This window comes from Antennarius striatus, chromosome 13 (assembly GCF_040054535.1).
Source record: "Antennarius striatus isolate MH-2024 chromosome 13, ASM4005453v1, whole genome shotgun sequence".
Classification (NCBI taxonomy): domain Eukaryota; kingdom Metazoa; phylum Chordata; class Actinopteri; order Lophiiformes; family Antennariidae; genus Antennarius; species Antennarius striatus.
In genome coordinates, this window is record NC_090788.1 from 14,355,551 (window position 1) to 14,499,729 (window position 144,179).

The 144,179-nt window shown below is 40.4% G+C and overlaps 2 protein-coding genes across 2 annotated transcripts; one reads left to right on the forward strand and one right to left on the reverse strand.

Moving 5' to 3' along the window:
* Positions 1 to 11,165: 11,165 nt before the first annotated feature.
* rad50 (RAD50 homolog, double strand break repair protein) lies at positions 11,166 to 38,056 on the reverse strand. Its single transcript, XM_068331843.1, has 28 exons — positions 37,969 to 38,056; positions 36,233 to 36,370; positions 36,053 to 36,136; positions 34,131 to 34,282; positions 33,848 to 34,033; positions 33,499 to 33,703; positions 32,875 to 33,003; positions 31,867 to 32,032; positions 31,614 to 31,672; positions 30,785 to 30,919; positions 30,488 to 30,694; positions 29,525 to 29,707; positions 29,187 to 29,344; positions 28,925 to 29,100; positions 28,517 to 28,754; positions 26,719 to 26,908; positions 26,343 to 26,469; positions 22,536 to 22,729; positions 22,042 to 22,152; positions 20,668 to 20,760; positions 20,443 to 20,556; positions 19,470 to 19,597; positions 19,205 to 19,306; positions 18,839 to 18,961; positions 14,890 to 14,975; positions 14,656 to 14,798; positions 14,422 to 14,555; positions 11,166 to 11,938 (listed from the first exon to the last, which is right to left on the reverse strand). Exons 2-28 carry the CDS (start codon positions 36,359 to 36,361, stop codon positions 11,752 to 11,754), a joined length of 3,939 nt encoding a protein of 1,312 aa, XP_068187944.1. The 5' UTR covers positions 36,362 to 36,370; positions 37,969 to 38,056; the 3' UTR covers positions 11,166 to 11,751.
* Positions 38,057 to 57,219: 19,163 nt separating this feature from the next.
* drd1b (dopamine receptor D1b) lies at positions 57,220 to 63,465 on the forward strand. Its single transcript, XM_068331306.1, has one exon. The coding sequence runs from the start codon at positions 57,779 to 57,781 to the stop codon at positions 59,168 to 59,170; it is 1,392 nt and encodes a 463-aa protein (XP_068187407.1). The 5' UTR covers positions 57,220 to 57,778; the 3' UTR covers positions 59,171 to 63,465.
* The last annotated feature ends 80,714 nt before the right edge of the window (positions 63,466 to 144,179 follow it).

Genomic DNA, 144,179 nt, shown 5'->3' on the forward strand with positions numbered 1-144,179 from the left:
ATTCCAAAGATCTGCTGGATTAAATATGTATTGTTTTACACGATATGCGCGTCACAGAAAAGAAAAGGGCCTCTTGCAGTAATTTTCACACCGCGGAGCGCAGAACGCGCTTGACGCACTGCTAACGACTACTTCACCCCACAATTAGAGCCGCTTTTAATTATAGATGCCCTCATGGCACCGGGTTATGCCAAGCATAGAGTTTGAAATAATTAAGTAATGACGATGCAGTATTAATTATACCGGCCTACTGATATAAAACGACCCAATGTGGAGGAGCTGGGAGTAGAAGCTTGACTGGGAACTCCGGTGACAGAACGACTGACGACACGATAAATTCACCGAGAAAAAGAAGATTTTTAAGTTGGATTTGTTTTTTATTTCCACGTTTAAATAAGTGAGTATTTTTGGCTACATCGTAATTATTTTTATTATATCCTGTATTGATTTTTTTTTTCAATTAACGTTTTTGTTATATTTCGGATGATGCGGTACAATCTATATATTATTTTTTAGCAGTAGACATTATTATTACTACTACTACTATTATTATTATTATTATTATTATTATTATTATTATTATTATTATTATTATTATTATTATTATTATTATTATTATTATTATTATTATTATTATTATTATTATTATTATTATTATTGTTGTTGTTGTTGTTGTTGTTGTTAATGATGATGATGTCATTTTTGTTGTTTCAAGTTACTTTGCTTTTTAAGTTCTTTAAAATTCTTCCTTGTTTCTGTAGCCAGTTTATGAACACTTGGGAAATTTTAAAATTTAAATTGAAATTTCTACTCGTTCTCGGTGCGTGACAGGAATTGTAAATGTGAAGTATAAAAGATTACTTGAAACATAATAATAATAATAATAATAATAATAATAATAATAATAATAATAATAATAATAATAATAATAATAATAATAACCACACTCAACATTACTCGCGGTTATGTGATTTCCCTACTGAGACCGTCGTCGGCTTGTTGTCATCAGGGATTCAACAAATTACACCGGAAACGTTTCTGGCTCTAACGCTCATTAATATTTTCTTTGATGCTGAGCGATGATTAATAACAGTTTTTATATATATATATATATATATATATATATATATATATAATTCATGGCGTTAAATATGCTTTTCGAGGGTAAATATAAATGTTAATAGTTCCTGCTCTATCGAAGTGATTCACGTTGACGGGACGTGTCCTAAACTCACCAACCGGTCTGAGAAGGAGAGCCCTGAGCCCCGGTGAATGACGGGTTCCTGCAGTGTATAGGGTTAAACAGGGTGCTTGTGAATAATTGATCCTTGTAATGCCCAGTATTAATATCAGAACGCACGCGCCTGGTGGTAAATTGAGCTGAAGGCTCGCGAGCGTCGGCGGCACGCGGCGACCGAGGCCACTTCAATTATTCAGCAACGGAGGAGCAAGGTGTGTTTCTCTCATGCAATGACAGGTGAGGTGTGATCACACACGCACACACACACACGCACACACACACACACACACACACACACACACACGCACACACACACACACACCGTGTAGAGTAAGGGAATGCAAACAGAGGAGGTGGGAGCCACAAACAGACTTAATTTAATAATTCATCCACTGCCAGTAGCAACAAATGTGACCAGAAGGGAGAAAGCTACCTGCGCTCTCTATTAGTCACCTGCTATTAGCGTCAGTACCGCTTACTGAAGAAGTCTGCAAAAACACACACACACACACACACACGCACGCACACACACACACACACAGTGAGATCGAGTTACTTTGTGGAAACTCAAGGCCAGGGTCATGGATGTCTTGGAAGAATATGTTATAGCAGATGCTCTCCATTGTTTTCATTTTACCGTATTATGTGTGTGTTTAACGTTTAAAGTAATCAGATCATTTGGTTTGTCTATAGGTAAGTGATGGATAGTAACACATTAAATCTTCATGAGCGAATATATGGCATTTTAATTTAATTTTATACTTCTAGTGTTCACCTGTGACGTCATATGTATACGTATATATGTGTATATATATATATATATATATATATATATATATATATATATATATATATATATATATATATATATATATATATATATATTTGAATAAGCTCACTTGACAAGTCTCACGCTGACACACTGTCACCAACTCCACCTACTACCTGTCAATCAAGCACCCAACCAATCACGGCGCATCTGCCAGAAGAAATCATGTGAACAATATGGCGTAAGGTAAAGTATCAGCTATGTTAGGAGGAGATATAAATATATATGGACTTCCCAGTTTACATAATTTTGGAGTGTTATAACTGTTCAAAGAATTTTCATGTTTTTGAGCAGAAAGTCCAAACAGCAGGAACGACACAAAAAACGGCAACTATTTCTGAGTGTAACTAGCTGGCTAGCACGAACAGTCTATCCAGCTATGGTTTCCGTTTGGAATGGGACAATCGATGTAGCATCCAAAATGCTCCTCGGGCATCTGACAAAAACGGTCTTTAAGTAACTAGTACATACAGTTCTGTTCATGTAGTCGGCTAACAGAACTATCACTGCTCTAAAGTTTCTTTTCCACTTGCTCTTTTGACAGGTGTCCTTTCATTTAAAGTTAGCTCCTTTCCCAATCTCACGATTAGTTAGCTTTCTTTCTCCAATTAGCCTGCTAACATTCAATACGGCTTCGCAATGCCTGCCCAATGCATGAATTGCCAACACAAAGTCATTACGTCACCACCTTGATTTTGGACTACATTGGGTGCGCTTGGTTTATAATACCATGAAGTCTGATATTGTTTTATTGTGGAATTTCCACGGGTTCCCGCCAGAACACATATATCATGACAACACAGAACTTATGAAAATATGACATTCACATGGAAAGTTGTTCTGCACCAAATTAAATCACCCAAACATTCATTCATCTTCCAACCCGCTTAATCCGCTAACGCAGGTCGCGGGGTAGCCAGTGCCTATCCTGGCAGTCTCATGGCGTGAGGCGGGGGACACTCCGGGCACGACGCCAGTGTATCGCGGAGCCACATAGAAACAATCATTCACACACAAACATATTTAAATTAATAACCATGGATCAGCTGTAACATTAAAGTGGTTGTTTCTGATTCTTTTCTTTGATTTACGCAAAACTGCAAACATTTACATATACCAATCCCATATACCGTCTAAAAAAAAATAATCACAGACCTTACAAGAGTAATCCCATGGTTAAGTATAACGTGCAAAGTCTTCAATGTTTAAGTTAAATATTGTTGGATATAAACCTCCTTATTATAATTTAATAATAATACATGTCTTGGTCATTCTACTGATTCAAATAAAATGAATAACTGATTTATCAATATAAAACCCCCCCACTAATTTTCTGAAATATCAGCACCCTTGTTTCCTCATGAAATTTTTAATCTGATATCTCACTAAGATCTGTGAACCATTATGATGGAGCAACGCTGAGTCTTATAGTGTACTGTGGGTCGAGCTGTCTGACTTACTAGCATGCCATGTATTATGCAGTGACTGCAGTGAAACACAAACACACACACACACACACACACACACACACACACACACACACACACACACACACACACACACACACACACACACACACACACACACACACACACACACACACACACACACACACACACACACACACACTCATGAAGAGATGTCAGCACACGGAGGGAGGGAAAGATCCTTCTTCAGGCCAATAAGGATATTTGGGTGTAGATTAAATCACCGTCTTGTGTGATTCCAAAATTTCCTTTACCGTGAAGAGCATAATTTTGCGTGAATCTCAGAAATAAAGTATGGAATAGAAAGGCAGGGTGCTATATTAAAGCCCCTGTCAAAATTCACTCATAGACACTTGTTTAATTCATTCAGCACGCTTGAGGAACAGTATTATACACTCCATTCATTATTCAAATCCTCTCCATTATCAAAGTGCCCAGAGAAATAAGATTAACTCAGCCAGAAATAACTTACTGTGGCGTGATTTTTTTTTTCTCTTTTACACAGCACTTAGCTGGTCCAGTGAAGGTCTGCACATAAACTCAGATTAAAGTGTACGAACATAGAATCTTATACATAATAATCCTCTCCAAGAAAATGTGGCTGGATTGTGAGGTAATAGAGGAAACGGGAAGCAAGAGACAATGAAAGGAAAGAAAGGGAAAGGACAGAATTAGCAAATGGATGGAAAATGGGAACAGAAAATAAGGATTAAGATGGAGATACTTGTGAATACAAAGAAATGCAAAGAAAAGAATAGGAAAAATAAATTCATGTTTGACTTCCTTAATGTCTGAAAATAGATTTTTTGATTTCCATCTTGATCAAGTCAAGGTGAGTCTGTCCTTGCTGCCCCAAATATCGTGACACTGATCTCCAGTGACACAGGAGCACCTGGAGGACCCACAGCAGAAGTGTGGGGAGGAATGAGGACGCTTCGCCCAAACATATATTAATTTACATAGTTCATTAATTAGCTTGTTGATCTGCCTTTTAAATACCAGTTGATGTATTATTGTTTTTACATTTGGCTCCGATGATGTACAAAAGAGTGATTTTAAATAAGGAGCCTCTTCTATTTCATTTGCAAAAATGTAGATGCAAACACGTCTTCCAAGCATATTTGATCTCAGTCACAATTTAGAACTGGATGTTCACTTTTAGAAAATGCATTACGTCTACATTTCTCCTGGACTTAGGACATGAAAAAGGCTGTGGAAACACTCAGCAAAGTGTCAAAGTCAAGATAATGTTGCTGGTACCAGCTTAATAAAAGTCAAATTGTAAAAAATCAAAAAATATAAAATCAAATGATGGAAGAAAACATTGAATGGAAGCACATCTATGAATAGTTCTGTTTATGTTTCTGTCTTTAGGGTGATAAACATGTAAACAAGGAAGTGAAAAGTAGTTCAACATCGATGGGTGCTGCCACCCAAGATCCACACACTGACTAAGGGCATACAGGAAAACAACAATGCACCCCCCCCATTCCCACCCCCATCTGCCCTTCTCTGTCATTCACTCCCGACGGGGTTATGCTTTTGAAGACAGACATGAAAACTTAGTCAGCCCACAGTGGGGCCCCTGAAGGAGGTCCCCTGGCAGATGCAGCCATCCGCCTCTCCCCTCACATTTGTTCCCACTGGCCCCACACCCTGAAGACAGCCCTGAGGCTAATATACCAGAAACACAATAAAAAGCAGCAGAGGCAGCAAATGTTGAGCCTTTGTGTCGGTGTATGTACAGATCAAGGAGAAGAAAAGAATAAAGTGATATTTACTAAGACACTAAATATATGACGGATCTTTTACTCGAAGAGATCTATTTTTATGCAATACGTCAAGTGTAAATACAGCTTTCTGCGGCTGACATGCATGCTGGAACTCATTTCAGGTAAAAGAGAGAAGCTGGTGTGATCAGGTTGAATAATAGGTTACTATACAGTATATTGCCTTGGGGTGATTCAAGCTTATCTGCATACTTGCAAGAATTCCCAACCGGATCGGGAGGTATGATCCAAACATTTCTAAACCAATTATTATTTTATCTTATAACAAGGTCGTGTGATCATACCGGAAAAAGGATTTCTCTAAATCAATTCATTAGAAAATAAAACTTTGACGGGTAGTCCTTCTGTAAGATGTCTGAGTTGGAAGAGGATTACATCGGCCTTAATGTGAAACTTCTCAAATAATTATGTTGTTAATAAAGAAGAATGGATTTCACAAAAATGTAATTTATGGATGGCTTTCATTTTTGGAACAACCAAGAGGAAGACAGTGTGTTCTTTTTCCACATTGTACATCCCACAAACATTCAGTGGCAAGAACTTCACATCAGTATTTCTACATTTTTGGGACCCTTACACACACACACACACACGCACGCACACACACACACACGCACGCGCACACGCACACACACACATACACACACACACACACACACACACACACACACACACACACACACACACACACACACACATAGATACTCAGATAGACACACATAGTTGTTACAGTAGTTCCCCTTTGACCTAATACAACATATAAATGCTGCCCATGTGTTAAAATCACAGAATATAATAAAGATTTGATTATATTTGCAGACAACACCACTATCGAATGAGTAACTTGTCTAATTTTTTACACCTTAAAAGCTGATCATGATAATTTTATATAAATGCAAACATTTTTATTCTTACGATGTGGTCCTTTGAGGCACTGACAAAGACGTCTGGCTTCTTTATCTCTTCATCCAAACTTGGGCTGCCCATAGGGTTAATCTGCTTTCAACAGAGATGGTAATATAAAGTATTGGAATATCCCAACAACTCTATATAAAGCAGATGAAAAAAGGAGAGTGACTCTCTTTATTTAGTAATGAGGAAGCCACGGTTCAGTGGTGCACAAACACACAGCCAAGCACCACACAGACATAACCACAAGGCAAGGGCGCACCTCCCTCGTAGTTCTCACATTGCATCAAATCACTGAATGACGGGTACAATGTCCAAGGCAAGGGGGAAAAGAGTGGTGGAAATGTTTCTCTTGGAGAGTTCCTTTGTCCGATGGGGAAGCAGCTCACTACAGCTGGGCAGAAAGCGCATACACAAATATATTTCTGGGTTGCACCGATTGGTTGAGTGCACTCCATGAAAACCGGGTTCTTCAGAAGATCTTCAACGGCTGAATGATTTACAAAATCATTAATATTTGACCATTTGTTTAAACTTCTAAACGTTCTTGAATCGCTATTTCTGCACTCATACAACACATTTATTTCATGGTCCCTCCTGGTCCTATTAAATAGTAAATGATATAACTGATACAGGTTAGAGGCAATGCTCACACAACTGCAAGAACCATTTCACTCTCTTTAATAATCCTATATATTATACAGTGTATATATCACACACACACACACACACACACACACACACACACATACACACACACACGCACACAAACACACACACACACACACACACACGCACACGTATACGTACACATATTAATTTTTGTTTTGTAATTATAATGTGAAACAATTTAGTGTCTTTTTTCTTTTTTGTATTGTTTAATGTATGAGCTAAAAGCTACAACAGCCTGACATAGCACAACCACTTGAACAGCATGCTATCTTTAACATTTTTCTCCAAAATTAAATTAAAATGACATACAGCACACAATAATTTCATTCGTGAACAATAACATGAGTTTATTTGTAACCACCTTTAATGAAATTGTAATTCAATGCTGTGTTATAAGATGACAATGAATTCCAGATTAAAATCTAACATTGTAGATTAAGAATTTATGTTCAATACGAGTTTAAATTTTGAAAAAAACAGGCAGGTGTATTTCTTTCAAATCCATACTTCCATTTTAAAATACAAATATCAAACTACGGTAACATTATGGTAATACAATTTTTCCAGCAATCTACTGTATCTATCATGTCACCGTCAGGACAGGATTCAGCGAAGAGGTGTCAGCTTCCTTTGTAACATCATTATATATTCCATTGTGCCTTTTGATTTATTTTGCTGTGGTCTGTAATATTAGAATTTCCATTCTTTTGCTTAGTTGTTCTGCTTTAAATACCTTCATATATGTTTTTATTATTTACATCCCGCTTCACAGCGGTGATCTATTGTGATTGTCTTTTTATTAGTTGCAATGGTTTTAGTTTCATTGCATAATCTGTTGTGCTTCTTGATCAGTTTTTGGTGCCCTGCGATAGCATTGTTACCTTATCCAAAGTGCTTTGAGCTTTGTTTTTGTGCTTTGTAAGATAATCTTATTTGTTGTGGTTTTTGGACAGTTGCTGTGCTTTCTAGTATCATGATCATTTCCATTATTTGATGAGTTGTTGTGATTTGTAATAATATAATACAATATAGTACTAATAGCTAATAGTATTAGTCGTTTAATTTGTAACAGTATTATCATTTTGACTGTTAATTTGATGAGTTGTTCTTTGCTATAACATAATATTAATAAATTACACTTTTAGCTTATTTGTAATATTATGACAATTTACATTGTGTTGATCAGCGTTTCTGCTTTTCAATAGCCTTCTATTTTCTGTTGTGCTTTTAGATTAGGTTTTGTAGTAGTAGTGGTAGCTGTAGAAGTAATAGCAGGTGGTCGTAGTAGAAGTGGTAGTAGCATTAGCAATAGTAATAGTACTAGTAGTTGTAGTGGTAGCCGTAATCATAATAGTACAGTAATGGGAGTAGTATTAGTGGTAGTAGTATTAATAGTTATTATTATAATGATTCCAGTTCAGAAGAATCACAAACTCTCCAATATCATCCTACTATTTAATCAACCTAACTGAATACTAATGAACAATTACATTGACTTTTGCAGTTGATACTTAATAATGTGGAATTTGAGTATATGGCAGGTCTGAGTGTTGGGTATATAATATACATTCATTCATTCATTCATCTTCTAACCGCTTAATCCGCTAACGCAGGTCGTGGGGGAGCCGGTGCCTATCCCGGCAGTCTCAGGGCGTGAGGCGGGGAACACTCCGGGCACGACGCCAGTGTACCGCGGGTATATAATATACATAATTCATAAATTACAACATTAACACTGTAATCACACAATGTAGCACCAGCAGATGGCGCTAGTGGAGCTTTGGGATATATAAATGCTTTTTATAAAGTTTTATAAGTAACGAAGAAATCATGCATAATGACCTGAAACTCAAACATGATAACTAAGACAAATTTACAAGTTTTAAAAATACTTTGAAGGACCATTGATGCTGATGTAAAACCATAACTGGACCAAGATCACAAGTTAAATAAACAGATTTTATAGGTCTTTATGGAAAAAAAAGAAGTAAAAGTTAAGCGAATTGAAGTTCGTCAGTGAAGTACAGTAATTCATAAAACAACAAGATATACTATATAAAAAAAGGAATAGAAGCAATTATATTGATGAGTCATAGGTTAACAGTACCAGGATGTGACCATTACGTTCTAGGTTATATCTGGGAGGAAGGCTGATATCTGAAGTTAAAGTAAATTTGATGTATGATGTCATGACTATTCTGATAAGGGAATGGACAATTGAAACAACAATGTGCCACAATGAGTGTCAAAATTTAATGTATGAATTGGTTGAAAAACTCACTGTGATGAGAGAAGTATTTAAATTAAATTCTGATAGGTAGAAACATTTCTGAGTATCAGACATGTTTTAATATCACAGAGCACGATAAGGGCAATGTCACAAATAAAATTCACAGAAATGAGTGAACGAATAAGAAAATGGAAAAATTCAAAGATGACATAAAATGTGAAAATAAACTCAATTTGGCCCCATAGACAAAGACGCTTAAACTACACTTAAGATTCATAAATCACAAGATACAAAATGAATTGAGCAAAAATAATTTACGTCTGGCTGTAACTCCTGTGTAGTATCTATGCACACTCAAATTACAAATTCAGTTTTGAGCAAACACATTTCAAAGATTGATGAGGAGATTAAAATAAATATTCATTAATTCATGATATAAAAACAGCCTTATTTCAATAACTTACTTTAAATACAATGAAAAAATAAATAAATATGCAGGTGTATTTCATGGTGCTCAGATCTGGATCCATATTTCATTTTCTGTTCTGAAATCAGTTTGAGCCCAGACACTGTGTTAAGTCACTAAAGTGGTAGCTGTTTTGATAAAAAAGCGAACCAGACAGGTTAAATATCTTTAGAGTAATCCGTATTATGTGTCGTGACAAGGAACTACAGATATGCATTAAATTAGAAGACCTGGATATAAATTAGTTTTCGTAATTTATCTTAAATAATAAACATTAATATATTGACAATTTCAAATTTTTTTCACTCTTTAAGGAATAAACATATAAAATAATCTTTAAATTTCAAATTATGTAATATTTGTCACAACACTTTTGTTTTAAAATACAGCAAAAGTGGAAATCTTTCCGAAAAATACTCAAGCAGATCAGTGGATATTCTTGTTCGCTTTCAAGTTCCAGCTCCGGATACACTTCTTGAGGTTTTCCATAAGTACAGGCACTGGTTTAAAGATACCCGTAGAAGTCATGTTTGCTTGTAACTCTGTACAGTTTTGCTGAAAGACAACAAATTTATCTGTATTATGCTACATGTAAAGATACAGTATTTGTCTGGGATGCTAAGACTTTATAAAACTGATTGAAACTTCTAATTTGACAAATGGGATATCAGAAGGATACTTACAATTTCAGTATCAATAAATTTCTGCAATGTCCTCACAAGTTTGTCTTCCTTTCCGTCACTGAGGCTGACCTGCAGGATGTCTCTCACTTTGCAGAAGAAAGCATCCTGAACAGAGCAAAAATGACAAATATATGAAGAAAAACAAAAAACTAGACACAGAAATATATGTAAAAGATAAAAGCTACATAAATTTATGTCAAAATGCTTATTTAATCCAAATCCATAAATAACAAGCAAACATGATGAACACACACTCACCTCGCATTTGTGCTTCCCTTCAGCCAGATGTGACACATCCTCCACATGCTTTTGGAAAAAAATTGAAAACAAACATTTGGTTTTTTCCCTGACATCAAAATGAGACATTTAACCAATTGAGTGTTGCAAGAAGGTAAACATTTGTCCCGATCAGAAGAGCTTTTACCTGTGAGAGAGATTGGTTGAATTTGGAAGCCAGATCAAACAAGCTTTTTAGGATTACATCAGGCTTGGGATGAACAGGGTTTGCAGTGACCAGACAGCCCAGCAACAACGCAGCAGATACCAACATGAGCATCTTCATCTCCATGACCTCTACAAGTTAGTATCAACAAGGTCTTGAACTGTTTGCTTACTCAGCCGTTATCTGGTGGCTTAGGATGAAGTCTTCACTGAGAACACAAAATATATATATACCTGCTCGGCCCACAGCCTCGCCACATTTCCCTTTGCGTCACCAAAATGGATGTAGATCTGATTGCTGTGGTTGATGAGCAACTTCACAAAAAATGAATGTTACTCTATCAAATCTACTGCCTTACAGATTTCCATAATTTTTTCACACAAGTTAAAAAAAAGACACATGAAAGTCCAAGCCTTTCACGTGGAATTTATTGAATGTGAACATATGAATGAACATATAAACCAGTAAACATGCAAATTAGCAATACAGGTACTGCCTGTATTTTTCAAACAGAACAGTCACATTGCATATCACAATATAACCATACATAGGCATCCTGTTCGCCAACTCACATTATTGATGATGTTTAGTGTCAAGTTTGTCATTAAATGTTTTGTGATGTCATCCAAACAACCTGAACAAGATGCAAATCATGTGGTATGTGTGGACAGTACTGACATTAAGGCTTTTTCCTTTCACATTTTTGGGTGTTTTTTTTTTAAAACAACCTTGTAAACACAGAATGATTTCAATGTCTGCAATGAAAAACACACCAAGTACACTGTCAAAATAGTGCCGTTTCCATAATCACAATTGTTGTGTATCTTAGGTATCTTTTAGGTATCTTTTCCTGTTAAGAGTGACTTTAAAGTAGACTTTAATTCGACTTGAATAATCCCAGTTTCTGCTACGCTAAATTCTTGAACATTAATTGTGCTTAACCCCAAAATAAATGCAAAAAAATTAACAATGACTGCATTTCCGCAGGTGTTTATTCATCTGCTCAGTGGAGGTAGGATGACAATGAGGTGATGCTGCACTTTATGATCTCAGAGTTCTGGTTGTGGTTCTTCCGGATGCGGTAGAAGTGCTCGATGTAGCTGGACCGACCCAGCAGCTCAACAAAGTCCTCGTCGTGGGTGATGACCAGTAGCTGGAAGTTCCGCTGGCGAGAACGGCTTTTGATGATTCTAGGAGAGTACACGAGAGAACTTAGAGTTGTACATTACATTCATTTAGTTAAGGATGTAATGAGAGAAAGAAGACAGTGTTTGCTGTATAAAAGGTAAACTATTGTATATTATTTATCAGCCGTTTGCTGCTAAATAGATGTGGTTTCTTGACTGCTGGTTGCTCTGACACCCTGTGTTTCTCTGTTGTAAAAATTCCAGCCTTATTTATGCAAACATTTTTTTTTTCTTTATCGTAGCACTTTCTGTTTTCTGTTACACAAGGCTTTAGGAATAAAGTTTTTCTAATCCTTTTACTGTTGCCAACTGCTGCAAATGTGGTGTATGCCTCACAGTTTGGGCATATAGATATATTTAAGGTTTCAAGGACAGACTTTTGTGACCATTGCTAATCAAAGTCTACAAAGACTGGCAATGTGTTAACTTCTGATTTTTAAATGTGTACTCTCATGACAGATGTTATTATGGTGCTTGACCAGATATAAGACTGCAGTAGTAATATGCTGTCATATCAAACAATTGATTAATAGAGTACCCTGTAAATAAACCCAAACCACGTTGGTAGCTGAATAATTTTGCTTCCAAATCAGTATTTTCCGCACTATAAAGTGCACCTAAAAGCCTATAATTTTCTCATAATCCCGTAGTGCGCTTTATAATCCTATGCGCCTTGTATATGGATTAATATTAATATTGGTTAAAAACAAGATCGCTGAAAAAAAGAAGTCAAGTCTGGCCGGCAGTCATGCTGCACTGTCACCAGGGGCACCCTCACAAGGCACTCCCCTAACAACGGTAGTCAATGGGCGTCGCCGTAGTGCCGCTCTCACTGACCTGCTGTTTGACAGCAGAGCAGCAGCCAAGAGCACCGGTGACCAGCTACGATAATGTGGCAACACATAGGGAATTTTCAACAACTCTATCAATAAAGTTTGACTGACTGACTGATCTCAGTATTTCCCAACTACTGTGGCGCCAGAAATAACCCACTTTAAACTTAATTGGTCTAAAAAATGCCATTTGTGGAAACACACAAAGAAACTGGCATAAAGGTGAATGAAAGACCCTCAAAGCTGAACTTACAGCCTTTTCTGAAATTTCAAGAGCAGAGTCACTGCTAGACAAAGGTGACTGGTGTGGTGCAATTGATTTGCAAATGTGGTTGATACCTGAAAAAACACGTTACGGGGGGTTAGAGCGCAGGGGGGGGCATTAAGGATTGTGTATTCTGTCTGGCAGCGACGTGCGGTGAGATTCACGGCAGTGAGACACCGACGTTAAAGTCAGTTCTAGGAGTAAAACAGCGTTGCATTTGCCAGTAAATTAGCAGCCTGACATTAAAATCTGGTTAAAAAATTGTTTAGGACACACAGTGCAGCAGCAAATAGCTGCACCTCACCTCCGTCTGGACTACCGATCGATTGAAACAATATTTAATTAATAAACGAAGATGAACGTCGGAGCTTAAGTATCTGCTTCGAACTTCAGATCAGGAAATAATCCAAACTGTTTGAACTGAGTGGTCCACTCATAATGAATTTAACCAGTTTTAATGTCAGGTTTTTAAATATGCGGGTTTTTTTAATATTAATATTTTAATATACTTCTTTCTAAGATGGCAAAGTGATCTAGTGATCAGGTTTCCTTGATGAGGCTCAGAATGGCCTCATTGAAATAGCAATAGCCGTTCACAGCTGACTGGGGCGGCACGGTGGCGCAGTGGTTAGCAATGTCGCCTCACAATACAGCGGACCTGAGTTCGAGTCCCGCTCTGTGCTGAGTTCGCATGCTCTCCCAGTGTCTGCGTGGGTTCTCTCTGGGTCCTCTGGCTTCCTCCCACCTCCAAAAGCATGCACTTCAGGTTGATTTTGGCCGTTCCAAATTGCCTGTAGGAATGAGTGTGTGTGCATGGTTGTATGTCTTTGTGTGTGGCTCCACGGTGCACTGGCGTCGTGGCCGGAGTGTCCCCCGCCTCATGCCCTATGCCGCCGAGATAGGCTCCGGCTCTCCATGACCCGCTGCGGTGGATATAGCGGTGGTAATCTGACTGTTCACAGCTGATTAAAGGTACTCACAGTCATGAATGCTCTAGCTAGTGGACAGATAGTGAAAGTACCTCCACTAGTTTTTGAATATTTTTTATTATATGCGCCTTATAATCCGGTGCGCCTTATATATGAAATAAATTAGAAAATAAACAATTCATTAAAGGTGCGCCTTATAGTGCAGAAAATACTGTAAATGAATTATCTTCTTCGAGCCAACCAGGTGAAGACCCTAATGTTGAAAACTTATGAAAGAGATCGTAACCTTGCCAACCGCCAGTTTGGATGTAATTAGTTTTAGGTCTTCAAGTAAGAGTTGGAGTTATGGTACTTCTGCATTGTAGTCAAGTGTTTGGTGATATAGGATGTAAATGATTATAAGTTTAGAAGTTAAAAAACAAAACAAAACTCTGAATGAAAGTGTGTGCATGTACTGACTCCACGAGGGCGTGTGCCAGTGACTCAATGTTGTCTCGGTCCAGGTTGGTGGTGGGTTCGTCCAACGCCAGGATGCCACAGTTCAGACAGAAGGTCTCTGCCAGAGCCAAACGGATGATCAGGGACGCCAACACCTAGAGGCACACAGGTACACTCTGAATAACTCGCAGAACAATAACATAGTTTTATAATGAGCATGAAAGAGTATCCTGTGATGAATGTGCATTCTGGTACCTTCTGACCAGCACTGCAGCGTCCTCTCATGTCCAAAGCTGTATCTCCTTTCACCATGACTACCCTGTAGTTGTAGATCCTCCGTCTTACGCCAGCAGAGGAGTTTTCATCCACATCAGACCTGATTTCCACATACTCAATGTCTGAAAGGGGCAGCGCAAAAGAATTAGCAGAGAAATGAGGGAGAGCATACAGTAGACAGAAATATAAGTTGTTTATTAAAGCGAGAAGAACCTTGACCCCTGTAGGTGCTGCGCCACAGGTCTCTGATAATCTTGTTGATTTCATCCATCTTCATGCTGTGGAATTTCATAATGGTTCTAAGGAAAAGAAAAGGCAAGTGAAGCCACAAAACCAGTTGCTGACAAGATACTATGCTTATGATCTGAAAAATCAGGCATCCACTCTTTACTGTAGAAAAGCTTACTTTACGCAAGTCATTTTTATTCTGATAAACAGCTAACTAATTCAAAGCAGACTTGAATTGCAAATGTCGAGTTGAACAAAAAAGGGTATAAAAAATCCAGTAAAATTATCATCGTAATATTATCACAATATTTATCAAATATTTCCTGAATTTGTTCATCCTTATTAATATTCATCATTAATTTTCCTGCAGTTAACAATGAGCACATTGGCTTTTAATAGAGACAAAATAGAATTTGATAATCAAAATAAGCAACAGGATATCGAATGAGGTTATCTTAACTGGAGCTGGGTGCCTTGATTTACTTCCAAAATACTTTTCTAATCATTCACTTATAGATAATGGGAGAAAATATAATCCTACAAAATCCATATAAATACTGATACATAAAACAAATTTGACGATATAAAAGTAGTCAAAGGATGTGGCTTTCCGCCATACCAAGAAAGACTTTGTCTGTAATCTATTAAACTGACCAGATGTGCTGATGGTTTGTAAATTCCATCGTGATAACAGAATCACCATTAGCATTTCTTGATATGTGGTTCTTATCCAGTCATCTGACTTAGTCTATCTTTTGTATATGAGTTTGTTCGCGACAAAGAAGCCTTCCATTTGCAAGGGTAACAGTAAAACTAGTTCAATTCTAAGACCATGGATAACTTTTCCTCACATTTAGAATCACCTTTTTATAATCAGTAGCTTGAGTTACGAAAAAGAAAGAAATCTTTCTATAATGTCTGGCCAAGATGTAATTTTCTTACAGATGTAACTTCCTGCCTTTCAGAGATGCATGAAAACAATTTAAATGTAAAAAGGAAAGGCTACAAGGCCCTGTTTATAAAGAATAAGTAATAATCTGTTGAATTCACAACTGTGATCTTTTCTGATTTATTGTATTATTACTGTTTTGTATTACTGAATGGAATAAATCATAAAATATTCAATGTGATTTGATGATGTGATTTATCCATTCTTCGACCTTGCAGCACAAACATAAAGCCAATATTTTCAAAACCACTCTATTTCTCTCTTGGCCTGACTGAAGGGAATGTTCCAGCACTTCACAGATGAAGTGTAGCATTACTTCTTGAGTAAGCCCTGGTCAAGGTATGTTCGTGTTAAGATGTCAGTGCATTTTTCGTCATCAACATAGCTCACAAACTCCCACCAACAACAATGACACAGTGCTTATCGGTACTTCAGATTGAAGCATCGCTTTCCCACTGAAATTTTGCTGCACAGTGCACAAAGATTCCCAGACTAATATCAAAACATCTTACCATGAAAACCTTTTCTGTGTATTCAGACAGAAACCATAGCCCAGTGATCGTCTGCTGAAGGCACTGCTTTCAGTCAAGATAACAGCGTCTTGACGAACCCACTCATACCGGTAATTTAAGATCTGCTATCTCTTAACAGTGAAATTGACTATCTGAGTTGATGACTCAACAAGTCCTCGCTGAGGGTGAGATTTATTTTTCATCCTCAGTAATAGTTTGTAAGAATATCCATATGCTCCGACATTAACACAATGTACTAACATGGTTATTTTTTAATTTTTTTTTGTGCTATTGTGGTATTGTAAATGACTGGTACCGGAAACTACTGGTATCTGGAAACTGCAAGATGAGAGTAGTCTTTGAGTCCTGATTCATGGCCTTAAAAATAAAATACATATAAAACAGGAAGTGACTGGTTCTTTATTACCGTACCTCTGACTTTGTTGGGCCATATTTTAAGACATCCAATGTTGCACCGGATGATAACTCTGACTAAATGTGACATTGCTGGGAGAGTTACATGTACACAGTTAAACACTCTACATCACACACTCTGCATATTTTGCACCTATACCTATAGCAAAACATTTCCACTTCTTTACAGGCCTCATTCCATAGCTGCTCAACCACAAACTGTGCTCATCTACACAGAGCAGGTTAATGTTTATTAAAATGTAAACTCAAAAACTGCAGTTTAAAATTGATTTTTCTCTCAATTCAGCGACAGGCTTATATTTGTGGTCAACTTACACTACAGGAAGCTGTCATAAACGTCTGTCAGACTCTTGAACATGATACCAACAATACAAGAGATCCAGTTCAGATCTACTGATGATTACATCAGTGGAGTACTCAACACCACACAAATACTGTAATGTAATGTCTGTGTAGAGAACTTTGGTTATCCAAAGCTCTTTAAATCAATCCATTGGACTTCAAGATTTTAATGTAATTCTGACACTATAACTAGCAACAGCGACAATGCCCAACTGCTGGTGCGAAAGTATGTCTCACCTTTTTATAATCAGTAGCTTGAGTTACGAAAAAGAAAGAAATCTTTCTATAATGTCTGGCCAAGATGTAATTTTCTTACAGATGTAACTTCCTGCCTTTCAGAGATGCATGAAAACAATTTAAATGTAAAAAGGAAAGGCTACAAGGCCCTGTTTATAAAGAATAAGTAATAATCTGTTGAATTCACAAAGTAATGTAGTAATGAAAGTAATGTCTCTCTGGTTGAGATGAGATAGTAGTGACTTCATGCTGCTGGTGAGATCTCTGCACTGCAGTTATTCAGGTTTCGTTAGCTCCACATTCTTACAGGGTTTGCAACATCACAACAAGGGATGGAACCCAGCCATTACATAGAGGCATAGAGGCATTACTGCCATGATGACCAGTAAATGAAGGTAGTCTATCATATCATTTCCAGGTGTTAAAACCATGGAAACAGTCAAGACACTGACTGGCCCCCCTCAGCCACAGATACAGGTATAGGAACAAAAGTTATTTTCCAAAACTGGTGACAAACCAAACACTGGAGGCCGTGTGATGTGTTTCCAACCGGACTATCACACAAAGATAACATCTAAACATCAGACAGAAACAACCCAACAAGTCAGTACGTTTAAACCCAGAATCTGGTGCTGCGAACTGAACATGCCCCTCTTCATTCACAAATTGATGTCACTGGGTAAAAAGTTCCCCATCATGACGAAGCAGACTTTCTAACTAACAGCCAGACAACATCAAGGGGCCTGATAAGGAGGACGACAAGTGGATGTTTCATAACAGGAAAACTATGAGATATGACAAGAAAATGGATGACAAAGGGCATGTTGAAAGTGAGACAAAAATGTCTCCCACGCTGTGGCCTACTTATAAACAAACCTTTCACACAAATACAAAATTTTGTCTTTGATTTTTTTTTTTTAAACCACCCTTTACTCGTTATTCCCTTAATTTCTCTTGTTCGCAGTTAAAAACAGGGTTTGAACCTATATTAGATTCCCATGTATCTAAGAAATATTTTTCCACTTCCTTGTTGGTGGAGGGACGTTGTGATGTGAAGAGATAGAACAGGTGATAAATACTATTGTGGTATTGTAAAGCTACACCTCCATGGGGTGTGTGTAGGCTGAAGAAAAAGGACAAAAGCAGAAGCAAATGAAACAGAACAAAACAAGTTGTCCAATCACATTGGTGCTGGATGTTCCCAGACCATGACTTAGAACCAAAGGTGATGGAACATTAGCAGTGGAACACCTAACTTCTTCGGTTTATAAAAAGTCCCACTATCTCACTGGCCTGGCTGACATAATCCCTCCACATTTTGTTTTCTCTAATACATTTTTCTGCATCGTTGGTTCTTCTCAGCTTATAAATCACTTTGGTAAACTTTAGAAATAAATTTGAGCTTGGCTCAGTGTGTGTGTGCGAGTGTGTCTCGAGCACAAATAAAAGCAACACTTACTGATCAAGGGCCTTGTAGTAGAGATCCAGGTCTTTAATGACCAACTCTGTGGTCCTCATTTTGATCATTTTATTTTTGTAACGCTCATCAGCTTTATCATACTGATCATCTCGCAGCTCTTTTCTGCAAGTGATTGACACAAAGAAAAAATTAAACTCTTCAAAAAACAAACAAGAAGCATTTAACACTTTTAACATTTAAGCAGCAGGATTCAAACAGCAGTTACAAATTATAAAGTAGCCAGAGGGCTGCACACAAACCGGAAACCAAACCGCATGTTTTTTTTAGTTTTTCAATTTTTTTCAAAAATATTATATTTTGCCAGCACTACAGATGGGTGCAGAAGAGTAGATATGTGAATCTCACTTGTATTGCAATATCTCCTCCTCAAAGCCTTTTTGACGACCCAAGGCAATACTGCGTGTCTTCTTCAAGTCTTCCAACTTGTGTTCCCCTTCTCGTCGTTCTCTGGAAAACCACAGGAAGTATTGTGGTGAAAATATCGGTGTTGTCACCATCCTGACCATTGATACATTGCAAGTTTTGGACTACTGTGCAAAAACCTGCAGTGCTTATCTGCAAAAACTTGCAGTGATCATCTGACAACTGATTAACAGTGTATGGGTCTTACTGGCGCAGCTGTAAGACTTGCATGTTGCCCATGTCTGTCAAAAGAGCTTCCCGCTTAGCCACGACCTCTTTCAACTCCTCAACACGCTTTCTCAAGGTCAAGTTGTCCTGCAACCAGCGCTCCTGCACCTAAGTGGTACAAAGACGCTTAAGAACAGTGCACTGCTTGGATGTCTACTGTGGTGACATTAAATAACCAATGGCAACATGGGATGCAAAGAGTAACATTGAAAGCAAAGAAGAATCCAGGATGAACACAGGTGAAGGCCAAACTTGAGCTTATTCTGACAACACAGTTGTTTTCAAACCATCCTGTCTGTGATTCTTTAATTGTCTCATCTACAAGTATCTTGTAAGTAAATGAAATCTTGTACCACAAACTTATAGCCCCTTGTAATGTTCAGTTGTCTTTTGCACACCACTCACATGTAGTGAAATACTTCCTGAAGATATGGTTTCAGTTTATTAAAGGGATTAGTCTCCATTCTGTTTATGTTTCAGTTACAGAGAAATATTTGTTGCCCTCACAAACACTACCAAAAATTTCCTTAGTGCTTCTAATAGTCTTTAACTATTAGAGTTTGTAAAACATACAGTATATTTATGCAATTTGTACCATTGAATGTCCGTAATGAGTTTCTTTAATGAGCAGAAGTGTAACATTCCAATTCCGCCAATTTGAGAACACAAGTAGAGCTGCATGTCACATGGACGACACATCATTCACAAAAACAATGTTAAAATCTTCTGGAAATCAAAATGTCATAAGAGGTGTTACACAACTTACGTATGTTTGTTGATTCCCGTATGATCATAGGCCATTCAATTTAAAGCTGTAGAACGACTTCTTATGTCTAAAGTCAAGGTTTGAAACATTTCCCTGCAGTCCCATACTTAATTTGAATACATGCAAAGATGCACCCCAAACTCTGATGTAGTGTGATGTCTGAAGAGGCCAACACAACAGGCTGTACCTTCTGAGTATCTATGTCCTGACGGATGTTTCCCATCTCTTTGTTGATCTTCTCCTTATTTTTCTCTGCCTCGTGGAGTTGGGTGTTGGTTTCTTGAAGCTCAGATTCTTTTTGCTGCAATAAAAACAGACAATAAAGACAATGTCACTAAAGATGCTCAATACTTTTGAATGATCAATATGATTACAAATCAGATGAATAATTAAGTTTGAAAGTGTAAAGTACCTCTTTGTATTCATCTTTGCCTTCATCACCGTATTTGGTGATTTCTTTGTCCAAGGCTGTGATCATCTTCACTCTTTCTTTAATAGCACTGATCTGTCCATGATAAATGATTAAAAAAGTGTATGTATTACGATTAATCATGAGGAGCAAAAATATGAAGTTGCTCTTGTTCCATCCTTACCCCTTTTTGTGTTTTTGAAATAAAAAAAATATTGCTAGGCATTAATAATATTAAGACTTAAAATATTCAACCTCATACTTAAACCATCAAACAAAAATGAAACTACCAACTAGGATGGAAGACAAAACAAGAACACCATGTGACAAATGACACGTTGTTGGTGAATCTGAGCAGGCCTTTCAGGATAGTGCAGCGGTTCCCAAACTTTTCAGTCCGCGCACCCACTTCTACCTCCCGACCTGGCTGACGCACCCCCAATGCCCAAAACATGAAAAAAAAGTAAGAAAAAGCGTAGTCTTTATAGCCATATACAGTAGGTATCGAGTTTAATAATATAGGCTCCTGTTAACACTGAATAGATTGTGCAATAATGGGCCTAATGATCTCTCACTTTAGAAACGGTGGGGAGAATAATAGTAACAATATAAAAATGATAATAATACTGTTTTAAGTCAAAATGGTCGCCGAGCGAGCCGACTACAGATGAGTGATGAACAGCAGTTGCGCATATGGCGCATATGCGACGAAAATGGGCGCAAGTTCGAGCCCTGCTATGTAACAAATAGGCCTATTTAACAAACTGTAACAGTTATTAAATGGTAACAAATATGCTATTCCGCCACAAAGAATCAAAATAACATAGGCCCAAGTTCAACATCATATTTTCTCTTTCGAGTACGAGTCTCATTGTGTTCTTTACCCCCTTCTCCCGATGAAGTGTCCGGGTGAGTTTTCTGTGCTCCTCATTTTAAGTTTCCCCTGTCTCATCATCATCACTCTCTTTTTCCTGCTGGATTTCTTCAGCGTGGCCAAAGTATCCTGTCCTCTTTCATTTCTCCCAGATTTAATACCGGACAGACTGCCCGTTTTTAACCAGTTATGCATTTCGGCATATTATTGTTGTTGCTATCACAACAACCTAGCACGTAGCTAGGAGAAAGCCAAGTGCAGTTTGGGGTTTTTTTTTTTCAATTTAAAATTTTCCAAAAACCTTTTTTAATTGAAAATTATTAATGATTTCCGTGAATGCATTTAAATATTTAAACTGTTAATCCTTCATTAAAGTGTTGAAATTATTTAACTATTTATGTATTTCAAGGTGCTCAGCTGCCATTACACTCGCGCACCCCCCTAGCGGGAGCTCGCGCACCACACTTTGGGAATCCCTGGGATAGTGGAACAGAGGTGTTTACCTTCTCCTGCCCCTCCTCCTGCTTCTGCCTTTTGCGCTCCACCAGCTCCTGCTTCTCCTGCTGCAGCTTCTCCAGAGCAGTAGATAAAGGAGACAATTGCTCCTTTGATTCCTGATTGATCACACAGTGAAAGACAAAGAAGCAAGCCGCATTTAAAAAGCACAGACTTGTACACAGAGATGAAATAGAGGAAATGTAGCATAAAATTCCATGCCAACATGAAATAAATGAATGAAATTATGTATATGTATATGTAAATGTAGCCAAATTGTACTTGGCTACATATACAGTAGATGAGATTTGAGCTCAGAGAAGTACAAGGAAATGCAGGTCATGTTGAAACAGTGTCAAAATTATAAGGCTGCAAATATCTATGTAGGAAAAAGATTTATGCAAACTGACAAAATAAATGTGAAAAACACTACAAAGTTCACGTGCCTCGATTTCATCTTCTTAAAATACAATGTTTACAGAGATTAAATCAATTAAATTACCCTGATGTCTCTGGTTAAGGCCTGTAATTCAGTGGTGAACTCAACACACTGCTGCTCCAGCTGCTGCCGTTTCTGCATATCACTGCTAAGCTGGAGTTTCTCTTCTCTTGTCTCATTTACAGCACTTTTCAGCATCTGAATCTGGTCCTGCTGGTCCTGGATCAGTTTACGTTTCAGCTCCATCTTGCTGGAGGCTGCAAGGATATAAGAAATATTTACAAACAGTCAAAGACAGGCAGGAGACATTTAATAAGCTTCACGTTAATTCCCTCTCAAAACCAAATCTGCTTGGCTGATAAGTCAATGCACTATTTTAAAGGTCTGGTTGATAATCTGTTGCTTTGAATGTTTTATTCAATGTTTGACTTAAGAAAAGGAGATAAATGAAAGGCATTTCTCTAATGGATGTATTTTGTGTATCTACCTTAATTCTCACCTCATACTCAAAGGATATGGAAAGTAATGTAGCCGCAAGAGGACACAAGCCAGTGTCTTATTGTGCCGGTCCCAAGCCCGGATAAATACAGAGGGTTGCGTCAGGAAGGGCATCCGGCGTAAAACTTTTGCCAAACCAAAGATGCGAATCAAACCTATGACTTCCATACCGGATCGGTCGAGGCCCGGGTTAACAACGACCGCCATCGGCGCTGTTGACCTACAGGGCGCCGGTGGAAATTGGATTACTGTTGGTCGAAGAAGGAGAGGAGGAAAGTGCGTTCGCACGAAGAAAGAGAAGAGGAACACCAAGAGTATAGGACTGAGAGTAGGGACGTTGAATGTTGGAACTATGACAGGAAAAGGTAGAGAGTTGGTTGACATGATGCAGAGGAGGAAGGTAGACATACTGTGTGTCCAGGAGACCAGGTGGAAAGGTAGCAAGGCTAGAAGTTTAGGAGCAGGGTTCAAGTTGTTCTATCATGGTGTAGATGGGAAGAGAAACGGAGTAGGAGTTATCTTGAAGGAGGAGTTTGTTAGGAATGTCCTGGAGGTAAAAAGAGTGTCAGATAGAGTGATGAGTCTGAAGCTAGAAATAGAAGGTGTGATGTTCAATGTTGTTAGCGGGTATGCTCCACAGGTAGGATGTGAGCTGGAGGAGAAGGAGAAATTCTGGTCGGACCTTGATGAAGTGATGCAGAGCATGCCTAGAAGTGAGAGAGTTGTCATTGGAGCAGACTTCAATGGACATGTTGGTGCAGGAAACAGAGGTGATGAGGAGGTGATGGGCAGGTTTGGTATCCAGGAGAGGAACGCAGAAGGACAGATGGTAGTTGACTTTGCAAAAAGGATGGAAATGGCTGTAGTGAATACTTTCTTCCAGAAGAGGCAGGAACATAGAGTGACCTATAAGAGTGGCGGTAGGAGCACACAGGTAGACTACATCTTGTGTAGACGGTGTAACCTGAAAGAGATCAGTGACTGCAAAGTAGTGGTAGGTGAGAGTGTAGCTAAACAACATAGGATGGTGGTGTGTAGGATGACTCTGGTGGTGAGGAAGACGAAGAGGGCAAAGGCAGAGCAGAAGATGAAATGGTGGAAGCTGAAAAAGGAAGAGTGTTGCATGACTTTTAGGAAGGAGTTAAGACAGGCTCTGGGTGGTCAGGAGGTGCTTCCAGATGACTGGACAACTACAGCTAATGTGATCAGGGAGACAGGTAGGAGAGTACTTGGTGTGTCATCTGGAAGGAAAGTAGATAAGGAGACTTGGTGGTGGAATGAGGAGGTACAGGAGTGTATACAGAGAAAGAGGTTAGCCAAGAGGAAGTGGGACACTGAGAGGACTGAGGAGAGTAGACAGGAGTACAGGGAGATGCAGCGTAAGGTGAAGGTAGAGGTAGCAAAGGCCAAACAAGAAGCTTATGATGACTTGTATGCTAGGTTGGACAGTAAGGAGGGAGAGACTGATCTATATCGGTTAGCAATCTCTCAACAGAGAGATAGAGATGGGAAGGACGTGCAGCAGGTTAGGGTGATTAAGGATAGGGATGGAAGTCTATTGACAGGTGCCAGTAGTGTGATGGGAAGATGGAAAGAGTACTTTGAAGAGTTGATGAACGTGGAAAATGAGAGGGAACAAAGACTAGAAGAGGTGACTGTTGTGGACCAGGAAGTAGAAAAGATTAGTCAGGATGAAGTGAGGAGGGCATTGAAGAGGATGAAGAGTGGAAAGGCAGTCGGTCCTGATGATATACCTGTAGAGGTATGGAAGTGTCTAGGAGAGGTGGCGGTAGAGTTTCTGACTGGGTTGTTCAACAGGATCTTAGATAGTGAGAAGATGCCTGAGGAATGGAGGAGAAGTGTGCTGGTGCCCATTTTTAAGAACAAGGGAGATGTGCAGAGTTGTGGCAACTACAGAGGAATAAAGCTGATGAGCCATACAATGAAGTTATGGGAGAGAGTAGTGGAAGCTAGACTAAGGGCAGAAGTGAACATTTGTGAGCAGCAGTATGGTTTCATGCCAAAAAAGAGCACTACAGATGCAGTATTTGCTTTGAGGATGTTGATAGAGAAGTACAGAGAAGGCCAGAGGGAGCTGCATTGTGTTTTTGTAGATCTGGAGAAAGCTTATGACAGGGTGCCCAGAGAGGAACTGTGGTATTGTATGAGGAAGTCTGGAGTGGCAGAGAAGTATGTTAGAACGGTGCAGGACATGTATGAAGACTGTAAGACAGTGGTGAGGTGTGCTGTAGGTGTGACAGAGGAGTTCAAGGTGGAGGTGGGACTGCATCAGGGATCAGCTCTGAGCCCCTTCTTGTTTGCCATGGTGATGGACAGGCTGACAGACGAGGTTAGACAGGAATCTCCATGGACTATGATGTTTGCAGATGACATTGTGATCTGTAGTGAGAGCAGGGAACAGGTGGAGGAGAAGCTAGAGAAGTGGAGGTTTGTCCTGGAAAGGAGAGGAATGAAGGTTAGCCGCAGTAAGACAGAGTACATGTGTGTGAATGAGAGGGACCCAAGTGGAAGAGTGAGGTTAGAGGGAGAAGAGATCAAGAAGGTGGAGGATTTTAAGTACTTAGGCTCAACAGTCCAGAGCAATGGAGAGTGTGGAAAAGAGGTGAAGAAGCGTGTACAGGCAGGATGGAACGGGTGGAGAAAAGTGTCAGGTGTGATGTGTGATAGAAGAGTTTCAGCTAAAATGAAGGGAAAGGTGTACAAAACTGTGGTGAGACCAGCGATGTTGTTTGGTCTAGAGACAGTGTCACTGAGGAAAAGACAGGAGACAGAGCTGGAGGTAGCAGAGATGAAGATGCTGAGGTTCTCTCTGGGAGTGACCAGGAAGGATAGGATCAGGAATGAGTATATCAGAGGGACAGCACATGTTAGAGGTTTTGGAGATAAAGTCAGAGAGGCCAGACTGAGATGGTTTGGACATGTCCAGAGGAGAGATAGTGAATATATTGGTAGAAGGATGCTGAGTTTTGAACTGCCAGGCAGGAGGCCTAGAGGAAGACCAAAGAGGAGGTTTATGGATGTAATGAGGGAAGACATGAAGGTATTTGGTGTGAGAGAAGAGGATTCAAAGGACAGGGCTAGATGGAGGAAATTGATTCGCTGTGGCGACCCCTGAAGGGAAAAGCCGAAAGGAAAAGAAGAAGAAAGAAGAAGACTCAAAGGATATGGAAAGTCAAAGAGGATCTCCATATCATTTCTCCTATATCTTACATTATTAATCTCTCTGACACTTTTGGCGTCATACAATTCAAATCAGGATGAATAAAGCACAACAGTAACATAACTACATCAAAAAGAATGCATGAAAATGAGAAATTCCCTCCAAGAGGAAGACACATGATGGCATCTTACTGGTGTCTAACTTGTGCTGGGTTTCCTGTTTCTCCTGACTGACTTGCTGGATGGTTCTGGTCAGGTCTACTCCCTGGAGTTTGGCTGCATGCTGAGCTATTCTCCTCTCAACCTCCTTAAGATCCAACTGGACAGAAAAAACAACCAGATGATTAAGGTGAAGAAATGTGGGGGAAGGTGCGATGCTTATGCAAACAAACACGCACAAACACAAGCAAGCACTCAGCCTCTAACCAAACTGACAATGCCTCCATGGTTGAGCACAGATGAGGTGCTGGGAAGGAGACTCATCCATCACATAGGCTAAGGTCACTGAAGAAGTATAAGATGGAAAGAGACAGAGGAGCCAAAAAAGACTGAAGAAGGAGAAGAGTACCAGGTATCTGTCCATGAGAGAGATGTCCTGTAGGCAGGCCTTGGCTGTGTCCTCCTCTGACATCAGGGCAGCAAGCAGAGTCTCCTGCTCCTCCACATCTCCCTTCAACCTCTCAATTTCCCTGTTTACGGTCTGTAGGCGGTTCCTTAATTCGGGTAACTCCTTTTCCTGGGTCTGCACAATAGACAATCTGGAGGGCATGACAGAGAACAGAAAGTTAGACTGGCGAATAGAGGGGTTCCTCATATAGTCATACTGTCAACACTGTAGAAAGTACTTATATTTGTTTTCAGTACAATTGACCAACAACAGTAACCCTGGCTGTCAAAGACAGCATCATCCATGGCAATGCTCTCTGGTGTTTGGTCCCTCATATCAATGTGTGTTTAGGGAGAAAAGAGAGGGAGCAGGTTTAAGTTTTTCATCAGCAAATACAGAGTGGACAATTGAAATGAATTAAACCATTGGAATAAGAAAAAGAAAAAGAATATTTATTTTGTCAAATAGTTTTAAAATACAAATATAAGAAGAATGCCTTATTTACTCTTCTCCAAACCCCTAATGTTATTCAGGGAACAGTTTTCCTAAATCACACATTATTTTATGAAAGCCACATGAGAATGATTTCAGTTTTATGTCTGAGGGAACATCACAACCACTTCAAGTAAAAGCAGCATAATAATGATAAAAGGCTGAAGGAAGGCCTGTTATCTAGAAATAATATGAAAAATAAAGTGTTATGTGATCAATAAATCAATCAATATTAATTTCACCCAATAATACCTCTGAACCACAAGGTGGGTGTTTTCTTACTTATCTCAGATTATAGCACCATCTAGTGGGCCTGACAAAATCAGTGTGTTTAAGTTTAAACAGCAGGGAGGTGAAGTTCACTCCTCAACAATCAATCAAGAAACACACACCAGTTACTTTGTATAATCATCTGTGATCACAAACAGTTCATTATGGACTATTACAACAGCAGGAATGGTTTAATAGTTCATTCGTTTATGGGCAGCAGTAACTCAGTCCACTAGGTCTTAGACTGGAGACTGGAGGGTTGCCGGTGCTAGGCTGTGGACCAAAAACATTTTGGAATGTGAGCTGGCAGTAGGAGGTGTCAGTTTACCTCCTGAGCACTGCTGAGGTACCCTTGAGCAAGACACAACTTCCCCCACACACAAAAAATTGCCCATTTGGGGCACACCTCAAAGTAGCTGCCCGTCTCTCTGTCTCCCAGTGTATATAAATTGCATGCTTACAAGCCCCTGGTGTGTGTGTTTGTTTATTTCAGAGGCATGTACACACATATATACGCATGTTCAATTTATAGGGAAGAGTGAAAACATAATTTCCCCAAGGGGATTACAAAAGTGTATTTCTTCTCTAATTTACCGTAATTTACTAGAAGTTACATTAGATTATGTTCTGGTGCTAAACTCTCAAAAATGGAGTCATACCCTTGAATAACAATGATGCTCCACGGTTTTTAAGTTCTTCTCCATTGCAACACAAAGGAAGCAGCCCTGAATGGACTTGATATGTCAGTGCATTGCTAAAATTAGGCTTTTCTTATCTTGTTCTATACATAACACCTGCTTCCTTGTAGTAGAACAACATGATATTTATTTACAAGCACTTTTATCAAAGAGTACAGATATTTTTGTGCTATTATTTTGTATTTCTTCAATGACCACTAAGATATTTCCTAATCCTTGGTGGAGCCATCACCTTTATTCAAGGATATGACTCCATTTTTGAGAGACTTGTTTAGCTGTCTTTCCTGCTTTTTTCATACCTGACAGGTCTGAGAGCCACCATGTCATCTCTCTTCCTCTCCTTCCTTTTCAGATCCTGCTCTGTGTTTTTCAGCTTGTCTGGCACCAGGCGTAGTTTGGACTGCATGTCGCTGATGACTTCCTGCAGATCAGATTCTGAGGGGAACGTTCGCTGGCACACCGGGCAGCAGGGCTCCCGCTCTTCTGTAAGCTGGCTGATGAACTGGGTGTACACTGCTGTGGCTCCAGCTAGCATGGCTACATATTGTTATGTGGGGGGAAAAAAGACTAGAATTGTGATTTGATACTAACCTTCTAGGGAGTTTAAATACTAAGTTTATGAGGAAGTAATATTCAGATGTCATCCCACTTCCCACCAGACTGTTATTGGTGTCTGGGCTTTGAGATGTTTGTTTCCGTGAATTCACCTCTTTGTTTGGAGACTTTCTCTAGATCTTCTTGCAATTTGCCCAGATCCTGTTCAAGATCCTGACTGCCACACACATTAAAGAACTTCTCTTCATCGATGGATAACTGCTGCTCCTTCTTACGTAACTCAGTAGCAATGTGGTTTTTATTCTGTTCACTCGATGCCAGATCCTTACTGAGGGAAATCAAAAACATGACAATCCACGTGACTTTTTTAAAAACATTTTCTTTCATCAGGTGAACAACATTAATTTTACTTACTTGAGTTTGGCAAGTCTGTCTCTGGTACCATTGACTTCCTTCGACCGGGCATAGATCCAGTCCTCCAGCTCTCGCTTATTAGGAAAGTGGCCCAGCAGTGACACCAAATCTTCACTGTGCCGAGACTTTATCTTACGTACCTGATCCTCCTTCTCCATCTGGGAGAGTAAAATGAGAGAAAAGCCACAAGTGAAATTAAAACATAGAAAGCCATGTAAGAAAAAAATGGAAAGATGAAAAACAAAACAAAAAAAGAGTTTTGTTTTTTCAGCTGAAGTCTGGCGACAGTACAATGAGTGTTTAGAACCAGCTGCCTTACAGGGAATGTGGTTACACACCTTCTCCCTTTGAAGCATGTCCATTTGCGTGCGTGCAGTGGTGTGTGTGTTGAGAGTCTCCATCTCTTTGTCCAGCTGTTTCTGAGCGCGTTCAAGCTCTCCCTTTTCTTTCTGGAGCTCCACGACTTCAACCTTGAGCTCCTCTACATTAGAGCTCTGAACTGCGCTCTGCAGGTCACGCTCCTGAAAAGGAAAAAACTACATGGGCACACGTACACACACAGTGGTGCAGCAAACATGTGGCACGGAAGAAAAAAACAGAAGTATCTTGACAAGTATTAGCTGTAGGAAAGAATAGAAGAAAAATGAAATGTATTGGACATGGAAACTATTTTTAAAAAATAAACAGAGGTTACGAGCACAAAAATAAATTTTATAAAATCTAAAACAAGTTGTAATTTCAGCCCCGTCCACACGATGACGGATTTTTTTAAAAACCCAACTTTTTAAAAACACATCGAAAACGATCTATGTCCACATGACAGCATTTTCAAAAAAATCTCTGTTCACACGTAAAGGCAGCAGTGTGTTTTCGAAGACGGCTATAAGCATGCCAAACCATGTGGTGGCAGTATTGAGTCAAATTTTATCCAATAGGAATCCTCCGTGTTTTGTTTTCACAACACACGGGCCCATAAATATGATGTCACAGAGGTTTTCGTCACAGACAAGACATCAGTGTTTTAAAAAAGTTGCCGATACACAGTCCACACGACAATGCAGACCCAGCGTTTTTTTAAAAATCCACCTAGGCCAGTTTTTTTAAAAAGTTGCGTTTTCGTTCTGGATATCTGCGTTGTCGTGTGGACCGAAGGCGTAAACGCAAAAAAAAAGTTTCGTTTTCAAAAAGTTCCGGCATCGTGTGGACGGGGCCTTAGTCATATGTCTTTATACCCTCAACCCATCTGTTGCAATTCACACCCTTTAAGAAATTCGCATTGAAGTCACTATGTGTGTATTCACCACTTTAGCCAGTTCGCTCTCCAGCTCCTGCAGTCGGCTTGATGAGCCTTCTAGCCTCTGCAGCTCTGTCCTGATGTTCCTTAGTTCTTGCTGCTTTTTTCCCTGCATATCTCTCTTTAACTCCACGGTTCTCTCAAGGCGAGTCTTCTTGTCCCTCATCTCGTCGATGGACTGCTGCTTCTGCTGCTCTTTGGCCTGCAGGTCTGCCTGAGTGGATTAATGAAGAAGGATGAGGACTTTTCATGAATAATGCATTTACTTGTGCTCCGACTGAGTGAATATCAGAGCATTCCTTACCACAGCATGACTGACGGTCTCTTTTTCCAGACCTAGTCTCTCTGTCACGTGTTGATGGAAGCTCTGAAGTTGCAGGTTCGTGAAAGGCGGTCGGTCGTAACCTTCCATCTCCAGATAGGACGACAAAGAGCGAACCTGAGGACAGATACATGACCTGTGAGTAATTTAAGTGTAACCTCTGCACTTCTTAAAATGATGTCAGTCTTTTCACATTTAAATCTTATTTTCAACACATTGCAAACAATTCGAAAAATTGCATACATTCTATACTCAGGCCCCATCCACATGATGCTGGAACTTTTTGAAAATGCAACTTTTTTGTTGCGTTTATGCCTTCCTTCCACACGACAACGCAGATATCCGGAACGAAAACACAACTTTTTGAACACTGGCGTAGGTGGATTTTTAAAAAAATGCTGGGTCTGCATTGTTGTGTGGACGGTGTATCCTTAACCTTTTAAAAATGTTGACGTGTTGCCTGCGACGAAAACCGCTCTGACGTCATATTTATGGGCCCATGTATACAAACATGAACCTTGTTGATGGCAGCATTCTTGCAGGTGTTTCGTGACAACAAAAGCACGGAGGATTCCTAATAGATAAAATTTGACTCAATACTGCCACCACATGGTTTGGCATGCTTATAGCCGTCTTCGAAAACTCACTGTTGCGTTTACTTGTGGATGGAGATTTTTTTGAAAACGCTGCCGTGTGGACGTGAATCGTTTTCGATGCATTTTCAAAAAGTTGCGTTTTCAAAAAAATCCGTCATCATGTGGACGGGGCCTTAGCTCATCTCTTCCACTTCAGATTTGAATTTTTTTCTCACCTGAGTGTCACGGTTCCTGATATTTTGAGCATGGCGGTCAGCCTCTAGCTGTAGACGCCCTGGGAAAAAGTGAAGGAGATTTCAAAAACTATATAGTCTTATAATATTCTTCAGCAAATCATTTTCTCTATGTTTTGTCTTGTTTTTACAGCTCTATAATCAAGTCATTCATCAAGAATAGTTTGCTTTGAAAACGGAAAAACTGCATTTAGTGTTAAGCTACTGCAGAGACTGGTGAGACTGTTGTGTGTACCTTGTTCCACCAATAAATCTGCCTTGACTCTGTTGAGTTTCTGACACTCTCGTCCAGCTTTCTCCAGCTCCTTCTGGCAGTCTGTCAGCCTGCATTCCTTCTCCCTCACTGTCCTCTGGTGGTTCTGGTAAATCTCCTGCAGTTGCTCATCTGAGCCTTGGAAGACCTGCCGCACACAGAGCTAACGGGTTCAGTGCTGAACTGAAATGTGGTGAGAACAGCTTCACTATCTGCCAGGGTCAGAAGTCTGATTTCAACATGGTCTTCCATGACAAAAAACTATATGTAACAATGACTCTTTAAAATAGTGTGGGTGAAAGACACATGCACATGTACGCATTGAGAACATTCAAACTTTACTCAAGTATAAGTGAGGCATTAATTATAGTTATGAATATGACTGATGGATTTTAGAAATGTGCTTCACTGCTAAGGAGCACAAGACAGGTTCTACTTCACAGTGCACGTGACTAACAGCACTATGCTAATTCTTGTTACGATAGAATTAAAAATTAATTACAATAGAAAGAAAGCAGCAAAATCCACATCAATACAGGCCAATGATGAAGAGAATTGTTATAACAAAATTTAAACTGCCTGATTCACCACCTGCAGTTTTTACATTAGTTCTATTGATGCTAATGACGCTTAATGCAGAGTGGAGTTTGGGGTATTATTAAAGGGAGTTTTACATGAATGAACTCTCAGACTGAGAGACAAAGATGTTTGCTTTTTTGTTTTCTTTTTGACCTTATCATTTTTAGTTAATTTTTCCATCTTAATATTTGTTCCTGTGGGGTCCTTCTTGTTTTTCATTCTTAATCCATTCTCTGTTTTCTTACAATACAGAGTTCCAAAACTAATGATTTCGTTGAAGAGCGAACAGTATTGGTGCAGCAAAGAATTGTCTCCTACCTTTGATTTAGGAAATGACACATTTTTAATTAACTGTTCCACCACAAAAACATGTTTATTTACATACATAAATATGAGATATGTTGAAGTTACCTGTTCCATTGTTTCTTCCAGCTCCTTGTTGTCTGCTTCCATCTGTTTCTTCCTGCTGTCTAAAGCCTTGATGTCGTTATCCAGCTTCATCACTTTTCCGAGTTTCATATCAATATCCGACAGTCGACTCTGAAAATGATGATAAAAGTTGATGATATAAAGACTACGAGTATTACATGTTCTATCACAAACAAAGCTACTGGTGCTAACCATGATATTAATTAAATATTAACATTGTGTTAATTATGTGGAGATGACAATGTGGTATTTACAGACTCCATTCAGCAGTTCAAATTGTCCAAATCACTACACATTAAATGTTGTATTTGTACACTAGGTATTCATCTATAGACTCTCACTCCACCTCCCTAAGCTAGTATTTTGACTGTAATTCATTTTCAAAGAGACAAAACACACAATAATAATCATAAACAAGATAAATTTGAGTGATTCGGCCTTCTTTTCCAACAGATATCAGTAATATCATGAATTCTATTTACCACAACAATCCTGTGGTGAAACACAGTGGAAGCCATACATCAGACTCACTGGAGTTAAACTTTATGTTTAACTTGCACCATGTGATTTCAGCTGTAAAAATTCAAAAACAGACCCTCGACCAACCTCCATGGGGTCAATCTGGTTCTCGATCTTCTGAATGCTGTCTTTAGAGGCCATCAGCTGAGCCTCCTTGGTGGAAACCATCTCTGCAATCTGTTGGGCTTTCTCCTTGTTCTGCTTCAAGTAACGGAGCTCCAACTGACACTCTTTGACAGTCTGACTCTGTTTAAGGCGCAGCTGACGCATTGTTTCCAGAGCTTTAATATATCTAGGGGAACAATAAGAACGAAAAATGTTCTGTCATTTGCAGGTTAATAGGCTTGTCCTGGTATATACTGTATATCCTTTTAGTTTAAAGTAATGCAATGCCTCTTTAGGAAAAGACAGATAAGCTCAAATGAGTTGGCTTTACTTTGTTGCAGCAAAAATGGAGTCAAACTTTTCTTTGAGTGCTTTGCCCTCACTAAGAGGCCAGTTCGAGTCTTCTTGATGACAAAAGATGACATGGTTGAGCACAGGCTTTGACACACCCAGAGAAGAAATCATCTCCCGATCCAGGTCACTGCACTTTGATGAAAGGCTCACCTTCTCACCGTCTCTGGATGATGACAGAAGTCACAATTAAAATAATGGTCACCAAACAGTCAGTTTTTTTTTAAAAATATGAAAGAAGGAAACTTGACAATGTGACTTACTTTATTCTCGTGATGACCTGCTCCAAGCTTTTGAAGGAGTAATTCTTAGCCTTCTGAGTGCAGGACATGGAGCGTTGGATAGTCACTCTCTCTCCATTGACATCGGTGAATAGAAGTCGAATCTGTGCTCGCACATCCGTCTCATGGGCATCCTGTGATTCACATATCATGAATGGGCATCCTGGGATTCACATATGAATGTACAGTGCGCCCTTGCGCATCCAAGATTGCAACTTCACTTCATCGTGGATTTTTGGTAGGCAGTCACATGATACCATACACGCATCCTGAAGTGTGCTCGGTTCTTTGAGTCTCGGACTTAGGTGAGACAAAAAAGTTCTTTAAACAGTCTATCAGTGTGTGGGAAAAGGTAATACAGATAGAAGGCGGTTTATTATCAGTATAGGGAGGGTTCATAAATTTAAATTTAAATTACCATAGATAATAAGATAAATAGTTCATCGCTCTATTGCGGAATTCATTATTCACGTGTGGTTCCTGGAACGCATTAACCGCAAAAAACGAGGGCGCACTGTACTTACCGGTACATAAACATAGCATTGGAACCCTCACCTGACAGGGACCTGAGATAAACGGCCTGATAAGTTCAATAGTTTCACACAGATCTAACGAAATTAAGGGAGAGCACATCAAACTACAGTATGAATAAGAATTAACCTCACAGGATCAGGAGAAGATTGATTTCTCACATTGTGATAAATAATTTCATCAAAGGTATAGTGTTGTGATCAGCAATGATTGAGATTCTTATAACTGATAACTCTTAAAATTATTATATGATATTCTTGTCAATTTCCCTGACAGAACCTCTTTAAGGGATTGATAAAGTTCTACTACTACTACTACTACTACTAATAATAATAATAATAATAACGATTAAGCCAGGATGGAGCAGATTCAACCAGTCCTAATCAGTTGAAGAAATCAGGTGGTATAAAGGCTGACATTAAATTTGTTCAATAAATATTTTAATAAGTTTAAACATAACTTTCTGTGGTGTGCCTATATACAATGTTTTACAAGAACATTTGTCTCTACACTGCCTCTGAAACAGCCTTCAAGAAATATGTTAAGAGCTAAAATTTGTTGAGCTACGATGCTAATGTGAATGGGGACGTGAATATGACAGGTTAAGAGAGTAAAGACAAACAAACATCCATTGGAACGTTTCAACAGTTCCACAACCTGGTATGACAGAAAACTAGTATCTGCAGTAATCGTTAGCTTGCCATCCAGCCAGTCATGCTAACAGAATCCATTATGAGCTGGCAGGAAGTCTCCCAGGAGTCAGCCAGTCATACTTAGAGATCTAACTGGGAGCTGGCAGCGAACACTAATAATAAAAGTGGCTGCCTCTGTGTTTGGTTACTGAGCAAAAGAACTACGAAGGAATGAAAGGGAGAGCAATGAGCAGGCTGTTCATAGCAGACCTTGGTGTGGATATCCAATTACTGTACAGCAAAATACTATGAGTGGATGTTTTTCACTTAATTGTCCCTCCTGTTTCCACACAATTTGAGAAGTGGGTGTCGTCACAGTCTTGATTTCATTCCTATTAATATATATTTTTGTAACTCAGGGCGGTCCAGGTATAAACCAGCTCCTATATTTACTCCCACCCACCTCAAAGGCATGAAAACTAGTTGTCCAAACCTACTCTCTTCTTCATCTACAAATCATTCATATTCCCAGTTGTCAATTTAGTTCAACAAATGTTGTCCAGTCAGTCTCGATGGATCTTCCCAAAATTCATATATTGTGCATGTGTCCAGTGAGTAACAACAGCCACGACAAATTTTAATTATTATATATTTTTGTGCTTCCCATTACCTTTTGGATTGTGTAGCTAGCATGTAGTCTGCCACATGCTCGCTACAATCATTCACTCACACAACACTCACCTTTGGATCATGAACAAAAACACCTCCTTTAGATCCGGGAGGAAGTTCTCCTGATGTTGCATATTTAAGGCATTCAATGATGGTCTGGAAACCAAGTGGAAAAATTTGCGTATAATGCAAAAATTCAGATAATAGGAATTATAATTTTGAAATACTTAATCAACTCTAAAGCTTGCATACCGTTTTCCCTGCTCCATTAGGTCCGACCAGAACAGTAAGTGGATCGAAGAAAGAAATGACTTGTTTGTCTTTATCCTCAATCCCAAAGCTCCTCACTCCAAGGATGCTCATCTTTTCTATTCTTGACATTTTTTCTTTCTGTGATAGAAAAGAAAGCAGCAGTTAGCAGAAATGATATAAGAAACACACTCCCTACCAAACCTTATTGCTGCTGTAGGTCAACTGAAGAACATAGAGCAGCATTAAATACTCTAATAATAAAATTGGGGCGGCACAGTGGCACAGTGGTTAGCGCTGCCGCCTCACAACACGGCAGACCCAGGTTTGAGCCCCGCTCTGTGTGGAGTTTGCATGCTCTCCCCGTGTCTGCGTGGGTTCTCTCCGGGTTCTCCGGCTTCCTCCCACCTCCAAAAGCATGCGCTTCATGTTGATTGGTCGTTCCAAATTGCCCGTAGGAATGAGTGTGTGTGTGCATGGTTGAATGTCTATGTGTGTGGCTCCGCGGTGCACTGGCATCGTGCCCGGAGTGTCTCATGCCCTATGCCGCCGAGATAGGCTCCGGCTCCCCGTGACCCGCTGTGGCGGATATAGCGGTGGTAATCTGAAAATGACTGACTGACTGACCTTCAAATTGGATCTCGACTCATTTTTTGTTAAAAATTATTATTGCCCAATTCAGCCATAAATATTAGGCAAAATTCCCATAACAATATATCATCATTTATTTACTTTGTTTAAAAAGACTGGTTCAAAATGCAGATATTCACTCGCACTTCATTATGTCCTTTTGGCTTACTCTTCATCTGATATTCCTTTTCCTGTAAAGAGGTCATGTGAACAACCATTGCAAATTATGAGTTCACTGTGTAAAAAATAGAATTAAATGGTTTGAATGATATTTGAAGGACAAGGAATATTTTGAATCAAAATGAATGAATGACACGGGGAGTTTCATCTGGACCTGTCAGATCGTTTGGAACAGATCTGCTGCATACCACAGATGACAAATTTTTAGATGATTAAGCAGTATTCAGTTTTATTCCCTTCGTATGTTGAACATAGTTGTTGTTGAAACCTGCTCCTGCTCTGTTCACTCACATTACATACTTGTCTATTCTGCACTGCAACTTTATTATGTCCCAAATATTGACTCTTGGGACACATTCGTGTCATAAATATCCAATGTAGATAACAATGGCATGGTTGCTTTCTTGTTGATTCGGTTTTTAAAAAAAATATATTTTGCTGTATTTTAATCCTTCTGTCATCAAATTTAAGTGATGTTTTGTTAAACGTTGCTATAGAAACACGTTTACCTGGCTCTGCCTTTCCTTGAATGTGGGATTAACAATTAGTTGGCTCAAGTACATGTTACTTTTAGGATAAAGTTTATGCCTAAAAGCAATCATTATGTTAACTTCTCGATATAGAAAGCAGTCCTGGTTGTCATTATAGTGACCATGGTGTAACAGCTGAGACCAGTCCAGGTGGTCAAAGCACTGGGACGTCTCTCAGAACATTACTTTTAGAGTACAGTACACTAACATCAACATCGCTACCTGTGGACTCAGAAAGCTAGCGGATAGTTATCAACTCCAGTCGTGCTACAAGCTAGGTTGTGTCTCAGATCGCCCCAGTTACTGTCAACAGAGTGCTCTTGACTGAATAAAGAATAGGACTGCTTTAAGTGAGAAAACATGATCTCCAGCCCTATTAACGATGTATCTTCAGCTCACCTCAGCGGTGCTTCAGTTGTAAAACAAGACTTTTTCGCGCTGTTGGATCCGGAAAGTGACGTAATAGAGCGACACTTCAGACTTCCGGGTTGAGGACCGTGAGCGTAGAAGAAGAACCGACAGACCGGTGATCTAACGCACACAGGCGGTACTGACGGACTCTAGCGATCTCCCGCTGTGCCAGCTGATATGAGGAACTTTATTTCCCTTAGCAGTTGCACAATCACATAAAATAAAATAAATAAAATTAAAATAAAATAAAATAGTCAAAATTAAATGATTATTGTATTTTATTACAGGCAGGAAGAGTATAACTATGTAGTTACCATTTTTTACAGACACATTTGACTAATGAGCAGCAATAGTAGTATTTCATAAATATTGAGTAATACGAGAGCAGACTTCAAATTCAACTTGATAGTTTCTTTCATTAAAATGAGCTTTGTTCTCAGATAAACGTCAAATGTTTAATGTATTAAACATTTATAAAAATATAAGGCGGTATGTACTCATTGTCAAGTCATTGCATATATGAAATGCCTCAATATAATCTAAATTCTTACATGGTGTTTCCCTAGTTTTGTACTACAGTCCATCAGACCTCAGAAAACAACAAAAGAAACAGTGGTTCCTAATGATGAGTTTATGTTTTAAAATTAATAGTTATTCATTTAAACTGCTACAATTACTATGCACTCCAGTATGTAGCATTTTCTTTAGACCTTTTGTGCTCATGTAAGAATTTATGGCAATAGAACACATTTTTTGGAATTGACTCACAACAAACTCCAGTAATTCAAAGAACATGTCAGAACATGAAGAACATGTCTCAGGGTAACATTTATTCATTCATTCATCTTCATTAACCGCTTCTTCCTGTGTCGCAGGTCACAGAGTTGCTGCAGCTTATCTCAGTGGACCTGGGGCGAGAGGCGGGTTACACTCTGGGCACAATGCTGGTGTACTGCGGAGCACACACTCACGCATACGGACAATTTTGGAACATTCAAATTCACCTAAGCTGCATGTTTTTGGAGGGAGAGGAAGCTGGAGAACCTGCAGAGAACCCACGAAAAAATACAAACCCTGAACCGAACAGAACTCGAATCTGGAGCTGTCTCGCTGTGCGGCGACAGCGCAATCCACTGCGCCACTATGCCACCTCTCAGAATAACAATGTGGCATACAGTATTTATAACAAAGTCATGGTGTGTACAGCTGTGCACTGGCATTGCGCTCAGAGTTTCCTTCGCCTCTCGGCCGTAAATAAGGCTCCAGCAACCCCTGTGACCCGCAAGAAGTGGGAGAAGTGGACAGGAAGATGAATAAATGAATGAATGTCTGTTGAGTTGTCAGTCAATACGAGTTGTTTTTGGTCTTTCACCTTTTAAGGATGACAAAACAGTCACAATTTTATTACTTTCCAGTGACATGCGGTGAGGTTCATGGCTGGTGAGGAACTGATTTTATCATAATTAGATTTACAAATATATGAACCTACAGTGTTGCTTATTCACCATTTAATTATCAACAGTGAGTGGCTTATTTTTAAAGTCTCAGATCAGAATCATTTACACATACAAACTGTAACACACAAATAAGCACATTTGATTAAAAAAAGTTATGTTGTTACCTACAGGTTTGTTTATATGTTACATTTACTTATAAATGAAGTCCATGCGCAGCTCTTTCTGAACAAAAGCAGCGAAAAAAAAAAACTGAGTTCAGATATGTAATCCTCCATTTTCATAGTAAGGCAAGGCGATCGGAAAATAAATGAATGGCTGTACTGTAGGTTACTGTCACTTTTTCTGCGGCCGAGGAAGAAGCATACTCGACCGAATCCCTGGGATCACCAGCGCCCCCTACCATGAGGCCGGAGAAATGTGTGCCTCACTGCGTGCCTCTTATCAGCCGCTCCATGACTGCTCAACTGCAGAAATACGTTACACACATGCAGTTGTTGACAAAAAAAATAAACACTGTACATTTTATATACATTATGGAAATTATGGAAATTTACTTCATAGAGAAAACATTTTAACAGTTTCTCCTTCTTCTTTTCCTTTCGGCTTTTCCCTTCAGGGGTCACCACAGTGAATCAATTGCCTCCATCTAGCCCTGTCTTCTGTTCCTCTTCTCTCACACCAACTATCTTCATGTCCTCTTTCACTACATCCATAAACCTCCTCTTTGGTATTCCTCTAGGCCTCCTGCCTTGCAGTTCAAACCTCAGTTTTCTTTTACCAACATATTCACTATCTCTCCTCTGGACATGTCCAAACCATCTCAGTCTGGCCTCTCTGACTTTATCTCCAAAACCTTCAACATGTGCTGTCCCTCTAATGTACTCATTCCTGATCCTATCCTTTCTGATCACTCCCAAAGAGAACCTCAGCATCTTCATCTCTGCTACCTCCAGCTCTGTCTCCTGTCTTTTCTTCAGTGACACTGTCTCTAGACCAAACAACATCGCTGGTCCCACCACAGTTTTGTACACCTTTCCTTTCATTTTAGCTGAAACTCTTCTATCACACATCACACCGGACACTTTTCTCCACCCGTTCCATCCTGCCTGTACACGCTTCTTCACCTCTTTTCCAGACTCTCCATTGCTCTGGACTGTTGACCCTAAGTACTTAAAATCCTCCACCTTCTTGATCTCTTCTCCCTGTAACCTCACTCTTCCACTTGGGTCCCTCTCATTCACACACACATCTTACTGCGGCTAACCTTTATTCCTCTCCTTTCCAGGACAAACCTCCACCTCTCTAGCTTCTCCTCCAACTTGTTCCCTGGTCTCACTACAGATCACAATGTCATCTGCAAACATCATAGTCCATGGAGATTCCTGTCTAACCTCGTCTGTCAGCCTGTCCATCACCATAGCAAACAAGAAGGGGCTCAGAGCTAATCCCTGATACAGTCCCACCTCCACCTTGAACTCCTCTGCCACACCTACAGCACACCTCACCACTGTCTTACAGTCCTCATACATGTCCTGCACCGCTCTAACATACTTCTCTGCCACTCCAGACTTCCTCATACAATACCACAGTTCCTCTCTGGGCACCCTGTCGTAAGCTTTCTCCCGGTCTACAAAAACACAATGCAGCTCTGTCTGGCCTTCTCTGTACTTCTCTATCAACATCCTCAAAGCAAATACTGCACCTGTAGTACTCTTTTTTGACATGAAACCATACTGCTGCTCACAAATGTTCACTTCTGCCCTTAGTCTAGCTTCCACTACTCTTTCCCATAACTTCATTGTATGGCTCATCAGCTTTATTCCTCAGTAGTTGCCACAACTCTGCACATCTCCCTTGTTCTTAAAAATGGGCACCAGCACACTTCTCCTCCACTCCTCAGGCATCTTCTCACTATCTAAGAACCTGTTGAACAACCCAGTCAGAAACTCTACTGTCACCTCTCCTAGACACTTCCAAACCTCTACAGGTATATCATCAGGACTGACTGCCTTTCCACTCTTCATCCTCTTCAATGCCCTCCTCACTTCATCCTGACTAATCTTTGCTACATCCTGGTCCACAACAGTCACCTCTTCTAGTCTTTGTTCTCTCTCATTTTCCATGTTCATCAACTCTTCAAAGTACTCTTTCCATCTTCCCATCACACTACTGGCACCTGTCAATAGACTTCCGTCCCTGTCCATAATCACCCTAACCTGCTGCACGTCCTTCCCATCTCTGTCTCTCTGTCTTGCCAACTGGTTATAGCTCAGTCTCTCCCTCTTTACTATCCAACCTAGCATACAAGTCATCATAAGCTTCTTGTTTGGCCTTTGCTACCTCTACCTTCACCTTACACTGCATCTCCCTGTACTCCTGTCTACTCTCCTCAGTCCTCTGTGTCCCACTTCCTCTTAGCTAACCTCTTTCTCTGTATACACTCCTGTACCTCCTCATTCCACCACCAAGTGTCCTTATCTACTTTCCTTCCAGATGACACACCAAGTACTCTCCTACCTGTCTCCCTGATCACATTAGCTGTAGTTGTCCAGTCACCTGGAAGCACCTCCTGGCCACCCAGAGCCTGTCTTAACTCCCTCCTAAAAGTCATGCAACACTCTTCCTTTTTCCAGCTTCCACCATTTTGTCTTCTGCTCTGCCTTTGCCCTCTTCATCTTCCTCACCACCAAAGTCATCCTGCACACCACAATCCTATGCTGTTTAGCTACACTCTCACCTACCACTACTTTGCAGTCACTGATCTCCTTCAGGTTACACCGTCTACATAAGATGTAGTTTACCTGTGTGCTCCTACCTCCACTCTTATAGGTCACCCTATGTTCCTGCCTCTTCTGGAAGAAAGTATTCACTCCAGCCATTTCCATTTTTTTTTGCAAAGTCAACTACCATCTGTCCTTCTGCGTTCCTCTCCTGGATACCAAACCTGCCCATCACTTCCTCATCACCTCTGTTATCTGCACCAACATGTCCATTGAAGTCTGCACCAATGACAACCGTCTCACTTCTAGGCATGCTCTGCATCACTTCATCAAAGTCCAACCAGAATTTCTCCTTCTCCTCCAGCTCACATCCTACCTGTGGAGCATACCCACTAACAATGTTCAACATCACACCTTCTATTTCTAGCTTCAGACCCATCACTCTATCCGACACTCTTTTTACCTCCAGGACATTCCTAACAAACTCCTCTTTCAAGATAACTTCTACTCCATTTCTCTTCCTATCTACACCATGATAGAACAACTTGAACCCTGCTCCTAAACTTCTAACCATGCTACCTTTCCACCTGGTCTCTTGGACACACAGTATGTCTACCTTCCTCCTCTGCATCATGTCAACCAACTCTCTACCTTTTCCTGTCATAGTTCCAACATTCAGTGTCCCTACTCTCAGTCCTATACTCTTGGCGTTCCTCTTCTCTCTCTTCGTATGCGCACACTTTCCTCCTGTCCTTCTTCAACCAACAGTAGTCCAATTTCCACCGGCGGCCTGTAGGTCAACAGCGCCGATGGTGGTCGTTGTTAACCCGGGCCTCGACCGATCCGGTATGGAAGTCATAGGTTTGATTTGCATCTTTGATTTGGCAAAAGTTTTACACCGGATGCCCTTCCTCACGCAACCCTCTGTATTTATCCGGGCTTGGGACCGGCACAATAAGACACAAGCATGTGTCCTCTTGCGGCTACATCTACAGTTTAATAGCGACATATAGAGAGATAGCATCACGGTCTCACTGTGTAGCATACCAGCACAGCTAGTAGAGTCATTGTGCAATCCATGATGAGGCTCAGCTGGCTGGTGTCTCACCACAGGTCTCTTCTCAGTATTTCAGTAAATGTGAAAATTCAGTCATTTTGAGTAAAAATAACCTAAAATTGGTGATGTTAAATAGAGAATAACTTTATAATACACATCACTGGATAAATATAACTATTTAATTTATTTCTTCCACTTTTCAGTTTTTTTTCTCTCAATGGCAGGTGAGGCCTTGCCTCACCTGCCTCCCCTGACCGCACGTCACTGCTCCCTTCCTACCTTATGGTGTTGGTTGTGGTTATGGTGAAGGTATGGTTATACCAGAAAACAATATCTTGCTCTTGAAATGTAATCATCATTAGCAGAAGTTCTCTCTTATAGCTAAGACATACGTTATCATTCAAATGACCACATTCTTTAATACTATATTCCTTGTGACCTTGCATGTCAAACCACAAGAGGACAGTGTTTCCCTCTGGAAAAGCTGGAGCTGCCATGTCACTGGGACAATGCCACAATCTCTGTCCTCTATTGTTTGTCAGAGCATTGCTGTGACAGGTGATGGGTACATTGCAGTAGCTATGCTTCTAGAAGCCTGGTACATGATGTGGATCTATTATGTTTGTAACTGAAAACAGATGTTCAGCACACATTTCCACAATTTCCACAAAAATTACTTCAGTACAGCGGAGCACAACGTTATAATGGAGTAAAAATATTATATACTCCCAAAGAAAAGGAATATTAGATTTTGGATTTTTGACAAATTATTTTTCCATCATCACGTTCTAGTGCAGACGTTGATAAAAACAGATGGTTTGAGTAAGAACAGAAAATTTTCAGGACAGAAGGGAAAGTGTGTGTCTGTGTGTGTGACATGGTTGCAGAGGATCAATCTAATTGGGGTAAAGGGCCATGATTTATCCTTTGTTTGGGACTGAGGATGTTCGTAGTGATCCACAGGGACCTGCAGAACCAGTGTTCATCACCTGCAGCTTACCCCTTCAAAACCTGACAGCATCAGCTCTCCCACTTCCCCTTTGTTCAAACCCTCGGATATAATTCACACATGCACGCACGCACACACACACACACACACACACACACACACACACACACACACACACACACACACACACACACACACACACACACACGTGCGCACACGCACAAATAAATTGTCTTCCGCTTTCAGTCCACTGATCCAGTCTGTGTTATCAGACCAATGACTCATTGCGCCCCAGTCTGTCCAGATTATGGCCTTCTATCTATTTTTGTCCTGTCCTGACAAGAAAATGTCATGACCTTGTGTCTCATGCTGGATCACTGAAAGTACAGTATATGTGTATGTGTGTATGTTACTGTGTGTGTGCCTTAGTTTGAAATCCTAATCCCACATGCCCACAGTTGACCTCACTGCCTAATGGAATTGGTTTATTTTTCATTTTTGACATTCACACTGATAAACTTGGAACCGTGTGGTTCTTTCCTACTGATCATCAAATCATTCTGGTGGGACAATAAAGACTGAGGACATAATTAGCACATGGGAAAAAATTTGAGAGGATATGATTAGGGAAACATAAAGGAGTGGCAGTTGGAAAACACTACTTTATCATCAAAAGAAATAATCACTATTAAAATAGAAGAAATTAGATATTCTGAAAATACCATCAACAAACAGCAATTATTGACAGAAACGGACCGGACTGAAAAACCCACCATTCACTGAACTTTCTTTTTATGTCTTCGTGTTTAATTTTGCTTTTTTTAATAAACTCCTTTATAAAAAATTGAAGTGTCAACAACATTTATTAAATCCTGAGGGAATGTTCATATGACAAATCATCCTGGTGGAGCTCACTCAGTGGACTGTCTCTCTTGAGAGAAAGACAGTTTATATAAAGGAAGTTCATTGATTTGGTGGTGCATCGGAATGCTTGCTATGATGGGTTGAAATCTGCATTTCATAACCAGTTATACTGTATACTTTTGTTGCAACTTAGACACATCATAAGTGATGTACCTTGGGTTCACTGGGTGTTTCGTGTCTTTCAACATCAGACACCCTCGCCCAGGCGACCCAGCGGGGTGATCAAGTCCCGGCTTGTGTCTAAGTAGCTTGTGTGGTCCATGAATTTCCCTGCTTGAAGTCCTCTGCATCCAACCTCGATGGGGTTGCATCAGGTCCTCCAACCACTACTTCAGCATTCCTCTGCCAATTGCTCATACTTGGCCCTCTTCCTCTCGAATGCCCCCTCCATCTGGTCTTCCCACAGGACAGTCAACTCCAGCAGGACCACTTGCCTTGTTATTTCTGACACCAGAACCATGTCTGGCCTGAGTGTCAGCTGACGCTTTTCCTTTCCCTGGGCCTTGTTGTAGTACAGTCTCAGGTCGCTTCCGAAACCTGCCCGTCCAGATGCCACTGTTCCCACCAGCTCACTGTGGCGCAAGCGGGACTCAGCCTGGTCAACTGCATTGTAAGCCTTCCACTTCCTGCCAGTTCTCACTTCCATGCCGGCAGAGGAGACTTTGTTGTCACTGGGGTCCCTATACAGCAGCACCTCTCTTGCTCAGGTAACCATAAACTCCTCCATCAGACTCTGAAGGGCAGTTTCACCTTGTTGTTCTTCCCGTACAAGGCGATGCTGCTAAGACTTCGCTGTAGGCCCAACCACTTCCACAGGAAACAGCTGACCTTCCTTTTGAAGCACTCGACCGTGGTCATTGGCACATTGTAGACCAGCAGTGGCCAGAGGAGTTTTGGCAAGATGCCATGCTGGTAGATCCAGGCTTTAAACTTGCCTGGTAGTCCTGACTTATCCACTGCTGTCAGCCAGGTTCCCAACTCCTCTGATGTTGCTTGGAGTGCTGCGATGTCCTTCAAGGTGCAGTCAAAAGTCTTGCCCAGACTCTTAACTGGCTTCTCTCCCACAGATGGAATCTGGATGCATCCTAGTGAGAAGCAGAACTGGTCTGTCACCTTCCCCTTTTCACCACCTGCAACCTGGACTTAGCTGGCTTGAAGTTCATCCTGCCGCTTAAGACCCTGCAGGATCCATCTGCAGCTCAGGATGGATGTTGTAGTCGCTGTCAGGTCATGTGTAAATGCTCTGATAGGGGGCTCCCGCATACCTGAGTTCGTTAGAGGGCCTCTGCACTCCACCTTTGCTGACTTCACAAGCATATTCATAGCCAAGGCAAAACAGTATCAAAGACATAGGACATCCAGTGATAATGCCATTCTCAAGCTGATGAAATGCAAACAATATTGGTTTAAAACAAATACACCAACACTAATCGTTTAAAATGGTTTGTTCTTTAGAAGCAATGGTTTGCTCTTATTCAGTGTGTTGCTGGACTCAGTTTCAACCCCACTGAGTGCTATGAGGAGGACCTGTTTTGGCCTGTGGCCTTAAAATGGTTTTGAGCCAAAAATAGAGACAGACTGAGATCTGAAAAGCAACATTTCCACCTCATCGCCTAAACATCCAATGAATAGTGACGTGCTGTACTCTTGTCAGCCTCAGCCCTGCTTTCTCTGTTGTTTCTTTTTACATTCACATTTCCCAAGTTACACTGAAGGACAATAAGACCAAGTCTTCTTAAGTATAAAAGAACTCTCACCAGAGGTTGAAGCAGAAGCAAATGGACTGTTAAGAACTGACGTCATTTTACTTCACATCCAAGACGGCTTCCTCAGTTAAAAGTGACTGGTGGTGTTTTTCAGGTACTGTACTTAACCTCTTGGCAGATATACTGAGGGCCATTGTGGTCACATGTACAGACCACAAAAGAAGTAAAATAAAGAAATAAACAAAAATTAAGAAGTAGTACTTTGGTCAAACCTGTTGTAACCTTTGAACTACAGTATATTCATATACATACTGTATATGCATGAATAATACCAAAAGAGTGTGATGGTCAGTGAATATGGATGTCATCCCCAAAACGAATTAGCTTTCAGTTTAAGGCTGAAAAAAATAACATTGTACCAGGAACATACTGCATCTTTTTTGACTTCACTTTCTACCCATCAGCTAATATGAAGACATAAGTTTCTTTGGCCTATACCACAGTGTTTTTTAGCCACTTTAAGTGCTTTAAGCTCTTTAAGCTCTTTGTGGAGCTGGACATTCACTCACCCAGTTTATGTCAAAAAGGTTGACAAAGACAAGGCTAATGACTATGACTAGGGTGTGGCAGTGGCTCAGTGGTAGAGCGCATGATAGAGCAGGTTGCCTAACGTTCCAAGAGCGGCGGTTCAATTCCTGCTCCCACCCAAAAACACCCAGAGTGTGAGCTGACAGTGGGAGGTGTCAGCTCACCTTTGGAGCACTGCCGAGGCACCCTTGAGTGAGGCACTGTCCCCTTTACAAGTTGTTCATTGGAGGCAACTTGTAAACTTATAACTCTCCCTCACCTGCATGCCCATAGGCCCTGTGTGTGTGTGTGTGTGTTACGGGCCTGTACACACTATATAGATGCATGTAAAACTACTAACCTGTGTGTAGAGTGGAGTCTCAATTTCCCCTCTGGGATTAATACAGTCAATAATTAATACAGTTATGTGAGACATAATACTGGATACATTTGTTCGTAGTAAAATATGCCTTTATCAAAGAAGACAGAGGACATACAGTTTTGGTCAAAAGTTTACACACAGTTGTAAAGAACATACTTTCAAGGCAGTGTTGAGTTTCCAGTCAGTTCTTCGACTCTGATTTTTCTCTAATGGGGTGATTAGAACAGTCACTTATTTGTCACAAAAAACTTTCAGGAAATTTAGTTGGTTTATGACTTTATTATGGGTCAACTGAAAATGTGACCCAAACTGCTGGGTAAAAAATAAACATACAGTAATGCTAATATTTTGTTACATATGCCTTGGCCATTATCACTTCAATTGGTAACCATTCACTAGCTTCTGGCAAGCTTAAGGTTGAATCTTTAACCACTCGTCTTGACAGAATTGGTTAAATTTGTCAGTTAAATTTGTTCAGTTAAATTTGTTGACTTACTAATATGGACTTGTTTCTTCAGCATTGTCCTCAAGTTCTCAACGGGATTTCAGTCAGGGCTTCACGAAGGCCATTCAAAAATCTTAATTCTAACCTGATATAGCCATTCCATTACCACTTTCGGTGTGTGCTTTGGGTCAATGTCTTGTTGAAACACCCAACCCTGCCCAAGACCAAACTTTCATGCCAATGATTTTGGGGTTATCTTAATGAATGTGAAGGTAATCCTCCTTCTTCTTTATCCCATTAGACCATTTACCAGCTCCTTTGGCAGCTAAATACCCCAACAACATAATACTACCACCACCGTGCTTGACGGTAGGCAAGCACGGTGGTGGAAAATAAAGTCTTTCCCTACATGAGGATTTTTACAGGAAACCCAAAAATTTCAAAGAGCAAATTAAAATCATAGATTTTTTTTCTCAATAAAGCTCCTTTGAGTGGCTTTTAGACAGCTGAAATTCAGGACCTCAGATCAGTTTGGGGCAATACATTTCAAATACAGTATAGTTGGAAGTCTGACAGCTGTGTGAAATTGGTTGAAAAGAGTATAATATTGTACCTTTAAGCAATTGTCACACCTTGCTACTTCTAGACCTACTCAGCCTAAGATGTTGGATTGTTGGGCAGCTTGTATTTACCAATACTGAATATCATAGGAGGCGACCGTGGCTCAGTGGTAGAGCGGGTTGTCCAATGATTCAAGATCAGCGGCTCGATTCCTGTTCCCGCCGAGTCATTTGTCGTTGTGTCCTTGGGCAAGACACTTTACCCTCCTTGCCTCCAGTGAGGCACTCGCTGGTGTGTGAATGTGTGTGATTGTTCTGGTGGTGGTCGGAGGGGCCGTAGGCACAGATTGGCAGCCACAATGCCGTCAGTCTGCCCCAGGGCAGCTGTGGCTACATACGTAGATTACCACCACCAAGTATGAATGAGGTGTGAATGAATGAAAGGATCCAATGTAAGCGACTTTGAGTGTCCAGACAAGAAAGCGCTATATAAATCTAATCCATTATTATTATTATTATTATAACTGAGAGCTTCTACCAACTTAATGGATCCAACCTATCCAAATTCAAACTATCTAGTTCAAGGACCATTTTTGCATCCAACAAAAAAATCTCATCAAATATTCAGCAATGAAGAGTTCTTGTTGAATGGTCTGTTTTGATCGGATCAGTGATTACACTCTTGTTACTAAATGACTGCTTATTAGAAAGCTTCACTTCTGTTAGTTGTGTTTCAGTTCCTTCAGACTTTGAAATCAGGAAGGCAAATGCATACTATTGATTTTGAACTAGACAATTATGAGAAGACATACAGTATAAGCAAGTTAAACAGGTGCAGGTGTGTGGAGAAGCTGTGGATGCACCAGGTTTGTTTGTGTGGCAGTAATGAGATCATTGAAGTGTCCACTCTGCTTATGGCTCTGCCTTTCTTTCAGAGTAAATTACTTAGTTACTGAATTCATAATAAAATACAACAAAAATATGTAACTGAATAATGGACAGCTGCAACTCCTAAAATTGATCATAATCATGCCTAATTTAGGAGTGCCAATTATCAATATTTGCTTAATAATAAAACTATTGTCAGTGACTGCAGCTTCGCACACCTGAATTACATGGACACATTATTTATCGTAGCTGCAGCTGTGTTCAGCCTGTTACGACACTGGGTGGATGCAAACATGAGCAGCATCAATGTACTCACTTAATCATAATTAAAGCAAGGAATCAAATCAAATGTTGAAGTCTATCTCATGTTGCAGTCACACGAAAAGGATTTTCCACAATGATCTTTCCAGATTTACCCTGTTAAAATTGGGTGATGTCTGTGCAATAAATTCTTGTCGTGAATTATCTACAGTTATAGTTTGATTTTCATAAAAAAGTCAAACTATCAAACTAATTTTTATAAAGAGTTTAATGTGGTCTTACGGTTTCCTCAAAGAAGTAACATATAGAACAAAAGCACCAATAGACAGAAACGGTGTCAGAGTAGGCAGCTTTATCGAATTCTATTAGTTCTTCATTTTCCCAGAAAGAACTACTGTACATATGTAAGTCAGTCAGTCATCTTCAGATTACCACCGCTATATCTGCCGCAGCGGGTCATGGGGAGCCGGAGCCTATCTCGGGGGCATAGGGCATGAGGCGGGGGACACTCCGGGCACAACGCCAGTGCACTGCGGAGCCACACACAAAGACATACAACCATGCTCACACACACTCATTCCTACGGGCAATTTGGGACGGCCAATCAACCTGAAGCGCAAGCTTTTGGAGGTGGGAGGAAGCCGGAGAACCTGGAGAGAACCCACGCAGACACGGGGAGAGCATGCGAACCCCGCACAGAGCGGGACTCGAATCCGGGTCCACCCTGTTGTGAGGCGGCAGCGCTAACCACTGCACCACCATGCCGCCTGTACATATGACATTTATTGAAAATATCAATTTGTAAGCAATTTTAACACTTTTTTTTGCTGAGCATACATGTGGTGAAAATTCTTCTGAAGATGATTTTTAAAGACAAAAGTCCAGGTTATACTTTAATGTCCAATATCAGACTGACAACGAACCAATGGCTTTTACAACAGATGATGAAAACCGTGATTGGTGGCCATGTTCACTTCTTTCCCTTCAATAAAAATACTATCACTACAAATGTGATGAATGAATGCTGCAATAAAAAAAACTGGACCAGATATTTTTAGAATAAATACAATCTCAAAAACTTTCTTCTAAGACTATCAAAAGACAGAGGTTCAAATGTGAGGAGCTCTGAAAATAATTCCAGTAATAAAGCAGGTTTAAAAACCCAAGGCACGGTCTGAGTCAAAAAACACATGAATCAACATCCAATTACCAAAAAAATACACAGAGAAAATGCTGAAATGTTCAGCCTAGGGATGCCGAACCAAGAAAGACTAACAGACCATTAAAGTGTCACAGGAATAATAATGAAAGTTGTTTTTCAAATGGGAAAAGAATGATACATTAACTCATACAAATAACTTAGTGGAAAGTGGAAATTTTGTCATACAAATTGTCGACCTTGATGTCGTAGACTCAGATGCATGGCAGTTCTTTGGCTGGTGGTTAGAAATATTTTATTAGTTCACAAAGTGCATATAATTTTTTGCATACAGTACATGACCTTTGTAAAACGATATTTAATTGCAACCATTTTTTATCAGCACAGAGTGACTTGATTTACTTAGAAAGGTTTTCCATTATCATTAACCCTGAAAGCATGTAAGGTAATGGTAGCATTAGGGAAAATAATGATACAGCAACAGGTTTTCAAAAAAAATCCTTTGTGATATGAAGTATTCAAACAGCTATAAAGTCTCTGAGGAAAGAAACACACCAATCCTCTTCGTAGCTTCCTTGCTGTCTGCAAATTGTCATTCCTTGTTTAGTTCACTATGCCCTTTTTGTTCCTTGTTTCTGGATCTTACAATAGTTGCATGGACATTTTTGGACTCCCCTACCTTTGGGACTGTTAATTAGCACACTTTGTTTTTAAAGACTTGAATTGAACTTTGGCCTCTGTCTACATTTAAGTCTCCCCGCTATTTTGCCGAAATGTCACAACCTATCGTAACTGAAACCCTCAGGTCTTTGGGGTATAGGGCCATCGAAGGAGCATATGAATGCACTACAAATACAATTGTGAGGTTAAATCCAGACATGATAAAGCACAATTTGTATTAAAGCCAATCTGCTCAACCAGCTACAAGCTCCAACTCACACTGGGCAATAGAGTAATTGTTCTCTCTCTGAAACAATCCCAACTCCTAGCAACACGACTCAGCTCTATTTTAGAATCACTGTAAACTCTGTTTCAGGATAATCATAAATTTTCCATGAAATGTCTGCCCACTATGTGATTCTTTGTTTCATGTCACTGCACTATCGTCTTCTTTTTTTGTTCTTTTTTTTGTTACAAATGGCATGAAATATCCACGGAAGCAGAATATCCCACTTTAGAGTGAAGGAGATTTAACCTTTGTATTCATTATACAACTGGGTATACGTTGGATATGATGTTGTGCACAATTAAACTGAACTGCAAAGCCCTCAATGTAAAAAAGAATAGAACACATTGTGAAGTGTCTATTGGTAAGAAGGCCTTCTGCAAGAACAGGGACCTCAGTGATAGACAGAATGTGGCAAGTGTTAATGAATTCCTTTAGACAATTAAATGTCATGAAGAAGACCATAGAATTTTCAGAAGCTCTCAAAACAAGTGGTGCTGTACTGCCAGGCTGGCAAAGAAAGATAAGGATAAGAAAGCTTTGAGTCAGCTGGCCATTGGTTCAAGTCAGTGGGATGACTAGTCTGAAGCGAATTGACTGTGGTGTGTCTTTTAAGATACAAAGCAACAGCTGTAACTACGTTTATAGACCTACCAACACATTTTAGTGTGTGTGTGTGTGTGTGTGTGTGTGTGTGTGTGTGTGTGTGTGTGTGTGCATGTTTAAAGATTAACCTTCTGTGTGACTAGTGCTTCCACTTCTTTATAAACCTATTTTATTAAATGGAACTCTCGACAGATGGTCTGAGAATCATCAACTTTCCTGAATCTTTTATCCTCTGATACAAAGGAAGTGCCAAGGGAGAAAAACAATAAGAAAAGAAGATAAATCCATAAGCACATGGAAGCATAACATTTTTGTGCATAAAAGGATGCACAAAGAGATTTAACACACACTAAAAATGTAATGCCTGATGGATGGTTCAACTAGAATCTTTTAAATTCTGAGACTGACTGTGACTATGAGGGCTCTGAGCGCACTGACCCAAACAAAAATATGTGGGTGTGCATTAATCAATTTTTATTGGAAATTGATTCCATTGTGCTACCTGAAATGTGCCCTGTGTTACATTTTCAGTATACTGTATATACATTTGCTGTTTGATTGACGACATTAGCTCAATTTGTGTGTATTTATCTACTCAAGTTATGGTGTCTAGAACTCTCAGGGCCATTGAAAACTTTTAAAAGTATGTCTTTCTCAAAAGTTATATATTGTTTATTTATATTTAAACAGACTTAATTTTTCTGACTCACTGGTGTGATGTAGCCGTTTTGTTGCCACAGCAACACAGTGGAAATAAACACAATTTCTGGAACTTTGGAACTCAAGCTTAGCGCTAATTAAGGGCTTTTGAAGAAAGTCTGGGGTATTTATAGAAAAAGCAATACGCTTCTTTTACATCGCTGCTACACACCCTGAACACATCTGATGCTGCAAATAAAAGCAAGTCACATGTTTTTATTGAATGGTGTGTTCATCCTGTTACACATCATGAAAGATCTATTATGAATGATAACTGGTGAATCTCAGTAGTGGGATTAAAGCAGACTTGATGTTCAATGGTAAAAAGCTTAACGATAACAATGTGGGATATGATGGATGTACCACTGAAAAAAGAGGATTTGAAAGTATGGGGGGGGGGTGGGAGTTAGACAGAGAAGGTCATCTCTGCAGTGGATTAATCTCCTCTTTCATCCCAGTTCCTTTCTCCTCCTTACCTCACGCACAAAAGCCGCTACATTCCTTGCAAAATGCTGAGTAAAAATTTAAAACAAGACTCAGCCATGCCTAGCAGTTCTTTCTTTTAATGATATTTTTATCTGGTAGTTCACAGACAAAGTTCTAATCCTGTTTACAAGGACAGAATCATTTTACAGCTATTACCTGAATAGACATTCAGTTTTCATGTTTCCCAGTATCAACACAACATTCAGTCAAAATCTATGACCTGTTCAGTTTGCAGCATCAAACTGTGAGCATCATTTGCTCACAGTGTGTGACAGCTACTGTATGTAACAGAAGTTTATTGCTTCTTTAATAAAGACCTCAGACCTGTTTCAGCAGCCCTTCATTGTGTTAATCTTGAGTTCCATTAGAGCTGAAATGAACTTTATTTACACTGTACTAGGTCAGATACTATATCTTTTATTGTTATTTTGTCATCATTGCTTATTGTAAATAACACATCTAAATAACACTTCTATACAGAAAGAAATAAAAAAGCAATATCGCCACACAGTAAAATGTGAAGTCAAACTAGATGTGCTGACATCATGAACTTTGTTGATCTAAGATGTTTTCTTGATTTCAAGAGTTAAGAAATGCGTACCTGATTTATTTTAACCATACCATTAAGTTATATGTATAAAAAAAATCTAATCATAGCTTTTATACTTAGATACATACAGTAGCTGGAAATTGGATTTTTTCCCAATATCAAATATGAGGACCTTACTGCAAATTAACCAAACCAATTTCAAATGAAGGCAACCAAGACTTGCACTCAAAAAATGTCTCTTAAATATGTTCCAGGAAATTCAATTCATGGACTCCACACCAATTCCAATCTTCTCAGTTTTGGCAGCAGTTTTCCTTTATGGTGACACTAATATAAATTTATTTTGGGTTATGTGTATTAAGAAATGAATGCTCAGTGCCAGCAATTCATCTTTCGGCTGTCCTTTGCAGATTTAGGCCACCTGCCAGCCTTAGATCTCTTACGCTACCTTGAAATGCAGTGACTCCACTGTTGGTGACATTTTGAATTGTATTCACAGAATCCAGCTTTATAAATGAATCAATTTCAATTAAACCAGCTCTGTGTTAGATACTCCATTCAAAAGCACCTTAAAATTTAAAATATTCAAATAACCCAGGACCTATAGGATGCTAAGATTTTTAATAATAAAGACACCTGACATTTGTCTATGTGGCAAAAAGTAATTGAGAGAGACATTTGTTATTCTATTCTATTTATATTCTATTCTATTCTATTCTATTCTATTCTATTCTTTTTGTTTGCTTTTTGGAGCAGATATGAATTACCCTGCATGGCTGGTTGTGTGTGTACATGTGTGAGTCAGTTGAGCCAGTCTGTGTGTATGTTTGTGTGAGGCAGTCTTGGTTTGAACTTTGTCGGCTGCACGCACACCCTGGTTCTGTGCTACAGGGAAATGTGGGCGTTGTGTCTGCCAGGCCTCTTACACTTGGCTTGTCTACATGCATTACTCACACAAACACACACGCGCCCGCGCAAACACACGCACAGAGACAGAAAGAGAGAGAGAGAGAGACACACACAGTCTTAAACACACACATGCAAAGTCCAAACACATGTGCCTAACACACGGATACACGGGGAGCAGCCCATTGAGGATCTCAACTCACTAAATAGTTTATATGCAAACTGGCCAGGCCTGCCAGGCAGATAAGAAGCATGATAACATTAGTTTGGTAACACAAACACGCACACAGACGTCCATCTCAACACACTGTGCCTCTCTCACTTGATGGGTCTTGCTGCTGCAGCCTGGCTCATGGGATTCTAATTCAGGGTTGTTAAATCATGTTTATTGAGGTGACGTTAATACAACGGTTCTGCAGCTCACCCTCCACCCGCTCACCCTCTCACCATCTCCCACAACCCTGCATCCAGCAGATGGCCTCGTTGCGCCTTTGCCTGTGTGCCTGCTGGCAACAAGTTCGTGTCAGGACACCCGGGCACAGTTTCCGGTTGTGACTTTACAACAGTGATGTCTTTAGAGTTTTGTCAGTCTAGCTCAAGATTGAAATAAAGAGAAGACCTCATCAACCTATTGTTACGATACAAAATAAAAAATAAATACAACATATATTAAATATAACATATATTATAACATATATAACAGCAATGTTTCCTATTACATAGCTAAATTTGGCGTTATTATTATTATTATTATTATTATTATTATTATTATTATTATTATCATCGTTGTTGTTTTTGTTGTTTGAAATGCATTAATTGTTTGAGGATTAAATTCAGGTCGCCAAGGTTTCTGTCGAATAAAGCACTGATAAACTATTACATTATTCTTAATAAAGATATTCTTTGTATTGTAAATTTGCGTGTCTTCGCCGTCCACAGCCTCCCTGGATAAAGCGGGTAGTTGTGACAAAGACCGTGGCGCACAGCAGCAGGCAGCAGCTGAGCGGAGAGAGAGGAGAGGAGAGCGCACCAGAACGGGTTGAGGAGGACCACAGTCATTCCCTCCTCTCAGCATCGGCCAGCTGGCCGCAGATAGCTGAAAGGGTAAATGAATGATACCGAGCGAAGGATGAGTAAAAAAAAGAAAGGGGGAAAAAAAAACAACTAAAATAAACCCAAGGACCGTCGTGAGAGTTGAGCGTTACTGACTTCACATGGAAGAGAGCGCAGAGAAGGTGAGCACCTTGTTTTTCACTTGGTACCAAGATACAAGTTGGATGTTGCAGTAGAGCTGTGGATTTTGAGGAACTGATTATCCTCCTGAGTCCGGAGTTGAACTGAATTATTTCCAAGCTGAAGACGTTGCTGCGAAACCCGAGGTGATAACTTCCACGGAGCGGAGCGCACACTGCCTACATTTTTTATAACATAAAAAAAAATATATATACGTGTATATTAAGGTGCTCCGCCGTTTCAGAGACATCAACCCAGGAACTACCTTGCCAGAGATATTTTAGGTGGGTGGCTAAAAAAACACTCTTGAATGTACATAACAGCTCATTTTGCTCTGTTCTCACAAACTAAACCAAAAGAAATAAAAATGACAGGATAGAAACCACACCCTAATTTAAGCCACATGTCAACATGAAATGGACCTGTTCAAAACCTCCTGCTTGCCCACATGTGGCGAATTAAACATTTTTGATCCCTGTCTGCTGTGTGAAAGTGGACTTTTAAGTCTTTTGATTGATGATTTTAGTCTATATTTCAGATGGAAATGTCGACAGGAAGAAGTGGCTCCAACCAACAGGCAGCTGCGTTCAAAGGAATAGGAAAAAAGTAAAAAAAAAAAAGAAAAAAAATTAAAAATACAGCTTGCTGTCGAGGTGGATCGGCGTCAATGCAGCCATCAACATCACCGCACGGACACGCCTCGAGGATCATTAAACAAATCAGATAAATGCAGCGCGAAAACCATCAATAGAAGTTATTGATGAGGTGGTATATAACGCTAATGATTGGCCAAGCCTCTGTTTACTCATCAACTAGACAACAATATAATGTGAAACTTTCACTGAGCGTTTGACAGCAGATGCATACAGTGAAACCAAAAAAGGAACAAGGACATTTCCCTGCTGTTCGTGACCACAGTGCTGATTGAAAAGATTATTCCAATCCACAGCCGGAATATTCCTCCTCCTCTTCGAACTAGAATGTCTGCTGCCTCGACTGCTACTGCAGGAACTTATGAGCAAGGATTTTTTGGACATCAGTTTTTTGAAGACATCATTTTGAAATATTTATAGCAGCTCTCGTGCAAGGATGGTGACTGTGACATGGAGCCTATGGAACATCCAGTCTGTGGGAGAGCTGGTACCGAGACAATTGACCTCTCTACCAGCCACGTTGTCAGTCTAAAATTCCTCTCCAGAGAGACACAGCTGCTACAACTTAGGGATGTGATGGGGTGACTGTTGATACCCCCCTCATCCACCCCCTCTCTCATTTTATTCACAGTGTAATAGAAACAATGGATCAGAATTTCTCAACGGTTCAAGATGGCAAGCAGCTGCTACCAGAGAGAGACTCATCTAAGCGTGTGTTGACAGGATGTTTCCTCTCCCTTCTTATCTTCACCACGCTACTCGGCAACACTCTTGTTTGTGCTGCTGTCACAAAGTTCCGACACCTGAGGTCTAAGGTTACCAACTTCTTTGTCATCTCTCTTGCCATCTCTGACCTTCTGGTAGCTATCCTGGTAATGCCATGGAAGGCAGCGACTGAAATTGTGGGGTTTTGGCCATTTGGTTCATTCTGCAACATATGGGTTGCGTTTGACATCATGTGCTCAACAGCCTCCATCTTGAACCTGTGTGTGATTAGTGTTGACCGTTACTGGGCCATCTCAAGTCCTTTCCGTTATGAACGAAAGATGACCCCGAAAGTAGCATGCCTGATGATCAGTGTGGCGTGGACCCTGTCTGTCCTCATCTCCTTCATTCCTGTTCAGCTAAACTGGCACAAAGCTCAGACCACCAGCTACGCAGAGCTAAATGGAACGTATCCTGGTGATTTGCTCCCTGACAACTGTGACTCTAGCCTCAACAGAACCTACGCAATCTCCTCCTCTCTTATTAGCTTCTACATACCTGTAGCTATCATGATCGTCACCTACACACGGATCTACCGCATTGCACAGAAGCAGATTCGAAGAATATCGGCTCTGGAACGAGCAGCAGAAAGTGCCAAAAATCGCCACAGCAGCATGGGGAATAGTTCAAACATAGAGAGTGAAAGTTCATTCAAAATGTCGTTTAAAAGAGAAACCAAAGTCTTAAAAACACTCTCAGTCATCATGGGGGTGTTTGTCTGCTGCTGGTTGCCCTTCTTCATCCTTAACTGCATGGTTCCATTTTGCGAGCCAAACTTCACAGATGGTGCCACAGACTTCCCTTGCATCAGTTCCACCACCTTTGATGTGTTTGTGTGGTTTGGCTGGGCAAACTCCTCGCTCAACCCCATCATCTATGCCTTTAATGCCGACTTCCGCAAGGCCTTCTCCATCCTCTTAGGCTGCCACCGGATCTGCCCAGGGAGCAACGCAATCGAAATTGTCAGTATTAACAACAACATGGGTGCCCAAACCTCTAACCCCAACTGTCAGTATCAGCCCAAGAGTCACATTCCAAAGGAGGGCAACCATTCAGCCAATTATGTGATCCCCCACAGCATCCTGTGTCAGGAGGAGGAGTTACAGAAGAAAGATGTATATGGAGGGGAGATCGAAGTGGGGATGTTGAGTGATGCACTGGAAAAACTCTCTCCATCAATCTCTGGAACTTTGGACAGCGATACTGAGGTCACACTGGAAAAGATCAAGCCCATAGCACAGAACGGACAGCACAACGTTGTGTCATGTTGAGAGAAAGGAAAACAAGTACTGGAGTATAGCGAGTCATGTGACATGAATACACAAATGGACAAAAGGACAGCAACAGGAACTAAAGCAACAAACATGTTTGAGAGAGTGTGACAGGAGACAGATATGAAGGAAACTGGAGCTGCCAACATAAATCTATGTGGATTAAAACCTACAGAATGTTTAAGTAAATGCACTTTACCCCAGATATAACTATCTGCAAAATACTTCACATTTATCGATCAGTTGTCTACATTTGATGATAAGTGCTGATAATGTGAATAATAAAGCAGAAGACTAGCTATGTGGACATGTATACATGTTGGCATTACCAACATGTATACATGTGTGTTTGTAAACTGTACAGTACTGACACACTCCTGCTACAACATAAACACAGTATATACAAGGAGGATCATATAGTAACTATAACAGGTAGGTCAGTGCTTTGTATGTGTTTTATAGAACAGAGGATAATATGGTTTAAGTCGATTTGATAAAAATATGATGTTTCCCCCGCCTCACGCCCTAAGCCAGCTGGGTTAGGCTCCAGCTCCCCGCGACCCGCTACGGCGGAAAAAGCGGAAGAAGATGAATGAATGAATAATTTTATTGCAGTTATTTGTCTTCAGTACATTTTTAATGGAATTTTTATTGGAGAATCAAAATGCCTGTATTGCAGTGATAATTTATTTGAGGTGAAATGCTTCATACACCAAAGTAACAGTATTACTAAGCAGCTGGGGGACGGTAATGAGATCACTACTATAATAGGAGTTGTCACATATTTATAATTGTTACGTTTTCATGACCTGCCCACCTCCTCGATTATGTTGTCTCGTGGTATCAGTTACAAAACCTGTTATCCTTACAGGTCAAAATGCCAGATTTCTGGAAAAGAAAGAGCAAGAGGATGATAAGAAAAGCCATTCCTTAGTATGCCATTATGATCCACGCCCACCCTGGGCAATTAGAAAAACCCATTTGTAATTTCCTCGATTTATTCCTATCACTCCCTGTTTTTTGTTTTTGTTTTGCCATATTATAACTCTGCCACTGATCCATGAACCCTCTCGAGGATCCAGCGGTCTCTCGATTTTCTTGCTCGCGTCTTCTCTGTCAGCAGTCTCTTCCTCCCTCACCCTGCCCCTATATGGTTTTTGTAAAAAATGTTGTCAACCTCTTCTCTCTGCTCTTTTCCCGACATTTCCCACAGCCAGCATGGTTCTCTACACCTGCACCCTACCTTCCTGTTATATATTTCTTTTCCTGTCTGCCTCCTCCGTTTGTCTACTGTGGCAGCTCTCCACATTAAGTACTCAGTCTGCCTACTGAATGCGGCCCTAATGATTCCATCTTGGTCAAAAGTCATAATTTTATGATTAAGAAAGAGCTGAACAGAGGAGGCTGAATAACAGGACTTACCAGAGATAAAGCAAGAGATAGAAGTGACCTTTAAAAACTTAAAGATATCTGATTTGGCAAAATGCTCATGCTAGGAGCAATGCTGGTGCCGTGGTAGTGATGTGGAGTATGCATTGCTGCTTTGTTAGAAAGAGTGGAGTCCAACATAAACCACCATGTTGAGGATTGTTTAGAATGTTGGGTATAGTTTGCTTGCCTCCTGTCATTTGTAACTGTGCTGTAGCATTAATTTACATGTCAAGGTTAGTTGGAATAAGTTCTTCCAAAAAAAAAAAATCTTTCAAAAGAAAGTCTTTAGTAAGTTAGTCTTTGCTGTGGAATGTTACTGATACATTTCTCAAATAGACATTTGTATATCATTTGTACACAGAGACATTCTTACCACTTGTTGCTTTAAAATTTTACAGATATTTCATTAAAGATAAGTGTATACAGTACTTATAATAATACCATTTACGAAGCTAATTTAACAGCTAATTTCACAGCCAAGGCTAAGTTGGAGTTAACTGACTTTTCATTTTGGCCAATGTGGCAACAATTAAAAATTATCACTTAATTATGCCCATCCATTTTTTTTTGTTTATCTAGGGTTGGGTCACGGTGACAGCAGGATATTCTGTACATCCATTATCCTACATGAATTAATCACATGAATGACATAATGGCATACGGCATGTGCTAAAACAACAGTAGTATTAGTGTCATCACACCGGCTAAGAGATTCAGTCTGCCCACAGTAACCATCATAAGCTGTGAGTCATACTACATCAAGTAAGGCTGTAGCACCAAAACCTAATCTAATGGGACAGTGTTTTATTTATACATGGAATTCTGAATTGAGGTTTTTATTTGCAAGAGAAAAAATGTTTTTCTTCTTTCAAAAAGTATAAAATCTTGATCTGAATTTGAATTGACAAAGGACAAAAAACATGAACATTTCTCTTTAGAGTGGGGTAGTGAATTTGCTATCCCCATGTAATTAATTTAAAGCAATATTTAAAATGCTCAGATTTTTTTCACAGAAGTTGAGCTGTTTTTGTACTTAATTAACGGCAAAGTCTTTGCTTGATCCACACAATGATAAAACCAAACAGAATTAGCTCCAGTCCAAAGCTTACACAGCTATGTTTCTGCTGTGTGCAGTGTTGCTGGGGGAGAAATGCAGCATGCTTTCTGACATTGTATGCTGATCATTCGCCACGTGCTGTGTGTGTCCATGAAGGCGTGAAACTGCTGCACATCAGAGAAAGGAAGAGATGATCCAATAGAGAGCAATTGGTCTTGAATGAAGCATTTGATTTTCCTGCTCTGGAAAATCCAATGCTATCTCGGTGGCAAAGGGGGAAAGCTTTAAGCTCAATATGTGGCTGAGTTTGTGACATGTCCTCCCTGCCTCTCTGCTGGGTCCAGTGTGAAATGGACATCATGATGTGAAATTGTGATTCAGATTGAACACAAAACTTTGATTGCCAGCTCCATAGACTGAACTGCAACTCCCCCCCTTTGCTCTTTGTCATATGCCTTTTAGAAATTGTCAATCATATCAGTTAACAAGTGTTTTTCTGCCTACATCACTTCCTCTTAAATAACTCCCTAATTATTTCCAAACACAAGCCATGTGATAAAACATCAAGTGCATATAATCTGTCAGCACTGCACACAGAAAGGAACTGCCATTGGGAAGATTTGCTCTCCTCACTCGCCTCCTCTGTCTCTGTCTCTCTCTCTCTCTCTCTCTCTCTCTCTCTCTCTCTCTCTCTCTCTCTCTCTCTCTCTCTCTCTCTCTCTCTCTCTCTCTCTCTCTCTCTCTCTCTTTTCTCTTGGCTGTCTCTGTTGACTCAGTGAGTTTTCCTGATGTTAACCAAGACTGACTTTATTATTAAGAAGACAGGGCCAAATGTTACCTTTCTGTGGTTTGAATTGAAACATTGAATCACATGCTGTTTTTCTTTTTTCTCTTCACATTATTATTGTTGTTGCCAATATTTATATTGGTTGAATGTGGCTGTGTTACAGATCATTCTGTGATTTAACCAGTGTTTTATGGAGTAAACATTCAGCGGGGGTTGGGTACTTTAAATGGTATTTTGATTGATATTCCATTTGCTTTGACAAGATAGACATTTACAACTTTCTCAGATTACTTTTATTTTTGGAAGACTAACCTCTAGCTGAAATATCTACACCGAAATGCTGTTCTACGTGACCCAACCCCATCCCTAACCCCTGCCCACCAAGCCCTTGAATTGTCAACTCAGTGAGTCATCTTTCCAGATGCCACTACTTTGATTTTGGAGAAGGGTGATGTCAGGCAACAGTCCCAGGAGCAAATGGTTTTGTTTGATCCAGATCCTTTTCTCCAGGCTTCCCTACAAATTGCTTTGGGGAGCTATGGTGACAGTACATGGACTGTCAGTCAGTGTAGCTACATGGCATATGACAACTTGAGGAAATCTGAGTACAGAAACTCCCCTCTTGCTCTAGTGGCAGGACAAAGGACGTAACAGACGCCAGGCTGAACAGCGCTCTCACATCCTGGGGAGGCATAATGTTTCTGCTTATTTAAGCTCTTTTGGATGAGTCCCTACCTCAACATAGATTAAATGACAGAGCTTCATGTAAAAACTACTGCAGAATTTAAGATTGACAAGTGCAAGGATAGAGTATTGTACTATGATGTTCAAAATGTAGTTATGATGAACACAAGTGCTATCTTAAAAAAATCCTTAATGTGTGTAGCAAACTAAAATGCTGTATGTTTTTCTATGGTGTGGGATTATTATTTAATGTAAGAAGTGACAGTCTTTGACTATTTATGTACGTGTTTATTTACATGTTTCTGGTGTTAATTCATGAAGTGATGTCAAAGATTATAACCCTCATAATAACTACAGTATTTAGTTTACAGTTTGTACAAAACATGTGCCCTTCATGTAAAATAAAAATGTATGTATTTTTTTTAAAATCTGTGCTCACTGAGTGGTATTCTTTTGAAAAGAGGCATTTGGATGTGAACGGTGTTTGACACTGAGTGGGTATTAGAAGATCATGTCGCTGCAGAGGATCGAAAGACATTGATTTTGAATGGTGACGCATATTTTTTTCCAGCTCCCTGAGCATGGCATCCTCGCTACGTTCCTGCCTTCGCTCTCCATTTACATAACCTGACAGTCATTTGACAGTTGACACATCCTCTTCCTCTATACTCACTCGGTCACCTCATTTGTTAACTTGAATAGTAACACAGGCTCACATATACTCAGATATGAAGGCAGTTACATTTTAACAGCTTAATCCAATTGGAAGAAAAAACGAAAAAATAAATGAATAAAAACACATTTACTGTACTGTAAAAGTGTGCAGGATAAAGGAGAGAAAGGTTTGTGACAAAGTATTTTATTTCAGTGTAAGGGCAACATCTTGCCTTTCAGTTTTCAGAATATTTCAGTCAACATGTCAGTCTTATTCTCAAAATAAGTAATCAACAGGCATACTTCTTTTTTAGATTAGCAGTGCTTCTCAATTGGCCCCCTTAGAAAGGAGTAAACATTTTGAACTCTGTTTTGCTATTTGGTGATAATTATGGGTCGAGTTAATGGAAAAACTAAAATGGAAACAATAATAATAATAATAATAATAATAATAATAATAATAATAATAATAATAATAATAATAATAATAATAATAATAATAGTAATCAAGTTGAAAGTGTTGTGTTTTAGATTACAAGGAAGTGCATCAGCGTGTCATTCATGTAGGTGCGGTGGAATGCTTGAGTGGCTTAAAGCTTGGCTTAGCCTCCACCCCAGGATAAAATGAATTCAGCAGAGGTAGTGATTGCAAAAACCAGAGGGGAGGATGAACCCCCCCACCCCAACAATTTGCACCCTGAATATTATACAAATGCATGGTGTCTACCTTTATATTTGACCTTTATAGACAAGAGCAGTATAATCAACAATCTATTTTCATGTTACTTGGAGCTTGTTTTACAAGGGAAAAATGCATCTCAATCACAGCAACTCATTAAGATTTAACAACAGGACCCATGACCTCCAAACTAAACTGTACGACTACTGAGTTACACTTCAAAATGTTGCTTTACACCTCCCTGGAGAATTTAGCTTGACAAGAATTTATGATGAACAGATTAGAACAATGCTTATTTGATGTCCACATGCCTGACTTTTCTTCATGTGTTATAAGTAAGGGTTTATCTATTTTTGTTTCAGTTGCTCAAGTCTTGAGAAAAATACAGTAAAACTACATCTTCCTCCTGCTGCACAGACTTTTGGCTTCCAACTCTCCATTCAGTTCTCACTTGCCTTACAAACATAAACTGATGCATAAAAGGAGTAAATTTAAACTAAATTCAGAGAGAGGTTGAATAACACAGGAATAACACGAAGAGACAATTTTCAAATAACTATTTAAATAAGCTCTAACAAAATGTGACCATACATGAAATATTGATATATTTAGTGATTTTAATTTGAAAGAGCACATTTTCACAGACTTGGTGTGCTCCTAGCTCTCTAGTGGAATGTGTGATATCCACTGTAAAAGGGAAATAATCATGTTTGCACCTGTGAAATACTTTAGAAACACAATGAGCTGGCATCTCACCTGGGATATACCCCTCCTTTCACCCTTAGCCAGCTGGGATAGGCTTCTACAGACCCACGGACTGCATGCACCCATTACACTTTAATTGTAAGTCAGTGTATCATATCTTGGCAAAAACATGATTGCATGACTGACTTTTGATTTATCACTGTCTTCCTACTGAGTCACCATGTTTTGGTTTACTGATTGAAGTCTTTGTGTTTCTAAGGGTTTGTCAGTCCAATCACAGATGTAGTAGCCAGAGGTATTAAAGCCAGAGGAGGGGCATGTTTTTGAAAGGTAAAGGTGTCCTCACACATTCTTACAAATTATTAGGAACTGCATATTATAAAACTCAAAGGAAAATATATTGGAAAAGACATACCCCAAATTTAACATGAGAGAGAGTGAGAGAGAGAGAGAGAGAGAGAGAGAGAGAGAGAGAGAGAGAGAGAGAGAGAGAGAGAGAGAGAGAGAGAGAGAGAGAGAGAGAGAGAGAGAGAGAGAGAGATTGAGGTCAGTGGAAATAGAGTCAAGGTTAATGATAGACTAGCAGCAAAATGCAATGTGCACTTAATGCACTTATGTAACCATCAGCACTGAATTGACTCCTTCCCTTTTCCCAATTTAAGAGAAGCAGCAGACAACAATTTTTCCAAAATGCAGAGCACTCTGCACATATTGATAGAGATGTAAAAGAATATCTCCTTCCCTCTCTGGAGGATCATGGAGCACATTTGCTGTTTGCATTCTTTGAATTATAAATATTAAGTCTGCTGTTCATTTCATACTCACATGTTATCTAACTTTTGTCTTTTATTTCACAAGGTTACCTTACATCAGTGCTTCTTAATTATTTTCTCCTGTGCCCCCCATAGCAGGAAAAAAACAATTTGCGCCCCCCCAAATAATATCAATTGGCTATAAAATTGTTAAGTACACCTCTGCATAATATTGTACGCTTATTAACATTATAGAAAACAAAAAGAAAAAAAAGAAATATAATTTAATTTATAACAAAGACTAATTTTATAAATATTATTTTTTAGTTTATAACAGAAGTGCATCAATTTGCCTTGATTGAAAAACCTTGTTTAAACTGTCAACATTTTTGACCAACTTATTGCACCATTTGATACTGAAAAATAAAATTAAATAAAACCAATAAACAATAAAAAATTCAAATTGAGTTCAGCAACATTAACTGAGGAGCACAATATATAAAACACCTTGATCTACAAAACAAAAATGAATTACACAATTTGTGGTGATTTTTTTTCTTTTTTTATCAAAATGAGGAAGTCAGGATTAATGGTTACAACCATTTAGGAAGTGATACTGAACTCTCAGCTCCTGCTCAATGTTTCAGCTCCTCTGCTATGGTTGTGGGGGTTTGTTGCGCTGAGCAGTTTGGTACGCCACCTTATATGATGCTAAGAGCTTGCTGGTTTACTGAAGTAGCATCCACAAAGTGGGATGATTGTTGGCAATATTTGGCACGTTTTCACTGAATAAACTCCAACGGCTTATCAGCGTGCTTGGGGTGTAATGTCTTTAAGTTCCGTCTTAATTTATTTGGCTCCATGCTGTCTGCTGCCAGCATTTTTAGACACAGTAAACACACTGGCCTCTCCTCCTCTCCCACTGTAGTCACAGTGAAGCTCTACAGAAGCTTCTTCATAGTTCCTCGAGTTTATACTCCCTGCGCACACCTGACAATGGAGGACGTCATTGCTAACTGCTGTTGTGCAATTATAGTTAATTCTAGTACGACAAAATGTTTCCCAGGGTCACACCCCCCCCCCCGGCACAGCTACCCCCTACGGGGGCGTGCCCCACTATTTGAGAAACGCTGCCTTACATATGCTTTTCCTCAGCAATCCATCAGAGATACTCAGCACCTCTCTGAACTGTAACGTAAAACCAAACAGAAAAATAATAATTTTCATAGTAAAAACAGCAGTTGTAACGGAGAAGGAACAAGCAGAAAGTCCATTATGTCTTATTTGGTTCATAGTGAATATCGGTGCTGAGTAAATGCACACCAAGCCAGCCTTGAAAACGCTGTGTGAAATGGGGTGGATGGCTTTTGGCTTCAACCAGTTAGTAAAATTCAGTTGTTTGGAAAGACATGGACATAACAAAGATGTTTTAACTTACTAGATCCTCGAGAATGGCAAGCAGAATATCTGTTAATTCAGGGCTTCAAGGAAAAAGGATCTTGACTCTTTTTGCAATACTATGTTTTTCTGTGCACACTCAAGTGCCTTTATCTGATTTATCTACAGGTATATGGTGTCCTCTCATACAATGCCAGTCATCATGAGACCTTTATTCCTCTTCCGTCATGATGATGATGTATGGTCTTTCAAATTACCTCAGCCTGCTATTCTAGCTCTTGCTATAAAGCACATATGTCAAAGTCAAGGCCCGCGGGCGAGATCTGGCCCGTGACGAATTATTTATGGCCCGCCGGATGATTTTTAATTACTATTAGAACCGGCCCGCAGGCCACATCGGTCCGCTGGTGTTTTGCACCCACCAAAGCTACATTCCCCACAATGCAACGGCAGCGGAAGTCACTGAGGCGCAGCAAGTGGGCTTTGGGTTTCAATGTTTATCAGCAGGGCAGCACGGCGGCGCAGTGCGTTTGCATGTTCTCCCTGTGTCTGCGTGGGTTCTCTCCGGGTTATCCTGCTTCCTCCCACCTCCAAAACATGCACTACAGGTTAATTGACCAGTCCCAAATTGACCGTAGGAATGAGTTTGTGCGTGGTTGTCTGTGTGGCTCCGCGGTGCACTGGCCCGGAGTTTCCCCCACCTCACGCCCTAAACCAGCTGGGATAAGCTCCAGCTTCCCGTGACCCGCGACAGCGGATGAATCGGTCATGACAATGGATGGATGTTCTTCAGCAGTCAGAGCGGAGTTCGGATTTAGCTACTCCTCTCCTCAAAAATGGCTAAAAGGAAGGTAGACGTAGAGACCAGGGGGTTTCAAGACAGGTGGTAGTCCAGAGTACATGTTCAGAGAGGTAAAAGGTAAACCTGTGTGTAAACCTGAATTTGCATGTTTCATCCCCAACACAAGGCAATTTTATACAATATATTTAAATGCAATGTATTTTATTTTATTTATTCATATTTATTTCAGTTGAATGGACTAAGGGAAAATTGCGGATAGCCATGAGAAAGGATACAACTGATTTGATTTTTCTTAAAAATTATTTTACGATTGAAAACAGTGATTGGCAGGATTGTAGAGCAGCCCAATCATTTTTTTTAACATTTTAATTTATATGCACAATAATGCATTATTATTGTGTAAGCACAATATTATCATTGTTCATGCATTATTGCATGAACAATAATAGATTTTCAGTTTATAATGCATGCAATTTCATCTATGCATTTATCTTGATATTAAGGAACATATTTTGTTTTTGAAGGACATTTACTTTTTTTCTTTTTGCTTGTTGAAAAGGTTTCCCCTTAAAGTTACGGACAGAGCCGTAACAAAATATTGCTTTTATTTAATTATTTATTTTATTTTTATAATAATTTAATCATTAAATAATTTACACTGCGTTAGCTCTTGGTTCATTAGTCTATGTCCATTTTAATATGTTTTAATAAAATTTGAATCAGTCCGGCCCTCAACTTGTAGCAAATTTGTTTTTTTGGCCCTCCGTGTATTTGACTTGGACACCCCTGCTATAAAGAATATAAGGGTCCAGTATGTGGTAAAATTAAGCCCCTTCTGATTGGATACAAATGAAGTATTGCTCACTTTGTGGAATGATGCACCTCTACAGATCTGAAATCAAAGGTGTGACGAAACCTGCCTGTGCCTTTGAATGTATTTTTCTGTTGTACACACACACACACACACACACACACACACACACACACACACACACACACACACACACACACACACACACACACACACACACACACACACACACACACACACACACACACACACACACACACACACACACACGTATACATTGGTATATGGAATTTACCTATGTAAGTATGTTTAACTCTGTGTAACTGTGTCATGCATTCCATTTTTGCAGCTGCAACTTCTGTTCCAATTTGAGACATCTAACATGCAAAGTCTGAGGTGGATCGGGAAAGGTGGTATGAGCTATGAGTCATATCAGCGTATTTTTCAGTGTGTGTTAAGATGCATGTGATACACTCACATAATATTTTGCAAAGGTTGCTTCTTTTCTGTGTTCAGTTGCAAAACATTTGGCACATCTGGCAATGCATATAGCATGCATCACGTGGACTGGAGTGCGCACTGAGCCAGGTTTTGGGATGTATTTGTGTCTGCATGAGTATCACACTCATGAGAAGAGAGCTGCACACATACAACAAACTTAAAGTATGGCAGAGATTTCTAGCATAGGAGTATGAAACTACAGTGCAAGTTATTTTCTAATCTTCTTTTCCTTTCGGCTATTCCCTTCAGGGGTTGCCACAGCGAATCAGTTGCCTCCATTTAATCCTGTCTTTTGCGTCCTCTTCTCTCACACCAACTACCTTCATGTCCTCTTTCACTACATCCATAAACCTTCCCTTTATTCCTCTAGGCTTCCTGCCTGGCAGTTAAAAACTCCATCTACCAATATATTCACTATCTGTGGTCTGGACATGTCCAAACCATCTCAGTCTGGCCTCTCTGACTTTATTTCCAAGTTATTTTCTAATAACGCTGGATATTGTCATTAGTCTGTATTAGGTTAGCACAAGGGCTGATTTCATAGTGAGGTTCAACACCCACCCTTTTACACCTGTGTGCTTCATAAAACTACATAAATTATATGAAGGGAAAGTGGGCCTGTTCTGCATTGGACAAACAATAACACATCCTAAAATATCACTAATAAAGAGCTCAGTAGCTATGTAGCAACCAAATGCTAATAGGGTAGGTAGCTACAATTCAAAATGATCTTACTCACATATGATTCATCAAAGAAACAAGCCTATCGTTAAAGAAACAGTAAAGTTAATTTTAAGTGACATACTATATGTTGTTCATCATTGTGAAAAATTGAAGAAAAAATAAATTTTATGTGTAGCATCATCCCTTTGGTCAGAAAAGCTTAAAATCTGTGCTGTCGCAGCTTCTTCATTCAGTGGTCACATGGGCGTCATACGTCACTGGAGCCAAATATAGCTTGACAGCCATAAGAAACAATGCGATCCACGATGCGATTAACTCCAAAAATTTCATGGTTACCTGCGAGGTGAACGGTTGTGTCAACAGAATATCAAGAAAACACAAAGACAAGGACCTATCCTTCTTTAGAATACCTTCTGGGAAGCTAGGAAGGAGATGGAGAGCACGGATAAACTGGGTCAATATGACCAAGGATCAGAGGATCTGTCATGAGCACTTTACCTCGGAGGATTTCAAAGAGATTTGAAGGTAAGATCATTTTCGGACAACCCATAGTATTTATTCTGAATTCCCAAGGCTTAGTGGATTTATAATTAATGTCTAGAGCTACTGGAGATATTGTATAAATGTTTTTATGACCAAATTATCGCACGAATATGGCAATCACGAAACGTAAACAAAAGTGATAGACAGGCCATTTTACTGAGAAGATCTGTGACACTGAAATAAAACACACAAAAACAGCATGTCAGGCCCTGATCTTTATACATTCGTAAATACAAGACATATTAATATAAATGAGATGTTATTAATTCAACACAGTCCACCAGTAACAAATGGCGGCTAGCTCAATGCAAACATAATGTGTCATATGTCACTGAATGCGGAAGCTGCTGCAGCGCAGATTTTAAGCTATTTTGACAAAAGGGATGATGCTACACATATAAAATATTATTTTTCTTCTATTTTTCATAATGACGAATAACATATATGTCACTTAAAATTAACTTTACTGTCCCTATAACTAGACAGTATGTTTCAAAGACACTACCAGTACTTTGGACATTTATATAAAACTAATCACCCACAACAATTTTATTGTTGTGGGTGTTGTTAACTTTTTATTTTATTGCGGCCACACAGGGGGGAGAGGTGAACCTGGAGGCATACACTTCCTCTGTCCTTGGGTTCATTTCTAAGTGTGCCAGAAGCCCTGTCTGAATGCAGAGGTGAGAGCTCTGCTGAAGGCCAGGGATGCTGCGTTCAGGGCTGGGGAGGCAGGGGCACTAAAGGCAGCGAGGAGTGCTCTGGATAAGGGAATAAAGGAGGCCAAATCCACCTACGCTCAAAAGATCCAGGGTCACCTGACCTCAGGGGACCCACGGAGCATGTAGAAGAGCATCAAGTGCATAACTAACTTTAACACCAGGAATGCACAGGGCCCGACAGACGCGTCCCTAGCAGATGCCCTTGATAAATTTTATGCCCACTTTGAGGACCCCAACACCCCCCCAGCACCAAACTAACACCACACCTCGACGACATGCTCCTCAGTGTGACCACAGAGGATGTGAGGAGGACCCTGCAAAGGATTAACCCTCGCAAGGCTGCAGCCCCCGACGGCGTCCCAGGGAGAGTGCTGAAGGACTGTTCCCACCAGCTAGCAGAGGTGTTAACAGACATCTTTAACACCTCACTGCAGCTAGCAACGGTCCCCAGCTACCTGAAGTCTGCCACCATTGTCCCGGTCCCCAAAGGCCACTTGGTAAAGGACCTGAATGACTATCGGCTGGTGGCCCTCACCCAGATAGTCATGAAGTGCTTTGAGAAGCTGGTCATGGCACACATCAAGGACTCCACTGACATAACGATGGACCCCCACGAATATGCCTACAGGAGGAACCGCTCCACCGACGACGCCATCTCCTCTGTGGTCCACACTTCCCTCACACATCTGGAGAGCAAGGACTCCTACATCTGCCTGCTCTTCCTGGATTTCACCTCTGCATTCAATACCATCATCCCTCAGACCCTGGTGCAGAAACTGTTAGAGCTGGGACTGTCTGCCATCACAGGGAACTGGGTCCTGGACTTCCTGGCATACAGATCAGACTGTCAGGATTAATAACACGGCCTCCTCCCCCATCACCCTCAGCACCGGCTCCTCACAGGGCTGCGTGCTTAGCCCCCTCCTGTTCACCCTACTGACCTATGACTGCTCAGGGAAACACCTGAGCTGTCATACAGTAAAGTTCGCAGACCACACAGTAGTGGTGGGACGCATCCAGAACAATGATGAGTCCAAATACAGAGAAGACGTGGAGCACCTGGTGCACTGGTGCAGACACAACAACCTCTGCATCAACTTGGGGAAGATCAAGGAGATGGTGGTGGAATTCAGGAGGAAAAGACACTCCCCTCCCTCTCTGCCTGCATATCGGAGGAGCAGCTGTGGAGGTGGTCTCCAGCTACAGGTACTTAGGGGTTCATCTCACTGAGTTCTCACCTGGAACTGTAACACCTCTTACCTGCTCAGGAAGGGCCACCAGCGGCTCTACTTCCTCAGGAAGCTGAGGCGTGCTGGACTGGGGAGTCGTGTCCTGAAGGCCTTCTACAGGGGTGCGGTGGAGAGCATCCTCACCACCGGCATCACTGTGTGGCATGGCAGCTGTTCTGCAGCAGACAGGAAAGCTCTGCAGAGGGTTGTGAAGGCTGCACAGAGGACTTTAAGGGGGTGGCCTACCTACCAGCACGGAAATCTACACGAGTAGGTGTAGAAGGAGGGCCACCCACATCATGGCAGACCCCACCCACCCAGCACACAGTCTGTTCCAACCCCTCCCCTCAGGCAGGAGACTACGGAGCCTCCGGAGCAGGCTGTTCCACCAGGCTGAGAAACAGCTTCTTCCCAGAGGCTGTTAGACAGCTGAACTCCTGTGGTGCTCTGAACTCCTGTCACGACGCCCCATATGTCGCCACAGACACACGGGTATTTGATGCAATATGGTGCTTCAGCAAGTGCAATAGTTGGAGCACCTACACATTTAAGCTGCTACATTGTAAATAAATTTTTGCTGTTCAGACACTTTACACTCTATATATCTTACATTTTTAACTTTTCTCTGTTCTCTTTTCTTATTTATCTTACATTTTTAACTTTTTTTCTTGTTTTTCTTAACTTATCTTATTTTTCTTATTTATCGACCGGGCTTACTGGGACCTTCAGAGACGTATTTCATACTGTCATGTAAAAACGTGTGTCAGCATGACAAATAAAGACTCTGATTCTCCAATTTTGAGAGAATCAGAGCCTGAAGGTTGCAGAGTTACAACTTCCGTCTGGCTGTGTGGACTGAAGGTGGACTGAAATGCAATCGCTCTAGTCACAGTAATACCGTAAATTATTCTATGTAAGTTGCTTTTTTTTTTAAACACGCTTTGATGTAGCTAATTTTTACAGGCAAGAGGCCTCCAGGGGGCACTAAAGCAGGAAGTTCATGAGTGAGACATACAGCTGGAAGAGATAATGTGACAATGAAGATGCTATTATACCTTGATTGTTTTGAACATACAAATTGCATATCATGCACACCCTTTGTGATGGACAACATGTGAAGAAAGCCATTTGATACAGGTTTTTACTTAATTACAGGCAATTGATCTGGTTGTCAAAGTGGGAGACAGAGCTGCTGCATGGAATCTTGGCATCAGTGAATTTATGGCTAGACGTTCGAGAGGGTAGCGTTGTTTTATTGTCACTTAACTGGCACAAAAACGGTAATTAAAAGTTTTAAAACTCTTTATGTGTAACCATCTCTGTGTAAATATATCATGTTACAACACCTCGACATCTGCGGCTTATGGATGGGTGTGGCCTCTATATGTATAAAGTAGTTTTTCCTTTCAAATTTAGTTGATGCGGCTTACATTCAGGTGCGCTCAATTGTCCAGAATTTATGGTCCATAGAAACACTGTATAACAGACATTAACCAGTTAGCCCTCCTATTTTTCACCCTTGGGTCTTACTCCATCCATCCATCCATCCATCCATCCATCCATCCATCCATCCATCCATCCATCCATCCATCCATCCATCCATCCATGCATTCATCCATCTTGCACTGCTTATCTGTAGTTGGGTCGCGGAGGCAGCAGCTTCAACAGGGATCTCCAAACTTCCCTTGCCCCAGCCACATTCTCCAGCTCCGAATAGGGTATCCCAAGGCGTTCCCAGGCCAGTGATGAGATATAATCCCTCCAACTGGTCCTAGGTCTGCCCCAAGGTCTCCTCCCAGCTGGACGTGCTAGGAACACTTCCCTAGGAAGGCGCTCTGGAGGCATCTGCACCAGATGCCCAAACCACCTCAGCTGACTCCTTTTGACACGAAGGAGCAGTGACTGTACTCTGAGCCCCTTGCGAACAGCAGTGTTTCTTACCCTATCTCTAAGGGAAAGACCATTTCTGCCACTTGTATCTTTGATCTTGTTCTTTCAGTCATGACCCATCGCTCATGACCATAGGTGAGGGTAGCAACAAAGATGGAACGGCAGATGGAGAGCCTTGCCTTTTGGCTTAGCTACCTCTTTTTAGCAACAGTGCAGTAAAGCGACTGCAATACCACTCCTGTTGCTCCAATTCTCTTTCCAATCTCACGCTCAATTGTTCCCTCACTCGTGAACAAGACCCAAGATACTCAAACTCCTGCACTTCTGGAAGGACCTCATTCCACACTCGGTCCTTAGCTTCCTGCTATGGACCATGGCCTCAGATTTGGAGGTGCTGATCCTCATTCCTGCCGCTTCATACTCGTTTGCACAACGGACCAATGAGTACTGCAGGTCACAGGCCGATGACACAAGCAGGACCACATCATCTGTAAAAAGCAGCGATGCGATCCTTAGCCCACCAAACTGTAAACCCTCCTCACTATGACTGTGCCTGGATATCCTGGCCAATAAAAATCACGAACAGAATTGGTGATAAAGTGCAGCCCTGGCGAAGGCCAAAAGCTGCTCTGAACAAGTCTGACTTACTGCCAAGAACCTGAACACGGCTCTCACTTTGGGCGTACAGGAATTGGATGGCCCTGAGGAGAGGCCCCCACTACCCATACTCCCACAGTACCTCCCACAGTAAGTCCCTGGGGACCCGATCATACGCCTTCTCCAAGTCCACAAAACACATGTAGACTGGAAGGGCATACTCCCAAGCCCCCTCTAGGATCCCTGCGAGAGTAAAGAGCTGATCCATTGTTCCACGACCAGGATGGAACCCACATTACTCTTCCTCAATCTAAGGTTCAACAATTTGCCGGACCCAGCACCTTGAGTAAACTTTCCCAGGGAGGCTGAGGAGTGTGATCACAAGATCGATCAGTGACCTCTGACCGAGGGCACTCTGCTACCAGGTACACTTATGAGTATTCTTGTGTTCGAACATGGTGTTAGTTATGGACAATCCAAGACTCGCACAGAAGTCCAACAACATAACACCGCTTGGGTTTGGATGAGGGAGGCCATTCCTCCCAATCACGCCCTTCCAGGTGTCTCCATCATTGCCGATGTGAGCATTGAAGTCCCCAGGAGAACAATGGAATCCCCCACAGGGATCCCATGAGGAACCCATTTTGGCACCCCAAGTAGGCTGAATACTCCGAGCTGCTATTTGGTGCATAAACACAAACAACAGTCAGAGTTTTCCCTCCCACAGCTTTAAGGTGTAGGGAGGCGACCCTCTCGTCCATCGGGATAAACTCCAACACAGCGGCGCTCAGCTGGGGGCTTGTGAGTATCCCCACACCCGCCCTGCGCCTCACGCCTGATGCAACGCAGTCTTGGCTCTTACTCTTTCAATTAAATTGTTCTATCGACCAGCATTCCCCTCAGCAGTATAAAATGTTATATATCATACTTTGTATTGGCATTGATATATTATGTACTGTAATGTATACATTGATTTATCCTGAAAATTTGATCTATAATTAGTCTAAAATATCCCACGGAGATGTTTCACTGACGTTGATGAATCATTCAAAAATATCCATTGCTTACCTCAGTTCTGCTGACTCTGCCTTATTCTCACCACTTTGCCACAGGGAGAAAAGCCTTGTCTTTCAATAGAGTAAGTGACACACATCCCCTACCCTCTGTGACTTTTTCGTTGATTGAACCACTCGTGTATGTGTGCAGTTTTTGATGGGATTATTTTGCTGGTGCCTCGCAAAGACTGACTGCAAAAGTTAGGATACTTAAATAATTTTATTTGATATAAAGTGAAACAAAGACATAGCTTTTGAACATTTTACAAGTAACTGCCAGTCACTCATTGTTCTCAAATAGGAGGTGGGGGCATTTGGTATGGCACCCTCTCTCTCTAGAGCAGTGGTTCTTAACCTGGGTTCGATCGAACCCTAGGGGTTCGGTGAGTCAGTCTCAGGGGTTCAGCGGAGAGAGAGGTCAAGACATGAACATACACGAATCACTGTGTACGTTTGACACATCGTGTCAATTCGTGATGAAACGCCCCCCCTTAACTATCACTGGCTGCAGGTGATCACGCTACATCGATTAGCCTACCTATGCTACATGGGATTTTGTGCACTCAGTAGTCTATTTATGCCTGTCATGATGGTACGTCATCTGATTGCTGTCTTAATATTTTAATTCATAGTAACTTTGTTGAGCAAAAAAAGAAAGTGCTCAAATATATGCAACGTGAATTTACATGTGGGGCGGCACGGTGGCGCAGTGGTTAGCGCTGCTGCCTCACAACACGGCGGACCCGGGTTCGAGTCCCGCTCTGTCCGGAGTTCGCATGCTCTCCCCGTGTCTGCGTGGGTTCTCTCCGGGTTCTCCAGCTTCCTCCCACCTCCAAAAGCATGCGCTTCATTGGCCAGTCCCAAATTGACCATAGGAGTGAGTGTGTGTGTGAATGACTGTTTGTTTCTATGTGGCTCCGCGGTACACTGGCGTCGTGCCCGGAGTGTCCCCCCGCCTCACGCCCTGAGACTGCCAGGATAGGCACTGGCTACCCCGCGACCTGCGTTAGCAGATTAAGCGGGTTGGAAGATGAATGAATGAATTTACATGTACTGTATAAAGGAATGTGATGGGTGTTCTGCATGATTTGCAATATCAAATTGAGTAACTCTAGTCTTGCACTGGCAAAAATAAAGGAACATTTCCTTAAGCTGCATGGAAAATAAAAGAAACAGATTTTGCTGTGAAAATGGCACAAGAGTAGCACTTACCAAGGTGAAACCACGCATATCTGAACTGGTCTCTCAATAACAACAGCAGAAGTCACACTGATTTGCAGGTAGGCAATTTCATGTGTGTTCATGCACTTTCTTGGTTTTGTTATTTGCAAAAGTTGACATTAATGCACAATTTGTTAAATACACCATTAAAACATATACCTACGAATGTCTTAAATTTGAGAAAAAAAAACCTTTGTTTTTTACTATAGAAGGGTTCGGTGAGTGAGCATATGAAACCGGCAGGGTTCGGTACCTCCAACAAGGTTAAGAACCACTGCTCTAGAGCCACTGTCCCTCCCTGCCACAATTCTCTAATCCACTCCCACTCTCTTCTGCCACTGAGCTCCAACCAAGCCTCACTGCCACATGGTTGTAAACACTCAAAATACACCACAAACAGTAACACACCAAAAATTACAACATATGAATATGAATAATAATGTGAATATTTTGCCAATGTTGAAACAAGAAGGACATGTGAAATATTTTATATATGCTAGCTGAGTAGTAACTGAATCTATCTTCTCAATTATGTGGCCTACTGTATGTTTCGTTACGGAGTTTCATAGATTAATTAAACAATGCATAACATGAGAAGATGTTTTGGAGGATGCTGTGTGGTTGTGTGTGACAGAGAGATAGTTGCAGACTCTGAATATTTGAAGTGTTTACGCAGATTTTAAAGGTTTGCTCTCCCAGCGCCAGCTTTGCAGCTGACTATGACCCTATACTTTTGAGTAAGTCGACTGTTCAACTGCTAAACATCAAAAACTGGTAGAAGTGAGACATAATTTGAAGATTTATGGGCACTGATAGAGTTTTGCTTGACATGTTGGAAATGTTTTAATTTCTGCTTGCACAGCTGGTACATAATTATTTATTTATCTATTCCCGTGGCTGTGTCATTTACTTTTGCTTTGAGTCATCCAATTAAATCCAAACCCTCTATTCTTTGCACAACTAAATTAAATTCTATTATTATGACTGATGCTTATTTTAATGCATTTCAGATGTTCCGTTAATTGTTATACATTCTCACTTGACAGCAGGTCCTATTTTAAATGTATATTCAACATTATGCTCCCCTGAAAACATAGTTGAAATGCTTAACATTGATAAGTGATACATTTTACGTCCGAGATGTGCTTCCTCAAGAAGGCACCTTCCTCCAGAAGGGAACTCTCCTCTGGTACATATTAAATAATTAAAATATCTCTTAAAAAGACGCGAGGATGACGAGAGTAATTTATCATTACCTGAAAGGAATATTTGCCTTATGATTTGGAAAAAAAACAACTAAAACACTCCTAATATGGACAAACATGGAAATCACATGGGGAACATGGGTGTATTTTTTACTTGCGTTCCACTCAGCTTTGAGTCTTTCTGTTGGGTTCAGGTCAAACACATCTTCAGTTTAGCTGCCTGGCTTGGATTTTTCAATGATATTATTTTACAGTTTTCATTTTGTAAAGAAAAAGTACTTCAAATCCAATCTCATTATTGTTGAAATCATGTGCTTGCCTTTCATGATGTGTTCAGCTATTTCTCTGAAGAAACAAGTACAATCATTTTACATCTTTTATTGAACTAACTTTTTCAAAATGAAAAATGAACGATTATTAACTAGTACATAAACACACATTTCAATTCTAAAACTATTGAAATCTGTTTCAACAATGGAAATACAAGTTGTAATCATCCATGATATTTGTTGAAATAAACATACATCTTTAAAACAGTGGCAGTAGAAAGAGGAGCAGAAGGTCCAGCAGTTCAGAACGGAGAATATGGAGGTGTAGATTGTAATTACGTTAAGATGAATCACATTCAAATCTGTGTTATTCACCTCAATTGCATTTTTTATAATCATGTTAAGGAAGCATGAACACCTGGAGGGAACCCATCCAGAGGTGACGAAAACATCAACGTTGTTCTTCATGGTTATGAGAAGACAGTGCTTAACACCACCAAGTCAACCCCTACAAGACGATAAATGCATTATAAACATTGCTCATTTTCTCACTCCAAGGATTAGATTTTATTTATGCATAGGCTTAAAATAAATTCAGACTTTCCTCCTATCTGGAAAGTCCCTGTCAGTCACAAATACCACATACACTTCTGTTTAGCCTTGTTGTCACAGCCAGACCAATTTGTGTTAAAAGGCGTCTCAAGAAATCTCTTTCAGAGCTTTGAACACATTATAAAACAACTTAACCAAGGACTGTGTGTTGAACTGTGATGCTTCTCTTTGTCTGATGATATATTTTCTCAAAGACATGAATTCTCTGTGGAGGGATGACCTACCTTTGCAAGCTTCCAGAGTCTCACATTGCATAATCCATTTTTCTACTGTGAGAGACATTCACCCTGCATTTGTGTATCAGGATCTATTGTACATAATCTCTGCGCGATAGATATAGTGAAATAATTTACTTATGGTTCAGTATCACACAACTAGTCTGTATTTTTACAGTTAAGGGTATTAGCTTGACTAAAGGGTTGAAAGGGTTGATAATATTCACAAAGTTTAGCTAGCATTTCCATGTTTTGTTTAGATTATGCTTGGTCAAGCAAGACCTAATTGAAATTTACAAGAGGGGCTCCCAGTGTGAATCAGGTTGAATGAGGATGTCCGAGTGCAGCTGTGCCTCTGTCACTCTGCTTGAATTCACTCCTTATCTAGTGGGCCAGAACTTCTCTCCGGGGTATTTTTTTACCCAATGCCTTTTTAAATTGTGTTTTTACATCTTCTGAATGTATCATAATTAAAAAAAAAAAAGTAAATACAAAGTCAGACTGACAGGCTGCAGCGTATACGAGGAGAAGAAGAATTTTCATGTTTTACACATTGCAAATATTACATTTATCACAAAAAAATTATGTTTGAGTTATTGTTAGTGTTATGCAAATAATCCACTCCCTGGTGAAAGAAACCAGGTTTATTTACAGGAAGAGAAATCACCCGTCTATCCTCCATATACTGTATGTGTGACACAGTTTTCAGGTGCAGAATCTACTATGAAAATAATTTCTTTCCGGGATTATAAAAAGCCAAAGCGTAAAGCCAAAGACATACAAAGCGTACTGTAAAATTATATAAGAAGTCTTTAACACCCAAGGCACAATGAAGCTGCCCAAGCCTGTAGATTTTTAACTTTGGTCAAAAATGTCATCCAATACATCACAACTATCTTGGGATTTCCATTCAAGCCCATTTTATACTGATGTGGGCAGAACTGGAGCACATTTCATTGGAACGACACACAGAAGATTCCATATCTCTTCTGAACTGTTCTCTATGGACAACTGCTGTGAGACTGACTTGGTCAGTTTGTGTTGATTAGGAAACTCCTAATTGTTGGTAAGTGACTAAATGATGTCTTTATAATTGACAGAATGGATTAAGTGTGTGCATACTAAATAATACATGACCCCTATGGAATTGAGAAAAATGGTCTATGTGAGTCCAAACTTTTGGAGTATTGGCGATTGGGCATAGAAATTATTGCAGATGCCACAAAGAGATGAATAATACCTAATGAGGGCAGACTATCCTTTTTTCCCCATAAAAACAAACACAAGGAGCATATCTGTAATGGTTATCAGAGGAAAACTTGACTTTTAAAAGGACACGAGGGCCTACAAGGACATATGCAAATGACTAATGCCATGTTTGTCATCTGTCTCCCTTTTTTCATCTTTTTTATGTTTTGCTATGTGTGTTCAAATGTGTGTGCGTGTGTGAGCTTGAAAGACTAATTTAACATGCAGACATGGTCACAGTCACCAGGGAGTGAATCACTCAGCAGCTGACCACTGCAGAGAAAAGAAAGAGAGAAAGGAGTGTGCTTGAAGATAAATTAAGCGAGACAATTAAGAGGGAAAAAATATGAAGGATGGAAGGCGTACAGAAAGCAAGCACATACACCACGTAGGCGGATGGATAACTGGTGTTGATTAAAGCAGGAGAACAAGGGTTGAAAGGTTGCAGGAAAAAGGAGGGGAATAATGACAGATAAGAGAACAAGAGAGAAAAAAAGAAATTCACCATCTTTTAATTTACTGAAAAATGTATTGTGGAGGCTGTTTTTAGAACTATGCTTGTCGTTTTGACTCTTACGCTCTGTCTCTGTCTCTGTCAGCTGAGAGCTATCCAGCTTCACTTCACAAAGTTCTCTTTTCTTGAGGTCAAGACATATAACTTGATGAGTCTGAAAAGCATTTATTGGTGGTTCAGAAATGATTGTTATGTACCTAGGCAGAGTGTGAAAACACTTTGTTGAAATGCCTCTTTTGCAGTGAAATTGACTGACAGAAAGACAGAAAAGTCATTACCTTTTGTGCAACAGTGGATGAACGATTCAATGTGAAAAACTGTTTGTAGGTTTGGTAATCACACACTAGCAATAAAAAGATGTCCCTTACATGGTGATATCTCCACTGTGGTTATGCCACTTACCTTACTTGAAATCTTAAAATTCTGTATTGCCTAAAATAATCACATTTTTGAGACTGAATGACAAAAATAGGTCTCTTCCTGTGTTTATGTGTTTTCTATACTCTCCACAAAAACTCAGCATTCTTGTTTGCAATATTCATGTTTGAATATGGGGCAGCAGTGGCTCAGAGGTAAAGCATGCGGTAGAGCGGGTCGTCCTGTAATTCAAGATCAGCGGTTCAATTCCCAATCCCGCCCGAAAAAACACCTGGTGGTGAGCTGACAGTGGGAGGTGTCAGTTCACCTCCAGAGCACTACCGAGGCGCCCTTGAGCAAGGCGCCGTCCCCCTTACAAGTTGCTCATTTGGGCGAACCACAAAGGAGCTGCCCGCCACTCTACCTCCTCTGCATGTGTACAGGCCCCTTGTGTGTGTTTGTGTGTTCAGGGCCTGTACAAACTAACATATATGCATGATTTAATAACTAACTAGAGTGTCCACTAATTTCCCTGCGGGGATCATAATCAGTATATATTAAAAAAAATTAACAATGTTAATTGTAATTTAAAGAAGGAAAAATGCTTGAAAGACATGAACGATGAATGAGAAGACCAACAGACACTTACAGATAAGATAGAAAGGGGAAGAAGGGTAGCAGGTTGACTGACTAACCTTGGAGACAATTTACTTTTTTTTTAACATTCATCTCAGTCTTAATAGTCACAGTCTTAGTCATCTTTATTGTCAAATATACCATATATGCACGACATACACCACAGATGAAATTACATGCAGACATGTCAATAATAAATATCTTCTTCTCCTTTTGGCTTTTCCTTTCAGGGGTCGCCACAGCAAATCAGTTTCCTCCAACATTGTCTTCTACATCCTCTTCTCTTACACCAACTACCTTCATGTCCTCTGTCACTACATCCATAAACCTCCTCCATGGTCTCCAAGGCCTCCTGCCTGGCAGTTCAAAACTCAGCATCCTTCTACCAATATATTCACTATCTCTCCTCTGGACATGTCTAAACCATCTCAGTCTGGCCTCTCTGACTTTATCTCCAAAACCTCTTACATGTGCTGTCCCTCTGATGTACTCATTCCTGATCCCATCCATCCTGGTCACTCCCAGAGAGAACCTCAGCATCTTCATCTCTGCTACAGTGGATATAAAAAGTCTACAAACCCCTGTTTAAATGACAGGTTTTCATGATGTAAAAAATGACATCAAGACATATATTTGCACAACTTTTTCTAACTTTATTATGACCTATAACCTGCACAACACAACTGAAAAAACAAACCAAAATCTTTCAGGTAGGTGAAGTAAAAATAAACAACTGAGATTATGTGGTTGCATAAATGTGCACACCCTGTCATAACTGGGGATGTGTCCGTGCTCATATTGGACCAGTAATATTCAGACACATGTGAAACTGGTGTCAGGACCCACATGTCATGAAGGTTCCTCTGATCAACCCTAAATAAAGTTCAGTTGTTCTTCTAGGTTTTCCTGACATATTTGTAGCCACATATTCCAGCACAAATCATGGTCCACAGAGAGCTTCCAAAGTGTCAGAGGGATCCTATTATCCAAAGATGTCAATCAGGGGATTGAAAAGAATTCGCAAATAATTAAATATTCCATGTGTAGCCAGGTCAAATAGGAAACGCTTTTATAATAAAGCAGTTACAGATTTTCTCCTACTGCCTGGTGTTGCGCTGTTGGCTGTCCAGTGGGAGTCGCAATTTTGGTTGCATCTACAGGACGTTTACCTGGGCTGACGTCTGGTCACGTGGGATGTTGGTGGTGCGCAAAAGTCACTAACCTGACGTTGGGTCACGTGGTAGGTTACTGGCGCGCTACAGTTGCACACTCACTTCGTGGATGAATGAGATGCGGAGCGAAAACAGGTGTTTATCGCCGGGTTTGAGGACAGACGCTGAATTGTTCACGTTGTGGAGGACAGGATTACTTATTGGCATAAGTAATCTTATGGTTGTTTATCAGTTTGGGCATTATGTGATGGACTTTTTTTTACGGCTGTTACTGACTGATTCTGTTCATGCAGAGGGGAGAGCACACCGCTGTTTGACGTGCTTTTCGGGTGTTCGTGGCCATTTCTAGAGTGAGACCCCGGTTAGGATATAAGGTGTGTATGTGTAATAACTACACTGTATATCTGAAATGTTTCTGTGATGTATTAAGTTTTCTTGCACATGTATTTTCAGAATGATGCTCAGTAGTGTGTATTTCATTTTATAGAAATTGCCGCTACTGTTGTCAAGATTTATTTTTAGTTTTAATCAAGAAGTTTTTATTTGTTATCTTTTATTTTTCCTTTATTATCCTCCAAATTGTTTGAAGGAGGTAAATGGGAATTCTATTGTTCATGTTATAAATAAACTGCCAGTTCAACCAAATTTAATGCTGTCCTCTACCTGAGTTGGGGGGAGAACAGTCTGGGAATAGAACCCACATTTGGGGAGCCGTCTAGACTGCATGTGTGTCTCAGTGTGGTCCGGCTGGCCACACATAGCCTGGTCACACATGTATAGCTGTTTGTAATTTGCGATGTGTTTCTTTTTATTATTCTTCGAATGATGAGGCCACTCTTGTGCCATCAACCTCCAGCAGTTTATTCACACTGGCAACACATGATATTCTATATCATCACACGAAGTCTGCTCACCAAGATGAATCTGCTGAGCTGGTCACTTAATGCGATCGACAGAATTTTTTCCACCAGACCTACCGGAACTGGTGAGCGCCAGTGTCCAGACTTTTTTGGCTGGCTACATGCTGGACAGCTGGGATACTTTTAAAACTATGTGTCTGGCCCCACTGGTTGTGGAAGACGTCGAGTATGTGTATATCTTCACCTCCATGACAATCGGGATAAGAGCACTGGAGTTTGGTGTTTTCATGCTTAACCGCAAGCTGAGAAAAATGGGATTACAACAGACCAAAGTACAAGAGGATTCTGACCGAGCAGTAGAGGCAACGGCCAGGGTGCATAAGGAGGCTATGGCTATCATGCTGAATGACGCCATAGCCAGGATGAATGACTGGCATGAGGAATCCAATGCTCGGCTCAAAGAGGATATCACCCAAAAGCTGGAGAAATGGGTAAAACGTTTGGAGGTGAAGGCCAGAAACCGTGATGCTGACGCCAGTGATTAAAAGTGTGGAAGGCACAGAAAGCAACATCAACTCAGCCACACAAAGCAAGAAATTCCAACGGCGCTTAAATGATAAAATTCTCCAGAAACAACCTGTCACGGCTAGAACACGACTGGCAGGGAGAACCCAAAAGCACAACAGAGTATCAGGTGGGCAAGGTCTCAAAAAAGGGTTTAATAATACAGGCAGGGGTCAATTTCCAAAATAATCAGTCCTATAGGCAGAAGTATCCAAAAAAACGACAGGCAAATGGTGGAGTCCGGAATCAGGTAGGGTCAGGCACGAAACAATCTACAAACCAGGTAGACAAATCAGATCAGGGGTCGATGAGAGGCAGGGTCCGGGAAACAGGCTGGGTCTATCAGAAAAGCAGGCAGGAGTCAAAGGCTGGAGAGTCAGGGCGAACACTAAACAATCTGGCAGAGAGCAGAAGGCTGAGCCGGCATATGTAGAGTGGAGACAGATTGGGGAGTGGCTGCAGGTGTGTGGGGAAACGGCAGGTGCAGGGAATGAACTGATTGAAGATGAGACAGGATCTGGAATGATATGAGATGTTAGCAAGAAAACAAACTGTTAGACCCGAGATGTGACAGAACCCCCCCCTCTACGGACGTCCCTTGACGTCCCTCCAGGCTGGTCGGGATGATCCTGATGGAACTCCCTGATGAGGGCTGGATCCAGGATGCTTCGAGCAGGGACCCAAGAACGTTCCTCTGGACCGTAGCCCTCCCAGTCCACCAAGTACTGGACACCTCTGCCCCGAAGCCGAGACCTGAGGATTTGATGGACCGTGTAGGCAGGAGCACCATCGATGAGCCGGGGGGGTGGTGGGGGTTTGGAAGGGGGTTGCAATGGGCTCCCTATCACTGGCTTGATCCTGGACACATGAAATGTGGGGTGTATCCTCATGGAACGGGGCAGTCGCAGACGAACGGCCACTGGGTTGATAATCTTCGAGATAGGGAATGGCCCCACAAACCGAGGAGCCAGCTTCCTAGAGTCAACACGTAGAGGAAGATCGCGTGTCGACAGCCAGACCCGCTGACCCAGTGTGTATAGTGGAGCAGGGGTGCATCTCCGGTTGGCGGACCGCCTGTACCGACGAATGGAGTAAGGTGGCCCGGGCCTGCATCCAAGTGCAGCGGCATCGTCGAATGAACATCTGGACCGAAGGAACACCGACCTCCCGTTCCTGCTCTGGAAAAAGCGGAGGTTGAAAGCCCTGCGAGCACTGGAAGGGTGAGAGACCGGTGGCAGAGCTGGGCAGGGTGTTGTGGGCGTACTCCACCCAGAGTAATTGTCTTGACCAGGATGACGGGTTGCGAGATGCCAGACAGCGCAATGCTGTCTCCATTTCCTGGTTCATACGTTCCGCTTGGCCGTTGGATTGTGGATGAAACCCGGAAGTCAGGCTGACCTTGGCCGGGTTCGAGTCCCTCTCTGTGCGGAGTTCGCATGCTCTCCCCGTGTCTGCATGGGTTCTCTCCGGATTCTCCGGCTTCCTCCCACCTCCAAAAGCATGCGCTTCAGGTTGATTGGCTGGTCCCAAATTGACCGTAGGAGTGAGTGTGTGTGTGAATGATTGTTTGTCTCTATGTGGCTCCGCGGTACACTGGCGTAGTGCCCGGAGTGTCCCCCGCCCCACCGGCTCCCCCGCGACCTGCGTTAGCGGATTAAGCGGGTTAGAAAATGACTGATGACATGACTGTACCAGAATAAAATAATTGAAATTGATTTGTGACATGCAATGTATGAATTGGTTGACAATGTGCTGCAATGAGAGAGATGTTGTTGATTTAGGGAACGGGAACCTTACAAGTCAATGGCTTCTACCCGTCAACCCTTTTTTTCTTTTCGGATGTTGTTGCTGATGTTCCAACACTGATGAAAGTGAAATCTGTCGTAATAACACTTCTGGAAAGAAGAAATAAACTGAATAAATAAATAAATAAATAGCACACAAACCATGTGCGAACAGTGGTCAAAATCTTCATTAAATCGCCTCTTGAGGGAAAAGATAACTTAAATTTAAACAGTTGCGGTGAAGCACAATGCCAACCAAGACCTTACGACTGCCACCGATATTTGTCTAGACCTCAACAAGAAAGATTCCGATCCCACCCGCTACAGACACGTACCTCTCTCAGCCACGGCCATTACCGACTGAGAAGGGGTCTCCAGGTATTCAGCCCACCACCACCAGGGTCCCACAGGGGGAGCTCTAACTACTTAACAGCCAATGAGAAGTGGAAACCACAAACTCCGCTACACATGGAACATGGTGAAGACCATCATCTTCAAGTGGAGAAAGTATGGCACAACAGTGACATTACCATGAACAGGACGTCTGTCCAAACTGATGATAAGACGAGAAGAAAACTAGTCAGAGAGGCTACCAAGAGGCCGACAGCTACTCTGAAGGAGTTGCAGAAATATCTGGCAAGTACTGGCTGCATAGTGTATGTGACAACAATCTCCCATACTCTGCATATGTCTGGGCTATGGGGTAGGGTGGCAAGGCGGAACCCTTATCTAACAAGCCCGGCTGGATTTTGCAAGAAGACACCTACAAAATCCAGCCGGGTTCCCAAACACTTGTGGGAAAATGTGTTGTAGTCTAATGAAACCAAGGTTGAACTTTTTAGACATGATTCCAAAACGTATGTTTGGCACAAAAACAACACAGCACATCACCAAAATAACACCATAGTTACATTGAAGCATGGTGGTGGCAGCATCATGCTTTGGGGCTGTTTTTCTTCTGCTAGAACTGGGGCCTTAGTCAGAATGAACAGTTCCAAAAACCAGTCAGTGTTGTCACAAAACCTTCGGTCCTCTGTTGGAAAGCTGAAGATGAAGAGGAATTTCATGTTTCAGCACGACAATGACCCAAAGCACACATCCAAATCCACAAAAAAATGGCTTCACTAGAATAAGATAAAAGTTTTGGAATGGCCCAGCCAGAGTCCAGACCTGAATCCCATCGAACATCTCAGGGTGCTGCAACTAGTTTGAGGGTGAGCATACTTATGCAACCAGGTTATTTGAAGTTTTTTATTTTATGTTTCTTCTCAAAGGTTTCAGTTTGTTTTTCAATTTCCTTGTACAGCTTAAAGGTTACATAAAGGTGGAAAATGTTTATATCCACTGTACCTCCAGCTCTGTCTCCTGTCTTTTCTTCAGTGACACTGTCTCTAGACCAAACAACATCGCTTGGCTCACCACAGTTTTGTACACCTTTCCTTTCATTTTAGCTGAGACTCTTCTATCACACATAACACCTGACACTTTCCTCCACCCGTTCCATCTTGCCTGTACACGCTTCTTCACCGCTTTTCGACACTCTCCACTGCTCTGGACTGTTGAGCCTAAGTACTTAACTTAACTCATCTAGATATGATTGGCTTTCATAGCCTCCTCAGTGTTATCTGTCAAGTTTCATTCATTCATTCATTTATTCATTCATTTTTTTTGAAGATGAGACATCGGGCGGGAGGCAGTCTACACCCTGAACCAGTTGACAGTTCACATAGAAAGTCAAATGTCCATTTATGTGCACAGTCATACCTACAGTCAATTTAGAGTAACGCATTCATCTAAGCTGAATGATTTTGGTGGTGAGAGGAAGCTGGAGAACCTGGAGAGAACCCACACAGGCACGGGGAGATCATGCAAACTCCACACAAAAAGGCCAGAGGTGGAATTAAACTGAGGACCTTCAGCAGCACTTGCCACTGTACCACCGTGCTGCTCTATTACTGAAGTTATTTAATGTTTTACCACCTGGGTAAAGGTATGTCTCAAAACTTTCTGGCCTATTCCACTGGTGAACCACCTGCCCCTGTTCACCAGTCAAATTTTCTGTAGATTCTGAGGTGATCCACCTAAAAATATACAATGACCCTCTCATTGGTCACTTGTGGCCTATGGTAGCCAATTGTGCTGCTGTTTCGTTTGCTTTATGGGAGTCATTATCTTATTGACATTTTCTTTGCTGCCTTGTTTTTCTTTGCTGCCTTGTTCTTTAAGATTGACTGAAGGATTACATCTGGTTAGGTCTTTGTATTTCATTCTCATGCCTGTGAAGACAACTAATGCATTTCCAATCGTTTCATGGATTACTTTCACTAGCTCCACCAATTCCAGTTTATAGATAATAATCTATGCAATTCAGTCCCGAGAGGTAGCAACCAAACAGTGAGGAAAAGCTTCTTTTAATATCTTTTACTCCCTACTTCCTAGAGCCACCAAGCATGGCTTATAAAGGAAAGCCTTTTTAAAGTGGAAGTGATTAAGCCTGATTGATGACTCTGTAATCAGTGGAGTAGAGGAGGTGGGAGACTGACACATGCCAGCGTTACTCTTACTATGTTTAATTAAATTCCCACAGCATATAAACTGAAAGATTACAGCTGTAAAGATTAAACTGAATTACATTTCCTCTCACTGCTGCCTTATCTAACAACACTGGCAGCTGTGACCAAACGGGGCGGAGGTTAACCATCTCTGCAAGTGATGTGTTGGAGTTTTATAATTTCAGGACGAACAAGGTCAGAGAAAATTCATAAGACACCATGTCTGAAAAGAATTTTCTAATGTACTTTTCTTAAAATCATTTTTAAGGTTTGCTGAAGTCTGAAAGTTATTTTTAAACGTGTGTCCAGGTCATTGAGAAAAACACATAACATATTAACATAACATATATATTTCCAGGAGAGATCAAATAGACAATTAAATTCAACAACATGCCATGTGTCTCCATTACCATGTGGGACATTTTCTACAGTCATTTTTGTGGTGGAAATTTAAAAAATCAGGTCTTCAGATATTTACTTTATGCATTCTTTTTCCCCCTGTATATAAAATTTGTTTCATAAGGAAACATCACCAATACACATTTTTTCTGTGCTCAAATGATCTTAAATTAATTGTATTATCACATTGTGAATGATTTCATTCATTCATCGTCCAAAGAGCTTTATTCGCTGCAGGTCACGGGAAGCTGGAGCCTGTCCCAGCTGTCTTAGGGTGTGAGGAGGGGCAAACTCCAGGCGAGACGTCAGTGTGCCGCGGAGCCACATTAAGGCCCCATTCACACGATGCCGAAACTTTTTGAAAACGCAATTTTTTTGTTGTGTTTACGCCTTCCGTCCACACGACAATGCAGATATCCGGAACGAAAACACAACTTTTTAAAAACGCTGGCCGAGGTGGATTTTTTTGTCGTGTGGATGGTGTATAAGACAGACAACCATGTACGCTCACACCCACATACTATGGACAATTTGGAGCGGCCAATTAACCTGAAGCGCATGTTTTTGGAGGTGGGAGGAAGCCGGAGAACCTGGAGAGAACCCACACAAACACTGCGTGAACATGCAAACTCCGCACAGAGCAGGACTCGAATCTGGAACACCTTGCTGTGCGGCGACAGTGCTACAAACTGCACCACCGTGCCGCCCTGAATGATATCAGAGTATCTTAAAAACGTTGAAATTTCCTTTATTATTAAGTCAAAATCAGTCTGGAGTGAGACATTTTCTCAGCAGTAGCTTTATTTTTTTTTTTGATGTGGTGTGCAGCAGTAATGAGTCATGTTTTGTTGAGTTTAGTAATCACAGTTCCTTACAATATAGTGCGTGTGTTGTCAGACTGCATCTTCATATTGCCATCTGCACAGCACTAATCATTAAAAAATGTCCAACAAATCCATTATTATCTGTTTGTATCACTGCATCCGCTTACGGAGACTCAGAAGTGGAAAACTAAACACAGATGACCCAGTCAGATTACGAATTTCGTTCCCTCTCAGTCACTCTACAGATCTGCCACACTATCTCTTTTTATGCTAACAAATACTGTTGAGACTGTCATGTCTGTCAGCATCTCATCTAGCCAGGTGAGGCTTCGCTCTAGCATCAATGTGAGATAAGCAAAGCCTTTCTTATGTAATTGATTTGAAACGGCAATACTGTAATTGCACTTAGTTTAGTTGTGAACATGTTTGTCTTATGACCAGAGCAGTGACTTTATGTGTACTGTATGTGACACAAAGGTGTGCTGACCTCAGAGTAAGTTTAGATTCAGGTGTTTCTTATACATGTTGGAGTTTAAAGAGATCAACGTGACACATTTTCAGTTAAGTTTTAATAATTTAAGCATTTACATCTAAACTAGTTATTTTGGTTTGGTGAAAATCAGGCACCAATAAAAAGGGGGTACATTCCCATGTTTCAAACAATTTTTTTTTTACAGTATACAGGTATATTTTGGCTTATGTTGTTTTGAGTTAAGTTGTTCTCCATTATAAGTCGGTTTTCAAAAATATATACATGGAAAAATAAAAAATCAAGTTTACGTAATTTTACTCAATTTTACGTCGGTCCACCATAAATATTAGATCCATAAAATCACTAGAAAATCATTAAAAGCACATAATACCTTGTGACTGTACAATAAGTAAGAATAAAAACACATATAGTAATCACATTAAGGTATGTACATATAGTTCCAATATCTACCGTTAAGCGTCACTTGTGACCACACAATAGTTTTAAATTCAGATTAGTTCATGCACGGTAAGATTTTCCCCCTTATAATTTAGTCTTTGAGGACGAGAATAAGAAAACATTTCAAGGAACTCTTTACCAATTTTTTAACCACATCCAACAACAACAGCCAGAGTCAGCAGTTGATGTTGATCCACAGCCATCTAGGTCTGTGATGTTTTGTCTCCTGGAACCAATTAATGACGTAGGGTGAGGTATACTTGCAGTTCCTTTGGAGATTATTCATAACTCATGATCAACGTACCTGTGCAGGTTTATTACTGGGTCTTTGAGGATATGACTATGAGTATTTAGTCTTTTATTACAGAATTGTAGAGAACAAAAAAATAATTTTAGTATAATCATTCTACCATAAATTCTACTCTCTATATTTCATCTGTACTGTGTGAGATTGCTCTGCAGGACTTCTAATAGAAAAAAAAAATTACAGGTGCTAATGAAAGTGTGGGTCACAGACTCAAAAGAGCAGACGATGCATGAGTGGTTGGAGCATCTGCTGCTGAGGTTGAACATTCTTTTGTACATAGGGGGATTGTTTGCAGTTTTCATGTCAGCTGACAATGAAGCCAGCTTGTATTAGCGGTTACTTATTCATGCTTTTGGAGTAGTTTCTTGTTGACAATCTATGCAGGCTGCTGAAATCTATTCACACAATTCAATGAAGATGTTTCCCTGGGGCATTGGACAATGACCCCTCTTCAGACCTTTGGGGATAGTAAGATCCATACAAATTGTGTGTTTATGTGTTATATGGTCATGTAGGTGTGAACTGTGACAGCAGGTTTTAGGGGGGAGACTTAACATGCATAGGCATTCCTGAGACAATATTTAGTCTAAATAAATGATCGACAGATTATTGTCACCATTGGAGAACTTGTTTCAAGTAGTTCCGTTGCGATTCTGCTAAAATTACAGTGGCGTTTGAAAGGCGTAACTGTGAGCCAAAATAGAGTGATGTGTGTAGCCATTGGAGGCATGAAATGTGTCATACATACATACAGACTAGACTATTGTGATATGCGATTTTGCATGCTCTCAATGGGTACCGTGTCTGAAAATAATTGTGAAACACTGTCTTAAACAATAGGAAAAGCTGGGTAGAATATGAAAGATTATAAGATCATATACATTAAAAATTAAAATGACATCATAGAGCTCACCTGATGTGATCCACGTCCATTATTGGATTTACAAGGTTGATTTGAGCATTATAAGCACAGGATTAGAGTGAATATACTTTCAAGAGCCTCTAGACAAGTCCCCATAGATTGAAAACAGAATAGGTCACATTCTGTAGTTATGTTTGTTTAGTTGAAAACTCTAACAGTTATTTACCCTGTTTTATGAGGAAAAGGTTTGTGGCTGTAAGTATTTACGCTTAAGTCCAAAATAACTTCCACACAAACATTGCTACTTAAATGCTGTTAAAAAAAACCTGCTCACCCTTTGACATAAGAGCTAGTAGTGTAAAATAAATCTCACAAACAGGTTTGCTAATCAGTTGGCAAAGTATATCCTGTTTTACCAAGGAGACAGAGCAGAAGTTTATTTCTATCCCAGCTGGCATCTGTGCACTCTGTAAGATGCCTGGGGCATTCATCTTCCCCTTCTCTACCTTACACACCATCCTTCATTTTCTCCCTCACCCTCTGTGCTTCCCATTACTCTAGGTGTAATGATGTGGACTATACTGAATCATGAATATACAATAGTAGTAATAGCCTCTCTTATCCCACTGAGGTGGGATAAAAACAAACACAGATTGACAAAAAGGTTATAGAAATAACTCACATTCAAATTTATGTTGTGGCAATGATTAATAATCATTTACTAAGGTAACCGCTCCCATTTTGTACATAATTGATGAATGTGTGTTGACAATCGATGACAGTATTCATCAGCAAGGGAATGGTAAACGAAGTGCTACAGGAAATGTGTTGATTTTTGATGTATATTCATGATGGGAAAATAAATGAATTATTATATTAAGTGAGACACATCAGTGAGCAGTGATGTTGAATCATAAATTCAAATATAATTACTATTATACGAGTCATCTAATACGGGTCTGAGCTATAAATATCCATCTAACAAAAATGCTCACTGTCATTTCCATCTGCTCCAGTGCATCCCATAATCTTGTGGCCCCTGTTTTTACAGCGTGGTTAAAATTAGAATATGTGATGAGAGTTTTTGAGTCAGGGTTGAGATGAGTTATCCTTGTTAAATGTAGGCATGTAATGATAACAAAATTTGAAGCGTGGTCAAAAAGGATTTTGAAATGAGATATAAACATGGATGATAAAAATCCCAGGACACATTCCCAACAGGTAGAATGACAGAACTGGTTCACATGTTTTTCATCTCTTTGTCTATGTGTGTGTGTGTGTGTGTGTGTGTGTGTGTGTGTGTGTGTGTTTCTCTCTCTCTCTCTCTCTCTCTCTCTCTCTGTAACCGCTATATTCAAAAAGGAGAGAATCTAATTTTAATATTGACCATTGCAAATGCCATCAAATGGCATTTTTATTTAATACATTTTGTTTCAATATACTCTTTTCTTTTATTAATGCATATGCTGAACTACCTTTTCTGGAATAGTGGTATTTTGACAAGATCTTCACTTCCACCAGTGACATAAGATGAAGACAAAAACACATTCATTCATTTTCTGCCGCTTTATCCATCGTAGCGGGTCACGGGGAGCTGGAGCCTATCTCAGCTGGCATAGGGCGTGAGGCAGGGGAGCCACCACGGAGCCACACACAAAGACAGACAACCATACACACACACATTCACTCCTATGGGCAATTTGGGACCGGCCAATCAATTTGAAGTGAATGCGTTTGGAGGTGGGAGGAAGCCGGAGAACCCAGAGAGAACCCACGCAGACACAGGGAGAGCATGCAAACTCCGAACAGAGAGGAACTTGAACCCAGAAACGCCGTGTTGTGAAGCGCTAACCACTGCGCCACCATGCCGCCACAAAAAGACATTGATATTGTGACAGACTGACTGGGGCTAAAGTAAATTGCAATATTGCCAAAGACAAAACATCTCTTCTTGTTTCACCCACAAAAAAAGAAGACAAAATGGTATAGGTATTTATTCATTTGAATTGCAGTCCACATATTCTGTTTGTGCCCTGCGATAAATTGACATCTTATCCAGGGTGTACCCAGTCTCCACCCGTAGTCAGTTGGTGAGGCTTCAGCGTAAACCGCAACCCACATTCGATCTGAAGATAAGACCTTTACTGATGGCTCGCCTTCACGGAAATTAATGAATAAACGAATATTATGTTCGCATTAGATGTTTTCTGCAGCAGTATCATTTCCCATGGTGCACCAGCGGAGGAGGAATATATACAATTGGTCTGTCTAGCCATCCAGCTATTGGGGGTGGTGTATTTCCCTCAGGATAGGTGCCACTCAGAGTCTTGTTTTTAGCGATATCTAGCCAATGATTAGAGGTCTTGGGGCCAAACAATGTAGCCTATTGCCAAACTTTAATTGGAAAGGAACTTGACTCGTTGTGTTGCCAAGTGTGTTTCCAAATAATTACACAAATCAGAGCATATTCCATGTCTTCATGTATTCCTGAAATTTACACTGGAAGATCTGAAAGTTTCTGTAAAGCTACATTTTTAATCAATAAAACCATTTCTCATCAGATAAGGATGATGAGTTAATAAGTGATAGGAGCAAAATTATTGGTTTTACATTGACCAGGTTGACTGATGATAGTAATTACGTAATTTCCTAGAAAAGGCGAAAGTGCCAACAATTTCAACATTTTTCAGTGACTAAAACAAGGGTAGACATTTTATGGTTTTCCTTGACTCTACATTCCAAGAAAAAGAAGTTTTCCTTTACATTATTCTCAATATTTTGGATGGACACAGTTACTGCATCTTTGCACTGGCCAAGATGATTGTCCAAGTCAGTTCATCTTTTCGTGACAAACTCCCTGCATGTTCACAATGACAATGGGTCCATGCTGATCTAATTAACCATTACAAACCATACTTGCCATTCATCATGCCAGAGGACATAAATTATTGGTGTTTGTAAATTTACATTACATTTAACGCTTGTCAAGATTTTGATCTTTCAAATGTATTAAACATTTAAATATCCCCTCATACTACTGTCTGGATCACGAAGAATTTTACATTCTCACGAGGGGAATTGTGAGAATGTAGGATCATGTCTCTTCACATGATCCTACGAACAATCTGAAATGAAAGACAGGGGAAGTTTGTGATGTTACTTATATTGTAGTCTGTGAAGAAAACCCTAAACTGATTAAATCTCCCTGAGGATCAGATCAGATCACAATGTTTACTCTGTTGCTGCCAAGTTTCCAATCAGTCCCGAGGTAATTATACAGCAACCCCTAAGTTGTATTCCATGTTGCAAAGATATTAAATACAACGGCACTTAATATATAATAATAAACAAAATTTATGCAAATTGTTCTCGGCCCACATATGTTCTTTACTGCTTCAATACAACTTTAGTCAGATTAGTTTGACAGCTCAGCTTTACATCCAGATGTGTTTTTTTGTTTTTTTTGAACAATGACAGTTGTGGCATCTGTTCCATGTAATTTCATTAATTTTGTCAGGCATGAAAATAGATGCAGATCACCGAGAAGCTTAAGTTTGGAGGTAATTCATGTTATGCATTTTCTTCTCAGGCATTTTATCTGCTTGTTACAACCAGATAAAATACAGAGAAAAACTGTAATGTCAGATTCTCCGTTCTCTTGGAGAAATTGTCCCTGGATTTTATGGATATGCTTGAACTTTAGAGGTCAGTTCTCTTTACATATTTCAGATTATTTTGTTAATGAAGACAGGCTTTTTATTTCCATGACTCCCCTACCTATTCATTAGCTGAAGTACAGTTTGGAATTATGGCAGCTCAGGTTTATTTAAGTCAGGTCGAACATTTATCTGACCTAGACAAAATCAAAATCATATAGGACATACCTTCTCACACACACAGTGGTTGTTCAGTAGTTTACAGTCGAACCTCCAGCAGCTGCATCAAACATAGTTCAGCACTCTCACAGTCTGACTTGTTGGAGGTCATTTGAGACTGTGGGTATTGGCAGCACCATAATTGGTCTGCTTGTCTTTGCTGGGTTTCATTTGGCCGGTCTTCAGCCCAAACTGGTGTTTTGGGAACCACAAGATCTCAGCAGATCCCCCTGGGAAATTAAAATCCTGCTAAGATGTTCTCAGACTGGCTCTATCTCTGTGTGTCTAAAGTCTGGCTGTCTTAGTCCCACTACGCTGAGATACACAATCAGATACCTTTACTCTAGTGAAGGATAACACATTGTAAGCACAAATTTTCAATCCTTTCCTGACATAAGAGATAATCTAATACATTTTAAAGGTATTGTAGTCTATAATGAAGCTCAGTATCAGGAAGCACAGACTTTTTCCAAGATTCTAAAGTCTAACTATAACTATAATTATAACTATAACAAAGAATAACTTGAGCGTCAGCCCAACACAAGAGGTCTGTATCAGGATAATTCCAAACCACAGCAAAAACAATTCTTAAATAATGTATTTATGAAGCACAAAAGATATACAAAACAATTTTAAAAAATGTTGTTGTTTCCAAACTCTGACAGTAGTAGTATTTTATTCTAAAGCTACTTCATTTGTACAGTAATAAAGACCAAGAAAGCAGGCACAAACATCTCAGTCAGGCTGAAATGCTCATTGCTAAGAAAGCCAACTGTTGGATGAGTAGATAATAGTATGAGACTGTTTTTGTGTGTGTGTGCGTGCGTGTGTGTGTGCGCGCGCATGTGTGCGTGCATGCGTGTGTGTCTGTGTGTGCGTGCATGTGTGTGTGTGTTTCAACACGGTGGGTAGACTTTGCTGTTGATTGATTATCACCAACAGCAGTACATCACAATACGCCAGGTAATAAAGGGTCAACCTACTGTGAACATTATTACCTTGTCACAAGGATTTCTTACCAATGTTCTGACCAAAACTTTGCCTACACTTGTTTCCTTTTTCTCCTCACCTTTCTTCACTTCCCTTTCTCTGTTTTTGTTCCCTGTTTGTGACTGTCTGTGTTTTCGGGGTGTGATCATCATTTTCCCAGTTCACATCTCATCTTATTAGGTCCACCTGATATACAAACATTCTGAAGCCTTGCCTGTCTACTCAGTATTTTGTGAATCAACATCATAGACTCTTTTCCTGACATTTGATACATTTTTTAATTGTTTATTTTTTGCGTCATTTATTTTTCCTAAAGGCCACTCTACAAACTCTGGGTCATGCCACGCTGAGGAAACCTGTCTGTTTTCTCTGATGACATTATTTTTTTACAGCCTGCCTTGCTTTGCCTGTCACTAAATATTCAATTGAGCCTTTGTTTAAACTTTTCATCCTGCATCTGTGCACTGAGTTAAGCATTTTGAGCCTTATTTTTTGGGAGAAATACAAAGGAAACATAATTTTACATCAGTTTGCATGACAATATTCCCAGCTGTCATTTATATACTTGTGAAAGTCAACCTCCTCATAGTGCTGAGGGAAAAAATAGGCGATCAACAGTGTCAGCAGAATTTATACTTGCTGTAACTAACTAACTAAAAGCAGACATAGATGATATTGTTCAAGTAAACGTGAAATATTTTGAAGTCAAACTTCCACCAGAATATAAAAACTGCTGTAAATGTTCTTGTAGTGTCCAGCATCTACAAGAACATTTAATTAATGTTCTTTGGGGAATTAAATGAGTGAAGGTTAAACTGAATGACACATAAGTCTTTTCCACAGCTGACTCATTGTCTTATTATAGTTGGAACAGTTGGAAGTTGAAGTAATAAACAGTAAAACTGAGCTTTTACTGTTCAGGTTTCCCAGGAAGTTATGACAATGACAATGAGCCAGCAAACATGATGCTGGGACCCTGAAACTGAGGCTGCAAAACGTCTTTCAGCCATAATTGATTCCATTATTCACGCTGGTGCTTTTCCTGATGTGACATGCCACAATATCTTTTATGAAAAAAAAGTACAGCTGATTCACTTGTGTGACCTCCACAAATGTATTGCACAGCACAGCTCAGGCAGCATCATACTATTTATTTCCACTGGCAGTGAACAGGACATTCATCCTATTATAGATGTTTTTAGTATTATGACACCACTAAACTCCCGTTGGATTGTCCTACCAAATCTTCAATATGTCCTATGCCATGATTATGGGGGATTTATTACCCTGCGACTGACACATTTATTCCATGCTAGAGAAATTACATGAAGGATATGTTCCAGTAATATAAAAACATTGCTTTGATACAGTAGATCAAACAGACCCCTAACATGACAAGATGAGAGGAAGGCTTTTTTTGGTCTCATTTTCCTTGCAAGGGACCTAAAGATATGAATTTCCTTATTTTTGCATGCACAGTCAAACCTCGGTTTTCGAATGCTTCTGTTCTCGGCCTTCTGGAACGGATTACGTTCGGAAAATCAAGGGTTGACTGTATGGCATATTTGAATATAGTTGACGTTCATGTCATTTTGCATATACACTCAATAAAAATATAAACACGACACTTTTGTTTTTGTTCCCATTTTTCATGAGATGGACTTAAAGATCTATAATTCATTCCAGATACACAATATTACCATTTCTCTCAAACATTGTACACATATCTGTCTAAATGTGTGATAGTGAGCACTTCTGCTTTGCTGAGATAATCCATCCCACCTCACAGGTGTGCCACATCAAGATACTGATCTGACATCATGATTAGTGCACAGGTGTACCTTATACTGCCCACAATAAAAGGCCACCCTAAAATGTGCAAGGTTTTTTTTTGCTTTATTGGGGGTCTGGGGACTCAGAACCAGTCAGTATCTGGTGTGACCACTATTTGCCTCATGCACTGCATGGGGCAAATAGCGGATGTCTCGGTAAGTGAAGCCAGATAAGTAAGAGGAAGCCTAGGTTAGGCTAGGTTAACCAAACTTAATGGTACAGGCCTCTTGTCGGGCGCAGGTTTTATTCCACAAACCCAGGGTTTCTTCTGACTCCGCCCCCTTTCACCGCCGCTCGTTCGGCTTCATTTCCTGGTTCTGTTGGATGGAGAGTTTTACCGACGTAAGGTTTTATAAATAAGCCTGTGTTGTACTGCCTGTTGTACTGCCTGTCTACCGTGGGTCAGAGAGGACTGCAGTTTCATCTGTGCTGTATGTCGTGCATATATGGTACACTTGACAATTAAGCTGACTTTGACTTTGATATTTGATTGTCCACCTGGATATGGGTGTGATCTTCCCCGAGGGGGAGTTTGTTCATGCTATGGTAGTGGTGTGTGGTAATGACCTGGCTCAAAGCTGTTGAAGTCAGCTAGCCTTTATTTAAAGCCTACTCACTGACGCCAGTCAAGTGTTACATTCAACTCACCTAAACCCTGCATGAGAAATAATCCAGGCAGAAATCAAGAGGTGAAATTATCACACATTCCCAGACTTGTGAGGGACGAAGGCTGGATACGTTCACACACACACACACACACACACACACACACACACACACACACACACACACACACACACACACACACACACACACACACACAATTTGTGTGTGTGTGTGTGTGTGTGTGGTCTCCCTGCTGCTTGTCCTTCTTTATAGTTTGTAGATTTTTGTCATGTTTGTCATGTTCTGCTCCTTTTGGTTCCCTTTGCTCACTTGTGTTTTCAGCCTGAGCAATAAACTGTTGATTTTTTCCACTTTTATCAGTCTCTGTTCCTTAGGGTCCAGACTCGAACAAACCCTAACTATACCCTTGCTCTGACTTTGTCAAAATCACTTGCACACTACGTGGCAGATACATAAAATAAAAATGTATCAGTCTGGCAATCTTATTGGTACTCCAGCTTTTTCCCACAGTCCAAAAACTGAAATGGACAAGGTGTACCCAGCCTTCCATTCAGTTTCATCCAATATGACACTCCAAAGTGTTATTGGTAATGGATGCTTGAATCTGCTTTACATTATTGTTTTTTTTTTGTTTTTGTTTTTTGTTTTTTTGCTACAAGAGCCAAAAACAAAAGCAGAAGAAACCTGATGAGTTCAAAAAGATTTCATTATCAAAAAATAGAGAGAAAAATCTATTGCGTGTTGCTGTCTGGAAAAATGTTCTGGTACGCTTGAAAAACATATTTATGACCATGAAAATTATGCCCCAAATATATGTTCATTATTGTTACATTTTGCCACTCATCTGTTTATTTTCTATTCGAAGAACAAATCTGATGAACCAATTTTCTGCAGCATCCAGTAAATGTCTGCAACAATTTTTCTGCTGTTTCTCACCATCTCAGGCTTGGTTAAAATGCAGGGAACTAGGTAGGTGTTTGGCGAGCACTACAGCAGGTTGCTGATCTAGAACACAAACAGGAGATGAGACAAATATGTGTCCAATGTGGCCCAGTGGAATGAATTCCACAACCCTGTTACTATTCCATTTACACCTATTTTAAGCAAAAATACATGCAATCAATTTGTCACATGTCACCTTCGACCACCTGGAGTATGACCTCCCTCATTATGTCAGAGAGGTACTTGATGCAAGATGGTATATAGAAATAGAAGAAGTAGGTCAAGGGAAGGATAAGGACAACACAGTATGGATGTTTTTCCACATTTCCATTAATCAACTCTATGTCGCCCATGTTGCACATTGTAGGCATACTGTAATGTATCTGAAGATTCAACAAAGTTTATAGACTGCATTTATTGGTTTCACACTAGCATTGTTCTGAATTATCCATGAAAATATCTGTGTCACGGCAAGCAGGGTATGGACCTAAATGCAGGACACGGGCAGAAAAGCTTTTGTCCATGATTTAATCAAAACCTTAAAGCTCCAGACAGGCAAGAATCAAAACAAAACATAGGCAGAGATACAAAACATAGGCAGAATCAAGACAGAACTAGTGATGTCCGCTTTGTTCCCGCGCTGCGATACACGCCTCGACTCGGTGGGCGTTCCCATGTGAACCACTGCTCCGGAGCCTGCTTCAAACATGGAAAAACCATGTGACTAATGGTGTTTGGCACATAAGTGCGCCGAAACACAAAGCGCCCCATTCGCCAGGTGACACAGTTTAGTGGTCCGGATCGATGGGTGATCCGATACAACGGCCGGTTCCAGATGTGTTAGAATGGATGAAACAGCGCGGTGCGTTGCCAATCGTGTCAATATCCCTTACATTGAGCACAGTAGCATTCCGATTCCTGACAGTTTGCGTCGTAATTACAGTCAAACCTCGGTTTTCAAACATTATCCATTCCAGAAGGCTGATCGAAAAGTGATTTGTTCGAAATCCGAAACTATTTTTCCCATTATAATTAATGTAAATAATTTTAATCTGTTCCAAGTCTAAAAAACAACTTTTTCTAAGTTTTTTTAAAACTATTTTATACCATAAACTGCACTGTATACTGTTTACCATAAATAAAAAAGGGTAGAAATAGACGCTGTGTTATATTTTAATTTGCTAAAAACACTAGATCCTTTAGCCACATCACTTGCTTTAAGCTGATCTTTATTTTTTAGGATGGTGCTTATCGTCAATTTCACCATCCCAAACACCTTAGCCAACACGGACACACACACGCCTGATTCATATTTTGCGATTAATTCTTTTTTAAATTCAATAGTTATGTGCGCTACTTTCCTCTTTTCTTCACCAGCTTTACTACTTGCACTTGCTTTCTTTGGACCCATGATTAGGGGCTAATACACGATGCAAAACTAAAAAAAACAGTCAGATTTGCGTAAATAACAACAAACAGGTCTGCTCCGAACGAACTTTGAACACGAATGCAGTACGGAGGAAGCATCCTGGGCATTTGAGTTCGCTCGGCTCCCAAGTGAGTCGCTGTGACGGAGCGGTAGAGACAAATAGAGAAAAATAAAAAAATAGTGGTAAGAAAGAAAAGAGAAGAAAATAAGAGAAGCAGAGATAGACAGAGTACTTGACCCCAGTACTTGAGTAAGAGTACGGTACAAATACTCCTAGTCAAAATTTACCCCGCTACAAGTAAGAGTAGCCCTGTCAATACATTACTTGAGTAAGAGTAAAAAAGTACTTGCTTTTAAATGTACTTAAGTATTCAAGAGTAAATGCTTTTAAATGTACTTAAAGTAAAAGTAAGAGGGGGGACAAAAAAACAACAACAGGCAAACCTAAAAGTAACGAGTAATGTAATGGAAATGTATTCGAGTAAGAGTAATGAGTATGAAAGAATTCTAGTATTTGAGTAAAGTAAAAATCCTCAGAATCTGTACTTAAGTAAATTTACTCCATTACTGTCCACCCCTGAAGAGAAGAGATAACAGAATATGGAGAAACGTAGCGACAAAATGTTATTTACATTTCAGAAACCAGAAGCCATTCATTTACAAATGTAATTGCTCTTTAGTTTACATATTTAAATGTTCAGATATTAAGATGTGATAGAAAGTTTTTGCATGATTTGAATGAGGCAAAATAACATGCTTTTTCTCTCGAATATATTGTTATAATCATTTGATTCAGATATACTGTAATTATTTTCTGTATAAAAATGAAATTTGGTGTTAAAAAAGTCTTTTTTCAAACTTGAGTCTTGAAAAAGAGGGGGTCGTCTTATTATCAGGGTCGTCTTATATTCGGGCCAATACGGTATATTAAGTATGCATGCGTGAAAATGTAATCTATATCTCTTATTGCTTTATTGAACCCTGCACGGACCAATGATCATAAAACAATTTCCTATAATATATAGCTACAATATAGCAAGCAAAGATTAACACATCGAATTAGATTATATTCGTTTGTATTCAGAAAATACAGTATATGCAATATAGGAAACATCAAAGCGCTGTTTTCTGGGCTCATCAACTGTTGTGTGGTTGCAGTACAGTCACCCTGCCATAGAGGGCGTCCACATTCTCAATGAATGGGGCGCCGAGTAATGAAACAGTTTTCGGCACAATTGTCGCAAACAGTTCGAAGCCCCATGTGGCGCCATTCAGACAGAACTACAATACAGAACTACAAGGCAAAACTTCAGGTCAAAACTTCAAGTACGAACTGGCGCAGAGCACAGACAGAACCTGGCTTTAAAAGCCTCCTGTTAATCACCCTGATCGAGCCCAGGTGTGGAGAGCAGCAACAGGTGTGGAGAGCAGCAACAGGTGTGGAGAGCAGCAACAGGTGTGGAGAGCAGCAACAGGTGTGGAGCCGAGGCTCCACCCACAAGCTTGGCCTCTCCTCCTGCCACACAACAGCACAGACACAGCGAACCGTGACAATCTGCTCTTAAAGAACTCTTTTGGTCAGTATTCTGCAGTGGAAACTAAATTATTAACATCTGATGAAATTTAAAAAAAGGAGCTTATTTTGTCATCATCCACTAACTAATACTCATCAAGAGATCTTATACCCATGTGTGGTCTTAGGTGATTTTTGTGTAACAGAAAAATACAGAGACGTGGCCACAAAGCATTTTGAATATCTGGACTCTAGACTGATTCAGGTGTTCAAGCCGACCTTGTGTACAAAGACATTCCAGCTTTCCTGGCTGTTGGAAGTAGACAGATGATTATGTTCACGCTGTGATGCCACCTGCACCGAAGCAGGGTAGATTTCTTTGAACATGTTAGAACATGAACTGCTTCCAAACACAAAGGGGGTGTGGGGCAGCTTTAGTTTAGTCTAGCCAAAACCAAAGATGATGTGTGAATCAATGTTGTCCAACACATACATTTGCCTCATGATAGACTTGGTTGGGATGGGTATTAAGAGAGGTAGTGCTCCATTCTCTGACACAGCTTTCTACAATGATTGGATTGGTTGTGTGGATCCAGAAATGCATGGTTCCATCTCTGCTCAGCACCTGATTTGAACGGCAGTAGACTCCAGAACATCTTCTGTTGTTGACTAAAGACACTTCCCACCAAGTGAAACAAACTATAACAAGTTAAGAATGGGAGAGGATCAGCAAGACTTTAAGTAAATTTGAAGGCATCCGTGTTGTGATTTTGTGCTGCAAAGTGGAGAAAGAGAAGGAGACAGGAGATAAATTGGTTTATGACAGAAGAGCAGAAGGTCAGGGGCATACAGTGCAAAAACAAATGTAGGCTCAGTGACATTGTTCAACCTCTATGCTAATTTCATGTTAAAATTCCACACAGAAAGTTTCAATGACATCTAAGAGAGGGCCAAAACAGTTAAATCTGTTCGTGACTGAAAACAGTCCACACCAGAAGAAGATATGGGATTTGCTATATTTTGGATAATTAGCAGTAACTTGTTGTGGGTCAGTAGACCATGACATGTATGACTTCTGATGTTATTTTGTTGTCTATTTGAAGACCTATGAGCACACATATTTCTTATTAATTAACTGTAGCCAGGGTTAGGTTCATTAACTGAACAGGTAACAGAAAAAAGTTAATTTGACGAGAGATCATCCTGATGACAACAATAAAAAAAAAGTACCTTACCCTCCCAAAATGTTCTCGATGTAGAAATGATCAATTTGAATGACAATCGAGGCAGCATGGTGACACAGTGGCCAGTTCTGTGGCCTCACATCTAGAAAAAGAATTATCGGTGAACATGGGCACGGAAAAAGAGTGGACAATGCTTTCTTGGCTCTTCAACTTCCTTTGTGTCCTTGGCACTGAGGTGAAAGGCAACACTAATGAATAGATGAATTGATCACTCCAAATTATCCATGATTGTAAGTGTGAAGGGTTGTTTGTCTTTTGTGTGGCCCTGTGATGAGCTGGCGTGCAATCCAGTGTGTATGGAGCCTTTTGTCAGTAGTCAATAGGACAGGTTGCAGCAGAACCGTGACCTGTAACTTTAGAAAAGCAGCTGAAGACAAGACAAATGCCGCCTTGTCTCAAAGAAGATGAATGAATAAACTCATTCAAATTGGCGGAAATCTGCTGATCAGTAGAAAATGGCCATTGATGTATATACGTATGTAAATACACAATCTTTTAAAATGCTTTCCTGGAGAGAACACACGCGCACACGGAGAGAACTCTCTTGCTGTGAAGCAAGGGTGCTACCTACTGCGGTGCCATGCCACGTGTGATGGATTCACTATGTTATAATATTTTTAAGTGGAACAGGAAATGCTGACTCTCGACAATTGTTTGTCCAAGACAAAAGTGGCAGATCCAAGTTCTTGTGCAGCAAATACACATACAAACGACATCTAATTTTCATTATACTTCAACAACACACCATCAGAATCGGTGATCTACTTAATTACCCATCTCTCTCTTTGCCTGCCTTTCAACCACACCATCATGCCGTTAGCCACTTGTGGGCTTCAAGTGTTCTATTCAAGTGTTTTTCTCCTCCATCCATCCATCCATCCATCCATCCATCCATCCATCCATCCATCCATCCATCCATCCATCCATCCATCCATCCGTATGTCTATCTGTCTATTTATTCATTAAATCAAACCTCAAGTAACATTTTACATTTGGATCACTCTTAAAAGAGATCACTTTTGCGATACTCAATAGCTCCATGTGGTGATTTTTAAAACCCTTTGCCTCTGTGAAGCAATGATGAATTTATGTCTTTTCATTATTGATTCTTCTCTACTTTTTAATTTTAATATGTCCACTAATCCGCGACCTGCGTTGGCGGATTAAGCGGGTTGGAAGATGAATGAATGAATGAATGTCCACTAATTTCCTTCTGTCCTCCAGAATCCTTGAGATGTGCAATTATTGGGAAGGTTCTGGTCAGAGTGACCTGTTCTATTCTTTCATACGTCATAAAAACCTGTAAGGCTTCTTCTATCGTTTTCCAAGAGAAGTAATGGGTTTCATGTGGTTGTGTGGTGTTTTGTTGTTATCTAATTGTTTTAAATTTGCAACAAAATGTGTTATGTTTTACATTTAGTTTGAAGTTTCATAAAGTTTTATTAAAATAATTTATATGCGGTTAATGCATGCTGATACATGCTGATTCATTATCATTGTTATTTCTATTTAAATTTTTTACTATTTTTTTCATGGTCATTTATCATTTTTTGCTCACAGGCATAGGGTGGCTGTGGAGTGACATGTTAATTATTTGTGCCTCCCAGCCTAGCAGAAGGTTACAAGTGTGACTCTTTAATATGTTAGGGGGCAGCATCACAGGCTAGTATTATTGCTTTATGAAAACAGTCCACTAGACGTCTGTTAAGCATCATTCCTGTTCATTTCTCCCTCTGGAAGAAAAACAGTGATGGGGAACCAGGGACCATTCAGAAAAGACAAACTGAATACACACATTATTGAAGAGGGATCAGTACTGTGAGAATCAAGAAATGGCACTGTGCTGTCCTTTTTTTTTTCAACTACCCTGTTTATTACAAGACACATAGTGAATGTGAAAGCTTTCCACAGCAAGTCAGAGCCAGCATTTGTGTTTTGGGTTTTTTTCATAAATCTAGTGAAATGTCAGTTTCACCATCTCAGTCTAATAGGCAAAAAGGTCAATTTTATAAACTTCATTAAATGAAATAATGGTGGAGGGACCTCTGCGGACGAAAGACAGACAGGCTGCAGCAAAACTGGTTGGAGCGTGAGGTGACTGAGGAGAAGGATATGGCTGAAGTAAATTACCTAATGGTTGTTGAATAACCTGGTGACGAGTGGAGGAGAAGCTAGACCTGATTTGCAGCTGCAGATGAGATGATTGATGATGGTGTGCAACCAAATCAGGACTCAGGTGTCTGAGCTACATCCCAGCATTTACACAGCCACATGGCATAACGGCATGGAAGTGCCGTGTGAAACTATCCATCTCACATTCTTTCATTAATGTTCAGTTTCTATTCTGGGCTTCACTTTTATTACCAGTACAAAATGAAACTTGAAAAATGAAAAAAATGCTATATGTATGGATGTACTTTTAGCTACCTTCACCTGCTGCTGGTTTATATTGTATTAGTGTCAGACTCATCCACTTAAGATGTTTCATTACCTTGTGATGATCTGTGGGGAGGTGCTTTTCTTCTTGCTCGGTGCTTTTATCCCTCATCTCTCTCAAAAGTAAGAGTCAGCAGACAAACACTTGGAACAATTGCAAAAAAATAGCATTCACAAAAGAGGAGTTATGCCTTTTTAAAAATACGGAAGGTTTTAAATATTTCATTGTGCCATTCTTATCGTTTCACGATCTGCCTGAAAAGAATTATCGGTGAACATGGGCACAGAAAAAGAGTGGACAATGCTTTCTTGGCTCTTCAACTTCCTGCGTGTCCTTGGCACTGAGGTGGAAGGCAACACTGATGAATAGATGATCTGCCACAAACACTAATCTATACTGCTTGTATACAAAAGCTGTGCATGCTATAAATGTACAAATTCATCATACAGCACAACTGTGGGTTTGACAGTACTGTTGTAGAATAAATGTATTTTGGAGGGAGCTTAATCCGGATGATAACATGTTATCTCTTGGCATTGAACTGTGTCCTCTCGATGTTTTGGATCTTCTCCAGCCAGACTTTCTGTATGTGTTTTTCATAATAGGGGTCCTATTATGAAAAACACACTTTTTCAGGTCTCTACATATACATAGTGGTTCTCCCTAAGCCGACCAAATCCTAGAATCTGGAAAAGAAACGCTTCCTGCATCAATAGATATTTGGAATCTTTTGGATTCATGGCTGGATAGAATCAAAAACGATTGACCACAGCACCGAACCTTACGTCATCTCCGGGGTGATTGAATCAGAATCAGAATCAGAATCATTGATAGAGTAAATTGACCTATTCTGAGTCAAATCATTAAAGAGTGTATAGACATGTTTACCATCCCTTGTGTTTCGTCTCATACTTTGTGCTGTACTCTCTGATGTACTGTCTGTGTTGTCCTGCCTGTGTTGTCATGCCTTTGTTGTAATGCCTGTGTTGTCCTGCCTTTGTTGTACTACCTGTGTTGTCCTGCCTGTGTTGTACTGACTGTGTTGTCACGGCTGTGTTGTACTGACTGTGTTGTCCTGTCTGTATTGTACTGCCTGTCTACCGTGGGTCAGAGAGGACTGCAATTTCATCCGTGCTGTATGTCGTGCATATATGGTACACTTGACAATAAAGCTGACTTTGACTTTGATATTTGATTGTCCACCTGGATATCGGCGCGATCTTCCCCGAGGGGGAGTTTGTTCAGGCTACGGTAGTGGTGTGTGGTAATGACCTGGCTACACACTGAAAGTTCCTCCCAAACTGTTGAAGTCAGCTAGCCTTTATTTAAAGCCTAACAGATACTCACTGTCACTAGTCAAGTGTTACATTCAACTCACCTAAACTCTGCATGAGAAATAATCCAGGCAGAAATCAAGAGGTGAAATTATCACACATTCCCAGACTTGACACACAAACACACACACAAACACACACACACACACACACACACACACACACACACACACACACACACACACACACACACACACACACACACACACACACACACACACACACACACACAGCTGTGTCGTAAGAAGTTGAGCCTATACCCTTTAATCTGACTGAGATAGAAGTGACTGACTCTTTATCCATTACAAGATGTACCCATTTTCCTCACTGTAGGTTACTGGATGCAGAATAGGGAAAATGGAGATGGCGCCAGTTCAGCCAGTTCAACATACAGTACTCACCTGTACCTTTCCCATGTTTCATTTAGACTGGGTTAGTTTCGCTCCCTGCAATCTGTCATTGTCTGTGACGATTTTCGTAAAACACCGTTAATTACATCCTGTCTGTAAACATCTGTTGTCGTCTCCACTGAAGTTTGTCCCATTTGCAAACACTGTGTGTTTTAAATTATTTGCGATGTTTATCAGTGGTCTCAATAGGATTAGCCTATGTAGTGTTTACACAATGAACATGTACTCAGTCATGTTCGGCTGACTGAGAAAGCAGCTCTACGTTCAGCGCAGAGAAATCAACAGTTATTACCAAAAGAGACTAACACGAGAAAAATAACAGCGAAATATGTAGTAACGAATTTACTGAAAGTTAAAAAAGTTCAAGAACGATCGCTAGTGTGCGCCGTCACGTAGTGCATGGAAGCACAACACATGTGAAACAGAGGGAGGAGGGAAGTGTTGATAGAGGGCGCTCAGAGGGGGTAGGGGGGTGGAGATAAGGATCTAAGAGCCACTGGCAGCTGAATGACATGAATTTAAAAAGCATAATGTGGGACCTTTAATGTAGCCACAAGAGGACACAAGCCAGTGTCTTATTGTGGCCATCCGTGACCGCCATCGGTGCTGTTGACCGACAGGGTGCTGGTGGAAATTGGAGTACTGTTGGTCGTAGGAGAGGAGGAAAGTGTGTTCATAGGAAGAGAGAGCAGAGGAACACCAAGAGTATAGGACTGAGAGTAGGGACGTTGAATGTTGGAAGTATGACAGGAAAAGGTAGAGAGTTGGTTGACATGATGCAGAGAAGGAAGGTAGACATACTAAGTGTCCAGGAAACCAGGTGGAAAGGTAGGAAGGCTAGGAGTTTAGGAGCAGGGTTCAAGTTGTTCTATTATGGTGTAGATAGGAAAAGAAATGGAGTAGGAGTTATCTTGAAAGAGGAGTTTGTTAGGAATGTCCTGGAGGTAAAAAAAAAAAAGTGTCAGAGTGATGAGTCTGAAGCTAGAAATCGAAGGTGTGATGTTCAATGCTAGTGGGTATGCTCCAGAGGTAGAATGTGAGCTGGAGGAGAAGGAGAAATTCTGGTTGGACTTTGATGAAGTGATGCAGACCATACCTAGAAATGAGAGAGTTGTCATTGGTGCAGACTTCAATGGACATGTTGGTGCTGGAAACAGAGGTGATGAGGAGGTGATGGGCAGGTTTGGTGTCCAGGAGAGGAATGCAGAAGGACAGATGTTAGTTGACTTTGCAATAAGGATGGAAATGGCTATAGTGAATACTTTCTTCCAGAAGAGGCAGGAACATAGGGTGACCTATAAGAGTGGTGGTAGGAGCAAACAGGTAGACTACATCTTGTGTAGACGGTGTAACCTGAAGGAGATCAGTGACTGCAAATTAGTGGTAGGCGAGAGTGTAGCCAAACAGCATAGGATGGTGGTGTGTAGGAAGACTCTGGTGGTGAGGAAGAGGAAGAGGACAAATGCAGAGCAGAGGACGAAATGGTGGAAGCTGAAAAAGGAAGAGTGTTGCATGACTTTTAGGAAGGAGTTAAGACAGGCTCTGGGTGGTCAGGAGGTGCTCCCAGAGGACTGGACAACTACAGATAATGTGATCAGGGAGACAGGAGAGTACTTGGTGTGTCATCCGGAAGGAAAGTAGATAAGGAGACTTGGTGGTGGAATGAGGAGGTACAGGAGTGTATACAGAGAAAGAGGTTAAGTTAAGAAGAAGTGGGACCCTTAGAGGACTGAGGAGAGTAGACATGAGTACAGGGAGATGCAGCATAAAGTGAAGGTAGAGGTAGCAAAGGCCAAACAAGAAGCTTATGATGACTTGTATGCTAGGATGGACAGTAAGCAGGAAGAGACTGATCTATACCGGTTGGCAAGACAGACAGACAGAGATGGGAAGGACGTGCAGCAGGTTAGGGTGATTAAGGATAGGAATGGAAGTGTATTGACAGGTTCCAGTAGTGTGATGGGAAGATGGAAAGAGTACTTTGAAGAGTTGATGAACAAGGAAAACGAGAAAGAACAAAGACTAGAAGAGGTGACTGCTGTTGACCATGAAGTAGCAAAGATTAGTCAGGATGAAGTGAGGAGGGCATTGAAGAGGATGAAGAGTGGAAAGGCACTCGGTCCTGATGATATACCTGTGGAGGTTTGGAAGTGCCTAGGAGAGATGGCAGTAGTTTCTGACTGGGTTGTTCAACAGGATCTTAGATAGTGAGAAGATGCCTGAGGAATGGAAGATAAGTGTGCTGGTGCCCATTTTTAAGAACAAGGGAGACCTGCAGAGTTGTGGCAACTACAGAGGAATAAAGCTGATGAGCCATACAATGAAGCTATGGGAAAGAGAAGTGGAAGCTAGACTAAGGGCAGAAGTGAACATTTGTGAGCAGCAGTATGGTTTCATGCCAAAAAAGAGTACTACAGATGCAGTAATTGCTTTGAGGATATTGGTAGAGAAGTACAGAGAAGGCCAGAGGGAGCTGCATTGTGTTTTTGTGGATCTGGAGAAAGCTTATGACAGGGTGCCTAGAGAGGAACTGTAGTATTGTATGAGGAAGTCTGGAGTGGCAGAGAAGTACAGGGTATGTTAGAGTGGTGCAGGTCATGTATGAGGACTGTACGACAGTGGTGAGGTGTGCTGTAGGTGTGACAGACGAGTTCAAGGTGGAGGTGGGACTGCATCAGGGATCAGCTCTGAGCCCCTTCTTGTTTGCTATGGTGATGGACAGACTGACAGACGAGGTTAGACAGAAATCTCCGTGGACTATGATGTTTGCAGATGACATTGTGATCTGTAGTGAGAGCAGGGAACAGGTGGAGGAGAAACTAGAGAGGTGGAGGTTTGTCCTGGAAAGGAGAGGAATGAAGGTTAGCTGCAGTAAGACAGAGTACATGTGTGTGAATGAGAGGGACCAAAGTGCAAGAGTGAGGTTACAGGTAGAAGAGATCAAGAAGGTGAAGGATTTTAAGTACTTAGGGTCAACAGTCCAGAGTAATGCAGAGTGTGGAAATGAGGTGAAGAAGCGTGTACAGGCAGGATGGTACAGGTGGAGAAAAGTGTCAGGTGTGATGTGTAATACAAGAGTTTCAGCTAAAATGAAAGGAAAGGTGTACAAAACTGTGGTGAGACCAGCGATGTTGTTTGGTCTAGAGACAGTGTCACTGAGGAAAAGACAGGAGACAGAGCTGGAGGTAGCAGAGACGAAGATGCCGAGGTTGTCTTTGCGGATTGACCAGGAAGGATAGGATCAGTAATCAGTACATCAGAGGGACCGCACATGTTAGACAGCCAACAGCGCAACACCAGGCAGTTTGAGAAATCTGTAACCCCCTTATTATAAAGGTGTTTCCTATTTTACCTGGCTACACATGGAATATTTAATTCTTTGTAAATTCTGTTCAATCCCTTGATTGACGTCTTTGAATAAAATGATCCCTCTGACACTTTTTAAGCTCACTGTGGACCATGATTTGTGCTGGAAGACGTGGCTACAAATATGTCAGGAAAAACCTAGAAGAACAACTGAACTTTGTTTAGGGTTGATCAGAGGAACCTTCATTGGTGACAGGTGGGTGCTGACACCAGCTTCACATTTGTCTGAATGTTACTGGTCCAATATGAGCACAGACACATCCCCAGTTTATTTTTACTTCAATTACCTGAAACATTTTGGTTTGTTTTTCAGTTGTGTTGTACAGGTTATAGGTCATAATAAAGTTAGAAAAAATTGTGCAAATATATGTCTTGATGTCATTTTTTACACCATGAAAATCTGTCATTTGAACAGGGGTGTGTAGACTTTTTATATCCACTGTAGCAGAGACGAAGATGCTGAGGTTCTCTTTAGGAGTGACCAGGATGGACAGGATCAGGAATGAGTACATCAGAGGGACAGGACATGTTAGAGGCTTTGGAGATAAAGTCAGAGAAGCCAGACAGAGATGGTTTGGACATGTCCAGAGGAGAGATAGTGAATATATTGGTAGAAGGATGCTGAGTTTTGAACTGCCAGGCAGGAGGCCTAGAGGAAGACCAAAGAGCAAGTTTATGGATGTAGTGAAAGAGAACATGAAGGTAGTTTGTGAGAGAGAAGAGGATGCAGAAGACAGGGTTAGATGGAGGCAGTGGATTCGCTGTGGCGACCCATGCAGGGAAAAGCCGAAAGGAAAAGAAGAAGAAGTTAAAATGGGACCTTTATGGGACATTCATATTCTGAATAATATGAAGCAGTGTGACCTTGAACTTATGTGAAAAATAACTTTTACACCTTGTATAGAGAACCAGAAGAAAGGTTTCCTTACTAGTCCAAATCATCATCATGTTCCCCAGATGAAGCGAGATCATTACTCCTCCTCCAGTGAGTCCTCATGATCAAAATCCGGATTTGAGTCCTGCTCTGTGCGGAGTTTGCATGTTCTCCCCGTGTCTGCGTGGGTTCTCTCTGGGTTCTCTGGCTTCCTTTCACCTCCAAAAACATGCCCTTAAGGTTAATTGGCCGTTCCAAATTGCCCATGGTGTGAGTGTGAGCGTGCATAGTTGTCTTGTGGGCACCGCGGTGCACTGACATCGCACCCGGAGTTTGCTCCTGCCTCACGCGCTAAGACAGCAGGGATAGGCTCCAGCTCCCTGTGACCCACTATGGTGGATAAAGCGGTTAGGAAGATGATGAAGATTGGTTTTTTTATATGTTTGCTCTATCAACATTTTTCCTCAAGAATTATGATAAAGCAGGACACTTCACAAAGCGTTTTATGGTTATGCTGTATTTGTGTTTTTATAATCTTTGCTGAATATCCTCTTATAGACAATCTACAAAAACGGTGACTGATGCTTTGAACAGTTGGCATTTACCTCAGACACACACACACACACACACACACACACACACACACACACACACACACACACACACACACACACACACACACACACACACACACACACACACACACACACACACACACACACACACACCAGCCGCATTCACTTTTGCCTCCAATAGAGAGAAAGGCATATAAACAGCTACCAGAAGATAATGTAGGAATAATTAATTAGTCCCAGTTCATCCCTGTTAAAAATATTAAGATTATTTTATTTCATTAAAAATGGGCATTTGATGAACACTGTTACATTGAGCGTAAGGAGAGGACAAGATGAGCACTACAGGGGTAAAATGTTCTGCAACATAAAACATTTGTTTTGGTCCATCTCTGCCCTTCCTCCAGGGCCTTTCCATATGCAGGGGCGAACAATCTGTCTCACCATTCTGCTGCTGCTGAGAATCATTGGCTTATATATAAATGGTAATAATTCACTACAGCTAACACTCCGCCTTCTTTCTCCGTCACTCATATGTCTTTACTCTTTTGTGTTTGCTTCTGTCTTTTGTGGATTTTCACTTTTCTATCCGAGCTGTCTTTGATGATTCTCCATGAGACCAGGGTGGTGTTTTAGTCCCATCTGTCATCTTGGGGGAAAATAAAATCCCTGTGAGAAAATGGTTTATGAGGCAATATTTTTCTAATTAACATTGTCTAAAGACATGCATATAACCTAATTAAATTTGAGTGAGGATAGATATTGACCCTGTGTGATCAACAGTTAAGGGAAATGAGCTTTTCCAAATGAATTATTGCGTCATCAATTCCAGACATGCTTGTCTAGGTACAAGGGTCACTTCATCTTGCCTACAGGCCAGAGAATGTCCCTCTTAATAAAAATAAAGAGTAGATGTCAGTTTCTAATAATAGCCTATAAAAAATAATGCAGGACAGTGTCATGGTGGAGTGATTAGGTGACTGAATTATTTAAATAAAAAGGAAAGTTCAAATCAAATTGACACTGCATTTTATTGAGGAATAAGGCAATATATTTGAATCACATGAGCATTATTAACAAGTGTACAATGGAATTCTTCGACAATTGTCTGAGCTAAAATTTCATTGTCTAACACCACGAGGCAGAATTAAACAACTTTCATTCTGACAATTGCTGTGTGAACAGCAGGAACATAGGAACATATTTACTTTACCAGTTTTGTCATGTAATCTTCCAGCTAATGGCTTTCCATGATTTCGCTGATGCCTCTCTGCTAAGAATGTATAGTGCTCATGCAGCAGCTTCACCAAATACATGAGGCTTCTCGATTTATCATGTAACTCAGAACATTGAATTAGCCAATCAACATACTGTGTATGCAAAAAAAAATTTAAACTGATTTGTGTAGGCAGAAAAAATACTGTGTTTTTAGATTTTCAGAATGTTGCAAACAACCAACCATGCATCAAACTTGCTAGAAATTTAGGGATGATTTACAAGTTAAGTAGATAGTCTGGTAGTGTGGCTATAGCATAAACATAAAAGAAGATTACTAGTTAGATAATGTCGCTTTGTGCAACAAAAAAAAATCTGGCATCGGATTCAGACTTGTAAAAAATAATCTGCAGACCGTTGTTCTTGTAAGTTTACACTACTCACTAGCCAATCATTTTACACCCTTACTAGATCTGAGTGGCAGAACACCCAGTGCCATGATTTTCTGAAACAAAGATCTTATGGTGGCATCACATGAATTTCCAAGTATGTGTGGTGACTGTTAGTATTTGTGTCGAAATTATGTTGCAACAGTAATCACTGGCAAAATCAGTTCCCTCATGTCTTTTTTTAACCAGTCAGATGCATCTAGGAATTGATCATTTATACGAAATGGATGCTTTGATGGAAAAGTAGGAGAACTCAGTTATTAAAATAAGCATTAAATCTTAGTAAACTTATGAGGTCTTTAGATATAACAGACAGCTGTGTCAAGCTGTTGAATTTTTGTTCAGTCAAATATGTTTGTGTATCGCTCATATTGTCTTTTTTTTCTTCTTTTTTTTTCATTTGGTATGTAAATCCCAGTATACCACAGCAACCAGAGTGGTGAGTCTATTCTTGAATTAGTAGCAGTGGAAGTACTTACAATGTCTACAGCTAATATATCTTTCATTTAACTTGTATCACTGCTCCATGAAAACAAAGGAAGAGTCAAGTATAGTGGTGATCAGGCTTCCTTTTGTGTACATGTGGAAATAATCTGACACTTTTGTCACAGGACTTTCATCTGAGTGGCTACTGCTACTGCCATAGTTTTGAAATGCCCTCCAGGAAAGAGGAATGCTAGCTAGATAGTGTCGCTTTCCATTTCTGCTACGCCCGCTGTCCTAAAATTAGAAAGGAAGCCTCTGCAAACATTTTAGGGGTTCTCGCAGTGATTGCTAGCAAGAGCTCAAATATAATGGTAGGTATTGCAGGCTGGTGGTTAAAAGAAAAAGATGCAAGTTAGGAGGATAAGCTGTTTTCCTATTTATCTATCTGATCTCACATGGCCACAAAACGTCTTTTGGGTCAGATCCCCTGACTCAAATGAGATTATCTGATCCGCTTTTTCAATCATTTGAAAAAGGCAGCTAACTGAACGTGTGAAAAATATCTCTAGAACTTGCTAACTCCTTCAGTTCAAATCTACAGAGCCAAATGTGGCTTCTCACAGACCTCATGACAAAGCTGTTGAAACAGCTTGATTGTGTACGACTGACTGATCAACCAATATTGTATTTGCTATGGCTGCAAGACATGGAAAGTGCAGCAAAGCACAAGTACATGACCAAAGAGAAAAAGAGTCTGAGAGAACTGGAGAAATGCGGACATAACTTTTAACTGTGCAGCCAATATCTCTGTCCCTGTCCTTTTTTCTGCTTTGCACTGTGCAGTGTGTGGTAGTGGTAATCAATGTTGGGTTAGTTATTTGTGGAGTCACATCCTGAGTGCTTGCATAGGGTGACACCAAGGTCAATGAGCAGTGCACACAGGGTTGCACCACAGCTGCTCATGCACACTATAACAGGATCAGTCAGGTTGCAATCTGATTGGCTTATTACCCTTTGAGTGATGAGCTGCCATGGTCTCTCAATTATCCACAACAACAGCACAGAGTGGAGAAGCATTGTCTCTAGATTTTAATGACAGAGATGTGTGTTGACATTTAGAAAGGTGTGGGGAATACAAAACACACTTCAACCATGTGCATCAAACGGAAAGTGTGGTGGGATGCTGGTAAAGAACACACTGCAGAAAATACGACACATGATGGTAGAAACAGTTTTATCTCTCCATTTTGTATGATTTCCTGTTGATTATGAAGAGCTGCCCGTAATTTACAGTTACACAGATAATGTGATCTAAATGAAGTTTATTTATTCATCTTATCCACTTCTCCCCCTTTTTTTGTGGGTCACAGGGGTTGCTGAAGCCTATCCTAGTAGACTTATGGATGAGAGGCTGGGGATACTCTGATCATGACACCAGTGCATCGTGCAATCACACGAAAAACAAACAACCACTCACTCACACACCCACACCTACAAACAGTTTGGGACCAACCTATCCACCTGAAGTGCAATCTATTTAGAGGTGGGAAGCAACCAGAGAACCCAGAGAGAATCCACCCAGACATGGGGCGAGCATACAAAACATAAAAACATAAACTTTCTTGCTGTGAGGTGACAGATACCCACTGCACCGCATGCTGCCCTGAATGAAGATTTTGAATAGAATTGTACTGTATTTACTTTATATCCTTTGTCAGATGCTTTTGACTTTTAAGAAGTGGAACAAAAAATTTCACCCTGGTACTCATCCACTGGTACATTCAAGGGAAACAGCCACTGGGTTTACAGCATGGCACTCCAACTTACACTGCATGGCCAAAAAAATGTCGCCGTCATAAAAGTCACACCCTCTCATATTTTGTTGGACTGCATTTAGCTTTGATTACAGCATGCATTAACTGTGATATTGTTTTGATGAGTTAATGCAATATCACCAGAGTGATATTTGGAGTGACTTTGGAGAAGAAATATTCCATTGATGGAATAACCTGATCATTCAGTATATTCAGGTAATCAGCTGATCTCATTCTTTGAACACACACTGTTGCTGAACCTAGACCTGACCTGAACGGGCATATTCCAAGATGACAATGTCAGGATTCGTTGGGCTAAAATTGTAAGGGAGGGGTTCAGGGAGCATGAAAAATCAGTTTCATACATGGATTGGCCACCACAGAGTCCAGACCTTAAATTGTTGAAATTCTGTGAAAGAAGATTCTCAATGAGTGCTGGAGATGGCTTTACATAGTGGTCAGACCACATCATCATAAATGCAAGATCTTGATGAAAAATATGAAAAAAATATCGCATCACTGGATGGAAATAACTCTTGTGATATTGCATTAATTCATTAAAAGAATATCACAGTTAATGCATGCTGTAATCAAAGCTAAATGCAGTCCAACAAAATAGGAGAGGGTGTGACTTCTTTGACGGCGACATTTTTTTTGGCCAGGCAGTGTATTTTTTATCATTGAGAAAGACAGAATCTTTTGTCATGGAAAATCTAGTTTTTTAATGAATTAGATAGATAGATAGATAGATAGATAGATGGATGGATGGATGGATGGATGGATGGATGGATGGATGGATGGATGGATGGATGGATGGATGGATGGATGGATGGATGGATGGATGGATGGATGGATGGATGGATGGATGGATGGATGGATGGATGGATGGATGGATGGATGGATGGATGGATAGATAGATAGATAGATAGATAGATAGATAGATAGATAGATAGATAGATAGATAGATAGATAGATAGATAGATAGATAGATAGATAGATAGATAGATAGATAGATAGGGTTTTATTTTTCAGAAAAAGTGTGTTTAAATAAAACATATACTAAAGGTGTTTGAGACTCTCAGCCTGGGTCCGATCTACAGAGCCATAAAAACGCTGAGGAAAAATGCTTAACTGGACAATGGTCATCAAAAAGGCTGATTATAGCACTAAGCAAGCTTTCTTCTTAAAAATGGGAATAAAAAGTATTCTGAGGTTTGGCCATAATTTATCAAGGGAAAAACTGGCATCGTCAAATTGAAATGGTCGCTTGACCTTTCAGCTCATGATATCTGAATCTTCTGTGATGGTCACAAGTCTCTCTATATTTATGCTAATTTTGTCCATTTTTGACAAAGAAAAAACAGGAAACACACACAACTCCCCCCCCAGTTTTTAAGACAGTATAAAAATGCCATTGTGAGGTATATCTTGGAGTTATGTTTAACCAGGATAAATCCTTTATCTTCCATATAAAACAAATTTCAGGAACTGCCTTCTTTTCATGTCTCAAAACAGATAAAGAAAATCTAAGTCACAGATTTGTTATTTCCAGGCAGTACAGCTGCAACTTCCTTGTTGACAATATCTCCGGTATTAACCTCCCTGTAATGTCTCCCTGTAAAACCCAGAACAAAATGTAAAATCCTTCTCCTTCAAGGGCTCAAGAGTTTACAACATTTAGACCATTACACTCACAGGATGCAGGCTTCCTTATGATCTCTAGGGTCTCCAACATTAGAATATGAGCCAGAGCCTGCAGTCATCATTAAATTTTGAGGCAGACATGCTCTCTAGTTATAATAGTGTGTTTAATAAAGCCATGAGTACTTAGCTTGCTGTTTTAAAGTCAGCCGCTGGGGGATTTAGGCCTAATACTAGTTTTTTTAATCTACCCCTTATTTTCAAGTGAACTTCGTTTTTTAGCTTTCCCCTTAAAATATAGTTAAGAGGGTTAGCGTTTGAAATAGTGTGTAGGAAATGGAATAACATTCCTCCAATCATCAGTTACAACTGTGTTAGATTATGTTTTAAGATAAATGTCACAGAGGGTGGCACAGTGGCGCAGTGGTTAGCACTGTCACCGCACAACAAGGCGGTTCTGGGTTCGTGTCCTGCTCCGTGCAGAGTTTTTATGTTCTCCCCGTGATTGTGTGGATTCTCTCTGAGTTCTCCGGCTTCCTCCCCTCCAAAAACATGATCTTCAGGTTAATTGGCCGGTCCCAAATTGCCCATAGGTGTGAGTGTGTGTGTGCATGCTTGTCTGTGTCTTTGTGTAGCTCCGTGGTGCACTGGTGTCATGCCCGGAGTTTCACCTGCCTCACGCCCTCATTCAGCTGGGATGGGCTCCAGCTCCCCGTGACCCGCCACAGTGGATGAAGCGGTAGAAGATGAATGAATGAATGAATGAATGAATGAATGAATGGGTAAATGTTACAGACATTTATATTGGTCACTGACTCCGACAGCAGTTTGGCCAGATGTTTATATTCTATTGGAATAATTTTTTCCCAACAAGTGTCTTGATTCTGCTTTTCAGTTAGGTTTTCAAAACTAAAACCTAAAAGTCTTACCTTTTGTGCAGAACTTGTCAAAAATTATTACAAGTTGTGTAACAATTATAGCAAAATTTCATACATTCTGTTAATGAATCATTCTCTCTCTGCTTTCTGCTGTACAGATGCGACTGACTATTAATATTACAAAATCCTGTTGCGCAAGGGTCTCAGCTTGAGCTTGTCTTGAGCTTTTGTAATAGCTAACAAAGCGGTTAGCTTGTACTGTTGACGGTTAGGATATTTTTCTATTGCTGATTCTTTTTTTTTATTCCTTTCAAATGCCATCCCGTTGGTGGTGCTGGAGAAAAGTCAGGGGATCATTGTCAGTAGGAATCATCCTTTGTGGTGAACGAATGACTCTCCTCAAACTACTGCACTTCAGATCACTCATTTTCATTCAAGCTCTTACATGACATTCATACAGCTTTCATAAGAAAGTCTTCACATATTACAAAGACAGTATTAAACTCCTGGCATGTTTCTTGTGCATGTACCCTTGTAGAAGTGGGTGAAGAGCCTCAACTGAAGAGACTTTCTAAACCACATATACACTGAAAACAAACAAATCTATCAGAGATGCCTCGTTGGCTCCACAGTTTTCCCTTCTTCCTTATGTAATGTAGGTCCTGTCACAAGTAGTCAGCTTCAGGGTCTGAATCTTCCACGGCAGCAACACGGGTCTTGTTAATACTGACCCAGTTTAATGGGTAGGCAACAGGGATGATGGTTGGATGGCTGGATGATGTTTGTTCACCCTGATGGCTGACTGGCTGCTGAGTAGCTGAACATTTAAAAAAAATCCCGTGTCTGGTGAACTGGCAGGCTGCTTAAAGAAAAAAAAAATTGTATTGCAAAATATTCTAATAAATGAAACATCTTATATACAAATGTAACATAAGTGTATTGTGAACAAGAATAACATCATGAATCTATGCCGTACCAGAGGGCTAATGAAGGTATGAAATGTTTGTACTTTGAAAATGTCTGACCTATGGACTGCATGGAGAACTTTAGTGTAAAATACATTATTCCAACAGTTGTATCTAAACCTGTACAACTGGCTGGCTAGATGATCACTGAATACAGTGCTTTTTTTGGAATTGCAGGCTGCCCAGCTGACGGATTTGCAGGGTAATGCAATGAGCAACCGTCACTCCTCATCAACAGTGGTGTCTGCATATGTAAGATTTATGACTTACTCCACCTGGTAATTATGTAGAGTCACTTGTTTAGTGAAACGAGGTGACATGACAGCTGCCACAACACTGGTTGGTGTAGATGTGGAAAGCAGCAAGCGAAGGAAGGCGGGTGGGAAATTAACAGACTGGAAAGGACTTTGAGGGAGTAAAGCAGGGGTGAGAAGAGGAGAGAGGTAGGCTGGAGAAGCAAGGAGGGGATGAGAGTGACATAGCAAGTAGCAGTCAAGAATAAGTGTGTGTGTTTATGAAGGAGGGGGGCACTCAGGACATTCTCTCCCTCACTTTCTCTTAGCAGCTGCATCAACAGATTGTCTCACTGCATCAAAATAGTGTTACTATACTACTTCTGACATTACCGCCGTCTTAACATGTTCATTCAACTAACACCTTACCCACCCATCCCTCACACACACACACACACACACAGACACACACACACACACACACACACACACACACACACACACACACACACACACACACACACACACACACACACACACACACACACACACACACACACACACACACACACACGCACATCTGCTTGGTACCAGGCTTCTCAGTTCTCAATACCTTCTTTCTTCTTTTCAGTTTCTCGCATGTCTGTAAAAACATGAACAGAGTAAGCCATGAACTTATAAATGCATGCAAATTTGTCTTTGCCATTCTCATTTGATCAAAGCCCTGTTCATGTTCTGCATCCCTGAAGTGAAAAAAAAAGTATTTGCAAATGAATATACAGCACTTTACTCCTGGACAACATCTGATGTTGTATTAAAATGAAGAAGTAAAAACAGAAAGAATAAGAGCAGCTAATCTCTGTAGAATTACTACTCATGCAAACTGCTGTGGTGACTCCTAGTTGGTAGCAGACAAAAGAAGTTTAATGAAGAATAAGAAGAATAAGAAGATGAAGGCATGAGTTTCCATTTATTTTGCACATCCATTCCTCAAACCGTCCCAGGGCGGCAGTGGCTCAGTGGTAGAGAGGGCATTAGAGGGTGGTGATTTTGATTCGAGATCAGTGGTTCGATTCCCGCCCCCACCCAAAAACACCCGGAGTGTGAGCTGACAGTTGGAGGTTTCAGCTCACCTCCGGCGCACTGCCAAGGCGCCCTTGAGCAAGGCACCACCCCCCTTTACAAATTGCTCATGAAGGGCGCACCATGAAGGACCTGCCCGCCACTCTACCTCCCCTTGCATGCCTACAGGCCCCCTTGTGTGTGTGTGCGTGTGCTACAGGGGCCAGCACTCACTAATATGTATGCATGTGTTTGAACCACTTACTAGAGTGTGTTCCCTTCAGGGATCAAATCAGTATATATATTTAAAAAATGGATGTTGAAATCATGATTTTCAGATAACACTCTGGAAGCTGTTAGGACAGTTTTGGCCACACTCAAACACATCAAATACATAATGATATGGACTGAAAAGCTGTGAAAAGTTATGCAAATCCTTTTGTGCATCTAAGAAGCTGAGAAAAGTGTAATAAATCATCTCTGGGTGTCCTGGATGTGGAGAAAATCACCAGCTGTAGAATTAAATAAATCTGGGTAAGTTAAGTTTGACAGAAATGAACAAACCAGACATCTGTATTCTGCTTCTCACCACTGCTTGAGGCTGGCAACCTACTTCAGCCACTATTTGCATAACAGCCAAATTTTCTTATGAATATCATGTTCTCCACCTGTGCTTTGACCGATATCAGTGGCACGGTTTGGGCAAAGAGTCCAGCCGTGTTATAAGTCAAAACAAAGGTCAGCACCCGCAGCAGATGGTGACCACGCTGTAAGATTTATATTTGGGTTACCTGTTCATTGCTTAATCATTTTGACCATACATAAACACATTCATACCCACAGTTGGGTAGCATAAATATGTGGCAATTTGTACTTTGTTCCATGGAAATATCTGATTTGTTCTTGAGAGTGATGGCGCTGTGTGTTATAAATAGTCCCCTCTAAAAGCTGAAAAACACTATGTGCTATTGATTAGCCGTCAGCACATGTTAAACCACACTGTCACTGGTCACACAGTCTGCCCTGGTCAGCTGACATACACACACACACACACACACACGCACACGCACACGCACACGCACACGCACAGTCACACTCACACTCACACACACTTGAGTCATGTAAAATTCAAACACAAGCCCTACTCAGCTCTTACTAGAGACTCTTTTTAACTTCTGTAACACAGATGTTGACATACATATTTACTGTGTAGTTGAGCTGTTGAAGAGTGAGCTCACATATATAAAAATATCCAAATGTCCATTCCATGCATTTTTGCAATAAAAGCAAATGTGAACCTATTGGATTATTTTCACATGGCATTATGCTTTTAACACACTACACCTGGGTTTTCACATCTGACCCAGTCATCATCTTCACACATTAAGGTGAGAATAGTCACCATAACCAATAACCACAGCCTTTGTCTAGTGTCTTATTTATCAGGACTTTATTCAAAAGTTCAAAATTTTCTGTGAACACAACACAACAGTGAATTGTGAATTCCTATAAAATAAAAAAATAATAATGTGTAATCAAGAAAATATGAAAGGTCTGCCATTTTTTGAAAAAAATCAACACTTGTATCCAATAATTAATTTTTAATTAATTAGATTCCATTCCAACATGCTACCAGAAATTGTCCTCATTATTCCTCAATTAAAGTATGGATCTAGGGTGGTAGTGGTGAAGTTATTACCTCTGTCACCTCACAGTAAAACAGTTTGGACAATAAACCTGGGGCCAGGGTCAACATGAAAAGGTTTGTTCTGATTGGTCCAGACTGATTGGAAGTTCCTTCCGACAGTAAGACCTCCAGTTTCTTCATGGTGTTGTCTTATTCACCTTTCGTCTTCACAGATTCCCAAACTGCATCATTCATCAGCTCCCCCAGGGTCATCAGCCACCACCGCCAATATTCGAACTCTAAGAGGGAAGATATATCTTGTTGCAGCTGTCTGTTTAATGTCCCTGAAGACTTTCAAAGACTTTCTGACCGATCACATATCATCGGATGTAATAAACATCCATATTTACTTCTACAATTCATCTCCCCTGATAGAAATATGTTGCAGGCAGGATATTCAGAATAGTAACAGAGAGAGGTGGCTACATCAGAAGGCATTTAAAATCTATTAACAATACATTGACTTCCACATTAGTCAATGGAAAAAAATTGGATCAAAACAGATGATTGCTAATCAGTGAATCCTTGCATGCTTGTCTTGCATGCTTATTAAGTGTTGCGGTTGCATTTCTGGCTCAAATCCATTGTTGTTTGCAACAATGATTCAAAGAATCCGACTCTTCATTAGTAATACTAACAAACTGGCGGGCCAACTATTAGTATTTCCTGTGGGACACAATGGTGGACAGATCAAAGCAAGTGAAAGTGGAGTAGAAGATGGTTATGTATTAATAAGTATTTCCTCATGACATGTAAACAAGAAGCACGTATGCCTATAATTTATGTACAAATATGTTCAGCAGTCATGTTTTTGAATGAGATTCTTTGATTGTTTTTGAAGAGTCTCTGTGAGATACACAGATAGATTGATGGAAAGATGGATGGATGACAGAAAGAAAGAGAGGGAGAGAGAGAGAGAGAGAGAGAGAGAGAGAGAGAGAGAGAGAAAGAGTGAATTATAGAGAGAGAACAAGCGATGGATGTGTGGACAGACAGATGCCACTGTTTTTATACAGTATTTCCACCTTGAAATTGTAAACATTTTGTGCATGTTTCTATCCAAACTTTGCTCATATTGTCCATTTTGAGAGGGAATAATAGCAACCTTTTTTCTCTTTTAAGCAAACTAATGCTAGAAATGACAAAAATAAGCAATTCAAATTGGCCACATGGGCACCATACTCACCAAAATCTGTTACTGACTCACAGAGAAGCTACACTGACTAGAATATTGACTCTGCTAGTGTGCATCCTAGAAATTCATATGTCAGCTTGCTGTCCAAGTTAATTTCAATTTCTTTAATTTGTGTCCCCTGGAGTAATACAGAATACCTGGAGTAATTTTTTTTTGTACTGGTCATTAAAAAAAACATATTAAATGGTGGAAAAACTAATACGTAGCAATATGATAAGAACTTTATGTTTAAAGAAAAAAACTGCATTCTGCCATTTTAGGTTTTTTTAGCTTGTAGTTGTTTTGGTAACTTTACAGTGGCCGGAGAAAAACAACCAAAGTAATGCTCTAATTGCACCAAATACCTGGGCAGCACTGACAAGCATGAAATCTGGGAAATCATGAAGACAAGATCTTACTTAGGAAATTGCCTATTCACTACACGGCCTGCACAATAAGGCTCTGATGGTTTGTTTCATTCGGGTTCCTGCTCATGAGGTAGTACTGTAAAAGAAAATGAGGACTGCAAACAGTAAAACAATCAAAGAGAGACAAATACAAAAGTATGGCTAGAATACCGGGACATAAACGACATAGGACGGCATCAATGTAACAGTCAGAAGAATGTGGGTTTTGAAAGGGCTGGGTGTCATGACTTCTGTCAACACTTTATTTTTAATTGTATTCTTTTTGAGTGTTTTTCAGCCCCGTGATGAGCTGGTGTCTCCTATGGGGTGTACCCCATCTCTCCTCTCTAGCAAGCTGGGATAGTCTCCAGTAAACCCATGACCTGCAAGTGGATAAGTAGCTGCAGACGAAACGATCGTCTTGCCTACAAGAAAATGGATGGATGGATAATTATTTTCCTACAATAATACCTCCTGTCATTTCTGAACCTTCTCCACCTCCCATACTCAATCGAGTTCTTTCCTGTGTTTCCTCAGTCACTTGCAGCCCACCTGTCAATCAATCTCCATCCTGTATACTCTGCTCAGCCCTCAGTTCCCTTCCAGATTGTTAGTATTCATCCAACTTCCCAGCATTCCTGTTGCCTGGCTGAATACCTTGTTCTGACTCCGCCTGATCCATGGACTCTGCCTGTTGCCTACCCCCAATCAGATCTGTTTACCTATTTGGACTGATTACTTTGCATTCTGAACCCTGCTTTAAAATAATGAAATACTAACATCAATTCTGCATCTGCTTACTTTCCTTGTATGCTTTTGGGTTCCATCTTCCTGTTTTATTAGAAGTGTGACACTTGGAGGGAATCAAAAGAAAGATGTACCATTCATGACATCAGCCTCTTGAGTAAATATACAGATAAATAGAAGTAAACAATGCTATTGTCGCTATCCCTACCACCACAGTAATTTGGGGATTAATAGTTAAGTAAATTCAAGAATGACCAATTCAACAAGTGTCCCCTGAGTGGATGAAGGCTTGATGTTAAACTCAACTTAACAGAAGTGCAGAGCAGATGAGGGACAGGTCCTGGTGAATAAGATCTGAATAGGTATTAGCTTCCAAAAGAGAAGACCCACCCATGGAAGAACAGCCCTGATGAACTTAATACAGCTATTAAAAAAAACAAATCTGGAAGTCAACTCAAAGGTGATGATACTAGTTCCCATCAGTACAGCTTAAACCTGGGTAATGTACTGTGCTTGCCTCAGTTCCATTGATATGCTATATGGATAAAATTTCAGAAGTAAAGTCACCACCTCTAATATGCTTAGCTATATGCCAAGAGTGAACAAAACATTAACTCTTATACATCTGTCAAGGATCCACAGCAAAGAGATGAGGATATCATTAAGCCTGGAATGTGATCATGTGATGGTACGGAAAGGGAAGAACTGAAGGGTTGGAGCTCCTTTAAGGTAGTATAGTGAACATCTAGGACAGCTACAAGTACCTGAGGATCCAAAAGGTCAATGGGAAGAACAGAGAGGAGTCAAGGAAAACTATCACCTCCAAATACCTATGAAAGATGATTCAGAGTTGTATAGTGTCACGGCTCTATAGTGTTGTATGTGTAAAAGAGACAACAATCAAAGCTTTAGATTCTGGGAAAAAATTAAATGATTTTTCTCTGTAGCCTCCATGTGTAGAGAATATTCTGTTATTTGAGGTAGTAAATATTGTCAAACATGACATCTGCTGACCCTCTAGCTAAAATAGAACACACAGGAACATCAGGTGGTTCCAAAGCTGGGTGGTGATAGACTGATCTGTCAGAAGAGTGAAGAGCAAATTACACACTTGTATTTTAAGATGAAGGTCAAGTACACACAACAAACTTGAGTTCATGCCTGGGGCAGAGGATCATAAATATTTTTGCACTCCATTTAGAGACACCAGATGGTTGGTGTTTGCTCCATTAAACACATAGGGTCAGAAGATGAATAAATAAAATACTGGATTATCCTGAATGTAGGATTGAATTTGTTAGAATTCATTGGTGACAAATGTCAATAAATTGATAATAACACCGTCAATTGCAGTCGTCTCATCTATAGCCACTTATCAGCCTTATGGGTCACGGGTCTGCTGGAGCTCATCCCAGCTGGCTCCAGGCTAGTGGCAGGGTGCACCCAGGGTGTCAGCCAGCTCATTGGGATCATGTGATGATTAAAATATCTCATTAAAATATTTCATTAAAATATTTCAATGTAAATATTGTGGTTATTGTGATTACTTTCTGTCCATGAATAAAAAAAATAAGGAATTAGGGATTGTATTGTACAAGAAAGGATTGAGTTGATTACACTTCTGATTAATATAAATGTCGTTTTGGGAATTACATGGGGCCAAAACTTATTATCACCACAGGTTCTAATACAGGTGTGGCAATCCAAGGACATACAGTATAGGAAAAGTGATGGAACCAGATTTGCCCATAGAAATTAATATGAACATGAATATTTGTGCTAATCAAATGAACAATGAACTGATGACCTGCCCAGGATGTACTTTTCCTCTCATCACTTGTCATCTAGGATACAGTAGGCTCTAGCCCTGCTTCGACTCTGCAAAATATAAATGGGTATAGAAAAAGAAAATAAGAGAAAGATAAAATCTGAAGACATGTCACATTTTCTTCCAGCATATGCTGTCATATGCATGATTGCTCTGCGACAGCTCTTTTCAACAGCATACACTGTATGGGTACAGTGCATACATCCATGTGTGGACATCTGTGCACATAGTGACTTTAAATAGAAGCCTAGAAAGCATGCAGTTCACCATGCAACATCTGCTCATGTGGATTTTTCTAATATTCTGAAATACAAATATATCTCCTGCTTCCAATGTCACATATTATGCAAATATGGGCGGATGCAGCATATGCATGCTGGGATATATGCACCAGTACAAATATAGAAAGGATGAATACATTAAACCTCCTCAACTCTGACAGGTGATTCTAAAATGCCATGTGTTCTAAAGCTTGGTGACATTACAGAATCTGACCTCTGACCACAACTATCCTGGACAACAGCCACTCAATGGAGATCTGGGTAAAATATTTTTGCTCACATATATTTCAGTGTTAGTAAGTATTGCACTGTGATCACATGTGACTTTTTTCCCCTGTAACCACCAAAATATTGTTTTGAGAAATAAATAACTGTTTTGATTGGTAAAATACGAGACCTTTATAAGGTAAAAATGTTTCTCTTGGCTCACTTTGTTTTGCAATATTTTTGTCTTGTTAACTTTTTTTTTTTTTTTTTATAATAACCTGTAAATGGAAATTTTGTGAACAAGGAATGGCCTCTAAAAATAAAAATGATGAACATCATGATGTCTCATACATTCATTACTGCTGTCCTTAATGACCTCAGAATATTGGATAAATTCAAATCTCCATCAATATTTGTAATTCCCATAACAATAAAGGCTATTCATTGCAAGAGATAACATAATGCTCAATTTATTTAGCATTAAAGTATCAATACAGTCAAACGTGTTTGTGACCTGAAAATGTCAGGATTTTACTGATCTAAGTCGGCTTCAATATGCCCAAAACTAAATGGAACATGACCCCACAAATGTGGATATACATTTTTTAAAAAGTATTTGGAAAATTTTGATAGTAGACTGCTTGATAAACATTTGGCACAGGACATTTTATATTTTTTTATACTTAAAAAAAAAGTCTGATAAGAAGACTGCACCAGACTTTATTGGTTAACTCTTTGTTGTATTGTATACTACATGACTTTTGGGCTGGACTAGAACAGATCAGACATGCTGAATCCTGACCTCTACTACAGTGATGATGTAGAAAAGCCTGCATCCCAGCAACATCATTTCCCCACTTGAATGAGTAGGTTAGCAGTGAAGGATATTTTGCCATCTATATTTGATTAAATATTCAAAGCAACATAATCAGAAATTCTGTGAAATTATATAAAGAATCAAATGTTCAATAATGTTCAATTCTGTGAGCTTGCTCTGTCAGATAGTGCACAAACGCCCACTGTAAGGTATTTTATCTATATCTTATACTCATTATCAAAATGTTGTGCATCAGAACTGTCCATATATCCCAATTACATAGCTCTCCTGTAGCTCAGTTTGCGAGGACTGTTGTAACTATACGTTTTTTCTAGAAGATGTTTTTTTGGACAGATGTTGCATTAGCAGCTACAGCTCAAATGATAACAATACTTTGCTTATCTATTCTACCAACAAGACAGACAGGCTCTTCCATCCCTCAAGTTATTTTAATAAATCAAGGTTACGTGGAGACCTGAAAACCCCTATCAACAGCCCCTGCTCTTCTTCATCCCCAGTAATTCCCACAATATCCAAAACCTCACAGCAGAAATAGCTATTTCTGTTCCTTCTGAATTCCTGTCTACCCCCACAGCACAAGTGATCACTATTGTCGGGAATGATGAGAGTTCAGAATTGCCCTTACAGAAATAATACTCATCATGCTCCTTACATGATTTATTCTCCCTCAATAGGTCAATTTCTTTGCTTTTCAGCTATGTTCTCATGACTAAGCTTCTTTTCAGACCTGATTTGAATGCCTTCCATCTCTTTCTCTCTTTGATGCCACCCTTCATCATCCACCCTACCTCTCATACTTGGATTTTTTAACACAGTCTCTACTGCCACACATCTCATTTCCATATTTTTACAAAAAAATAAAATATGTCTGCACACAGATAAGCCATGACCAGTTTTCTAAAAATGTTTACACCAAATTAGTTTTCAAAACCAAAGGTGTAAATGGTTAACTGGCTATGTGATCCTTCCAGACAGGATCTTTTTTAATCAAAATGCAATATACAGATCCAATTTTGCATCTTTCTCCATCACTCATCTTGAATATTCTGACATTGAATAACTTGTTTGCCCACTTTAAATTTGCTTACATAGACAGTGTATGATCTACAACACTCTTAAGTGCTAAATTGGAAACTCTCTGACTCACTTATTCCAAAGGGTTTATTAAATTTTTTCTGACACACATCCAACAACAACTAATCACTTCTTTTTACAACAGTTAGATAAGAGTGACATACAAGATGGTCTTTACCCCCTCACCATCCCTCTCTTTCATTGTCAGTATCTTCGTATTGCTTGTTCACCCTGACTATTGATAATCAGCATTAATCACTTATGCAGTTTGCTAATAGATGTAATGCTCAAACATTAATTTGTAATAAAAAATCACCTTAAAGATGCTCTTTAAGAATTAAATTAACTGGATGAAATACATTATTCATGTTGGCCTCAAAAGAACCTCAGTTATTTTAATCATGTTGGGAGAGCAGAACCCAAGTTAACTAGCATGAGTCTTTGGAGCATGTGTTTAGTTTGTCCAGAGAACTGTGTGACACCACTGATCACTTTTCTGTATCACCACACCCATGTACGTATAGGCTCCTAACTGTTTGGGCTGACATGGTGCTGTTTGAATCAGATGTATACACTCTCTTTTTTTCAGCGTTTGCTGACATGTGTTTTATCTTTATAAATAATTTCACCGATGAGCTGAGCCTTTAATTCATTTATTTGTGTGTTGTCAGCACTGCTGAATTTGTACAATAAAAAATGTATGTGTCGTAGTAACTCAAATGTATGAAGATCTCAAAATTCTTTCTAATATATGTGGTAATGGTATCATATATAGTCAGTCATTGCTTGTTCTACGTTAACATGCTATCCAAAGCCATGACATCACATTAGAATATTAAAATATCTATATACGCTTCGGTTTTTATGTAGAAAGCTTTCTGTAGAAATAGCAAGGTCTCCGCCTAAATCTCAATGTTTAATGTTACATGTAATGTCAATGCTGGAGTACAACGCTCACAGAAACCAAGCACACATAAAAACACAAAACATCTTGCTTCAGGTCAAGACAAGAATGTGACAAGTGACAACCCGAATGCCTCAGAGAGCGACCAGTGAGACATTTATCCTCTAACCTGGATGGACAGACAGGATAGGACCACCGTGGGGAATGCATGACACAGCGCTCTTTGTGCTACAAGTACCTAGTACTTGTAGCACATAGAGCTTCTGAATGCAATGAATAGAGCAGACAGACAGGAGAGGGGTAACAGCATGTGATCTGACGGTGATGAGAACAGCAAGAGGAAGGAATTTATCATTAGAGCAATTATGTAGGGCTCTGTTCAGTTTGTCTCTGTAAAAGTGCTTTGAAATGTATGCTGATGTGATTGAGTGATTTATAAATAAAAGTTCATTGATTGATTGATTGATTGATGTGATGTGAAATGAAGTGGTGATTCAAATGAATTACAAATTAAGTGTTTCCATTTCCAGAGTTACATTGCAGGTGAAAATTTCAGATGTTGGTAAAAATCACATTATAGGTTGTTGATAACACAAAATAAAAACTTTGCTATTTTAGCTGATGTTTGGTGTTTAGTCCCCATTTTTGCAGTCAGATGACAGTAAAATTTGTACTTCTTATATGAGTAAACCGTATTTGGGTTTCTTTTGTACACTGGCCAATTTCAGGCATTGAATATCACTCAGAAAATATGTAGAGATGCCTTTCCCATTGTGTTGTCATTGTCTTTTAAATACAAGAGGAATACAAATGTATAGAATTTTAAACAAACAATGTGGAGACATATTGCACCAAAGTATAACTCTACCCTAAACTTGGCGTTAGTGGCTTCCTTGTCAGAAGGGAAGTGACTGTGCAGATACTGTTTCTTTTATCTCACAGTTTTCTTGCCTGGAAAATGCACACAGTGTATTGTGCAATTTCTAATTCCTCTAGTTGTCAGCATTAAATCCGTTCTCTTTATTGTTAGGCAATGAATAGCCAACCAAGTATCATCAACAAGAGCTACAGCCCTAGGATATGCAACCCTGAAACAGCGCTGACAACTGTATGTCACACAGATAGTTAGTTCAGACACGCACGCACGCACGCACGCACGCACGCACGCACGCACGCACGCACGCACGCACGCACACACACACACACACAGACACTTGACAAATGTGCTCACATATGCGGGCTTGTGTTTCTTTTGGAACTTTTCTGCACTTTTAGCCTTCATGGGTCAGAACTTCACTGTACAGGATAAGATAAGATAAGATAAGATAAGATAAGATAAGATAAGATAAGATAAGATAAGATAAACAGTACTTTATTATCCCACACGGGGAAATTTGTCTTGGGCAAGGTGCACTTAATCAGCATCAACGTTTTAAAACATAGAAGACGATACAAAGATAGCAGCATTGTACATACATAAAAGAGACAAAACTGCCCAACCAAGAGGATATCATTGTCCTCAATCAATGCCAAAAAATACTAGAATCAGCAAATTAGTAAAACAAAATAAAGTGCATAAACACATTAACATAAAACAGGACCACAGGTCTAATAAAAATATAAGTAAATATAAATAAAATAAAATGCTAAGCAAAATATGTCATATGGATATGTCACAACATGCAAATGCATCCTCACATATTTAATCAACATGGAATGCATCACTGAAATGTCTTCCTTTTTGCAAAATAATACAAAAATAAGTATCTACCTATGCAAACTCAACAGCTGGCTGAGTGCTGTGTGTAAGTATACAGTAATCCCTTGTTTTTTGCGGGTGTTATGTTCCAAAAGAACCCGTGATAGGAAAAATCCGTGAAGTAGAAACCTTTATTTTTTTTAAAAATTATTATACAATTAAATACTCTATGTACATTGAAAAGAAAGAACAAACCATTTTAAAGGCTCAAAAATTTGTTTCATAAATAAACAAATGTTTGTACTTTAGAAACATTTTTTCAACAAATAACTTCTGTACTGTACTGTCAAATAATAATTTTAATCATCAATGTGAACAGAAGGCTTCAAATTGCGTAGATTAGCACCGGCCACCGCGACCCGAGTAATTGGATTATACGGTAGAAAATTTAAATGATTATGAAAAAAATACAAAGTACAGTCGGACAAATAGTGACTCAGGTGTATTTCATTGCTCTTCAGACTGAGTCGCTGCATCCTGACTCCGCTCTGCAGTGTTTTCTTCTTTTGAAGCCCGCGGTGCAGGTGTGTTTGTTTGGGAGAAGAACATAGTGATAGGCAGTTGTTGTCGCTCTTTTTTCTTCTTTGCAAAAAAGTCCGTATACACTGACATGCCAACATCGATTATGTTGGAGAACTGTAACATACACCTGTAATGTTTTTTTTCCTGCAGCTAATGCAGACTCCATCCTTACCATGGTCTTGTTGTGGACAGTTGCAACCCTTTTTGCATCCTTATTAAAACTTATTGCTGCTGTCGTCCTTATGTTTTTTTCTTTCTTCTTTATGGAAAGAACGGAAGATTAATTAATTCCGGAATGCTGACCTACAGCCGCATAGCTTTTACCTTCCCTTAGCATGTCCAGAAGTTTAACTTTATCTGCGATAGATAGCATCTTCCGCTGCCTTTTGGGTCCTGCCGCAGGTGCTTTTGTCAGTCCAGAGCATTTTGTCGACATTATGGGTTTTAGAGAAACTCAAAATTACAAGAGAATTTGCACGTACCTAATGTAAATTTGGCAAGCTGTTTTACTACGTGTACATATTAAACTGCAACGTTATTGACGCACAGGTAGAGAAGAAGCGGAGTGACTTTTAGCCAATCAGAATGCAGAACACAATGCACGATGCAAATCCGTGAAGTAGCAAAACCGTGAAAAGTAAACCGCGTTATAGCAAGGGATCACTGTACTGGTTATTTATACATAACACTGCATGACTGGCAAGCAGCACCACTGCTGTGGTGCACTGCTGAATTCAGTAGCTCCCTTTGCGGATTTTAAACATGTCAAGACTGATTTGAATGTGTCACAAGCTGCTAACAGCTACTCTCAAATGGCAGCATCACAATGACAGAGGGGTGTTTTATTGTGTTCGTCAGCTGTACTGCATTACCATCATCTATCATTTCTTTAGCTGTGGGTATTTCCCTTCTATAAATTGTATATACAGTGATACCTCTACTTACGAAAATAATTGGTCCTGGAAGAAATTTTGTGAGTAGAAAATATTGTAAGTAGAGATGCGTTTTCCATGCAAATGTCCTAATCCGTTCCAAGCCCCCCAAAATTCAGACATAAATGTTTTATAAAGCATAAAAATGCATCAAAACATGTAACAAATACATGCTACAATTAGATTATTATACAATAAATGAGAGTTGTGCATAACGTAAAAAACAAATAATAGAGTAAAGAATAAAAATGATGGTCATTTACCTTTTAACTGCTGTCCTCATTGTTTTTTGCCCTCTTTGGTTCATGCGCTCTTGCCTCACCAAGCCGAACAACAGAGTGAATTCCAGTCGTCCTTTTAAACTTCTCAAACCACCGAAAAGATGCCTTAAACTCTTAGTGTTTTATGGTGTTCTTTTGTTTTAATAACATGGCGATTGTAGATGCATTACGGTCATATTCTTTGGCGAGATCAACCAAACGCATCCCTTTTTCATGCTTCTCTATTATCTCTTGCTTTGTTTTTATGGACAAAAAAACTCTTTTGTTCATCTTTTCTTTTCCTCTTTTATCCGTCACTTTCTTGGGGTCCATAGCGAATACTCTAAAAGTTAATATTTTTACGTAAAGCTATCAGAACACGTCATGGGTCGAGGGCAGAATGACAAGGACAATGCATAGTACCTATCTAGCTACACACAGAGGTCCCTCTTAGCCAATGGGATACCAGGATCTTAGGTAATAGCCAATGACAGAGCAGCTTTAAGAATGTTGCATTCAAGAACTGTTGGGAGCTGTCAGTAGCAGCCCATACTGTATTTTTACCTTTCGTAACTTGAGATTTCTTTCGTAACTAGAAGCAATATTTTCCTGCTGAGGCATTTCGTAAGTAGAAAATTTTGTATCTAGAGACATTCGTAGAGGTTCCACTGTATTTGTGTTTGCTGTTCTCTTTTGTGTGTAATTCATTATACAGTGTGTCCTTGGGCATCCGCGCATCTACGCTCATGACCTAACCTCATCGAGTTGATACTGTGATACCATACGCGCATTCTATTGGCTGACAGATTCCGAAAGTGCGCTAGGTTCCGTGAGTCTTGAATGAACATGAGATAAAATAGTGTTTTAAACAGTCGAAATGAGTGTGGGAAAAGGTAATATAGATAGAACACATTAAACCCCTGGTGCAGGGCGCGATGGACCCTCTCCAGTTCGCCTACCGGCCACAAGTTGGGGCTGATGATGCAGTCCTGTACCTCCTCCACCGGGCCCTCTCCTACCTGGATGTCAGGAGTTGTGCAGTGAGGGTGCTCTTTTTCGACTTCTCGAGCGCCTTCAACACCATCCAGCCCCGGCTCCTGCGGGAGAAACTGTCATCCATGGCTGTGGATCCCTACCTCGTGAGCTGGATCACGGACTATCTAACAGACAGACCACAGTACGTCCGTATGGGGAACTGTCTGTCATCAGTGGTGACCAGCAGCACCGGGGCCCCGCAGGGAACGGTACTCTCCCCCTTTCTCTTCACCCTCTACACAACAGACTTCCAACACAACTCGGGTACGTGCCACATGCAGAAGTTCTCTGATGACACTGCAATTGTGGCATGTATCAGGGGGGGTGATGAGAGGGAGTACAGGAGAGTGGTGACGGACTTTGTGGGGTGGTGTCAGCGGAACGAGCTTCAGCTGAACATCTCAAAAACCAAGGAGATAGTGCTGGATTTCCGGCGGGCACCACCCTCCCCACAGCCAGTAGTCATCGGGGGTAAGGAAGTGGAGGTAGTGGGGACTTATAAGTACCTGGGGCTGCAGCTGGACAGTAGACTGGACTGGTCGCACAACCTGGACTGTGTATACAAGAAGGGTCAGAGCAGGTTGTACTTCTTGAGGAGGCTGGCCTCCTTCAACGTCAGCTCTAATCTGCTCAGACTGTTTTACCAGTCCATTGTGTCCAGTGTGCTGTTTCACGCCATTGTGTGTTGGGGTGGTGGTGCCAGGAAACGGGACACAGAGAGACTCAACAGGCTCATCCGGAGGGCTAGCTCTGTGATCGGTCAGGATCTGGACTCGATACAGACTGTCCTAGAGAGGAGGACTATGTCCAGGTTTAGGTCGATCCTGGGTAACACCACCCACCCCCTGCACACATCCATCACCCAGCAGAGGAGCTCCTTCAGTGGCAGACTGCTGTCACCAAGCTCCTCCACTGAGAGACTCAGGACCTCCTTTGTGCCTCGTGCCATCAGAGGGCACAACCACTCTCTCAGGAGGAGGGGGTCTGAAGCCGCAGGGTCATCAAGGTCGGGTGAGAAGGGATAGACGTGGGGGGCCTGGGATGCACTGTGGGACACTTTGTGGGGGTCCTTAATCAGTTCACAGCTCGGTTCATCCACGTGTTACTCATCACACTTAATCTACATCCAATGCTCTTTCTTCTCTTCTTCTCCCATGTGCCTATGCTTCCTTCCTTTTATTTTAGGCTATTCTTTTTCCTGTTGCTATAATTATGTAACAGCATGTATATAATGTTACTTATACTTTCTGTCATGTGTGTATTTATTGTATTTATTGTATCTCTTGCAAGCAGATGTCACCTGAATTTCCCTTGGGATCATTAAAGTATATATCTATCTATCTATCTATCTAAACCACCTTCAGGGTTCATAAACGTTTAATGTAAATAATAAGATAAATAGATCATCATTCTATCGCAGAATTTGTTAATCGCGTGTGGTTCCTGGAACGCATTACCCATGAGGAACAAGGACGCACTGTTCGTTACACTGTATGTAACGTGGAGCAGGTCGTTCTTTAATATTATGCAATTGGTGGTTAGATCATATCTTGTTGTTTTGTGAAAAACTTTAATAAATAGGTTCGTAGGAGGTGGGTACACAGAAAACTCACTCACACAATGAATCAAACCACTCCTCTAGGGCTATAATGAATGTGTGATTTATTACACGGAGAGAATAGAAATGCTAAGAAACAATAAGTACAAGCAAACAAACAAACAATAAGTCAAAAGACCTCTATGATGCTAGACCAAATGTGTCGTTTAGTCCCCGCAGCGCATAGCAATGCAAACAAACAATTCTATGATGCTAGAATAAACTTGTAGTTTAATTCCCCACAAAGCACAGAAACAATTCTATGATGCTAGAATAAACTGGTAGTTTAATTCCCCACAGAGCACAGAAACAATTCTATGATGCTAGAATAAACTTGTAGTTTAATTCCCCACAGAGCACAGAAACAATTCTATGATGCTAGAATAAACTGATAGTTTCATTCCCCACAGAGCATAGTAACAAACAAACAAATATTTGGTTGAGCTAAGGCAATATATGGTGGCATTCCAAATATGCTTCGCCTCTTACCTTGGCACAGGGAAGGAGAGCCTACAACCCAGGCAGAGTAGCTTCAACCAGGCTGGGTGTCCGTATGTAACCCGCAGCTGACTCTCTCTTGAGTATGAAACTCCTCACCTTTTATACCTTTTAAGAAGAAAGGCCTGCATGCGAGCAGGAATGGCCAGTTCCAGCTCTCAGGCAGCCCTCCTTTTGGTGGTACCCCCAGCTGAGGAATAAACATCACCACCCTCGAGAATGCAGTGTAGGAAGCTTTCACGCACTCGTAAACCATCATTATCAGGAGACCATACACCTTTGGAATGCACCAAACCTATCACACCAAAACTAAGAAACCTAAGAAATCTTTATTACACCTTGGAATGCAATTTAGAGGCTTTCATGCACCCATAAAACATCTTACACCTTGACTGAAAACAGGTCTCCATCTCCTCTCCATCGGTTCTCCTTTGAGACAGGTACTGGGTCTGCTGCATCTGGTTTAATGGGCTGTGACCTGCTGTGACATCTTTGTTCAAACAAACTAAGATGTGACTTAGCCCAGCAGTTGCATGGAGAGGTTTTGAAGCAAGTTCTCAGTAATGACATGATAAGAGTCAAATCAGGACACTAACAAAACAAATTTCCATTATACTTGTCTACGTGTTGATGCATTCTTAAGCAAAATACTCAACCTCACATTGCTTTTAATGGCATTTATTATTTCATACTGGAAGTATGATGAGAATTGATGACTCTTCCTGTCTGTATTACCTGTCAACTTTCATTTTTACTACAATTGAACCTAAAAGTTAAAAAAAAAATTCAGTGAAACTCTAAATTTAGTGTTTGTTATACTGAAACACATGTTCTCTTTTATTGTACATGTTCATTAAAGGTATTTTGAAGTAAAACAGAGATTCATTTTTAACATAAAATATTGCCTGAATTTTCTTCTCCACCTGCAATACGTCTTCTATCATATTTTAAAAAGATGAATCAAAAAAAGATGAGGTGAGGCATTTATACTTTTTCTTCAACATACTTTTTGTCTTTTGTAGAAAACAAATAAAGCAATACCATAAGAAAAATAGCAATTTTCATCTCACTGAAAACCTCCCACTCTTGGACAGAAATAGAACCTAAGTCTAAGTCTTTGCTAGAGTCAAACACAACACACACATAGCTCCTTCCTTTGAAAATATTGTTTGTTTCTTTGTTTTAAAAATATTTAAAGATTTTAATAGGGATATGGAGTACACATACTGAGAAATTTCCCTTAGATTTTGTGACTGTAACAGTCACAACCTAACCTCATCTTGGTTTTTTGGTAGGCAGTCACGTGATACCGCACATGCATATATATATGCAATTTCCTCCGGGATTAATTAAGTATATATATCTATCTATCTATCTATATATATATATATATATATATATATATATATATATATACATACATACTGTATATAAATATATATAATATGAATATGCACAGTGTGTATATATATATATATATATATATATATATATATATATATATATATATACTGTATATAAGCAGCTGGGTTGTACAGTGGTTAAGTCAACTTATTATGAGAAGAGGAAGGAGGAGGTCTGGCAGATATTCCAGACTCTGACAAAGCGAGATATACACATGGTGAAACTACATATAAATAAAGATAATTTTGAGGTTAATTTTATTGAGGGGAGCACATTTTTAAAATATGATAATGAGGAAAAGATTCGTTTTGGATTTTGGATAGATAATTATGTTAAAAAGTCAGAGTATTTTTGCTTTAATATTTGGAACATTTTGAGTTATGTTTTGAATTTTTGTGTGAAAAAAGAATGCTAATTGAGATTGTATATAAAATGTTTAAGTTGTATGTCTTTATGTTTTAAATCACAAATGTAAATATTGTGCACTGTTAAATTCTATTTTTTTGATAATAAAAGAGAAAAAAAAAGAAAAAAAAAGTCAATTGACTTGAATGCAGGAGGTTCTGGGTATGAATCCCGGTCGGGACAAACACTATCCAGTTAACTTACACAAAATGCAGGAGGGGGGTTGTCTGGAATGCAGGAGGGCGTGGTTTTGAACCCCAGACATGGCGGACACTATTCAGTGAGGGTCCTTAGGCAAGACCCTTAATGCTATACCAGCCTAACTCAATCATGAGCCAACACAATAAAGACAGTCATACTGGCTCGGACGTCGCCCAGGTTAACAAGGTCCACGTCAGATGCTAGGGAACCAGGGCAATCTGATGAGAAATGGGTTACTGGAACAAGACACACATGGACAAGGGCGGAGAATGTCACAACTAGAGATCGGTGAAATGCTACGGCAAGGGGGAAGTTGTCAAGTACCTTCAGAAGATGTGAATGCTGCGATAAGAACCATCCCTACAGGGAACATAACCGAGACCAACAAGCTGATTCACAGTACAGCAACAGTAATCCTCGAGATGCTGGGATATAAGATCAACATAGGGCATAGCAAACAGTGGAAGAGACGGTTAGACGCCAAGGCGACACGGAGAGAAGTCAGCCAGCTAGCCAAGCTGCAGAAGGGGAACATGATGAATAAATGGGTACCCAGAAAATACAGCAAGCTCTCCATACCTGAAGCACTCGAAATTGCCAAACAGAGACTAACGGCTCTGGCTACCCGACTGAAGAGATACATCAAAGAGAATTACCAGGAGAATAAACAAGACCTTCTCCACTCCAGCAAAGGTGTACTCTCAGTGGCAGGGAAATAGCATCCGGTCAGACCCACCAAGAGCTGAGGTGGAGACATACTGGAAGGGCATATGGGAAAGAGAAGCATCACACACCACCGAGTGGCTAGTGGACCTGAGACTGACCACAGCTGCCTCCCAGAACAAGAACCAGTAACCATCTCAATAGCAGACATCCAAGAGTGTCAAAGATGAAGAGTTGAAGAGCACCGGGCCCCGATATGATCTAGCAGCACAGATGAACCAGCTGCTCAGGGATGGGACGCACCAAGAATGGTTGACTGAAGGCAGGACAGTCCTGATCATGAAAGACCCACAGAAGGGATCTCCTGTCAGGCATCATGGTGGCTAAGATTATTAGGCACATGGATCAATATATGAGCAGGGCACAGAAAGGAGTTGGTAGTAACACCAGGGGAGCCAGGCACCAGCTACTGGTGGACAGACCAGTACACAGAGACTGTAAGAATAGGCAGACCAACTTGTGCACCGCTTGGATAGACTGGATAGACTGGAATGTCTGGAACTGTATAAGATCAACAGGACACTAAGAGCCTTCATCAAGAACTCAATGGGAATGTGGAAGACAACCCTGGAGACTAACTCCAAGCCAATTGCCCATCAAGTGCGGCATATACTAAGGAGATGCACTATCACCACTGCTGTTCTGCATAGGCCTGAACCCCCTCAGTCACATCATCACAAAAAGTGGCTACGGATACCGATTCAGAAGCGGGACAACAATCAGCCATCTCCTCTACATGGATGACATCAAGCTGTATGCCAGGTATGAGCGAGAAATTGACTCACTGATCCACACCACCAGGATCTACAGCAACGACATAGGGATGTCATTCGGATTGGACAAATGTGGCCGGATGGTATCAAGAAGAGGCAAGATGATCAGAACTGAAGGGGTTGACCTACCAGGGGGCAGGATACAAGACATCAAGGACAGCTACAAATACCTTGGAATCCCACAGGCTCATGGCAATCATGAGGAGGCTGTAAGGAAGTCATCCACAGCCAAATACCTCCAGTGAGTAAGGCATGAGAAGTCAGCTGAATAGCAAAAACAAGGTCCGAGCCATCAACATGTATGCACTGCCAGTCATCAGATACCCTGCTGGGATCATAAACTGGCCAAAGGAGGAGATATAAGCCACAGATATTAAGACTAGAAAGCTCCTCACCATGCATGGAGGGTTTCACCCCAAGTCCAGCACCCTGAGGCTGTACACTAAGCGGAAAGAGGGGAGCCAAGGACTAGTGAGCATCAGGGCCACTGTCCAGGATGAAACACTGAAAATCCAAGAGTACATCAAGAAGATGGCCCCAACGGATGAACTGCTCAGTGAATGCCTAAGACAACAAAAACCTGAGGAGGAAGAGGAGGAGGAGGAGACAACATGGAAGGACAAGCCCCTACACGGCATGTACCACCAACAGATAGAGGAAGTGGCTGATATCAAGAAGACCTACCAATGGCTGAATAAAGCTGGACTGACAGACAGCACAGAGGCACTGATCGTAGCAGCACAAGAACAGGCCCTAAGTACAAGAGCAATAGAGGCCAATATCTACCACAGTAGATCTGACCCAAGATGTAGGCTATGTAAAGAAGCCCCAGAGTCAGTCCAGCATGTGGTAGCAGAGTGTAAGATGCTCGCCAGCTCAGCATACATGGAAAGGCACAACCAAGTAGCTGTGATAGTGTACAGGAACATCTGTACCCAGTATGGACTAGAAGTACCGAAATCCCAATTGGACATACCACCGAAGGTGGTTGAGAGCAGTGGTGATAGATGTGGCGATTTCATCTGATGCCAACATCAGGAAGAAGGAACAGGAAAAGATTGAGAAGTATCAAGGGTTGAAAGAAGAGCTGGGACATATGTGGAAGATCAAAGTTAATATGGTCCCCGTGGTAGTAGGAGCACTTGGGGCAGTGACCCCAAACTGGAAGAGTGGGTCCAGCAGATTCCTGGAACAACATCTGAAGCCTAAGTCCAGAAGAGCGCAGTCCCAGGAACAGCTAAGATACTGCGCAGAACGCTCAGACTCCCAGGCCTTTGGTAGAGGACCTGAGCTTGAGGATGACACATAGATACTAACCTACAAGGGTGAGAGGGACATTTATATATATAGTATATACAGTGCCTTGCGAAGGTATTGGCCCCCCCACAAGAATTTTTTTTCCATATTTCAGGTTTCAAACTTAAAGATAACAAACTGAAAATATTTGTCATGAATCAACAACATATGAGACACAATCGTGAAGTGGAACCAAATTTATTCAACATCTTATATTGTGTTTACAAATAAAAGGCTGAAAAGTAGGATGTGCAAAAAAATTGGCCCCCTGTTCTCTCAGCTCAGCTAAACGACTCCAGAAGTTCTCTGATGACTTCTGAATGATCCAGTGTTGACCTAAATGAAAACAATAACAAACAGAGTGCACCTGTGTGTCATTTGGTCTCACATTTGCACTAATAGTTAAGGTAGACTTAACTATTAGTGCCATTTTCTGGAGTTAACTTATTTTTATTTTTCGCTCACATCAGTTGTGGCTACCTGTGTGTAAATTGCTCGTAATAGCTTCAAACAGGACAGTTTTTTTCCAGGCCACCCCTGTAATAACCTCCTCTCTGTCCTGCTCACCTTCAGTCTCAGTGTTATAGTGCTTGTCACCTTCCCAGTCTATGTGCATGAGAACATCAATGCTTTTTAGAGCCTTGCCTATCTCCCTCATCTTTGTCTCTGCTTTTTCTTTACACGCTTGTTGAGCTGGTTGCTTCCAGTTTGAAAATCGATTTATATGACAGAAGATTTTGGACTACAGTTCAGTGGAAAGCAAAACTGATATTGGAAAACAGTCAAGCAGAGGTGTCTACCACTCACTGTGATTA

Excerpts from the sequence above, each read along its gene's own strand:
- drd1b (XM_068331306.1), top strand. The coding sequence starts at position 57,779 with ATGGATCAGAATTTCTCAACGGTTCAAGATGGCAAGCAGCTGCTACCA.
- rad50 (XM_068331843.1), bottom strand. The coding sequence starts at position 36,361 with ATGTCAAGAATAGAAAAGATGAGCATCCTTGGAGTGAGGAGCTTTGGG. Across the intron at positions 22,153-22,535 it reads CCTTAACCAGAGACATCAGG|GAATCAAAGGAGCAATTGTC; the intron begins GTAATTTAATTG and ends GTGATCAATCAG. Across the intron at positions 14,976-18,838 it reads TACTACAAGGCCCTTGATCA|AACCATTATGAAATTCCACA; the intron begins GTAAGTGTTGCT and ends TCTTTTCCTTAG.